Source organism: Ceratotherium simum, chromosome 2 (assembly GCF_057802395.1).
Source record: "Ceratotherium simum simum isolate JZ-2026a chromosome 2, ASM5780239v1, whole genome shotgun sequence".
Classification (NCBI taxonomy): Eukaryota; Metazoa; Chordata; class Mammalia; order Perissodactyla; family Rhinocerotidae; genus Ceratotherium; species Ceratotherium simum.
In genome coordinates this window covers 35632063-35753040 of record NC_141901.1, presented here as the reverse complement: position 1 = coordinate 35753040, position 120978 = coordinate 35632063, and the positions used below count along the sequence as shown (strand labels likewise).

Here is a 120978-nt window from a genome sequence, read left to right as displayed (position 1 = left end):
CCTCACTTCATTCGGATGGCTCCTTAAACATTACCTGCTCAGAAAGACCTTCACAGACCACCCCAAATAAAATAACACTTCTGGCTCCTCTTTCCCCATTCTCTTTGTTTTTATTCTTAAATACTTACTAACTCAAATTTAGATAGATGGATGGATGGATAGATAGATAGATAGATAGATGACAGACAGATAGATGATAGATAATAGATAATAGACAAAATATATATATAATTCAAATATGTATATGTATATATATATATACACACATAGTTGTTTGTCTGACTCCTTCTCCAGAATAAGTTCCATGCACACAGGGATTTTTTTTCTTTTGTTCACTACCTTCATCTTTAGCACCTAAAACATGCCTTGGTTGGATGACTGAAAGAATCCTCATAATCCAGTAAGTTGGAGACTATGGTTATGTTTAATTTACAGATGAGAAAACTAAGGCTTGGAAAGGTTAAATTACTTACTCAAAGTCTTAAAGATGGTAAGCATCAGAATCAGGATTCAAACCTAGATCAGCCTAGCTCCAGGGCCAGCCCTCTTGACCACCATGCCACACTCAGCTGCAGGAACAGAAAATCTGTGGGCACAGAGGGAGCCTGCTGAGCCCAATGGTTCAGTGAACAGGGGAGGCTGGGGAGGGAGCCAGGAACTTGTGGACAATGAGCATTTGCACAGGAGGGGCTGGGCAGACCCACGTGGTCAGAGCCAGAGAAAGGGAGAGGATGTGATCTTAAAGACGCAGTAGGGGGTTAAGAAAAAAGATACAAAGAGATTCAACAATCTGCTGGAGGGTCTTAGCGAAAAGGTGAGAGAATCTGACTCTTGGATGTAGTGTTAGAAGTTAAAGCCAACCTCTGACCCAGGCAGAAATGCTTTCTATTTCCTTTCCTTTTTATCTACAGATTAGGAAATGTGATGATTCATCAGAGGCAGACGACAAGTTAAATATTCGTCATGCTAAGAATGCAGCAAAAAATAAGGAAAATGATTAGATCAATATCAAAGGAAGACATTTAATACAAAACAAGTCTTTCAAAAACATCCTCAGCTCCAGTGAATTCAGTGGAGAATTTTTTCCAAATTCTTCAAAGAACATCCTTATATTATTTCAACGATACTAGCATATAGAAAAAAATTTTGTATTGCCCAGCCTATTTTATGAGACAAATACAGTTTTGATAGAATTTAATAAAAATACATAACACAACTTGACTACCACCGAATAGTGGAATGCAAGGACAGTATATTATACAGAAAACTAGCAATGAACGTTAACTAGAAAAATGATTAAATAATCATTTCAAAAGACGTTGAGAAGGTTATCAGTAAAATTCAACATCTATTCCTGATTAAAATATTGGAGGAAAAAGCCTATATGAAAATGTAATCATGCTCAGAGGAGAGAGGAAAGCATGTAGTAAATTTAGGAAACTCTAATAATAGCAACTATAAGAAAAGCAATAGCAACAACATCTAAAATCCTGGATTTTGTATTTAAGTGGTCTAAAGAAAGAGACAAATGTGAAAAAATAAAAACTTATTTTTTTGGTAAAGGACACGATTAAATACCTAAAAAAATCCAAGGAAGTCAGCCAAAACAAAGCAACAGCAGCAACCACAAAAAATCCTAGAAGCAGTGAGTTCAAAGCTACAGGGTACAAGACATCAATTTTTAAAAAATCAAATACATCCCTAAATATTAGTAAGATGGATAATACAGTACAAAGAGCTTCTATTTACAACAGGGCCAAAACAAATTATACTCAAGATTTAGCATGTGCAACATATGGTACTTATTAAAGAAAATTTAAAAGCACAATGAGAGTAACAAAGAAAAACATGAATACACGGAGAGCTAAATGCGACTGCTGTTTGGGAAGACAGAATATCGTAAAGACAAAAATAAGTTACTATAAAGAGTCAATCCAACAGCAATTAAAATCTTTACTGCCTTTTTATAAAACATGACATGTTGGTCGTGACATTCAGCTGCAAGAGCGATCAGGCAAGAATATCAGAGTTTTTAAATGTGTAATTATGAAGCAAATGAGTAGATAACTGTAATGCTAGCATATTTACCCTTACAGATTTTAAAACATATCAGACCAAAACCTTATAACGTCAAAACTAAAACCTGAAAATTCATCATTCATTCAATATATATTTAGGAACTATTTGTGGACAAACTCCTGTATGCCAGGCACCATTCTAGGGGCTGTATATACAACCATGAGTAAGCCAGGAAAAGTCCCCACCACCGTGGAGAGACAGATAAAAAGTCCACAGATAAATGGGCAGGATAATTTTAGAGGGTGAAAAGTGCGGTGAAGACCATAAATGATAGACTGAGGGCTGTGTGTGGAAGGGGCTAGTTGGGATTTGTCAATCAGACATCTCTGAAGAAGTAGACTTTTGAGCTAAGATCAGTGGAATAAAAGGGGTTTCCAAAAATAATTTCAATTGATTATACGTCAATAAAGTTGCTTTGGGGGTCCTCCTATGTGCAAAGCTGGGCTGAGTCCTGTTGTCTCACAGATGATGCATAGACAAACTTGGCAATTTTAACTTTAATTCTAACCTTGCTTTTAAGGATTTTAGGATCTACATTAAACACAAAGACTGGGAGAAAATATTTGTTATGTATATGACAAGGGGTTCCTACAAATCAATAAGAAAAAGAAAACAATGGAAAATTGGGCAAATGATAAGAACAACAATTCACAAAAATAAAGATGAAATCCAGAAAGCCAATAAATATAAGAAAAATTACTCACCCAGGCAATAAAGAAATGCAAAGTGAAATTAAAATATACTAAATTTTACCGATGATAATGGTAAAAATGTAAAAGATCAAGGTCACCTAGTGTAATCAAAGGTGTGGGGAGCAGGCATTCTTGCATCTTGTAGCTGAGATATAGGTAGGAAGAGCCCCTTTGAAGAGCAATCTGGCAGAATCTTTCAAGATTTTAAATGAGAGTATCCTATGATTCAGCAACAGGAATCGATTCTACAGAAATTGAAGCTCAAGAGCCTGAAGCTACCCTATCTACAAGGATGCCCCTGCAGCAGTGTTATTTTTTGATTCGGATCCCGGGCGCACACAGATGCACCGCTTCTCCGGCCATGCTGAGGCCGAGTCCCACATACAGCAACTAGAAGGATGTGCAGCTATGACATACAACTATCCACTGGGGCTTTGGGGGAAAAATAAATAAATAAATAAAATTAAAAAAAAAAAAAGAATACATCCCCTTTTAGATATCTATTTGCATAAACACAGAAAAAAAACTGGAAGGACATGCAGCACACTGCAAATAACAATAACATCAGCGGTGGGGAATCTAGGTTCAGAGGCAGGGAAAGTGGGACTTTCAGTTTTTATTGTGTACATTTTTAAGAAAGAAGAACAATCCAATCCAATCTGTTATAGAAACAGACTATCATTTGTCCCAACGGGGAAGGGAAAATTTCTATTTCTGAATATTGAAGGAGGATTGCATCTGCACCAAGATGGATGTTTTCAGATAGAGTCATATTTTTACAAAGCATGCCAAACTGAAATGCAATTAAATAAATATCGAACAATGGAAAGGGAAAATATATGAGACACGCATCACTGAAAAAATGCATAAATGGGTGATAGAAATATATCGCTGCTTCAGATCCTTTTTGGAAGGAGCTAGTGTATAATTTACACACGAAACATATATAAAGTTAATACAGTCAAACCATTTACCTAGAGGTCAAAGAAGGTGAACAGAAGTGATAAATATGCCATACAAAAATGAGATACTACAGTGTTATCACATGGAAAAGCGTATTTTACTCTCACTGAGAACAGCTGCACATTAAGCCACAAATAAAAGTAACGATACTTAACTCAATCTATTAACGGAGCACATATGTATATGTCAGACATTGTGCTTTACATAGAGCACCTCACTTAAATCTTTACTCTTGCCACCATACAAGGTAGATGTTATCCCCCTCTACAGATGAGGAAAGAGAGGCACAGAAAAGTTAGGTAACTTACCCATAGCCACACAGCCAGTAAGCAGAGGAGCCAGGATTCAAACCCAGCATTGATTCAAAAGTCCAAGATCTGACCTATTCTGCTATCTCATCTCCTAAAACTAAAAGCTCAAAATCAACATGGGTGGAGAAGTGCATCTCAGTAAAACACTCACACACAGAGTGCCTGCTTTATTTTTGAGTCAGCTATCTAGGGTACCTCTAAGTCTCAAAAGTTGGCAGGACCAACCTGAGACTCTGTTCTAGTCTTGCCCTCAGACTGAAATTCTCTCTGTGGCAGAACTTACTCCAATCACCCTCAGACTCAGAGACTGAGACGTCTGCATTCTGTTAGAACTTTCACGAGGCCTTTGTGACAACAGATCTGGGCCATTGCCTCGGTGCCCACAGGGCCTCTGGGGCTCCCAGCACACTCTGAAGCCCATCTGGCCTCCTCGCTCCCACTGTGTTTCCCACTTGCTCAGCACCCTGTGCATCTTCACTTCATCGCTTAGGCTCATAGCTACTCTCCACATTTCTTTTTATTTTTTAATTTTATTATTTTACTGACGTCATATTGGTTTATAACATTGTGTAATATCAGGTGTACATTATTATATATCAGTTTCTGTATAGACTACGTCGTGCTCACCCCCAATAGTCTAGTTTTTATCTGGCACCATACATATGTGCCCCTTTACCCCTTTTGCCCTCCCCTAAACCCCCTTCCTCTCTGGTAACCACTAATCTGTTCTCTTTGTCTATGTGTTTGTTTATCTTCCACGTATGAGTGAAATCATACGGTATTTGTCTTTCTCTGTCTGACTCATTTCCATTAACATAATACCCTCAAGGTCCATCCATGTTGCAAACGGCATGATTTTGTCTTTTTTTATGGCTGAGTAGTATTCCATTGTATATATATACCACATCTTCTTTATCCATTGATCTGTTGATGGGCACATGGGTTGCTTCCAGGTCTTGGCTATTGTGAATAATGCTGTGATGAACATAGGGGTGCATAAATCTTTGAATTGTTGATATCACATTCTTTGGATAAGTACATAGTAGTGGGATAGCTGGATTGTATGGTACTTCTATTTTTAATTTTTTGAGAAATCTCCATACTGTTTTCCATAGTGGCTGCACCAGTTTGCGTGTATGAGGCTTCCATTTTTTCCACATCCTCTCTAACATTTGTTATTTTTTGTCTTGTTGACTATAGCCATTCTGAGGGGTGTAAGGTGATATCTTATTGTAGTTTTGATTTGCATTTCCCTAATAATTAGTGAGGTTGAACATCTTTTTATGTGCTTGTTGGCCATCTGTATATCTTCTTTGGAAAAATGTCTGTTCATATCCTCTGCCCATTTTTTGATTGGGTTGTCTGTTTTTTTGTTGTTGAGTTGCATGAGTTCTTCATATATTTTGGAAATTAACCCCTTGCTGGATATATGATTTGCAAATATTTTCTCCCAGTTGGTGGGTTCTCTTTTCGTTTTGTTCATGGTTTCCTTTGCCTTGCAGAAGTTTTTAATCTGATGTAGTCCCATTTGTTTATTTTTCTTTTGTTTCCCTTGCCTGAGTAGACACGGTATTCAAAAAGATGCTGCTAAGACCAATGTCAAAGAGTGTATTGCCTATATTTTCTTCTAGGAGTTTTATGGTTTCAGGTCTTACATTCAAGTCCTTGATCCATCTTGAGTTAATTTTTGTGTACGATGTAAGATAATGGTCTGCTTTTATTCTTTTGTACATGGCTATCCAGTTTTCCCAACACTATTTATTGAAGAGACTATCCTTTCTCCATTGTATGTTCTTGGCTGCTTTGTGAAAGATTAGCTGTCCATAGATATGTGGTTTTATTTCTGGGCTTTCAGTCCTGTTCCATTGATCTATGTGTCTGTTTTTCTGCTAGTTCCATGCTGTTTTGATTACAATAGCTTTGTAGTATATTCTGTAGTCAGGGATTATGATGCCTCCAGCTTTTTTACCAAGATTGCTTTGGCTGTTCAGGGTCTTATGTTGTTCCTTATAAATTTTAGGATTCTTTGTTCTATTTCTGTAAAGAATGACATTGGGATTCTAGTTGGAATTACATTGAATCTGTAGATTGCTTTAGGTAATACGGGCATTTTAACTATATTTATGGTTCCCACCTATGAGCATGGAATATCTTTCCATTTCTTTATGTCTTCTTCGATTTCTTTCAATAATATCTTATAATTTTAGTGGACAGGTCTTTTGCTTCCTTGGTTAAATTTATTCCTAGATAGTTTACTCTTTTTGTTGCGATTGTAAATGGGATCGTATTCTTGACTTCTCTTTCTGCTAGTTTGTTAATAGCGTATAGAAATGCAACTGATTTTTGTGTGTTGATTTTGGACTCTGCAACTTTGCTGTAGTTGTTGATTATATCTAATAGTTTTCTGTTGGATTCTTTAGGGTTTTCTATATATAGAATCATGTCATCTGAAAACAGTGAGACTTTACTTCTTCCTTTCCAATTTGGATACCTTTTATTTCTTTTTCTTGCCTAATTGCTCTGGCCAAAACCTCCAGTACTATGTTGAATAAGAGTGGTGAGAGTGGGCATCTTTGTCTTGTTCCTGTTCTCAGAAGGATGGCTTTCACTTTTTCACCATTAAATATGATGTTGGCTGTGGTTTTGTCATATATGTCTTTTATTATGTTGAAGTACTTTCCTTCTATGCCCATTTTATTGACAGTTTTTATCATAAATGGATGTTGGATCTTGTCGAATGCCTTCTCTGTATCTATTGAGATGATCACGTGATTTTTATTCCTCATTTTGTTAATATGGTGTATCACATTGATTGATATGTCGATGTTGAGCCATCCCTGCATCCCTGGTCTGAATCCCACTTGGTTGTAGTGTATGATCCTTTTAATGCATTGCTGTATTCGATTTGCTAATATTTTGTTGAGGATTTTTGCATCTATGTTCATCAGTGATATTGGCCAGTAATTTTCCTTTTCTGTGTTGTCCTTGTCTGGTTTTGGTATCAGGGTAACATTGACATTGTAGAATGAGTTAGGAAGCATCCCATCTTCTTCAGTTTTTTGGAATAGTTTGAGAACGATAGGTACTAAATCTTGGAATGTTTGGTAGAATTCTCCAGAGAAGCCATCTGGTCCTGGCCTTTAGTTTTGGGAAGGTTTTTGATTACTGTTTCAATCTCTTGTGATTGGTCTATTCAGAGTCTCTATTTCTTCTTCTTCTTTTTTTTTTTTTTTTTTGTTTTGTGAGGAAGATTGGCCCTGGGCTAACACCCGTGCCCATCTTCCTCTACTTTATATGGGACACTGCCACAGCATGGCTTGACAAGCGGTGCATTGGTCTGCACCCGGGATCCAAACCTGCGAACCCTGGGCCACCACAGCAGAGTGCTCGAACTTACCCACTACACCACCAAACTGGCCCCTCTCTATTTCTTCTTGATTCCATTTGGGGAGGTTGTATGATTCTAACAATTTATCCATTTCTTCTAGGTTATCCAATTTGTTGGCATATAGTGTTTCATAGTATTCTCTTATAATCCTTTGTTTTTCTGTGGTATCTATTATAATTTCTCCTCTTTCATTTATAACTTTATTTGAGACTTCTCCTTTTTTCCTTAATGAGTCTGGCTAAACGTTTGTCAATTTTGTTTATTTTCTGAAAGAACCAGCTCTTAGTTTCATTGATCCTGTCTATTGTTATTTTAGTCTCAATTTCATTATTTCTGCTCTAATTTTTATTATTTCCCTCCTTCTGCTGACTTTGGGCTTTGTTTGTTCCTCTTTTTCTAGTTCTGTTAGGTGTATTTTAAGATTACTTATTTGAGATTTTTCTCGTTTGTTGAGGTAGGCCTGTATTGCTATAAATTTCCCTCTTAGTACTACTTTTGCTGCATCCCATAAGAGTTGGTATGTTGTGTTTTCATTTTCATTTGTCTCCAGGTATTTTTTTATCTCTCCTTTAATTTCTTCATTGATCCAGTGGTTGTTCAGCAGCATGTTGTTTAGTCTCCACATATTTGTGACTTTCCTGGCTTTTTTCTTGTAGTTGATTTCTAGTTTCGTAGCACTGTGGTCAGAAAAGCAGCTTGATACGATTTCAATCTTCATAAATTTGTTGAGGCTATGCTTGTTTCCCAACATGTGGTCTATCTTTGAGAATGTTCCAAGCGCACTTGAGAAGAATGTGTATCTATTACCTCCATGCGGTCTAGTGTTTCATTTAAGGCCACTATTTCCTTGTTGACTTTCTGTCTGGATGATCTATCCATTGATGTAAGTGGGCCGTTGAGTTCCCCCAGTATTATTGTGTTACTGTCAATTTCTCCCTTTAGGTCTGTTAATAGTTGCTTTATATACTTTGATGTTTCTGTATTAGGTGCATATATATCCTATATATTAATAAGTGTTATGTCCTCTTGGTGGAATGTCCCTTTCATCATTATACACTGCCCCTTCTTGTCTCTCATTATCTTTTTTATCTTGAAGTCTGCTTTGTCTGATGTGGTTACACCTGCTTTCTTTTGCTTGCCATTTGCTTGGAGTATCATCTTCCATCCTTTCACTCTGAGCCTATGTTTGCCTTCATAATTCAGATGTGTTTCCTGGAGGCAGCATATTGTTGGGTCTTGTTTTTTAATCCATCTAGCCACTCTGTGTCTTTTGAGTGGAGAATTCAATCCATTTACATTTAGAGTGATTATTGATATATGAGGGCTGAATACCCCAGGGCTTATATGCAGCCCCTGCTGCTGATGGAGTTGGTGACTGGGGTGTCTCTACCAGGAGCTGGGTGCTCCCACCCTGTGTGTTTGCAGCCTGTGTGGATGGGCCACTCCACCAACTGTGCAAGGCAAGACCAGGCATTGCTGCCACCGCTGCCCCTCAGGGAGTTCACGTGCGCGTGCGCGCCCCCGGGGCTGCCACCAGCAGCTGCTGCCTCCTCGGGGGCGTTTGCGCACGCGCGGGGAGCCGCAGCCAACCAGCTGCCGCCTCTCCTCGCTCCTTGGTCGTTCCCGGGTGTGCGGGGTCACCGCTGGCCCCGCCGTGGCTCTTCGGCTGTTATAGCGGGGCTGCCGCTTGGGCGTTTGTGCGCGCGCGCCGGGGGCCGCCGCCGCCGCCGCCGCCGCTCTCCGGCCTTAGCGCCGCTTCGGGTGCGTGGGGCTGGGCTGCCCTGCCTACACTCACAGTCCCGCCGGCGGCTGCGTGGGCTTCCGCGTCCTGCATCGCTGCCCCAGGAGCCAGGGAGGGGGCTGGGCAGTGGAGCCCACCCACCTTCAGTTGTATAGCTGCCTGGATCTCTCGGTCCTTTTGTGCTGTGTAGGGAATCCTCTGTTGGTCACTGGATGTCTGGTTGTAATTTAGAGGGGAGAGACAAAGGGAACCTCTCACTCCCTCTCGCCCTCCACTTCTTTGTTCCCCTAGGTCCTCAGGCTTCATTTCCTCAACTCCATCTCTTCACCCTTCCACCTTCCCTAACTCTCTCAGGCCCCAGGCTCTTCTCCCGCCTCCACTCCCTCCTTCCTGACACTTCTGCCCCCACCTCTTACAGCCTCACAGTCTTTTTCTCTTGTGAGAGAGATGGTCTCTCCGGCCTCTGCACTCCTCTCTCGGTTTTCTCCCTCAGTCCTCTCCTCTCTCCCTCCCCCTTCCACTCACTTCTCCACCACCTGGCTCCTCCATTCCCTCCACTTTCTCTCTGCTCCCTCTTTTTCTCCCCACCACTTTATTCTTCTCATTGTCTGTCCCCTCCCTCTCACCCTCTCACCCCTTCCAGCCTCCCGGTTCCCTGGCCTTCCCTCACTCTTTTGCTTTCTTCCCACCAGTTGAGGTGGGTCAGCCACATCTAGGGATAACTATGGAGCTTGGGAAGACAAGGGGGAAGGTGACTCCCCGTGAGCTGAATCCAAACCCAAGACCTAAAAGGGGGCCGAAAATGGGTAGGAAAAGAAGGGTGAAGAGGAAAAAAAACATGGCAGATATGGAGGAGCTGAAGAAGGAAGTGGTCATGGTGAGAATACCCAAAATGGATGCTGACAAATTACCCTCTGAAAATACTCACCCCTCAGCCTTTTAACATCTTACCTTGAGAATTAATCACACAGGCCAGAGCCATCCCTCTTCCCCCAAATGTTTCTCCCCCTCCCCTGGACATGATCCGGGGTCACCACCTCTACCTCAATGACTCCACTGTCTCCTCAGAATGACCATAAATTAACTTTGGAAGAGCTGAGCAGGAAGTATTCCGTGGACCTGACAAAGGTGAGTGAAGGAACAACCTGAGGGAGGCACCGGGTCTCTGTCCCCGACTTTGAGGTTATCAGGACAAAAGTGGAGCTAGAAATCAAGCCCCCTCGCTTTGAGTCCAGTATTCTTACCCTTAACCTCCACCCAGCCAAGGTCCACAGGACACACACTCTGGGAAGAAGATGATGATCTTAACTACTCCCAAGAGAGGTTAGGATTAGATAAGAAAGTAAGAATGGTTTAGGGCAGTCTTTCTCAGAGCTTTGTCCTCAGGACCCTTTCACACTCTTATTATCAAGGACCCCAAAGACTTATGGTTATGTGGGTTACACCTATCTATATTTACTGTATTAGAAATTAAAATTGAGAAAATTTAAAAATGTTTCCTAATTCATTTAAAAACAAGAGTAAACCCATTGTATGTTAGTAAAAATAATATTTTTATGACAACTGTGTTTTTCAAACAAAAATAGTGGCATTTTACATTTTTTAAAACCTGTTTAATGTCTAGCTTTTTAATAAAAGATGGCTGGATTCTCATATATTTTCAGTATTAAATCTGCTGCGATACCATGTGTCATGTAGCATTTGGAAAATTCTACTGTATGCTCAAGAGAATGAGAGTGAAAAAGGAAAACAATGAATTTAGTATTATTATAAAAATTGTTTGAACTTGTGGACCCCCTGGAAAGGGTCTCCCGTGGGTCCCCAGACCACACTTTGAGAACCCCTGGTTTAACAGCAAAACCGTGTATAACTACTACTACTATTACTGCTGCTGCTTCTACTAGAACCAGTAATACAATGATCACAAATAAAACACTTAAATAGAAGCCCTCCAAATTTAAGTTCCTCTTAGCTCTAGAATTTTGCAGTGGCTTGGAGTGACCATCTGGTAACCGGAAAAGAGTGTAGGAGGCTTGTCTTGTTTTTATTAAAATTGTATGTTTTTCAGGGGGAGGTTGGGGAGTGGCTGATGGCGATTAAAGACAGTGTGTTTTACAATCCTCTGGTAGGTTCTACTATCATTTTCATTTCGAATAAAAAGCACACAAGCTTGTGGACAAGGCTACAATGAGAATCTATGCATTCATGTATTTAGTAGGGTTTTTTTCCTGTTTCTAAATTAAAGAGTCAAAGTGTGAATGTCCATATGTTATCAACATTATGTATTCTATCTCATCATTACATTAGTCTTGCACATTATATTATAAACTGTCTGTTGATATTTATCTCGCCCTAGAGTTGGAGCTCCGTAGGGTAGGGACCATTCTCACTCATTTTGGTACCACAGTACTAGACCCAAGATGGGTGTTCAAAAAGCTTCATGAATCAATCCATAAACTAAAAATCCTTCCTCTGTAAGCATGCTAAATGATATCCCTTCTATAATGCAAATTTTAAAATCCCACTTATCTAGGAAGAACTTCCAGACTGACATTCAGAGAGCTTCATTGGTCTCTAGACCCATCCTAGGGCTATAAATGGCAGATCTGAGTTTTGAAGCCAAGTTCCCCTTTGCTATAGCTGCTTCTCTTTTCATGGTTCTCTATCCATCCCTATTTCTTTCCACACAGGGCCTTCGCCCTGAAAAGGCACAGGAAATACTGAATCGAGATGGACCCAATACACTTACCCCACCCCCCACCACTCCTGAATGGGTCAAATTCTGTAAACAACTGTTTGGTGGCTTCTCCCTCCTACTGTGGATGGGTGCCATTCTCTGCTTCGTGGCCTATGGCATCCAGATGTATTCCAATGAGGAGTCTACCAAAGATAATGTGAGTCTGTTCAACTGCTACTGCCAAGCCCAGTCTCTGCTTAGCCCCTGTTACTCTTATGCTCAGCAGCCTAGCATTCCTCAAGTCCTCTGGCCCAAATCCCCCAGGCCCAAATCTCCCAGGATTTTCTAAGGGATCCCATGGTCCCTCCTGGTTTCCCTATCCTTTTATCTAGAAAGCTACTGATTCAGCTCTCTGGGTACATGGTATCCCCCAGAAACTTGCTGTCCTTTGATTATCTTTCCAAATGATCATCAAAGCACTTTGCAGTCCCTTTCTCTTGCCAAGAATTTTGTCCCTTCATCTCCTTCCTTCCCATCTTCCTCACTATCTGCCTCCCACCCCATGAATAGCCTTCCTGGAGAGGAAGATACAGGCCTTCTCAGACCTGGGATTTTGCTGGCCCCTCATCATCACTCAGGGTTCCTTCACCTTTCCAACTGAGTCCAGTGGTTTCTTCCACCTGGAGAAATGGCTGTTCCCCTTGCAAGCTGACTTTCTGCGGATGAAGAGGAAGAAAAGGACCTACTGATGAGCCCTTTCTTTCCTTACTCCCAGCTGTACCTGGGCATTGTACTAGCTGCCGTGGTCATCATCACTGGCTGCTTCTCCTATTATCAGGAGGCCAAGAGCTCCAAGATCATGGAGTCTTTTAAGAACATGGTGCCTCAGGTAGGATTGGAGTGGGAGGATCTAGTGAGAGGAGGTGTAGAATGTGGCCAAATACATGATTACTAAGTCCCCTGGAGAATTATATCCTGCGATGAGTGAGCTGAGTGAGGCCGACGATGAGGGTAGGGTTCACTTAGGTTTTACTCTGTCAGGCCTGAGAAAGACACAACATCACCTGTGAAATAGTCTGGTCTAGATTGCATAATCTGAATCTAATGAGCATAATCTGAAACCCTAAATAAGAACATTCTATTAAAAAAAAGGGAGGAGGCAAAGGAGGCTGGGGAGGCTAGATTCTTTAAATGTCAATGACATTAATGTCAAAGAATGACTGTGGAAACGTTCGATTAAAGGAGGCAAAAGAGACACGACAACTAAATGGAATACCTGGCCCTAGACCGAATCCTATGCTGGAGGAGAAAATAATGCTGTAAAGAATATATCGGGGGGCCGGCCCAGTGGCATAGTGGTTAAGTTCGCGTGCTCTGCTTCAGCAGCCGGGGGTTCGCAGGTTCGGATCCCGGGTGCAGACCAAGGCACCACTCATCAAGCCACTCTGTGGTGGCGTCCCACATACAAAATAGAGGAAGATGGGCACAGATGTTAGCTCAGGGCTAATCTTCCTCAGCAAAAAGAGGAGGATTGACAATGGATGTTAGCTCAGAGCCAGTCTTCCTCACAAAAAAAAAGAAAAATGAATATATTGGGTCAACTGACAAAACTGGAATATAGACAGTAGATTAAAGTGTTGGATCAATGTAAAATTTACTGAAATTGATAACTGTAATTGTAGTTATTTAATATCCTAATTCTTGGGAAATGCACAATGATGTAGGTAACTTAGCCTCAAATAGTTCAGGAAAAAAATATTCCCATACACACATATGTAGAGACAGAAAACAAATGACAAAGAAAATGGGATAAAATGTTAATAGGTGAATCTGGGTAAAGGTTATACAGGTGTTCTTGGGACAGTTTTTTCTCTTGCAACTTTTTCTGAAAGTTTAGATTATTTTCCAATAGAAAGTTTTTTTTTAAGTACCTGGAAATAATATGACAATAGAAAGAGGTTCCTAGGCACAGGGCTAGAAACTTGGAAAGGAACAGGCTCTAAAATTTCCCAACAGCAAGATCACGTTCTAGCATTACAGCCCAGGATCGTCTCCCTTTGGTGTCAACATAACTTAATTCCTTCCTTGGATAAGAGTTCCGGGGAAATGTTGTGGTAGAATGAAATAGGAGTTTTGACTATCAGTTAGCTTTTCCTGCCTAACTAACCACCCCAAAACTTAGAGGCTCAAAACAACAAACATTATTTCTCACAATTCTGTGGCTGGGCTGTTCTTCTGATCTGGGCTGACCTTGGCTGGTGCTGGGTGGTCTAAGATGATCTCATTCACATGTCTGGGGTCTCAACTGAGATGAATGGGACAGCTGGGGCCTTTCTCTTCATGATCTCTCTTCCTCCAGGAGGCTAGCTCTGGCTTGTTTGATATAGTGGCAGAGGGGTAGGGACAACAGGGCAAACCTCAACATGCAAGCACTCTTTAAGCCTCTGCTTGCATCACATTTGCTAATTCCCATGGGCCAAAGCAAGCCATGTAGCCAAGCCCAAGTGTAGGGATGGAGAGTAGACCCCATCTCTTAACGGGAGGAGCATCAAAGTCACATTGCAAAAGGCCCTGCAGACAACAATGGTAAGAATTTGCAATCTCCCAAAGAGACCTTCAAATATGATGTGGTGAGTGACTGTGTAAGAAAGGGGAGTCAGAAGGAAGGAGACCAGGAACGGGAGGTTGTAGGCCAGGAGAGGGATGGGAGAAGCAGAGAGCTTTGGAAATGACCTTGCACTATCTTCCCACAGCAAGCTCTGGTAATTCGAGGTGGAGAAAAGATGCAGATCAATGTAGAGAATGTGGTGGTGGGAGACCTGGTAGAAGTGAAGGGTGGAGACCGAATCCCCGCCGACATCCGGCTTATCTCTGCACAAGGATGTAAGGTGAGGGGCTGTGGAAAGCTATGGGGAGGGGACCAAGTATAGTCTTAGGGCACTGTAGTGACCTGGGCTCAGTTAAAGAAAGTATGGTCCTATTGTTCAGAACCTTGAGAAATTACAAGGGCAAATTTGAGATTAGAGACAATAAGGTGCTGGTGTGTAAATTTGTTTCTGCCTGCATGTCAATAATGGTGATGTTGGTGGCAGATAAAGATGTGTCATCTTTATAAATGAATCTTTCTTCCCATGCTGATTTTATGACCCATCCTCCCTCCCATCCCAGGTGGACAATTCATCGTTGACTGGAGAGTCGGAGCCCCAATCCCGCTCTCCTCATTTCACCCATGAGAACTTTCTGGAGACCCGAAACATCTGCTTCTTCTCCACCAACTGTGTGGAAGGTGAGTATTGCATCATAAATAGCCTAGATTCAAAAGCAGAGATTGAAACAAAGATTTACAGAGCTCTCTATCTTCTAAAGGAAGTAGGGTAGGTAACAGCTGGTACATTGTCTACGTTCTCCATCACTCATGACCTATATGACCCTTGGTGAAAGGTCAAAGGCATCACTTCCACATTTGCACAATGCTGATAATAAAAGTCACTACCCCATAGATTTTTATGTGGATTAAATAAGATAATACATGTAAAATGCTTAGCACAAGACCTAACACATTGTAAGTGCCCTGTAATTGTTAGTTATTATTCCAGCTAGTGAGTGTGACTATGCTCTATGAACTGAAAATAGCACAGAAGGGAGGAAAATTATTCAGCCCTGCTAGGTCATTCTTCTCCTGAGGTAAGCCCTAACTTCTCCTCACTATTCCAAGAGAGGGTATTGGCACTGGAAATTTGAGGTACCAGATGTGCCACCCACACTTTGGCTTAGCTCCTGGAATCTAGGACATCCTTGAACTGGGAGGTAGTTTTGGCCAAGGTGGTAACAATGGACTTGAGGTCATTATGTCAACCTCTTCTTCATCCTTTCCCCTTAATTAGGCCTGCAAGACTGTCTGGACACATGAAAACCATTATTCATTCTTAAGAATAAATGTTTGGGTATCTAAGAAATAGCTGTTTTTTAATTGAATGTGTCAAGTGCTACAGAAACCTCTAATTCTCACAACACTATACAGCAGATGTTATCCCTGTTTTACACACAAAAGACTAAGGTTCAAGGAAATTAAATGCAGTATCCAAGAGCACAACTCAACGAAAAGAGGAGGGTCAAGGATTCTAATGGAGGTCTGTCTCTACAGCGCATGCTCTTTCCACAGACCCGCCTCTGGAATAAAGCTTGCTAATGACCCCTCTGGTAATAAAATTATTTAATTTGGAAATACCTTAAAGGATGAGAGTAACATTAAGACTGAAGAAGAGGGGCAACCCAGTGGTGTAATTGTTAAGTTCACATGCTCTGCTTTGGCAAAAAATAGAGGAAGATTGGTACAGATGTTAGCTCAAGGCCAATCTTCCTCACCAAAAAAAAAAAAAAAGGACTGAAGAACAATCCAACTAGAAAATAAAATATATATTAAAATAAAAATTTTAAAAATTTATACGGAAAGATGCAAGTGTGCAAGCTTCCTCCAAAAAACACTAGATTTCTATTATTAAATTTTAGGGAGAAATTTGCTCAGATTTGCCCTTCCAAAGTAGGTTATTTTTGGTCAGCAAAGTATATGCTTCAGATAAGGGAGAAAGTGGTGGTGGGATTCCATCTGAGACACAGGGATCTGGCTGGAACGGAGGAGGCTCTAATAGCAGACTAGAGGGATCCAAGATGTGGCCAAGAGGGTAGAGCTAGGTTGAAGGAGCTCTTGACTTTGAAAGTGAGGAATTTCTGTGCAATCTGCAAACGACTAGCATAACTTTAACCTTTCTCCTAGAACCCTGCCTCCCTACTTTCATCATTGTGGACCTTGACTGGGAGGCTGGTAAAAAATCTCTCTTTGAGTTGTCATACATCTTCACTGGGGCCCTAAGCTATTTCTCTGGCAAGATAGAGAAGGTGTATGAAGGAGTCAGTCTGGCCCGGGATATGGGAGGGTTGGCCTTTTTAACCTTCCGCAAGGTTGACATCAACCCACCCCATCTCTCCACACATTGGGATTAGTTATTAAATCCTGTTTCTCCAAGCGTGGGAAATCACAGCAGAAGGAATAAAAATGAAGAACTGGACTAAGCCATGGCACAAAATAGATAGAGGTGACACCAATTCTATGCACCCCCCAAATCATAATACCCTCTCAGTACCTCTCAATTATTTCAGTATCTTCCTTTTGCAAGGCTCAGTGAATGCCTCTAGCAACCCATCTGAAGCTCATCTGGAGAGTGCCTCATACTGTGAAGCTTTCCAGAACTACTCTTCTGCAGAACATTGACCTGACCTGTCTGCTCCCTGAGCAGGACCTGTTCTCAGACTCAAGTAGCTGAAGGTGACCTTGGGAATGGACCAGCTGCCCTGTGTTATGACATCTGTGGGGGCTGCCAGATTAGAGCCATGCCCACAGGTCACCTGTGTGATTTTATACCCGTCCTTCTGGAGACCCTAAGTTCATCTAAATGAAGAAAAGAAAGAAACTAATATCTGAGTGCCTACTATGTGCCCAACCCTGTTCTGGGCTCTTCTAAAAACATTTCATCCTCACAGCTTTTTAGGTGCTTTCATCCCATTTTAAAGATGAGGAAATATGAGTCTCAGAGAGTTGAAGTAACTTACCCCAAGGCAAGCAGTCTGAGTCTTTCTAATTCTAAAATAAGTGCTATTTCTATAATATGTTGCTTTTCTGGATGATTCTGACTATAACTTTAATGGTAGAAATTTCAGCCATTATGGTAAAGCAAGAAGAATTATTTTGAGCAAGGAACGTTGTGGGGCCCCTCTTTTCAAGCTGTGTGGGTGAGTGTCCTGCATGGTGTGTGTAAAGCCAAACATGATGTCCAAGGTCCCCTTCTGACTCAGGGCAGTGTAGGTAGAGAGAAAAGCACAGAAGCCCAGCTGTTATGCCCTGTGCTACCCAGCAGGGGTCAGACTGGCTGTAGCCAGCAAAGCAGGGAGGGGGCTCAGGTCAGAGTATTGTCACTACTGACACTGGGTCAGGATAATCCTTTGTTGTGGAGGGAGAGGAGGGCTGTCCTGTGAACTGCAGGATGTTTAGCAGTATCCCTGCCCTCTACACACTAGATACCTGGTAGCAACTCCCTCCCACCCCAGTTGTGACAACCAAAAATATCTCCAGAAATTGCCATTATCTCGTCAGGGGCAAAGTGCCCCTGACTGAGTCACTGGGTTAGAGGAGAAGGGGATATTGGAACATAGGACTCTAGCAGAAGGGTAACCACTATTCCTGGGGATCTAGAAACTATTTAGCTGCTGAGGGCCAAAAAGGAAATATATAGGCAATAGAAGATAATTTAGATTAGGTATGATGAAGACCCTGACAGGGAAGGCAACTAGGCAATAAACCTGGGTATCTCTGGAGAGCTGTGATATCTCTTCAGAGACTTCTCAGACTAGGAGACTCTTATTTGTATAAACTAAAGATGAAGATAATAGAACACAAGAACTTCTCACAGGGCCTTGAGTTTCAACCTTGTTTTTGACCATTGATAGCTTTCTCCTTGTAGGAACCAAAACCGACGGACTTCCCAATTCAGACTTGCGCCTTTATCCGCAGGAACAGCCCGGGGCATTGTGATTGCTACAGGAGACTCCACCGTGATGGGCCGCATTGCCTCATTGACATCAGGCCTGGCAGTTGGCCAGACCCCCATTGCTGCTGAGATCAAACACTTCATCCGTATTATCACAGTGGTGGCGGCCTTCCTTGGTGTCTCTTTCTTTGGGCTCTCGCTCATGTTGGGCTACGGCTGGCTAGAGGCTGTCATTTTTCTTATTGGCATCATTGTGGCCAATGTGCCAGAGGGGCTGCTGGTCACTGTCACTGTGAGTAGCCAGGGTGGAGGATGGCCTATGAGCAGACAAAGCACCCCAGGGAAATGAAATCACTAGGATCTCTTTTGCTGTTCAACACCACCTGACGTGTATACAGGTGTCAAATCATTTAGCTCCCAAATTACATTGACTTCCTCTACCCACATTTTCTGGTGCCTTCTCTTTCTTCTCAAGGAGAGAGGCAGTGAGTTGTGATGCAGACAGCATTTGATTCTAAGTCACTGGGACTGAGTTCCAGTTCTGGGTGTCCTTGGCCAAATCACTTAACGTCCCCAGGCCCAAATTTATTCATCAGTTTGTAGAGGAAGATTAGTTTAGAATTATAGAACCTTAGTGGACAATACTTCAAAGCCCATATAAATTCAACCTTTCAACCAGTGCTGAATATTCTGTATAAAATCCATGGGAGATGATGCTTATTTCTAGTAATGGGAAGCCAACCCCTTTTGTCTCAGCTCATTTCATTGTTGGATTGCTCTAGTTAGATTTCATTGTGTTGAGCAGAAATATGATTCCCTGTCTGGTCCCAGTTTTCCCACCTGAAGAAACACAAAATAAGTCAGTTCTCTCTCTTCTACAAACTACCCTTTAGATTTTGGACAGTAGCCATATGTCCCCTCAAACTTTCCAAGTGGGAGGTGAGATAATCCCTTTCCTCTTAGCCATTTTTCATATGACATGGTCTTCAGACCCCTTGTCTTGCTAATCACCTATTTGGGGTATGCTCTAGTTTATCAATATCCTTCTTAAACTAGAAGTGAGAATAGTACTGTGGTGTTGTTGGACTAGCACAAAAACATGAAGACTAGTTATCGATATTACGTAAATATCATAACCCTATGATTGGAATTCTGTGCTTATGTAATCACAGCATAAGAATTCATTAGCTCTTAAAACAACCTTGCCACACACCTGACTTTCATTGAATTTATGGTCAACAAAAATCTTCTGGTTTAAATGATTTCTCAAGTTCTTTTCAGTGCTGCAATATTACCTATTGGTACAAGCCGCTTCACACACAGCATCTTATACCATAATAAGGGATTAGCTATCGATGTGGTCCCCGGAAAGAATGACTTGAGAAAGAGGTGTGGCCTGAACTTGAATGAAAAAGAGGCTGCTGAGTAGAAAAGATGAAAGGATCACTGGGGAGTGGAATATTCCAGGGAGAATAAGGTGATCATTCTCTGTGCTACCCTGGTAAAGGAATACACTCTTGTTTTGAAACTCGGCCGTAAAGCACAAACCGAAATCAGTTTCCTGAGTTCCTTTACCATAGCCACAGATGGAATTTCTAAAGACTAGGTGGGAACAAAAGAGAAATAAGTACAAAAAATTAAAATAGCAATAAAAACCATCAAATTCCCAAAACACAAAGTGGTATGAGTAGTCAGTCTCTTCTCTCCATTTATTCTCTCCCCTCTTCCTGGCCTTAGGTGTGTCTGACCCTGACAGCCAAGCACATGGCAAGGAAGAACTGCCTAGTGAAGAACCTGGAGGCAGTGGAGACACTGGGCTCCACCTCCATCATCTGCTCTGATAAGACAGGCACCCTCACCCAGAACCGCATGACCGTCTCCCACTTATGGTTCGATAAGACCGTACATGAGGCCGACACCAGCGAAGAACAGACTGGTGACTAATGGCATTGGTGGGCCAAGAGTGGAAGGATTTGGTGGATGTGATGTGTGAGCTGAGAGGGAATGGTGAGTCCAGACAGAGAAAATAGCTAGAGAGTAAGTGGAGAGAAGGGAGGTGTGGAGGAAAGGAAATGTGGTCTCTGTAAAGTATTTGGGTACAGAACAGGTTGTGAATAACTCCCTGCTTTAAACTCTTCTATCCCTTGCTCATGATTCTGTTCTTTCTCCCTAGCGAACACATTTGCCAAGGACTCTGCTACCTGGTTTATCCTGGCCCGAATTGCTGGCCTGTGCAACCGGGCTGACTTTAAGGATCATCAGGAGACCCTTCCCATAGCTAAGGTGTCAGTCATACCTAAGAAGGTAGAGGGTACCTCAGTGTCCAGGGTATAACCCACTCTCTCCCAAAAAATCTCTTTCCTAGTGCTCAGTGATTTCCCCCAGGTACCTCCTCCCCATTCTGCCCGCTCCTTGTCGCCATGCCACGGGCAAGCCCGGGTGCCACGCCCCTTGAGCTTACTATACAAACCCCATCCCCACAGCGGGCAACAACAGGGGATGCTTCTGAGTCGGCCCTCCTCAAGTTCATCGAGCAGTCTTACAGCTCTGTGAAGGAGATGAGAGACAAAAGCCCCAAGGTGGCAGAGATTCCCTTTAATTCTACCAACAAGTACCAGGTATAGCACTGACAAAGGTAGGAGAATGGTGGTGGGGAATGGGCTCATCATTTGGGGAAGTGGGAGCATTGCCTTCACCTTCAACTTCACCTCTGAGCAGTAGAACAGAGACAGTGGATAACCAGCCTCCCAATTAAGAGGAAGCCTCACCTCAAGAGTATGTGACAAAGAGGTGAGAGAGGAGTAGGTGAGGAAGGAAGAGATGTTCAGTCCTAAGCGAGCCTGAGGCTGCGCCACTTGTGGAGAGAGCAAGTCATAAAATCCTCTCTGAAATGTCTGTAGGTAGCAAAGGCTGCTTGGTAAGAGTCACGTTAGAGGCACGTGCAGCTGTTAGGAGGCATCTCTGTGTCTACCTCGAGATTTGCTGTTGCAGAATAAGGTTGGATTTGTGAGACACTTCCTGAGGCGTCTTATTTCATTAGTCATCAAATAGTACCTTTCATTCCATGCCTGCAATTCTAGCAGCTGCCATCAGGTAGGCGATGAGGGTCTCCAGCATGTTTGTGAAGTTTTTTCATTTCTCAGGAGCATTTTGTCCGTTATCCAGGGAGGAGTGACAAGAGGCGGAGAAATGCTGAGTGAGGGACAGTGGTGGCACTAACAATAAAATCCCTGAGAGGGACAGGAAAGCCAGTATTTCTGTCCCCCATGAGAATCCTGGCACACTTGAAAGAGGGGGTTATGGTGGACAGTGGGGTGGGAACGGGGGTGTTACCATGACTGGAGCTTGGCCAGCTAAGGTTTGAATTCTACAGAACAATATGGTTTGCTCAGGGGAGTGGCATTCTCCAAGTTCATGCACTCCCATAAAGGTCAGACATTCAGGTGTGGGTAACAGAGAAGAAATGAGACTCCCAAAAGTCAGTTTCGTTTTTCTGTCTTAAAAAACACGTAATAGTGGGGCCAGCCTGGTGGCGTAGTAGTTAAGTGCAGGCGCTCCGCTTCAGCAGGCCAGGGTTCACAGGTTTGGATCCGGGCGCGGACTGACGCACAGCTTGTCAAGCCATGCTGTGGTGGCGTCCCATATAAAAGTAGAGGAAGATGGGCACGGATGTTAGCCCAGGGCCAATCTTCCTCAGCAAAAAAAAGATAAGGATTGGCCTTGGATGTTAGCTCAGGGCTGATCTTCCTCACCAAAAAAAAATTATAAAAAAAAGAAAAACACGTAATAGTGCTCGCGTTGGCAGCACATATACTAAAGTTGGAACAACACAGAGAAGATTAGCGTGGTCCTTGTGCAAGGATGACATGAAAATTCGTGAAGCATTTCATATTTTTATATTTGAAAGTTGCTAAGAGATCAGATCTTAAAAGTTTTCATCATATCATATGAAAAAAAAATTTGTAACCAAAAAGAAAACCTTTATAAAATAACAAAAGCTATATAGATTTTTAGAAACCCAGTTACCTATATTTTCACATTGAATGCTGAGCAAGTAAGAGTTAAAGAAATAGAGCCCTACTTTTTTGTCTCAACTGGCTTTCAGTCAGTGTAATAAGATAGGTCTCCTAGGCCCAAACTGTGAACGTATTTCCACTTATTTCTGATGTTTAGTGGCCTCTCTAACCAGACAGGAATTTTGTGCTTGGCAGGGCCTGATTAAAGCCTTTGACTGGAAAGAATTAGGTACTTCTCCCTCCACATGATTCAAAATAAAAGTAAAACATATCCACGACACTGATTGGGACATCCGACAAAATAGGAACTTTCCCCAAAATGACTACATTAGTGCCTTTTCTGAGCTATTGAATATCAAGTTGAAACAGTAAAGTCTTCCTCTGTGGTCCACCAAGTGTGCTGGCCAGCCCACGGGCCACCCAGCTCTGGCAGGGCTTGCTTGGGGGACGGGCCAAGATAACCCCTCTGGCTATTTTCACTCCCTACCAACTGCATCCTTGCCTTAAGTAGCGGCTCTTAGGGTAGTTAGAGGCTCCAGTCTGCAGGAGACTTCTTAGCCTGCTAGTTGTTTGCAGAACTTGGTCTCTTCCTTTCTGAGATTGAAATGAAATGAAGAAGTTTCTCTGTTCTGATATTTCCAGATTTCTCCCATCTTTTCTATCTGCAGTTTTCTATCAAGAGGTGATTTTTCTGTGACCAAGTTACTAGCTTAAGTAGGTCTTGCTGTCGTCTCCAATAGTCAACAAATGTGTATTCAGAGCTCAAGAAAATTAAACATTTTAAACCTTTTACAGCTTTATGCTTAAATGAATTGATTTTTCCTCTTAACTGCTTAAGCATATTTTGAATATAACTAAACAATTTTTTTAGTTTCTAATGGAACAGTTTTAACCACATTTTACACTTGCTTATTCTTGGGCAGTGCAGTCCGGCTACTCCTTTGCACCGGCTCATTTCCTTTCAATGTACTGATTTTGTTGCCCAACTGACTACGTAGCAGGAATTTCCTGTCGATCATAAGAGGAACCTCATAGATAGTTCCTTTTCCCGGATCAGAGATCAAGGGAAAATGTGAAACCAACTTTGATCTTATTTCTCTCTCCTCCTTGTGTGTTGTCTCCTCAGGTTCACTTCATGAATAAAACCTTCCCTCCCTCAACTGACCCCAACCTCCAAGCCGCACTAGCCGGCCCCTCAGGGGACTTGTCTTGCTTTTTAGGAAAGAGTGGCAGAGGGACTAGAATGACTAACCTGTGTTTGAATTGTGCTTCACAGTTTTCAAAGTTTCTTTTACAACTATTATCTCTCATAAAAACCTAATGAGGTAAGCAATGCAGACCATCTGCATTTTACCAAAGGAACTAAGGTTTTGAGAAGTTAAATGGACTGATCTGAGATCATAAATATAAAGCATTCCCGGCAGCCCTAGAACATGACTTTGGACTCTAAGTTTTCTTTCCTGTCTACTCAGCTGTCTTTGCCAGCCCTACTCCTGCAGCTCTGGAGCCATCCAGGCAGAGGAAGCGGGGAAAAAGAGTGCCTGGCTCTGCCCTCAGCTTCCAGTCTGGCTGAAAAGATAACAGAGATTGGAGTGCAAATAGCAGGCTGTGGTTTCCTGGAAAGGAGGAGGGGTGGGCTTGACCATGGGTCAGATTTGCCTGGGGGTGGGGGGGCTGTGTTGGGGTTAGGGGATAAAGGAAGTGGAGGGTATGAAACATATTGCCTGTTGGTTTTACCCTCAAAAATCTTTCCCTTGCTTTTTTGTCCCTAATCCTTGCTCTCTCCTGTTCCGTCAGTGCTTCCTCTCCTCTCCTAGATATCCATCCACCTGCAGGAAGACAGCTCCCAGCCCCACGTGCTGATGATGAAGGGGGCTCCTGAGAGGATCTTGGCGTTTTGCTCTAGTTATCTTCTGAATGGGCAGGAGTACTCAATGGACAAGGAAATGAAAGAAGCCTTCCAAGAAGCCTACTTGGAACTAGGAGGTCTGGGGGAACGTGTGCTAGGTGAGGGGCTGTGGGAGAAGCCTTTGAAAGAATGCCTTCAAAATGGTTATCATTTGTGGAGTGAAAATTCTAGGGTGTTGAGGTGAACGGGATTGGGACATAGATAGCTGAATGACTACTGGTCCCTTCTTCTATTTCTCTCCAGGGTTCTGCTTCTTGAATCTGCCTAACACTTTCTCGAAGGGATTCAAGTTTAATACAGATGAAGTTAATTTTCCCATGGATAACTTTTGTTTTGTGGGGCTTATATCCATGATTGACCCTCCCCGACCTGCCGTACCTGAGGCTGTGTGCAAGTGTCGTAGTGCAGGGATTAAGGTAAAGTTGACCATCCCAGAAACCCCCCACCGGTCACAAATTGGAGCAACAGTAGAAAGCCTTGCACAGAGTAGGTTCTTATAATCTTGGTTTAATTGAATTGATTTCTGTTTCCTTGAGCTTATGATTTTTAGTCTCAAGAGAGAACCTAATAGTAAGTTTCCTTTATAGTTAGAATCCTGTCTTGCATTGAACATGAGAATCATCAGGGGAGCTTTAAAAATCTGATGCCTAGGCCACAACCCCAGACCCACTAAATTAGAAACTCTCAGGGTGGGACCCAGGCATCTGTATTTCTAAAAACTTTCCTAGAGATTCCAATGTGCAGACAAGTTTGAGAACCAGTTTCCTAGGACAGTGCTTCTCAAACTAACGTGCATGTGAAGCACCTAGGGGTTTTGTTGGAATGCAGATCTTGATTCAGTGCATCTAGGACACCCTGAGATTCTGCATTTCTGACAAGCTCCCAAGTGATGCTGTTGCTTCTAGTCTGCAGACCACACTACGAGTAGCAAAGTGCTAGGAGATGTCATGTAAATGTGCTGCTGGGATGGGTTGAAGAAAGGGTTAGGTCAAATGGGCCGGGGGTCTGGAGCAGGCAGTAGTGAGAATGAGATATTGGGAGCTGAGGGCCCTCAATGGATCTGACTGGAGTGAGCAGCTGCACTATATGTCCCGGGTATATGTCCAGGAGTAAAAGCTATAAAGCAAATGAATTGGTCCAAGAGTGAAAGAAAGCTGCAGAACCAACTCAGAGGTGGAAATTCTTCTTTGGTCATGGTGGGCCTTGGACTTCATGGGATAGCAGCAGTAGAATTCCTCTAGTTCTGAAATGTTCCATAACCCACGTTTCCCAGGTCAAATTCTAAGACTCGTATACATCTTCATAGATTAGATATAGACACCTTCCCTGCTCATATCTGATATTCTGGATCTTGGACTTGGAGGAGGACAGGTTGCAGGGGGGGCGGGGCATTGGAGGTATTTAAGGAGGACTAGATGCTATCTGTTAGAGTATTTAAGGAGAACCAGATGCTATCTGTTAGAGCTGGCTTTATCTTAGACTTTTGAGTGTTGGCAGTTTGTCTGGGGGCAGCCTGGGCCTCACTAAGTTCAATGATTAGTCAGTAGAGTGGGAACCAAGGAATGGATGTAGTAAATTGTTCTGAGTGAATTACTTAATTACTACAAGATGTTTGGGGTGGTATAGATCTTTGCAGAGATAGCATTATTGTAACACATCTGTGTAGGATAACCAAGTTATCTTGATACTGCCCCATGGTTCTATAAGCTACCACATCATATTGTGGGAGATAAGTGGAGAAGGAGTTCATGTGAATTTTCTGAGCTTTGAGGTGGGCTCTTAGAATGAGGAATAACATTGTGGATGTAGTCTAAAATTTCTCATCTGGGAATTTATGGATCCCTTTAGCAAGAAGAGAGTTACAATTGTGCCTACAGGTGGGGAGGCCCAAACAGGAGACAAGAGGGTGATTTTAGCCAGGATGCTTACCAGATCAGGATGTCGTCACAGCCTGAGGCAGAGTGAGCCCAAGGTGGTTGTCTGAGGAGGACTCTCAGTGTTGGCCTCAGCTGGCAGCTGAAGCAGGAGGTCTCAGTGCTTTCTGGGCCCATCCTTGTTCTGGTTATAGGTTTACAGGTCTCATTATAATTTCTTACTTCTTCTGGACTCTAAGCTGACAGAAATTTGGCAGACTTGGTGAAAAAGTTTGAAGCATCCCCTTTTCCCTATAGGGAAGCGTAAGACATACACATGATGCCATCCTTCAAGGAGGACAAAATGTAATGAACGTACAGGGTGTTGTCCATAGAGTGGACCCTTCCAGGGTCAACTCCAAAATGATGTTGATGCAGAACTGATGAGTGTTACAAGGCTGCTGAAAGAGGTCAGATAATGGTTGCATGATAGCAAAGTTTTTAGAAGGAAATGATTGTGGGGCTGGGATTCCCCAGGTAGAGCCATGTGCTCAGGCCTTTGGAAGAAATGTGATTTTAAAAAACTAAAATAAAATGATCCCATTATATTTGCCACTAACTGAGGCTCTCAGTAGTATGAAGATGCTTGGCCCTTGCTGTGAAGCTGGCCTCCTCTGAGTACTGCAGTCAAGCAGTGAGAGCCTACAGTAATGTCACCAACACTGGAATGCTTCTCTCAGATGGGTCCGATCTGGGGAAAGAGGGTAAAAGGGAACAAGAGAGCAGCTTGCAAAGCTGCGTGGGAACATCAGAGGTATAGTCAGCACCAAGAAGCTGGAAATGAAATTCCTTTAGTACTTGATGAATTCTAGAAACTACTAGATGCCCTTTACCTCAAAGGGAGCCATTCTCTCTAGAACTGTGCTTCTATATATGTATGCATCCCAATGCTCTGTGAAATGGTGTCCTAGGAACTCACTCTTGGGGCAATCCACTTTGTGTTTTTATTTCTCCAGCTTGTCCTGGAGGTGGTACTGCCAGAAACTACTATAGAACAGTCCATTTTAATGGTCAAACAGGGCTAGCTACCAGGAATATATCAGGATGATACCACACCTCTGCTACAGGTCCCAGGTCACTTTGATGAGCCACTGGGAAGCTATCAGGGCACTGCAAGCGTGAGACTGAGGGCTCAGTCTGAATCACATATGGAATCTTCTAATCTTATATGCAATTCCTTCCCAGATCCTTACCAGTTACCCTGTGCCCTACAGGCCAAGCTTGGTGAGGATCCAGTGCCCTGAAACTGAGCCAGGATTCTCAAAATCAGTGGTGTGGGTAACAGCTCATAGTGTGACTTTCCTGAGTCTCTGGTAATCTCAGCTTGGTTGTCTTCTTCCAGTAGGCCAGGGGTGCCAGTGTGGAATGAGCAGGGCTCACGGGAAAACTCCTTCAAGGCTCACTTCCACGCTCTGAAAGTAAACAGACTGACCTTTCCAGGGCCTCTGCTTCCGCAAGCAGTTGGATAGTTAGGTCACCATCACATAGTTTCCGTTTTCCTCCTGTCAGAGCCTAAAAAATTGTGTGCTCAGAGGGCACTAGAAACCACGGGTAGTGGTTCCCAGGAAGCCATCATTCCTTCATTCAATAATTGTTTGTTAATGGATTACTATGTGCTAGGCATTGTGTAAGGGCAGGGAACTTAACAAGGAGTCAGAGACACGGCCACATTCTCGGGGAGCTCTCAGTCTGGTTGGGGAGACAGACCATCACAAGAGAGACAAGCCATCACCATATGGAGAAGTGACAAGTGCTGAAATATGGAAGGAACAGAATGCTAGGAAAGCACAGAGCACAGGCACCTGATCTTTGGGGAGGAATGGGACAGGACTAGGGCTGGTGCCAGGTATCCAAAAAGGAGCTGGAAACCAGAGGCTGCGGGGAGGCAGTGGGAAGACGAGAGGTAGAGTGAGGATCGGAATGCACCTGGACCTAGATGAAATTTTGCTAGGCAGATGGATTATTCCAGACAGTCCTTTATTATCACTTGTTCTGTGTGTAGGTGTTTCTGTTTTTGAGCTTAAAGAAGCAGAACAGCTTCTAGAGCAATTAAATGAAATTCTGAATATAGTAAAACACCCAAATCCCTGATTTATTCCTGGGAAGCATAGAACCCAAATTGTCCTGTTTTTTATGGTCTGATGGTCTTGAGCCACTCCTGAGGGTTGAAGCCACAGTAGCAAGATTTTTGATCTATAGCACAAGTTCTTGGGAATGAGCTTCTAAAACCCTGTGGAATGCAAGCAGTGATCTTTTAGTTCTTAGAGAGAATGTTGAAGGATCCAGGAGCTCCCTGAAGATGATTCTGCTTCTCTTCCCTCCCCTCCCAACTCAGGTGATTATGGTAACAGGGGATCATCCCATTACAGCCAAGGCCATTGCCAAGGGTGTGGGCATCATTTCAGAAGGCACCAAGACAGCAGAAGACATTGCTGCCCGGCTCGGGGTCCCTGTCAGCCAGATCGATACCAGGTGAGACCCCTAAAGAACTCAGATCTGCCATTTTTTTCCTCCATCCTCAACCTGCCCCACCCAGATCCCACTTACGAAAGTTCTTAGAGGCTCCTTCAGTAAATGGGATGTGCAGGGTTTACTTATTGCAAAGTAAAACATAACAGGAAAATGACCAAGTGACTGTGTCAGTGGGTTTTCAGAGGAAGTGGGACAAAGAAAGAGGTAGAGAAAAGGGAGGAGTTGTTGGGAGAGCGGGGAGGGGATGCAGTGTGTCAATCTGGGGACAGTGAATGTCTGGGGACAAGTGAGGAGATTGGGTTGAAAGGAGAAATAAGGAGGTTATAGTAAAGGTTGATTAGAGGGCACCAGGACCCCTGGTGAATTCTCAGCACTCTGAACTAGCCTTCTGAAGTTCTTTTCCCCCAGGGATATCAAAGCCATTGTGGTGCATGGCTCAGAACTAAAGGATATGAACTCAGCGCAGCTTGATGAGATCCTCCAAAACTACAGTGAGATTGTGTTTGCTCGGACCTCCCCCCAGCAGAAGCTCATAATCGTAGAGGGATGTCAGAGGCGGGTAAGGGAAACAAAGGAGCCTTGGGGAATGGGGCAGAAATCATGTAGCATAGCCCAGCCCCAAACCAAGCAGAGGAACATGTGGCACATGGGCTGGACTAGAGCAGACTGCAGAGAACATCTCATCTTGAATTCCTGAGATGGACATCAATTTGGGGGCTCCTTGAGAGTTTTAGTATCTCAGGAGGAGTAGGAGAAGGAAGGGCCAAGAGACCTAAATCAAGCATGATTACATGAAGAAACAAGGGATGATGAGATCAAGCTGATCTTTGGAACTGGTCATGAATCTGACACAGTAATTGTTTCACTCCCTCTGTGCTTCACCCAGGGAGCCATTGTGGCGGCAACTGGTGATGGGGTGAATGACTCCCCGGCACTGAAGAAAGCTGACATAGGCATTGCCATGGGCATCACTGGTTCTGACGTCTCTAAGCAGGCAGCCGACATGATCCTGCTGGATGACAACTTTGCTTCCATTGTCACAGGCGTGGAGGAGGGTGAGGAAGCAGGGTGCCCAGGGTTGGGACTTGACCCTCAGACTCAGGTGAGAGTTGGTATACATTACTCTCATTCCTTTTGCCCATCATCCAGCCTCCCTAATCCTGTATAGACTGGGAAAAATCATTGTAAGACAAAATTTTGCAAATTAGATTCAGCTGGTACTTAGACCATCACTATCAGGAGCCCTTTTTTATGAAACTGGAGGAAAGTCCAGATTTGTGAGGGAGACTGGGACTCTGGGATAGCATAGTATTTTCTTCCTTCTCTCATGGAGATTCAAGTGGGTCTACAGCAAGTTCCAAGATGTAGCCATACCCCTCGGCCTACTTCATACTCCACAATCTCAGGAGGGTCCCCTAGGAACCTGTTGCCTGAGTGATGTTGACATATCAAGATCAGTTGGAGGCTGATCTATGAATTGACTGCATGAGCCCAATTAAGCATCCTCTTTCCCAGAGAATTCTGAAGACAATACCCATTGGTGAATAGGAGAACCCCAGAATTCTGCATCCCAGGCTCCCTGCTTTCTGCCTGGAGCTATCTAATTAAAACCTACGATAATCCACATAATAATAATAGCTACCATTTTATTGAGACCTAGTATGATCCTGACACTTTGCTGAGTATTTTGTATCCATTCAATTTGATAAATTTTTTGAGCACCAACTTTCTACCAAGCACTGTTCTAGATGCTGGGGATATAACAGTGGGGGATAAAAAGACACAAATCCCTGCCCTCTTAACTTAATTTCTACTGGAGTGTGGCACACAGTAAAGTAAATTGTATAGTATATTAAAAGAAGATAAATGCAATGGAAAAATAATAAAGCAAGGAGTGCAGGGAGGGATTACGATTTTTGAAAGGGTCATCAGGGAAGTATTCAAGCCATCTTGCAAGGCAAGAGAAATGAAGCTTAGAGAGGTGAGGGGTGCCCAAGATCACAAGCTAGTTATGGCAGAAATGGATTGGAACCCAAGCCCAGGGTCTTTCCACGTCAGCCTTAATCTTCTAATGGCTTTTATATCAACGTTTTCAGACATCTCTAAGTATTAACCAGGCCCAACTCTGCTTAGTTTTTCAGAGATCAGATGACATTAGCCATGTTGAATCCAAGAACAAAGAGTACAGATATGGCATGCTAATAAAGCATGGGTCTAATTAATAGTCACATAATTTAGAAACAAAACTGGGACTGCCAAGGTCTAGGACCTGCAAACCCTTTCATGGACTTTGACACTGCTTTATAGTGGTCTCTCTGTCCAGGAGAGAGACACAGAAGTTGTCTCACAGAAGGTTGACCATCCTCCCCAGGCCGCCTCATCTTTGACAACCTGAAGAAATCCATCGCGTACACCCTGACAAGCAACATCCCCGAGATCACCCCGTTCCTGCTCTTCATCATCCTCGGTATCCCCCTGCCTCTGGGCACCATAACCATCCTCTGCATTGACCTGGGCACTGACATGGTGAGAACCAAACTGGAACCTAGCTCACGGAGCTCCTGTGAGGTGGACTGAGGAGCAGGAAAAATCCTGAGTGCAGGGAGAGGGACAGAGCTTGCGTTACTTCTGAGTTTCCTTCTGAACTTTGTGTCCCCTGTCACTCCCACCCTCCATCCTCCAGGTCCCTGCTATCTCCTTGGCTTATGAGTCAGCTGAAAGTGACATCATGAAGAGGGCTCCACGGAATCCAAAGACTGATAAACTGGTGAACCACCGTCTCATCGGCATGGCCTATGGACAGATTGGTGCGGCCAGAGGAATGAGGGGTGAAGGGAGTGGGGAGTGGCTGCCCCTGCCTGGCCATTGGAGCCATCTCCGTTTGGAAGTCAGGGAGATATTTTCTTAACAAACTGTGCTAGGCCCTGGGACAACAAAGAACCATTGATCTCTGATCTGCGCTTAACTTAAGAGTCCAGTCAAGAAGGAACAAACATACATAAAACGATAGCATCTTTCCAAGGGCCAAATAATGAGGATAGATAGGACATGCTTCAGGAGTACAAAGCAAGGGGCCTCACCAGTCATGAAACTAGTCGGAGAGGCCTTATGGAGGAAACAGGACTTACACTTGGTGTTGGAACATACAGTTTAGACTAGTAAATGTTATGGTCAGGTATGGGGGACAAGAGGAGAGGAAATTCACATGGCCTGGCTGTTGAAGAGGGAATAAACCAGTCTGGTGGAGCCCTTATTCCTGATAAAGGAACAGTGGAAAATAAGGCTATAGACACAGGTAGCATTTATACCGGGGCCAGCCTTGAAAGACATTTGAGAGCCTTTGAGGTCTTTGTTCTTGAGTTGCCAGGTGCAATGGGATATTCCAGGGAACGGGGTGAGGAACGGACAGGGAAGAGATTGGGGACAGGGGAGATCATCCCAATATCTAGAGGAGGAAATACATAGTAAAAGCACAGATTTGGGAGCCAGCTCTATGTTCAAATCCCAATTTCACCACTGACTACCTATATTACCCTGGATGATGACTGAATCTTTTTTGTGCTTCAGTTTTCCCACTTATGAAGTGTAGATAGTAGTTCATACCTGTTATGAAGATCAGTGTCCACAGGTACCTACACAGTGCACAGCTCTGTAGTTAGTAGACAAACATTGACATCAGCTATTATTGTGGTCCAGGCATGGAGGATAGAAGTTTGACTAAGGGAGAGGCAAGGGGCAGATGGGAGAGATGTGAGGAGAGGAGAGGACTTGCTGAGTGTCCTAATGTCATAGGAAATGGAGAGGGAGGATCCCAGTACCCACTGAATGGGGACAGGGAATAAATCCCCTCTAAGATCCTTTCCAATCTTAAGATTATATGATTCCAATGTGACTCTGGGTTAGAGTTTAGAAAAAATGTCAGGGCTTAGAGGCAAGTCCTACAGAGATGATGGGATCAGATCATTGATGGTAAGAATCTTCAGCATTACAGCTCGAACAGAATACCAGCCCAGCTAGAAGCAAGTCCCAGCCACCACCCCTTCCATGGTCTGCCTTTTGAGGTCCCTCTCTGAACCAGGTTCCCCTGTCCTGTGACTCTGTCACTCACAGGGATGATCCAGGCTCTGGCTGGATTCTTCACCTACTTTGTGATCCTGGCTGAAAATGGTTTCAAGCCTACTGATCTGCTGGGCATCCGCCATGACTGGGAAAATCCGTACGTCAATGACCTGGAGGACAGCTATGGACAGCAGTGGGTGAGTAAAAGGAGTAGGGTAGTAGATAGTGATCAATAAGAGTGAAGAAGTGACAGGGAAGAGTGCATTTAGCAAATTTTTGAAAAGTGGGAGAATGGAGGCACTAGACAGAGTTGATGCCTCATCTCCAGTTCTGTATGAGCATTCTAACATTTGACCTCAATCTCCAATCATATCAGCAGATATTCTCTTTGATTACAATGACTTCATTCTGTTCATTCCTACTGTCTATTGTCTGTCCTTACTTTCCTGGATCTTTCAGCTTCTGTGGGCCTGGAAGTCTTCTTTGTCATATCAACTTTTGGGGGCTAATTTTGTTTTTCCAGGTTCTAACCATCACTGCTCCAAAAATGAGTGCTGGGTCCTCTTTCTCCTGTTACGCTCTTTCCCTCCATGGGAGTTCAAATGATATGACTCCAAATCTGAAAACCTGTTTTATTTGGATATCCCTTCTTCGTCACTCTAAAATTTTTAAACCTAGAGGATACCTCTCTGTGGTAGTCTTTCCTCTAAAACCCAAGATGAATGAGGCCCAAACTGAAGCCTTCTAACTGACACTATGTGTTCAAGAATTTTATTACGTATAGTTTTTGTATCTGTAAACACTCCTGTTCCAATTTCTAAGACAGTGGAAGATGTTTGCTAGAATTATAGGACCATAGAGGACACATAGTCTATAGAGGACATACAGTGTATTATCATCATTCTATAAATGAGGAAACTGAGTCTGGAAAGATTTATTGCTTGCTCAAAGTCCCATAGTGAATCCCTAGAAGAGCTGGACTAGAATTCTGGACTCAGTATTCTACCTTCCTGCTCAGCACTTTCTTACTTCACCATGATGCCTCTAAACCAATTTAATTGCAGGTTTCTCAAAAATATGTTAAAATCTGGGTTGTTGGGAAAATGCCCCTCATATACACTTGGCTTCCACTAGCTGAGCCTCATGAGGCCATCAGATGTCAATGTTCCCAGCTACCAACACTGCTCCAGGGTGCTATGATGCCCAGAGTCCTCATGCTGGGCCCCGTCAACATCTCCTCAATCCTCAACTTAAGACCTTGTTGGTTTTATATCTTGATAACGTCTCCCTGCTGCCAGGGTGCAGCTTGACATATATTTATTTATAATAAATTAAAGGTAATTAAAATTAATTTGAAGTAACATCAAATTATATCAAAGACATCTTGAAGTATTGCAAAATGGGTTGAGAAAAATTGTCCTGAGGCAATTCCATAAAGGCAGGGTCTATGCCTCTTCCACTGCTGTCATTTTGAGATAATTGAATATAGAGCCGCCCACCCAGGAAGTACTCTACATGCTGCTAGAAGCCAGGATAGCTCCTTACTTTCTAAATATCTCTGACCAATAATTCTATTGATCACCACTCATTCATTCAGCAAATATTTGTCAAGCATCTTCTATGTACCAGGTGCTGTTTGGGCCCTGGGGATACGGTAGTGAACAAAAATGACCAAGTTACTGCTCTCATGGAACTTATACTCTAGTTAGGGGGAGGGGGTGGGAGGGGAGACAGATAACAACCAAATCTACAAGTTATTTATAAACATGCTGTTTTATTTTTTGAAACATGGGCTTTTCTCCAGTCTGATTTAGATGCACCTCTTCTGTGTTCATAGCCCTCTGTGATCTCTATTATTTTTTTATTTTTTTTGTGTGAGGAAGATCAGCCCTGAGCTAATATCCATGCTAATGCTCCTCTTTTTGCTGAGGAAGACCAGCTCTGAGCTAACATCTATTGCCAATCCTCCTCCCTTTTTTTTTTTCCCCAAAGCCCCAGTGGATAGTTGTATGTCATAGTTGCACATCCTTCTAGTTGCTATATGTGGGACGGGCCTCAGCATGGCCGGAGAAGTGTTGCGTCGGTGCGTGCCCGGGATCCGAACCTGGGCCGCCAGTAGCAGAGCGCGCACGCTTAACCACGAAGCCACGGGGCCGGCCCTGTGATCTCTGTCTTATAACCTACCTATGGTGTGACATGGCATATTTATCCTCCCCACTAGACTCTAAGTTCCTTATGTGTAAAATGTGAATGAAAGAATGAACGAATGGAGAATAAATGTCTCCCATCTGATACCACCCTTCAGGCATTCCTTTCCCCTCAGCATTCAGATGCTCCGCCGCATCTTCCTTTCTGACCTATTTCCTCTGACTCTGCTTTCTAAGTCCACCCTCTTCTCTCACACTACCCTTCTTATTAATTTAGCAAGTATGTATTGAGCCATACCACTTGAACTAGGCATGGGAGGGGGCACAAAGATAAAGAAGACAAAGTGCCTGTTCCTGAGGAGCTCTGAGTCAGGTAAGGAAAACACATAAGCAACTCAAAACACAACATGAAAAGTGCTAAGACAGAGATGTGAGCAAAGTGCTGTGGATCTAAAGATCTAAGTCAGCCGTGGGATCCAGGAAGGCAGGAGGGGGAAGAAGCCTTTGAGGTGTATCTGAATCCCTTCTGACACTGACGTCTCCCCTCTGCCTGCCCTCCGCATAGACGTTTGAGCAGCGGAAGATATTGGAGTTCACGTGCCAAACAGGCTTCTTCGTCAGCATCGTGATTGTGCAGTGGGCTGACCTCATCATCTGCAAGACCCGGCGCAACTCCCTCTTCCAGCAGGGCATGCAGTGAGCGCCCCCCAACAGCCCCACAGTCTCCCACACCTGCACACAGGGCCCTGCATTTCCCCTACCTCTCCATCCCTGTCTTCCAACACACCCTGAAACACTTCTTCCCAGAAACAAGATCCTCATATTTGGGATCCTGGAGGAGACATTCCTGGCTGCTTTTCTGTGCTACACTCCAGGCATGGACCTGGCCCTGCGAATGTACCCACTCAAGTGAGTAAGGGAGGGGATGCAAATAGGGGAATCTCGGGGCACAGGGAGAGCATGTGAGAGGAAATCTGTGTTTGAACAAGAAAGTTACTAGCCAAGGGTAGGGAGGGGGCTACCTGGATAAATGGGGCTGCACTCAGTGGTGTAAGGAGACTCATCTGTGCTCAGACAAACGCATCTTATTTAGGGAAGGATTAGGGGCTGTGCCAAGTGATCGCAACCCACTAGATGTGCAAATTTAGCCCACTTACCAGTGCTTAACAGAGTGGCATCTTCTTTATGGTGATGTGTGGGGTAGCTGTCCAAGGATACATATTGCTCAGAACTGAAGTACTCATAAAAATAGCCTGATGTATGCATGGCTAATTCTGTTGTACTTACATGAATGTTTTAATGTGCATATATGTAAGTGGGCATACTGAAATTCTTATTGTCTGGTACTTTGTTTTGTTCAAGTCCCACGTTTGTTTTTTGTTTGTTTTTGTTTTTTACTTTAGTATATGCTTATGGTGAAAAATTTCTCTTTAAAATTTTACAGAGAAAAAAGCAAAACTCCCATTCCACTCCCGCCTCCTGCTTAGGGAGCGTCTGTTAATGATTTAGTGTGTATTCTTCCAACTCGTTTTCTATGCATTTATGTACTTTGCTCACCTTTCTGTCCCTTGCACTGTTATACACAATGCTTTGTATACCATAGGTGGTCAATTAATGTTTACTAAAAGACATTGGCATTGCCTTTAGATACTGACAATCCCAGGATTGAATTTCACCTGTATTGTGTATTATTCTGTGACCTTGAACAAGTTCATAACCATTCTGAGCCTCAGCTTCACCTGCAAAGTCTCAATAATACACACCTGATAGACGGTTGTGAGAATTACATCTAGAAATACGTGTAATGCACCGAGCACGGTGTTGGGTCATAGTGGAAGCTTTGTTAATAGTAGCTTTATTGTCGTTGCTATTAATGTCAATATATAAGTAATAGTAAATGCAGTTAAGCATTAACTGCGCTCCCAAACACTCTGTAGATACCTTGGCCATAAAACTCATCATCTATAATACTGTGATTATTAATATGGTGATTATTTTATGTGTTTATCCTCTATTCCCTGATCGCCTGAGCTCCTTGAGATCAAAGCCCATCATGTCATCATTTTTATTTCCTCAGGACCTAACATGGACACAGAGTAGACATATGACAATTGTTATTGAATGAATGGGTGACTGTATGTATATAACTGTGTATGTTTGTTTGTTGGGGTGTGTATCTATGTGTGTATGGAATGAACCATGACCTAGGCCTGCACTGTCCAATATGGTAGTCACTACTCTTATGTGACTGTTGAGCTCTTGAAACATGGCTAGTGAGAAACTGAATTTGTAATTTTATTTAATTTTAGTTAATTTAAAGTTAAAAACTAAAGCAATGTCAAATATTTTTCTATTAAATATAACTTTATTGTTTTGGTTGGACTACATTTCCTTTTAACCATTGAAAATTTAGTGTCTGATTTGGGATGTGCTGTCAGTGTAAAATACTCACTGGATTTTGACAACTTAGGATAAAAAGAAGAATGTAAAATATCTCATAAATAACAAGCATATTGATTACATGTTGAAATGATAATATTTTGGATATATTGGGTTAAATAAAAAGTATTATTAAAATTAATTGCACCTGTTTCTTTTTACTTATTTTAATGTGGCTACTAGAAAATATCAAATTTCACTTGTGGCTTGCAATATATTTCTATTGGACAGTGCTGGTCTAGGCCATCTCTCTGTCATCCAGGAGAACAAATGTAGTTCTGATTCAACCCTTCCCCAGAGTCCATCTTCCTGGTCTCTAATTGCAGAAGAGGTTCAGGAAGAAAACAATGTTCCCATCTTTGCAATATGGAAGAGTATATATATCCCCATGCATCTAGTCTCAGATTGACCCATCCTGCTTGGACAGCCTCCCCTTTGTGTGTGCAAGGCCTAGAGTACCCGGAAAGCAAAGGAGTCTCCCTGAACGACTCCACAAAAGTCGGAAGATAACCTCCGTGAACACTGCATGTACCTCTACTGTGACATTTATCACATCTGTTATCATTGGCTCTTTATGTTTCTGTCTTGGGCCTCTCCTCCCTCACCCTGCCCCGAGGCTCTGGCCTCCTCAAAGGCAGTGGTCAACCAGATCTACTCACCTCGCTGTCTCCAGCACCCAGCACAGTCCCTGGTGCATAGTGGACACAGCAAACGAAACACTCAATTCCCATGCGCTGTTCTCTGCACCTGCCCTTCTCTGGCCCCTCTATCTCCTGCTCCACCGACCAAACTCTTGCTCTACAGGATATCCTGGTGGCTCTGTGCCATTCCCTACAGCATTCTTATCTTTATCTATGACGAAGTCAGAAAATTCACCATCCGTCATCATCCTGGCGGTGAGCTCCCCTGCACCCTGCTCTGAGTTAGTGGTCACCAGCCTCCTGACTGGCTCTCCCATCCCGCCTGGTTCCTCTAGGCCCATTGCCTTTCTCCCCACCTCACTACCTGGCCTGTGCTGAGCCTGGACCCCAGCCCTCTAGTCCTGGCTCCACCACCCTGCTCCTTCCAATCCTCAGTGTCCCGTGTTCCACCCTCAGGCCTCCCACCTTGTCCTCGCCTATGCTTCTGCCTGTCTCCCCTAGATGCCTCCCCTGCTGCCTTCCCCAGTTCACTCTGCTCTCTTCTCTTCCATAGGCTGGCTGGAGAGGGAGACCTACTACTAACCTCAGCAGAGGAAGAGCTTCACATGACCTAAGGGTGTCCTGAAGGCCAGGTGGAGGGTAGGGGTTATGAGTTTGGCACATCTGAGAGAGCATAGGAGATGGGGCAGATTGATGCTAGGATGAATTACCTCAGATGAGAGGGATACAGGTGGTCCTGGTGCTGGAATGAGGGCACCATGAGGAGGAGATGGGATAGGTTGAGCAGAAGCCCGGCCTGCATCTGGCTGGAGCCCAGCAGGGAGGGGCCTTGCCCTGTTGAATCCAGTAGCCAGTCTACAGAGTAAATGTTTTCAACAGCTCTCACCTGGCTGGATGTGTCACATCTGATTTTTGTAGAGTGGGGATTTCTGTGACGCTCTATCCCTAGATCTTCATGGTAACCAGGCAGGGACATTCTTTCAGGGCTGAAGTCAAGGCTGGGAAGGGATAAGAATCAAGAATCCTCGCCCCGGGACTGGCCTGGTGGCGCAGTGGTTAAGTGCGCACACTCTGCTTTGGCGGCCCATGGTTCACAGGTTCGGATCCTGGGTGCTCACCGACGCACCACTTTTCAAGCCATGCTGTAGCAGCATCCCATATAAAGTGGAGGTGGATGGGCACGGATGTTAGCCCAGGGCCAATCTTCCTCAGCAAAAAAGAGGAGGATGGCGTGGATGTTAGCTCAGGGCTAGTCTTCCTCACAAAACAAAAAACAAAAAAGAATCCTTGCACCTTGAAGGCTAGCCCCCATCTTAAAGTCACTCTCCGACCTGATGGAAAGCAAGGACAGGCCAAGTGACTGCCCCCAAAGTCAAGATGGGATCAGAGAAATGGAGGGGGGTATTGTGAGAGAGGAGCAGCGGGGCCACACCCTATAGAGGGGCCACAGCACCCACATCCGGTGCTGTCAGGGGCTACTCATCCAGCCCCACCCACACGGTTCCTCAGATCAGCTTATAGAATCATAGAGTTTTAGTGCTAGAGAGACCTTATTTTATCACTTAAGAACCTGAGGTCCAGAGAGGTTAAAAGACTTGGGAAGGGTCACGTGGTGAGTGGTGAATGTGGGGCCACAGCCCCTCCTCTGAGGAAGGGACTGGTGGTCCCTGCCCTCCACCCCCTGTCATTGGGGCATCTCGACCCCATCCCATACATCAGCCAGTTTTCTCTGGTGTAGTCTTGAAATAGATGCTGTAAGAATGCTTTTCGAATCCCTGTAGCCTTTACTTAAGGTGAAGCACCCCAACCCCTCGTGCCCCAGGCTCCACAGGGGGTGATGGACATTCCTAAAAGCCTGGTCTCGGAGCCCAGCACTTGGCTGCATCTCAGGTGGGTGAGCAGCCCTAGGAGTCTCCTGCCCACCCTTGGTGGTGGCTCTTCTTCCTCTTCACCCACTCGCTGGCTTTTGCTTTGTGAACCCATCCACTTTGTCTTGTGGTTTAGTTCATTCTCTTTTAGAGGAGAGGATTGGCTGTGCCCAAAAGTATACAGAGCAAGAGAGAAACACTAAGGAAAGCCGGGGGAGATCGTAGACTGTCACCAAAAACAAAGCACAAGTGTTAAGTGACTGCGCGCTTCGCCTGGCAGAGGGACAGGGGCCTTACACACACCATCCATTAATCCAGATAACAAATGTATTCTTAACACCCTCCCCCACATTTTATAGACGAGGAAACCAAGGTCTGTCTTGTTCCAGAACTTGTGCCTTTCATCACTTTTCAAACTGGTCTTACAATGAGGGCTGAGCCAAAAATATACAAATATAACACAAAAAATAGGACAGTGATGGAGGAAGGGCCAGGGACAGTCTGGGCTGGCAAAGAGAAGGCCACTGTAAAGTACAGCCCACCACTCCTCCCTACATCGGGCCCCTCCTCAGAGGTCTCTCTCCTGCCTATTCCCCTTCCTCCTCCAACACAAGGTCTCCTAGGGACAGGGCTATATCAGTCTGGGGTCCTTCCCTGTCTGCTGACACGGCTGAACCAGACCCTGGAAGTTAGAGGGGCCAGGGTGTGTGTGAGTGAGGTGGGGAGGGGGAGTTGGAGGGGCCAGCTCCTCAGGTTTCAGTAGCAGGAGCTTTGGGTGTCTGGTGGGTTAAAAATACAGAGGCCCAACTCAGGGTCATTTGACACCAGTGGCTGAAGCCTGTTAACTCCTAAGGCCTGAAGGCAGGGGCATAGAGGGAAGGGTCTGAGTAGACAGTAGAGAGCAAAGCATCAGAGAGAGGAGGAGAGGGAGTGGGAGGGGAAGGGGAACAGCTGCTGGAAAGGAAAAGGGCAGAACTGGAGAGCCAAGGGCAAGGAGAGGGAGTAGGATGGGATGAAATGGTCTGGTGGGTGCAGGAGGAAACAGAGCAGGCCTGGGGCCCATCTCACACCCTTGGGGGTACAAAAGGTCAGATTCATGATGGATTGAGTCTCAAGTTCCAACGTCTCTGTCCAAATGTTTCCCCCTCCCCAAGAGTGCAGCAGAAGTAAGACATCAGGGCTGGTCATCTATTTCTGGGCCGGTATGCCCATCTCTCCCACTGTCTTTGCTCTGGCTGTGGGGCTGTGGGCATGTTAGTCACTCTCTTGTGAGCCCGGGAGATGGGTTCTGAGGTCTCTTCAGCTCTAACATGCCCTGCTTAGGCTAGCTGTGGCCTTTTGTGCTCCAGTGACAGCTGTCCCTCTTGGACCTACTCCTGCCACGTTCTTGAGCTTTTCCGTGGCCTTCCTTGCTTAGCTATGTAAGGTCCACCCCACGGGAGTGTGGAAAAGTTATTCCTTTAACATAATTTCATTCCCCTGCCTGGGTGCACAATAAACACGGTCCCTCCAACACCAGAGATACCTCAGGGTGAGGATGGAGGGCTTCTGACTTTGATCTAGCCTCTCCATGGTCTCCCTAATGCTTTGGTTTATCTGTACATGGTAAGAGCCCTGGCGGGCATGAAGAGGCTCCTTCCTTCCTAGGTACCCAGAACTGAACTCATCCACTCTGCCCTCCGCCCCAAGCTGGGGGTGCAGGAAGTTAGAGCCTCCCCCCGAGTTCTGCTTTGACTCTCAGGTGCACAGAATTAATCAATATCCTGGCTCAGGGCATAGGACCCACCCCTTTATATCTTCCCGGTGTTAATTTGTTCCCCTGGTGTTTATACCTGATCCTCTTTGTCTTGTCAAAGACGTAGGAATGAATAGTCGCTATCTGCTCTCCTTGGAATCATTCAGCCTGGGGGATCCTCCCTTCCCACTGTGTCCTAGAAAACTGAGTCCCATAGGATCAGAGTAGAGAGAGCAAGCAGGGCACAGTGGCCGAATGAATTTCCCCTTCTCATCTTGTGCGTCCTGGGCAGAGAAACCCCAAATCCACACCTCTACACGATGGACGTGGGCCAGCACTTCTCGTCCCACGCCCTGTCCTTCCCCGGCATTCCCGAGTTAGGAGTGTTGAGTGAAGCAAAGGAAACTGGCTGGAGCTGAGCCAGGTGGCCAGTCCTGGACGCGGCTCCATCTTTTATTCAGAGGATGACCTCATCCTTGGTCCTGGTTCTTTAAAGGGAAGTGCAGGGGTCTCTTTCCTGCAACCAGGATTGCATTTTTACCGCCCTCCTCCTCCACAGGATCAAAGAAACAGACTTCACCTAGAGAAGACTCCCAGCTCTTAGGACCCAGAGTCAATACTGCATTTGTCCCGCTTTTGTCCTGTCTTATGAATTTGACCTCTGACCCAGAACACCTCCTCCCCTCCACCTCCATTTCCTTCTCTCTGAGTACCTTACCCTCCCTCAGCCCTCCCTAATTACTCAAAATCTCCCCTCCCCCAGCCCCAGCTTCATTTACCTCCAACTCATCTGGTCTTATTTTTAGCTCTGGCTTTTTCCTTTCTTAATATGGCGATGAGCACTTAGGCCAGAGGCGCCGGGACAGGGGCTGAGGAGCCCTGGGCGTTGGGGGAGGGGGAGGGGAAGGAGGCTCTGGGAGCCTGGGGGAGAGGTGTAGGAGGTGGGAGGACCTGGCCCTCATGGAGCTGTCCTGGCCTCGGAAGGTTATCCATCTCTGCTGCCAATCCCAGAGACATATTTAGACAGGACCCGGTGGGGGCTGAGGGGTGCCAATCTCAGGGGCAGCTCCGGTTCCCTCCCCGCCCCCTGCTCCTATTCCTCCTCCTGACCCTTGTTCTCTTGGCTCTCTGGGCAGTTTCTCCAGGACTCAGCAGTGTCCTCTGTCCACTGCTCTGGGCCATTCCCCACCCCACCCCCACTGTGAGCCCCTAACTCAAGATTCGGGACCCAGGGGCTCCTCCCTACCCCAGCTAACTTCTCCTGGACCAGGAGAGCCGGCCCACATCCCACTACCTCCATGAGCGCTGCAGACAGGATGGGGGCCAGAGCTGTGCAGGGCCTGCGACTGGCACTGCTGTTACTGCTGGTGCTAGGGACCCCTAAGTCAGGGGTGCAGGGGGAGGAAGGGCTGGACTTTCCTGAGTATGATGGTGTGGACCGTGTGGTCAATGTCAACGCAAAGAACTACAAGAATATCTTCAAGAAGTATGAGGTGCTGGCACTGCTCTACCATGAGCCCCCGGAGGATGACAAGGCCTCACAGAGACAATTTGAGATGGAGGAGCTGATCCTGGAGGTGAGTGGTGGGGTCTGCAAGCCCACAGAGCACACCCAGCCGCTCTATCCTACAACTACAAGTAGATCTTTGAGGGTAGGATTTAGGGCTAGGGGCAGTGCGGCAGGACCCCCATCTTCACCAACAGGACACAAGTGGCATGTGGCCTTAGCCAAATGAGAAACAGACTTGGGAACCCAAAAGTACCACCGTAGTTAGGCAGTTTTAGGAGGAAGGGAGGGAGGCCACAGGGAGATCTCTCCTCCATGCTATAGGAGGCTGGTAGTACTAGGTTTGGCTAGGACTGAGGTGGGTACCCCCCCAATCTACTTTCCTAGCCAGAACATGCCCTCTCTCTCTACACTTTAGGGGCTGTACCCCTAAGAGATCCAAACTGAGTATAAATTTAAATGTTATTGACATCTTATCTGCATGTCATTTATTTCATGGCTAAAGGTTTAACAGAAACCACCATGCCTCCCATTGGTCTCTCAGTCCCCTCTCTCTTCCCCTACCTCCCGAATTCCCCATCTGCCCTTATTGGATCAAGCTGGATTCCCTGAGTGGAAAATTCTTGTGATTGGAGGATGCTTCAAAATGCATTCCCCACCTTCTCTTTGTGGGAAGATTCTCCTAACCCCCAAGCTGACTTAAGGCCCAAAGGAGAGGGAGGCTATTGTAACAAGAAAACAAGCCTATTTGGGGATGACTGGGAGAGTTGGTCACATAGCCTTCTAGGAGCCAGGGTGTGTCAGAGTCTCCTTGTTTAAGCCTCTGCAGCCCCTTCTCTAGCTTGGCTGTACAGAGAGCCCCCAGTTTGCCCAGAGCTTGGAGTATTTCAGGGCAAGATACCAGGCCTGCAGGCTCTCGTTCGTGTGCCCCTGCCGAGGGCTGGAACCGCCATCTGATTAATGTGCTGAGTATTTTTATCCTGAGTGCTCAGCATCCCTGGCCATCCACCTGCCAAAGGCCTCCCTTCCCTGTCCTCCTGAGAATCTGGGCACCCGAGTCTGTGTTAGGTAGGGTAAAGCTGCAAGCCGTGCCCAAGGCAGAGGCTGCTGAGGACAGGGACCTATGGGTGTGACTATACGTAGCCTAGGGACAGGCTGAGGTACAGAGGGAAAGGGCAAGTTAGGCCCAGATGAGGAGCATGGCCTGTTTCACCTCTAGTCTCTGCAGTCTCTGCCTCTGCGGGTGATGAGTGATGGCCACAGTGACGGCTACTCTCGGCTCTCTGGCTCTCCTCACTCCTCAGCAGCATGACCAGACCTCCCACCACCCTCCTGCCCTCCAAAGTTCTTCCCATTGGAAGAATGGGAATTCTTCCCACTCAGAAGAATCCCAGGGACTTCACAGCCACACTGAGCATGGCCTTTGATCAGGATGGAGTGCAGGGTTCCATGGAGTCCCTGAAGGAGGGAAGGGCCTCAGTCACTCTGAAGCCAGACTCAGCATCGCTAAGAACCGGGAAGTATCACGCGCAGTGCCTCAAAGTTCTGCATAATAAGCACATGTAAATGAGCAATAAATGTTCAGGGATTGAAGCTGAACTAAAGACCAGAGGGGTGGGGTTGTAGGGAAAGTGGAGATAGCCTGGATCCTAGCACAGTGTCAAGGTTAACTCTACTATTCCCTGCATCCCAAATGACCCAACTTGGAAGCATGAGATGGGGAATAGGGGTTACTAAGAATTCCGTGAGCTGATTCTAACCCTAACTCTCCCTCCAGTTAGCAGCCCAAGTCCTAGAAGACAAGGGTGTTGGCTTCGGGCTGGTGGACTCTGAGAAGGATGCAGCTGTAGCCAAGAAACTAGGTAAGGGAGGGGTGGGAGGAGCAGGGAGGGAAGCTGGCCTGTGAGACTGGGGAGGCCTAGGCTGGAGGACTGGGCGGCAGCCCTTGTATAGGCTAGGGCCTCTACCATGCCTATTCTGAAATGGGGGGAGAAAAATACTGAAATTGGGAATGGTATGGCTGGGGGTCCTGGCCTCTCCTTTATTCCTTATAGAGACCCATGCTCAAATCCCAGAAACAGGTGGAGGTGGCCTTTTTTACCCTGAGGCAAAAAACAGGGCTAGGTGCTGGAGGAAAGGGGGAATTCAGGGAACACAGCTAGGGCTGGAGAGGCCTCTGCAAACTCCTCTTCCAACCCCTCCCCCTCCAGAACCTCGGGCCAGGCGTTACAGCACCGGCCACCAGGGGGCAGCACAGGCCTGAGACTGGACTCCGGATGTGGATGGGGGAGGGGTGGTCAGTAATGAAGTCATCTGGTCAGTAATAGCAGAGGGTTAAAGGGCTGCACTGGGAATCAGTGACTAGAGTCCTCAGAGGAGATAACATAAATATCTGTCTGTCGTGGCAGGCAGAGAAAGGGAGAAAACTTGCTAGAGTTTTCTGCCCTATGTCCTGCCCTAACACCCCTACCTGAACCCAGCTTCTCCCTGGAGAGCCCCTGGGGCGAGGGGCACAGACACTAGCGGGGTAGGAGTTAAGGGGCAGTGGAGGTGAGGGGGCGAGGTGGGGGGAGGTGGAGGATATGGGGCCCAGTGGGATTACGGCTGCCACCCTGGATTTGGACCCTTGGATCTGTGGGAAGGTTGGGCTCATGCTCACTCCTGGCTCACTCCCAGGACTAACTGAAGAGGACAGCATTTATGTGTTCAAGGGAGATGAAGTCATTGAGTATGATGGCGAGTTTTCTGCTGACACCCTGGTGGAGTTTCTGCTTGATGTGAGGATTCCCCTGGACCTAATCACTTTGTTTAAGACTTCACGCCCTCCCCACCAACTCCAACCTCACACACACAGTCAACAGCTACCCGTTTCCCCCATTCCCCAGTCCTCCTCTCCCTGCTTCTACTAGTGAGGACAGAAACTCACTCTCTTCCTTCAATGTCCCTGCTCCTCCAGGTCCTAGAGGATCCTGTGGAATTGATTGAGGGTGATCGAGAGCTGCAGGCATTCGAGAATATTGAGGATGAGATCAAACTCATTGGCTACTTCAAGAACAAAGATTCAGAGCGTGGGTAACCCTCAGACTCCACTGTGCCCTCCCTGGATCCCCATTTTACCTGTCCTCCTACCTCCCCACTTCACCCACTGTCTCAGCAGCTCTGCTTCCTAACTCCTCTTGCCATGGTCAGCTCCATCAACTGCTCTGAGCTCCCCGCACTCTGGGGGCTTCCCAGACGGGCACTTCCCACATTCTACCTCCTGCTCCCCGCTCCCACTATATTTTAGCCACTCTCAGAGGACAAGAGGTGGTGGGTCTCAGAATGAATCTCACCTCCCAAAGAAGAATTGGGGAGAGACAGAGAGGGGATGGTTCCCTGGCAGACCCTGGTTCCCCCAGAGACTGACTCTGCATTCCCCCCTCAGATTACAAAGCCTATGAGGATGCGGCAGAGGAGTTTCATCCCTACATCCCCTTCTTCGCCACCTTCGACAGCAAGGTTCTCCTCCCTGCGGCTACATTGGGTCTCCCTCATTCCCCTCAGCTGCCCTCCAGTCCCCTCTTCCAGAATTTATGGGGGACCTAGTCCCTCCCTACACACAACACTCCCCACTTTCACCCCCACCTCAGGCCTCTCCCACTCCATAGATTTTAGATATCTAACCTACCCCTCTTCTGTTCAACCAAAGCCCAGAGAAGTTAAGACATTTGTCCAGTGTCACAGTGGCAGTGACAAAGGCCCAGGTTGTCTGACTCCCTTCCTAATATCTGCTCCCCCATAGTACTGCTTCTCACATTGATCCTGCATCCCCTGCTCCACTCCCCCCTGCCCCCTCCCCCAAAGGTGGCAAAGAAGCTGACCCTGAAGCTGAATGAGATCGATTTCTATGAGGCCTTCATGGAAGAACCTGTGACCATCCCAGACAAGCCCAATAGCGAAGAGGAGATTGTCAACTTCGTGGAGAAGCACAGGAGGTGGGGAGCAGGGGCAACCCTCTGAGCAGGGTAGGCTCCTCCTCAGGCTACAAAACACCCGTCTATGAGATAGGCTGGGGGAGTCTCAGCCAGCCAGGAGGCTGGTCTGACCTGGAGATGAATATGCTTCTGGGTACCAGTGCTCACTGATACACTGACCATTGTGCACAATATTTTGCACCCTAGCACTTAGCCCTGAGCCCTACACACAGAAGGTTCTTAATAAATGTGTACGGCTAACTGTGATGTTGATTGTGATGAGTGTTAAGTGCCTGTGGTCTGACAGGACCTGTGAGGTGCTTTCTATCTCTATTATTTTATTTAACCTTTCTAACAACCTCAGTTAAAGAGGTTCCATAGGTAGTAAGTGTCAGAACGGGATTCTAACCCAGAACTGATCTGTGTTCATTCTCATACATTACCCTACGCCAGTGGTTCTCAACAGGGATGGAGGGATTGGTGAGGTAGGGGGAGGATTTTGCCCTCCAGGGGATATTTGGCAATGTCTGAAGACATTGTTGGTTGGAAGGAGTGCTACTCGTGTTTAGAGGGTAGAGGCCAGTGATACTGCTAAACATCCTACAGTGCACACAGGACAGCCCCCCAACAACACAGAATTATCCAGCCCTAAATGTCAGTAGTGCTGAGGTTGAGAAACCCTGCCCTACACTCACACATAATTCTCTCCCTTCATAGTACTCCACCACTGGAAATACCCACTCATCAGTGTAAACGCTGCTCACTCTCACTCTCTCCCACTAGATTATGGTCCCCTTCATCAGGGCAGGAACGTGTTTGCCTTGTTCAGCTCTATCTACACAGCACCTTGCACAGTGCTTAGAAAATCTCAGACGCTCAGTTTTATGGAAGGAATGGGTGAATGAATGAACGAATGAATGAACGAATTCCCAGATGTCCAGTTCTTACCTTCCTCCCAAAAGTCTCTCTCCCAGTCCCTTGCCCACCCTCCGCTCTCCCACCTGCCTTAACCATGCAGTGATCTGGGCCTGGTGCCCAGGGCTTAGGCTTGGCTAGATGGCTTTGTTCTGGGCTATAAGCTGTCTGTGCCCTAGACATGACCCAGAGGCAGCCTCTGCTGTGGGCACCCTCTGGAGGGGAGGGCGTCCTTCTCATGCACGGAGTATGACTCTCTATCTGTCGCTTATAGGTCAACCTTGAGGAAACTGAAGCCTGAGAGTATGTATGAGACCTGGGTGAGTGCCCCTGGACCAGGCCAGGCCCTCGGGGGAGCATGGGTGGCTGAAGACGCAAGTCCTAGAAACATCCCACCTTGCTGTTCCTCATGCCTTGCTTGTAGGAATGACAATGCACCAGCAAAGGTTGAGGGTTTCGTTCTAAGAATGTGTCAGGAATTGGGAGACACACATAAATTGATGAAGATGACAAGGGAGGAGCTCCAAGCTCTGGGGCTAAAGGGTTTGTGAGGGGAGGTGTGGGGGCCATGGACCTGAAGGGGGCAGTGTCGCTTGGAAAAGGGTCACCACCACAAGAATATACCTGATCCAGGGCTGGCCCCATGGCTTAGCGATTAAGTGCACGCGCTCCGCTACTGGTGGCCCGGGTTCGGATCCCGCGCGCGCACCGACGCACCGCTTCTCCGGCCATGCTGAGGCCGCGTCCCACATACAGCAACTAGAAGGATGTGCAACTATGACATACAACTATCTACTGGGGCTTTGGGGGAAAAAAAAAGGAGGAGGATTGGCAATAGATGTTAGCTCAGAGCCGGTCTTCCTCAGCAAGAAGAGGAGGATTAGCACAGATGTTAGTTCAGGGCTGATCTTCCTCACAAAAAAACAAAAAAAAAAGAATATACCTGATCCAGAAGCTGGACTCCCACAAAATTCAGGTTCAAGGAAGATCTAGGGTCTGTTCTGGGCTCTCTAACTTCAGGGAGCATACCTAAGGCCTCCCATCTCCCAACAGGAGGACGATCTGGATGGAATCCATATTGTGGCCTTTGCAGAGGAAGCCGATCCTGGTGAGAGAGGAATACTGGATTGGATTTGGGGGGCATTGATGAGGGGGGTGATGGGGGTGTGTGTTGTAGCATAGGCTTCACTTGGGAGGCATTCCTGGAAAAGTGCAAGCAGCCTGCGGCTAGACCTGTGGAACTGTGGGAGGCAGGAAAGAGATCTAGTCTCTTGTTCCCTCTGGGTCCTTTTCCTCTCTGCCCCACCTCACACTTCTCACTTGTGTTCCCTCCAAGATGGCTATGAGTTCTTAGAAATCCTCAAGTCTGTGGCCCAAGATAACACTGATAACCCTGACCTTAGCATCATCTGGATTGACCCTGATGACTTCCCCCTGGTAAGAGGCCTGCACAGGCACTGCTAACCTAAGGTGGGGCCTTAGACAGTGACACTTCTTGAGGGGAGCTTGTTTCAGAGTCTTTCCCCATCTTCTAGCTGGGGGACCCTGGGAGGTGTATGCCTGTTGCATGATCAAGGGCACTGTGGGCATGAAGGGCATCCTGAGAAAGGGAAAACAGGATGGGAAGTGAATTGCATGGGTCATAACACACACGATTCCTAGAGCAGAGGCTGGGTGGGTAGCACATGTGCCTACGGCTGGCTCCTTCTAAAGAAATCCAGAATTTGGGGGAATGGGTGGGCACGTTAACCCTGCACGTGGTGTACACAATCATAAAAGCAAAGCACAGAGATTCCATGTCTCAGGGTACAGCTTTGTTTCCAGCTGAATCCCCAACACCTAGCACTCGTTGTTGAAAGAGCAATGGAATGGACAAACAGAAATGTAAGGAACATTGGCAATTACCAGGTATAACTACCATAGTTTAGAGATGTAGAAACTGAGGGCCAAGGAGAAGTGACTTGCCCAAAGTCACAAGGTCAATCAGTAGCAGATCCAGGATCATAACAGGGGTTTCCTATCTAGTTTTCCTCAGAGAGGAGGGGCCAGTGTCCCCAGCTGACACTCTTGATACTTTCCCTTTGGGATTTCTACCCTTTAACTGCTTAGCTCTATCCATTCCCTTCAGGCCTTACAGAAGGACCCATCTCTCATCCACTGTGAGTTCATGGTGTCCTCCCTCTGTCCCTGGGCTGACCCTCACACACATCCACCTGGATTCATGTGTTCCTAGACTCCATTAAGTTACCATATGTGGTCTCTCTACAGCTGGTTCCATACTGGGAGAAGACATTTGACATCGACCTGTCAGCCCCACAAATAGGAGTCGTCAATGTTACTGATGTGAGTTTCCTTCCCTCATCCCCGGTTGACCCCCAACTCTGCTTCCCAGCATAGCTAGCTCTCCTCTGCTCTGCCAAGTAGGAATTGAGCCCTTCCCAGAGAAATTAGACATGCCCAGTCTAATGGCTGGATAAAGGGAGAGATGCATGACCTGGACACGCCCCTGTCTCCACCTGTTGTAATCGGCTACTCATCCTTCAAGGCCTAGTTCAAATCCTCTCTTCTCCATGAAGTCTTTCCAGATCGCCCATTTGGAATCCTTCCCTCCCTGGCACTCCCAGAGCCCATTTGGCATCGAGACATGGCTTTTACATGGCTATTTATGTATCATGTCTGTCCCCTCCAGTACACTTTGAGCTTTTTGAGGGCAGAAATCTTCTCATTCACACATAGCAGGTGCTTCAAAAATGGTTCTTGAGTTGAATTGAATAAGCCACAGTCTTTGCTTTCCTATAATTCTCAGTCTAACTGGGGAGCCAGGTATTCTATTAACTACAAGGCCAGATCTGATAAACTCTATAATAAAGATACAAATAAAATGCTAGGAAGGCACAGAAATCACGGTGTTTTCTGCTTGAGAGAATCAGATAAGAGTTTAAAAGGAGTGGCATTTAAAGTGGAGATTGTACAAAGTATAGGAGTTCTACAAGTGAAAATTACGAGAAGTGATTTCCAAATTGATGGGAAAGTTAGTGCAAAGCGTCAAAAGTAGGAAAACGAATATCAGGTTCAGGAAAAGGCAAGTAGTTTTTTATGGCTTGAGAGTCTAGAGATCTCTGAGGATGGTGCTGGAAAAGCAGGTTATGAAAAGCCTTGAATGCTGGAGAGTCACTGACTTTATATTCTAGTCCAGGAAGAGCCACCAGTGGTTTTGCATCAAGGGCATGATAGAGAGGTCTGTTTTATTATTTTTTTTTAATTTTTTTATTTTTTGTGAGGAGATCAGCCCTATGCTAACATCTGCCAATCCTCCTCTTTTTTTTGCTGAGGAAGACTGGCCCTGGGCTAACATCCATGCCCATCTTCCTCCACTTTATATGGGACGCCGCCACAGCATGGCTTAACAAGCAGTGCATCGGTGCGCGCCGGGATCCGAACTGGCGAACCCCGGGCTGCCGCAGCGGAGCGCGCGCACTTAACCGCTTGCGCCACTGGGCCGGCCCCGAGAGGTCTGTTTTAGGAAGCTCAGCATGTCAAGAGGTTGGAAGAAAGATTGAAGGGAGAAGGTCTATTTGCCAGTCCAACCATTCTTCCTACCAACCATTGTTTCTACTCCCACTGTCACTATTCTAACCTAGACCTTCACCTGGACAGTTTCTCTGGCCATTGACAGATAAAGGGAAGGGACAGAGGATGTAGGGAAGGATGTACAGAGTCCAGTGAGGGGGAGGATGGGTCCAAAGACCTGAGTCAGGCTTAGCTCTGGTCCCCTGTCTGTGCCATGTCCTAGGCGGACAGTGTATGGTTGGAGATGGATGACGAGGAGGACCTGCCTTCTGCTGAGGAGCTGGAGGACTGGCTGGAGGATGTGCTGGCAGGCGAGATCAACACAGAGGATGATGACGAAGACGATGATGATGACGACGATGATGACTAGTTGCTGTGGCAACCATCTCCCAGCCCCGCCTGCTCTCCTCAGGCTCCCTCCTGCCTTCCCTATGCTTCCCTGAGCTCCTCCAGGGACACCAGGTCATTCTCTGCCACAGGGCCCATTGGGGTTTATATGCTGAGTGCTGAGACTCTGATCCCCCTCACCTGATGAAGAAAGGAGCTACTTTTCCCTACATACCAGCCCAGCTATCTCATCTGACTTCTGTTTCCTGTCGCACAATGTCCCTGTATCTAGTATTTGTTTCCTCCATCACTCCCTACACTCTTTCTTGTGATTTTCCTCTTGCCATATCTGTGGGCCCCCATCTTGATTCTGTTCCCTCCACTTGTGCACACTCTCCCCTGACTCTCTCAAATCCTATATCCTTCTGACTGTCCTATCCCTGGCCAGGAGGAAGGGGGGGTACTTTGTCTGGGGCTGCATCTCACCAATCTCTTGTTAATGTATTTGGGTCAAATGAGAGGCCTCAATAAAGGATCTGGGGCAGCATGAGCAAGTGTCTGCTGATGAGGTCTCACCCCTATGCCAGGAAAGAGGCAGCCAGAGACTGGGAGATTTAGGTGTGGGTGACTTGTTAGGGGACTGTGGTGGGGGGGTTGGGGCTCCCTCCAGGCAGTTATCCCAGAGAAGCTTGGATTATTTATCTGCCGCAAGTCAACAAGCCTTTTCTGAACACATGGTGTTTGTCCAGCACCGCTATTAGGCTCTGGGAGAACAGAGAGTGCTGGGCCTGTCCCTGCTCTCGAGCTGTTTAGCCTCACTGGGAAGTCAAGACAAACACACTAAACAATTGAAGAAAAATACAAAGCAATATGTAATTAAGTGATTATGTGCTGCTTGATAGCACCCTCCCTGCAGCTCTTATTGAACATCGAGACTGAGCCCAAATAACACTTCCTCAAGGAGGCCTTCCCAGAGGTGGCCCCTCCTGCAGTTCCCTCCTCTGGGTTCACACTGCACTCTCTATATACACCTTTATTCTGATATTCAGTTTGTTCTATCATAGTTCTTCATTTACACGTCTGTCCTCCCCACTAGACTGTGAGCCCCTTGAAGGCAGGAACCCAGGCTTTTCTCTGTTTCCACAGGGCCTGACATGCAAAAAGTAGTCCCTAATAAATGTTAAAAGAAGGAACAAATGAACAGAATGGGCTCAGAGGAGAGAGATCAGAGTGGGCTTTGATGGCTTCATAAAGGAAGTGAGCATTTTCTAGGCCTTAAATGAAGAGTGGGATTTGACTGGGGGCAAAGGAGTTGGGGAGGGGACATTTCAGTCGGTGGAGACATCAAAAGCCCTGGCAGAATGTGTGTGTCATATTGGGGCCCAGAAGAAACCAGAGAGACAAGAAGAGGAGTTCAAGTGGTGGTCATGAGGTTGGGTGGGCATAATGGGGCTCGGCTGTAGAGGTGTTTGCATTTAATCCTGTAAGAAGTGGGGAAAGGGCAAAATTTAATCTGGCAGTGATGAGCAGGATGGTTATAGGGAGGGGAGCTGATGGAGATATCAGAGGCAGGGAGCCCAACTCATATAATCAGAGACTGTTATAATAATCGGGGTGAAGTTGGGAGAATATGCAAGTGAGTGGTGGTCACAGGAATGGAGAGGAAATGTTGAGTTTTGTACAACAGGGGTCCCCCAGACCTGGACCTCCTGTAGTTCCTGGCAGGAAGGATCCACATGCTCTCCAGCACAGCCCAGGCTGGGGTAAATATAAAGGAGTCAGGGTGGTGGAACCAAGCAACTGAATAAGCCCATAACTAATAGACATTACGGTTTTCATGGATCAGGTATAAAAGGGTTGCTGCGAGACTTAAAGGATTTATAAGCATGGAAGAATGAGACCTGAGGTTACAGAACTTGTCACTCACCCTCTACAGACAAATCCAGGGAGTGTTCCTAGAGAAGGTGGCAGGACTGTAGAGTAGAAACCATGTATTCATCCAACTTGTACCCATGTAATAAATGTTTAATATACATTATGGGCACTGGGCCAATACAATAATATTATGGAGCTTACTCTCTAGCATAGGTCAGTGAAAGGCCTCGGACTAATATCTCATGTGTTTTAAGTACCCATCTATGCCAGGCCCTAGGAGACTGATGATTTCTAGATCTCAGAAGAACTCTGTCAGATAGGAATCAGCATCACCATCTTACCAGAGAGGACACTCAGGCTCAGGGGCATAACGTGCCCCAGAAAGGAGCAGAGCTAGCATGAGCCCAAGTCCCCTGTACCTGGTTGCCTCTGGGAGACCTGAACGTTTCACTGACTGTAGATAAGTCATTTAGCTTCTCCAAGTCTCAAAGATGGGTCAACAAAATCATTTTTGGCGCTGCAACACAGAACAAATGTGATACACACAAAGGTAAATTATGAGAGTGCCTTACTATCAAAGGGGTAGTGACAGGGTGCACTGGGGGAGGAGATGGTGAAGAGCAAAGAAAAGGGCTGTGGAACCCCAAAGCAGCAGGAGCCGAGCCTGAGCCTCTTCGAGGAGCAGTGTAGACCCAAGAAATGAGAGGCTCACTTTAGGCTTCCTGAGGGGTCTCTGCCAGGTGGGAACTGGCATGAGGCCAGGGGGTTCCCAGAGGTGGTACAGACACTGATGGGACTCAGACCTCTTCCCAGGCCAGACTCTGCCAGAGTTGAGGTGGGACCCCTTAGGCTGGAGATGGGGGTGAAAACAGATGCTTCCCTGCTTCTTCCTTCCCTCTTTCAGTCTGGCTAAGAATCTGAGGGAGGAAAGTCCCTGGGGTGGAGGGGAAGTGAGAGCTGCCATGCTGGGCCTGAGCAGGGGCAGAGCTAGGAGACAGAGCTAAGTGGCTTTGCAAGTTGTCTATATTTGCATGCTGAGCTCACTGCTGCTCTTCTTCTCCCCAGAAAATAAAATTACATCATGGTAGGGGGAAGGCTGGAGGGTGGTATATTTGGGAAAGGTGAGAGGAACACAAGGGGGCCGCTGGAATCATCCTGGAGAGAAAAAGATCCATGGCTACAGGTCAAGGGAAGGAGGTCCCATGTTGAGTCTGAGCCCCAACCCCTACTGCCAACCCCACCACCCAATGTGGGTAAGTCTGAGCTCCCCTGACCCATAAGGGGAGGGAAAGAGGTTTTCCAAATACCAAGTCTAAGAGGACCCAGAGGTCAAAGGCCTTCCAAACCCCTAAACCCTAACTCACTCTGTGCCTCCCAGGGTCCTAGCCACTGTGGCCACCGAAAGGTCATAAGGGGAGGGGACAGTCCCATCGGGAAAGAATTAAATCTGAGATTTGGGTTTTGCGGTTTACGGAAGAGGCAGCGTACCTACTCCAGCCCTCCCCCATTTCTGTCCCCCATCCCAGGAGCCTTCCAGAACCCCAGCCCCCGGCTGCCTCCCCTCCCCCTCCCGCCGCTCCCCGCCCCCCGCCCCTCCCCGGCTCTGACATCACGGGCCGGCCGGGTGGGGTGAGGCGGCGCTGGGCTCGGGCTCCGGCTCCGCGGGCGGAAGAGGCGGCGGCGGCGGCGGCGGCGGCGGCGGCGGCGGCGGCAGAAGCGGCGGCGGCGGGAGCTGAGGAGGAGGCTCCGGACGCTCCTCAGGAACCGGGGACACCCGAGTGCCCGCGCCCTGAGCGCTCAGCCCCGGAGGCGGTGAGAGGGCGGAGAGGAGATGTGTCGCGGGGAGGGGGCAGATTTGGGGTCTGGACTCGGAGGGGCGTCGATCCGGGACGCCCCGGGCCAGATGGGGAGCGGGGGCCCCGGACGGGTCCGCTCTGTGTCAGGCCGCACGGGCTCCGTCTCTGTCGGTGCGTTCTGAGCGCCGAGAGGGTGCTGCAGGCGGCGTGGCTTTGGCCGCCCATTCCATGCTGAACGGCAGTTTGGGAGTCGGACCGGGGCCTGGGGATTAGGATGGAGCCTGCTTCCCGCCCAGCCGGCTCGGCCGAGCCAGCTCCCGCCCCTCCCTCCCCTTCTCTGGCTCCGGCCTCGCCTGGGCTGGCGGTCTCCCGGCCCAGCCCTGCCTCAGTTACCCGGGCTGCCGCCCCTGCTCCGAGGGCTCAACCCGGCTGCTGGCACCATGTGCCCTCACGCTAGCCTCTGCACCTGGGGAAGAGGTGGAATTGGGGAAGGCTTGTCCGGAGGTAAGGAGGAAGGAGCTGGGGGTGTAGAGGAGTGAAGTAGCTAACTGTAAAACCCCTAATTAATTTCATATAATCCATGTCAAAACTGACAGAGACACACACACCTACAAGAAGACACACACCAGTACACACGGTGACACACACCCATATGACTCTTACACACATCGTCTCGCACACAGCAAATCACAAACGTCGCTGCACTACACATCCAACCCCCCACCTCACCCCCTCAGTCTCCCATGTGTAAGTCTTCTTGGAAGAACAGCAATCTAACAGGACAGCTGAGTGGGGGCCACTGTCCCCAAGTCCACCCTAATTTTCCGGGCACCTTCTCCCAGCCCTGGGCTTCAGATCGCCTCTCTTTAAAAGTGGGAAAAGATGCAAGAAAATTTTTGTCTCACTTCAGGACAGGGAGACAGGATCTTGAGTGCGAGTGAGCCTGGTGCTCTGAAACTGGGTGAGTAGGTTGGGTATGGGCTGCTGGTGGCCTTTCTTGCTGGGTCCAGTTAGAGCTAAGGGTGCTGGGAGTGGCTGGTTTCTGGGCATCAGAGTGGCCAAGGGATGGAGGAGGGGGTGGAAGAAAGGAAGAGGGAGAAAAAGAAAGAATGAATATGAGTCAGCCAAGGATGGAGCCCAAGTCAGAGAGAGAGAATGAGGAGAATGTGTGTGAGAGGGAGACAGATGGAGAGAGGGACAGACAGACAGACAGGGACAGGGACAAGGAGGAAGTGAGAGACTGAGATGGTCAGAAGAGTGGGAAGAGTGCTGGCAATGGACCACAGAGGCTCAGCAATCTGGGAGGATGAAAGCAGGGTGGTGGTGTGACCACAGGGAGTCAGGGGAAACATGCTGAATATGTGTATTTTGTTTCTCTAGTATGTGTCTGGCCCCCAGGCTGTCAGAGCGATTAGCTTTAATTGCTCTTCCCTTTGTGGTTAAACACTCCATTGGGGAAATTGCCAGAGATGCCCTAGGCTGTCGGCTGCCCTGGTTGCCTACTTCCTCACTTCCCTGACACCTGTGCCCATCACATGTACATGTATTGTCATGCATGAAGGAGAGGGCCACAGAGTCACACCCTGCCATGCCATCCCCTCACTCTCTCCTGCAGATCGTCACACACAATGCAATGGTGGACATCACCAACCTGTATGCAGCCAACCAATCCAGGCCCCTCCCCACCAAACTTACTCTACCTCTTTACAGCATGGATGCTCACTCCCTCCTAACAGTATAGCAGCTCTAAGTCTTCAGATGGGGACCACTGAGTCACAGAACCCAGGAGTCCTACGTATTCATGGCTACCATCAAGTGGGATAGAATGAAAGCTCATTGAAAGGAAAGGAGGAAAAGAGAGACTGAGAGACCAGGGAGAAAGGCAATGGATGAGGAAGACAGAGAGATGGGAGAGAAACAGAAATAGAAGTAGGGAGAGACAACCAGAGGAGTGGAGAGTGGCACAGGCCCATCCCCCTCCTCGCCATCAGGCAGCCCTTCTCTGCCCTGCCTGATCCAATGCCAGGTGTCTCCTGATGCCCCCATCTTGGGTTTGGTCTTTCTTGTCTTAGACTAAGGGCTAAAGGCTTAGCCCTGTCCCTCTGCCCATAGGCAACCCATTTTGCTTCTTGGACTGAACCGAACATTTTGAGGCCCAGGTATCCTGCTTCCCCTCATTCCCAGACTGACTCTGGAGCCTTAGAGCCCTCTTCTTCCTTCATTACAGGAATAAACACACTCCCCACTCCCCAAAGCTGAGTAGAAGCTAAGGGAAGAAGTCAATTGAGTATGACATTAAAGGAATAATTAGGGATGAACTACAGGACTGCTTGAATTTGGGAAAAGATAAAATTTAAAATAGGAATCTTGCACTCTTCCCCTCCCACCCCTCTGCTTCTCCTTGATTACCACCCCCTTACCCCCAACTCCAAGCAACAAGACAGACAGACTTGAGTGTCTACAAGCACCCTCTTGCCCATTGCAGGGATCTCCAGGTCCTTGCAGCTGTGTGAGATGGCCCCTCCCCTCAGCATTAGGCAGCTGCCACAGATGTGAGGGAAGGAGGGGCAGCAGCTCCTAATATTCAGGCTTTCTTCTTAAGTTTACTGAGGATTTGGAACCAAATGCTAGGGAGAGGGGATAATCATGAATTAACGTCATAATGCACAGAAATTCTTTTGGTGCTACCACCTCTTCCACAGGTGGTTATCCCATTTTGCTAGGCTTCTCAAAGTACCCCCAGGGCCGGTCTCTTCATCCCCCAGTGCCCAGAGAGCACCCACCTGTCATGCTCCCATCTCCTACCCTAGAAGGTCAGTATATAACGATCCTTACCTCCTGCCCCTCTTCCCCAGCATCCTCACTTGGTTTGACCTTTGTCAGGGTTCTGCCTGGGGCCAGCTTGGAAGGAGAGGGAGGAAGGAAGGAAGGTGTGAGGAAGCAGTGAGCAGAGCACAGAATGATCTGGGAGGGAAGGGGACTGACTTCCTGGCAGCCTCGGCTCCGGTTCCCGGTTCCTGCCCTGGTATCCTGTCCCAAGAATGGCCACCGCCCAGGCTGCCTGGTGTTTCTGGGCAGCCTCTGTACTGCTCCAGAGATCTGGACTTTTCAGAGGTAGGAGGGCAGGAGACTTCTCCATAGGCCCTAAGGAATTCTGAATCTCGGGTGAGGAAGGTGACATGGTTTCTGTCAAACCCCACCGTGGCCAGACCATCCTGGGCACAGTGGTTGATCAGTGAGACTTGAGAGCCACATAAGGAAATTCCCCCTTCTCATACTCCTCCCAGACTATCCTGCCCTGACCCCTGCTGCCACAGGCCTGGGCAAATGGGATCTCTCCAGGGAGGGAGGCAACTAGGCTGCCTTTCCCTGCTCCCGCAGGGGCCTTTCTCCAATCCTTTCTGTCACTTCTTACTCACCACTCCACACACCCCTCCCATCCAGTGGTATGACTGTCCTGACGACTGGGGGGGGGGCACCCAGAATGGAGGTTGCCATGGTAACCACCGAGCCAAGGCTTCAGCCTTCAAGCCTTCTCATCGTGGACTCTGTGCTCCCTGCCCCTCTCTCCCCAGGATTCCTCCTTTGCAGCATCAGTCTCTTTCCCTCTCCCAGCTCTAGCTCTCTTCCTCCATTCTGTAGGCACCCCTCACCCTTCCTATTTTCTCTGGATGTGAGCCGGTGATTATCTACCTTCTTACACATACTCTCAGCTGGTTCACACACATAAACACACAGACCACAGACACTCACAGTCACACATCCAGTGCTGGCACATAATATCCATTACCGGAACATCCAAACACATGCCCCAGACCCCAGCCACTGCCTCCTGCCCATACCTGTGCCCACACCCAGGGATCAGCATCCATACGTAGGAGCCTGGCACACACACAGTTCTCCCCTGGCACTCTAACATTCCCACCCCCATTTCTCTTAGGGGCCTCCATGTATCTGTTTCACTCTGTTAGAAAGCTCCTACCCACCCCCCCAGCCTTTGTGGGTGGGTGTCTCACACACGTTAATCCCTTCCCGCCCACCTCCCCTAAGTCTGTGTTTCAGATTCAGAGCCTTAAATCTTAACTCCTCCCGTGAGTACACACACACACACACTTTCCTCCCACAGGATCTCTATTTACAAACTCATCTTCCATGTGAAAACAGGGCAGGATGACCCTAAATTCTGTCCCATTTTCCAGCTAAGGGCTTGGTCCCAGGGTTGCCTTGACAGAGGCAGGGTCTTCTTGGGGGCATCTTGCCTCCTTCCCATGCTGCCCTTTTCAGCTCTCCTCACCCCCACCCCATTATTATCGCCATCTATGGACCCCCTCCTGACCATCCCCCTTGCCCGCATCCCCCCTTTTCTGTCCTCGGATTATCAGTGTGTGTGGCGGGGCGGGTCGGGGGGGGGGGGGCGCTGGGCTCCAGAGCCTGCTGCTGTGACCTAGATTTCAAGGCAGAGACGGTTCCTGGTGCTGACAGTCAGAGAGCATTGTTCCTGGCCCAGCCTGGCAGGACCACTGCTGGGACCTTCTGTCTGGTTGCACCTGGGTGTGCAAGTGAGCATGCCTGTAAATGCCTGTTTCTTGTGGGGGTTGTGCTGGCCCTGCTGCCTGGCTCATTGTGTGTGTCACGGTGCCTGCCATTAAGGGAAGCTTGTTTGTTCTGGTCCAAGTAGGAGGCTGGGAATGGGGACTTCTGGGTCCACGCCTCTTACTATGTAGCAGGCATGCCTTTCTGCCTCAGTTTCCCTGCATATAGGCCAAAAAAATAAGGAAAATAGTGTGTGTCAACCAGCCCCCTTCCATCTGCCACATTCCCAGCCCATTGTTGGGATGATTTGTGGGCAGGCTCAGTCAAGTACAAGGTCGTCTATCTCCTTGCCCTACCCTTTGGTTTAGCCACAGTGTTTATAAGGTTATTTACTTTTTAAAATGCTTTACTTTTCTGATTATAAAAGAAATATATACTCATTGTGAGGGGAAAAAAAGCCCTCTTTTTAAACTCACCACTAGTTTCATATTTTATCAAATCCAGAAAGTTCATTCCAAGGTCTGACCTCCTTTCTTCCTGTCTTAGCCACAGTCCCTATCTTAGTGGAAGGAGGGCCTTGAATGTTCTCTACGTTTTCACCTAAGGATCGTTAAAAGAGAGGGATGGGGTGAAGGCCTAGATGAGATTTAGCCTTGCCCAGCCCCCTTTGGGAGGTCTTGCTGAAGGTAGTAGTGCCAGCCGGATGTTGATTTAAGCAGGAGTGGCAGCCCCCTTCCTGCCAGACTCTCCTGAAGCTGCTTCTAAACCCCTTCCCCCTACCACCCAGCCAGCCTGGGAACTGGGCAGGGGGCCAGAGCCAGCCGCTTGGTATTCTTGAGCACAGGGGCTGTAGGCATAACACAAAGGCTAGGAGAGAGGGCTGTGTGGAGGTCCAGCAGCGATCAGGGGAGAAAATGGGCTCCACAAAGATGGGGGTGGCCCACTGCTTCCCCCCTCCCTGCCCCCACCCCCTGAGCCCTTATAACTGAATATAGGGCTGAGCATGGAGGAGCCAGGGGACCATTAGACCAAGCAACTAGGCATCGATCCAAAATGAGTCATTAGTGGGTTGGTGGGAGTTGAAGTGAGGGACCCCTTTGCTTCTGGGGAAGAATGGAAGCTAGAACACATGAGCTCTAACCAACCCCCTCCAGCTCCTTCTCCTTGCCACAGCAAACCTCTCCCTGCTTGATGTTTTGGAGTGTTTTTTTTTTTTTTTGGCAGGGGGAGGGGTTGCAGGTGGGTGGGGTGATTCTGGGGGGAACTTGGAGGCAGCGGGTGAGAAAGTCGGGAGCAGGCTGCTATGGTAACCGCCTCCTCAGTCAGGGGAGCTGTTGCCAGGGATACTGTTAGAGGGGGAAAAATGAAGAAAAAAGATGGTGGGGGGAAGGAGGTGTGACTTGTCACTCTAGGCTCCAGACTGGCCCCTAGCTTCTGAGTTTCTTCCCATCTAATCCCACCTCCCTTAGGTCTTCCTTTCTTCCCTCCAGCCCTGGCCCTCCCCAACCTCTGTGGTGTTGGCACATGTCTAGGCAGAGGGGGTGGGTAGTGCCAGTGAGTGAACCACACCCCAAAACTCAACTCAGCCTCCTCTCCCTTTGTTCCTCCCAACTCCAGTCATGGCCGAGTATGGGACCCTCCTCCAGGACCTGACCAACAACATCACTCTTGAAGATCTGGAACAGCTCAAGTCTGCCTGCAAGGAGGACATCCCCAGTGAGAAGAGTGAGGAGATCACTACAGGCAGTGCCTGGTTTAGCTTCCTGGAGAGCCACAACAAGCTGGACAAAGGTGGGGGGGGGGGACAGGCATCCTACCATTAGCCTTTCAGGCTCAGTTCACTCTGAGATGAGCTCAGAGCTCCTTTACACACAAAGTGTACTCCTCTGGCAAGGCAGGAGAGGAGGAATGCTCTTAAGAAAGTAGAGGGGCTCTAGGCTAGTGGTCTTTACATTCTTCAGTATGCCCTTTGTCAGTAAAAAATGTTACTCAGATACTACTGTGCTATTATCACATATATAATATTAAAATAGAAGTTAAAAGTGATAAAATTTAAAATAAAACCACAAGTTCTAACATCATCTTATCCACTTTTAGAGACCACTGCTCTGGGAGGGGCTTTAGGGAGGAATCGATCTTTAAAGTGGCCCTGAAAGGGAAGTGGGATGTCAAAGGCAGGATCCAAAAGGCATGTTAGGCAAAGGGCCATAGGCAGAGGTGGGAGAGTGCCTGGTGTGTTTGGAAAAGCAGGAGTCCTGCTTAGCTTGGCTGCTATGGGCACAGGGCATGTTTAGAAGTGGCTGGAAAGGGAAGTTAAAGCTGTGCTGTGGAGTGCCTTGAGAGGGGATTTGAGGTGAGTGACCTGAGGGCCCTGCAGAGATACTAATCTGACTGGAGCATGGATAGCAGGGAGGGAGGCTAAAGGAGTACGTGTTACAGTTAGGAAACTACTGCAGTAGTCAGAGGGGAGGAGCCAGGGAATGAGGTCTCAGGGCGTCTGCAATCTCCTAGAACTGGCCAAGCCATGGAGATCATCCTTCTGGTCGTCTGTGCCTTCTCTCATTCAGAATTACCTTTATCACTAGGCGCAAAATCTCCTGGGTTGTCTAGAGATTCCACCCCTCCAGTCCCACATGTGTCCTTAGGAAATTCTTTCTGATGCTTACTTGGAGAAAAGTGGAAGAGGGACAGGGTGGGTGTGGAGATTTAGAAGCCAAGTCAATTTTTCTATTCTCCCCTCCCCCACAGCGTGGGCCCTGGTATTTAACCTAAATCTTTCTAAATTCATAATCTAGAAACTTCACTGATCAACAATCTGCTCTTCCCGGAAACAGTCCTCTGTTCTGTTTTTTGGTGCCTTAGCTTTCTTTTTCTGGCTTAGTAGCCCCTGTTCTTCCAATGTTGCCCCATTCCAATAACCAATGTGAGCAACTCAGCCTTGGTTCCAGAAGCCTGGTCTGGTAGAATAGGGGAAGCTGACCTCTAAAGCCTAGCTCTCACTCTCAGTCTTCTCCTCCCTTCCTCCAGACAACCTCTCCTACATTGAGCACATCTTTGAGATCTCTCGCCGTCCTGACCTACTCACTATGGTGGTTGACTATAGAACCCGTGTTCTGAAGATCTCTGAGGAGGATGAGCTGGACACCAAGCTAACCCGTATCCCCAGTGCCAAGAAGTACAAAGGTAAGAGGCCATGCCTTTAAGATACACCTCTGCCCCTCCCATGGATTATCCTTGGAGTACTTGAATTTTGGGAGAATGGAGGCTAACGCTCAACGCGCCTGCCTGGTGTCTCCCACGACTTCCATCCCTGGATACATCCCTTTTTGCCCCCAGACATTATCCGGCAGCCCTCTGAGGAAGAGATCATCAAATTGGCTCCTCCACCGAAGAAAGCCTGAGCAAGGGGGAGGAAGAGGAGGAAGGTTGGACCTTCATCGGACCACTCCCTTCCCCAATCCTCCAGGGGAGGGGGCAAGGGCAACCCCCCTCCCCAATCTACCCACTTACTAACCTGGTCCTAACCCCCGTACTGTGCGCGTGTGTGTGCGTGTGCGCACGCTCTGGCTGTCTGTCTATATGTCTAGCTCATCTAGTTCCTCCTCCTTGTGAGGGGATGGGGGTCAGGGGCTGGGGGTGGATTAGTTTCCCCACTCTAGGGGGAGATGGGGGCTATTTCTATGCAAATAGAAATGGACACATTCCTCCTACTTCCCTTTCCTCCATTCTTCCCCCACATCTCAAAAGAGTAGGAGCAGAAAGGACCTGTATTTTCCTGCATTGAGGAGCCCAGGTGGGGGTGAGGCATGGGAGAGGTGGGTGGATCTAATGAAAAGCAGTGGAAGGGAAAGTGAAGAGGCTATCCAACCCCACCAGGAAGGGGCAAAGAAAAGCCAGAGTTCAGTATTTGTTCTCCCATGCTGGACTGCTAAGGAGTCCAGTTTCCAGCTGTTCCTCAGGCTGGAGGGCCTGGGCACCAGCAGGTCCTTTTTTGTTCCCCTCTCAGGGGGCTAGGATGTGTATGAGCCAGGAACCTAATGAGGACCACTGGAACCTTTCCTGGCCCCGAAGTTCAAACCCCATGGAGCACCCGGCATTAAGATACCCCCCATACCCCTCTGCTCTGGAGAGACTGGGCTGGGAGCATGCCCCACTGAGCCTGAGATGGGGAATAAGGGCAGAGAGAGGGCTCCCCTTTTCCACTCCTTTATTCCTACTCAGACTGTTGCATATACTGACCCTGAATCTAGGGAGGTTGGGGAATGAAATCCTTAGGTTTTAACTCCAATCCTGCCCCTACCTACAGGGTCCCAAGGTGGTTATTGCAGGCAACCTTCCCTCTCTCCCTGTTCTAGAACACCCCAAGCCAGAAAGGGAAGAAGTTAACGACAGTGACAGTGTTTTCCTTTGCACTGATGCCCAGTTCATTCCATGAGGGGACTTGGTAACCCCTCTCCCTGAATACCCTGGCGCCTTGGGCTTGTGAACACCTAGCCGAATCACTAGAGTACAGTGACCCCAGCCTCCCGCCTGTCCCAAGATGCTCCTCCCCACCCTGACCGTGCTAACTGTGTGTACATATATATTCTACATATATGTATATTAAACCCGCACTGCCATGTCTGCCCTTTTTTGTGGTGTCTAGCATTAACTTATTGTCTAGGCCAGAGCGGGGGTGGGAGGGGAATGCCACAGTGAAAGGAGTGGCAGAGTCAAATTGCTACACAGTCAGAACAGAAAACTTTTTTTTTTTTTAACTTGAAATTCACATGCAATCTCAAGAGACTATTTAGAGAAAGTTTAAGTTAGGAGTTTATAGGATGTGGGAGCAAAACTTCAGTGGGAGGGGAGGGCTGGCTGTTGGAAGAGGGAAGAAGCCAGACTGGGTGGAGAGCACCCTCTACTCCTAGCCCAGCCTAGCCTACCTGTCCCCTCTGGCCACTGCTGCGGACACCTGCCTTAACACATACACCTCGAGTACTCCACAGTTTTGCCTTAAAGGACCTTCCCAAGTTTCCCCAGCCCTGTCTGGCTTCTCCCTCAAGGAGAAAGATACTTGTAGAACTGGGAGGAAATGAGCATGAATTGTCCTTCCAGTCAGGATATGTTATGTGAGAGCGAGAGAGGGAAAGGGAGAGCTAGAGAGAGAGAAAGAGAGAGAGAGAATGCGAATGAATGAATAAGGACCTTTCCTTTGATGAAAGGAGAGGATGAGATGGGAGAAGGGAGACAGGGTCATTTTCAGCAGTCTAGTAATTTCTCTGTAAGGCAAAATAATCTAAAAAGACTAACCTGCCCTCCCACCCCCTGTACTGCTGTGAGATTGCCCCTATCCTGTGCTCCTCTGTCTGCAGTGTGCACGGCCTTGTTCTAACCCTGGAATAAAGGTGATTGATTGTACTGTACCTGACTGATTCTAGAATTTCTGTGAATAACCAGGATTTTGGAGCCTGAGAATGACTGGGAAGGGAGGGGGAGCAATATTTATCCCCAAATCCCTCACTGCAGCCTGGAACAGAGGCCAGGAAAACACCTCTAATAGTCTCTCTCCCTTCCCCCATCTCCTAAGTATCACTGAGCTGTGGAGCCTATTCCACTTACAACAGTCTCCAATTGGAGCCCAAGCTCTGGAAACATGGAAATCCCAGACTGGACTTCCTAAAACTGTAATAAGGGCAGGGCCAGGCACCTATATTGGAAGGAGCAAAAATAGCCCATCACAAATGAATGGCCCACATATCACACAGAGAGCAGCAGTCAGAAAAAAAAAAGCTTTACTGAGAGAAAATACACAACAAATTCCAGAGTGCATGGTTTTCAGCCCACTCCATCACCCCACTAGCAATAGGAACACAGACCACTAAGTCACCACACATTCCCTATCTCAGGGAGGAAGTGTAGCAGCTAACATCTGGTCTGAGAGCTGCTAGGAAAAGGGGCAGGAGGAAGGAGAGTCTGGGAATTGCATCCTTTCACTCTTCCCTTCCTTCCTGGCCTGTTCTAGTATAATCTGACTGTCCCAGGAAGCAGAATTCCTGGGTGGGGGCAAAGAAATAGCAGCAAAGGCATTTAAGGGCAAGAATTCAACTGGGACTTTCATATTCAGTGACCAGTGATAAGACAGGTGTCCAAGCCCTAGTCACCTTATTTAATCAATTCTTAGATTAACAACTTGTCCCTCAATCCCGAAATATCAAGAAGTGGACAAGGTATAAAGTCAAACCCAGGAGGTCTTTCCCTATACTCATCCGTTAGGAAGGGAGATGGTATAGAGTTGGATAGTTTAAAGAATCAAGCAGCGAAAGGTAAGAGTGAGTATGTCCTCTGTCACACATAATACTAGGAGAGAGAGTCCGCAGTGGCAGAACCCTTCCTGAAGTTACAGTTCAGTAAGTTTTAAAGACGGGCCAGTCTCTGGTTAGAAGAGCCATCCTGGAACCCCTACAAGACCTAAGGAGAGGTAGGAGATCTGAAGCAAAGAGCTGAAAGGAATTTCCTGTTTTCCCAATCCCGAAACCACAGCAGGAAAGTAGGGAAGGGCAGAATTGAGGATCCTTCCATTCCTGAGCCTCCTAAAACATAAGCACTAAGCCTCAATTTCCAATGGCCATACATAGAGGGTAGGCTGACCCCAAGTGTCACCTCCACATCATTACTCTCGCTCACTCTCTCCTGTAACTCCCTTTATTGCAGTCATAGAGAATATATGGTATAGATATTTAAACTTTGACAATAATTTTAACGTGATAACATCCAAGTTTGACTTGCTTTTAATATATTTATAGATATAAAATTAGGCCTCTAACAGTGATAGGGACAGGGAGATTGCTGCCACCAAAGTTTTTTTTTTTAAAGTAACAGAAGAGGTAACATCCTTCCTATTCTTCCTCCACTTCTGCCCCTCCTCCTACCTCCCCTCAACCTCACCAGACCTATTGAGGGGGTGATGGATGAAGAGAAGAGAGTGAAGGATACATAATCAAGTGCAAAACACTGTGATAAGTAGAGAGAATGAATGGGGTGTGGAAAGGAAAGTGAAGAGTATGGGATGGTTAGGGGCTCTAAGGACTTCCCAGAAAAACAGGATCCTGGCATGGGGTTGCTCAGAGGGAAAAAAAAAAAAAAAAAACAATGAAACTGTCATAGACTTTTAAAAAATAAAGGAAACAAAGGTCAAAAACCTAAACCAAAGAGAGAGCCGCACTTCTACCACCCCCACTCTGGCCCCTTGGTGCTGAATAGCCAGTTATCCCCCCACCCCCCACCCAAGAAACAAGGGAGATTAAAGAAAAGGAAACCCCATTCCCTATCCCAAACCAGTTAACAAAATAAGCTCCCCTCTCCCCCCCAAAAAAGGCTTTGGGGAGAGGCCATTTCTGCTGAGTCCTATGGACCTCTCCAGGGAACCCCATTCCAGGGCTCAACTGCCACTCCTAGGTACTCTCTGTGGGTTTACTCCCCTCTGGTTTGTCCTTCTCTTGGGATGTCTTTCTTTTATCTAAAGCAAAAAGTCCAAAGTGCGTTTCTGCTGAATGTAAGGGCCTGGGACAGGAAAGGGCTGCCCAGGCAGGATTGGGTTGGCAGTCCCAGCCCGCCCCTCGTGGGTACGAGGCCTCAGGACGGCATGCACTGCACCCGGTCGGGGCCCTCCTCCTCGTCCGATGTGTCTGAGGAACTGGGAGACTCATCCGAGTCTGCGTCTGTGGCCCCAACCCCAGGTTCTCGCCAGCGCTGTAGGATGGGAAAGGCTTGTTAGTAATTTGCCTGGAAATGCTCTAGGCCAGGAGTCAACAGAATTTTTTTTAATGACAGTAAATATTATAGCTCATAGGCCATATATCTGTCACAACTATTCAACAGTGCTGTGTAGCGTGAAAGCAGCCACAAACAATACATAAATGAATGGATGTGGCTGTATTCCAATCAAACTTTATTTACAAAAATCAGGCAGCATGCCAACTGCCAAAGTTTGCTAATCTCTGTCCTAGGCCTCTTCTGGCATGAGAAGAAAAGCAGAAGGGTCACCCTGAGACTTATTATTTTTTCTCAATTCCTTCCCCACCCTCATGCCTTTGCCTTTATGAAGACAGCACTATGCATACATGGCGATGGAGAACAAAGGGCAGACACCACCCATTTCTCCTGGTGGCTCTTCCAAGGCTACATCAGGGCTCTGCTAGGGATGGGGGACAATGGATAGGAAACCCAACCAATACTACGTGATTCCTCCTTAAAGTAGTGAGGAAGTATGCACTGCAACTTCTTACCCTCTTGAGAGGGTCACTGCCCTTGGGAGCTCACTCCCCACTCCAGCTTACCCGGTGATGGCGTCTCTGTCTCAGGTGATGCATAAGGAACCAGAGCATGTGGCTATCAAACAGGTCAGTGTGGTGCAAACTATCTTCATCCCGCTCCCGCTTGTTCTTCTTAATCACCTGGAACCGAAAAGGGTTGGGGGGATATAAACAGGAACCTTGGACCTGATCAGAAAAGGCTGGTGTTCTGTCCCAATAAAAACTTCCCTTAGGAACTGTTAAGCTGAAGTGGAGCAAGATTAGATTAGGAAAGGATGCCCCAGGTTCATCCACTGAGAAGGTAAGAGGCTTTAAAATGGAATGATTCTTCCTAAAGCTGTCCCCATCCCCATCCCCACTCTACCACAAACTAGAGGCCACTTCAAAGCTGCCCCCTGGCCCCCTCAACAGGGACAAGAGGCAATGACAGGAATGTTGGGGAGGGTGTTAGACCAGTGCCTTTAAAGAACAGGGCAGCAAGTTGTTCCTTCCTATGACAATGAAGACTCGTAACAGTATGGGGATAAATAAAAAGAACATATGCCGTCAGCTACTTACGTCCTTCAACCCTGTAAGCTCGGTGGAAGTTTCAGCTGTGGGTGCCCAGATCTTGACATCATGGTCTAGGCCGCTGGTTGCCAGCACAGGCAGGTGAGGGTGGGGCTCAAGACAGTTTACCTGGTCAGGAGAAAAGGAAAGCACAAGTTTAGGTGTATGGGGGAGTAGGATTTAAAAACCACTATGCACCCTGAGCTAAACAACTGTCTTGGATTAGGGCTGAGGCAGCAGCTGGAAAGGCAGGCCCACCCATCATGAGCCTAGGCCAAAGGGTCCTGGGGGTGGAAGAAACACTGGACACAGACTGGGTATAAGACCAGGCCCATCTCTCATTTCCTAGGTATAGGTAGCAGTGGCCTCATCCCCAGACACAGCCCTAGGGGTGGGCAGGTGACTGGCCAACTTACTGCCGGCTTCACAAAAAGGCAATGAGGTCCAGATGACCTCATTCACTCCAGATTCCACAGCTCCCCTTGCCCAAGGCTGGAAAAAACCATCTCAGTGGCTTTCACCAAGTGGCAAATTTTTAAAAATGAAGAAAGCAGCAGCTGCCACTGAGCCCCCAGAGAAGAGTCAGAGAACAATTACATTCACTTGGCACTGTTTACTAGAACTGGAGGAAGGCACAGGCTGGGAAGAAGATGAGCTGGGGAGTGGTGGGGTAGTGGAGGCACTTGTCTGCTTTGAGAACCCTGCAGATCCAAGGGGACAGCATCCTGCTACCTGCCCTGAAAGCACAACAGGCTCAGCTACAGGGCAGCACAGTATAGTAAGGCAGCTTCCTGGGGAACCCAAAGCCTCAATCTCAGCCACCCTCTGGGTATATTCACTGAGCAGGAGAAATGAACTATGGCAGGCAGGCAGGCCTTCTGGCTCAGGCAGCTTCCTTCTGTCTGAAAGCACCCATGCCCCCTGCTGTCTGACTTGGAATCATCAGCCTTCCTAACAGGGTAGGGCAGGGCAGCTCCCATCCCCACCGGAAGAGCTGGTTCCAGATCTAGCTGCTAAAGCATTATCGGGCTTTTAGTCAGATGAGGAATAGGTAAAAAAGGCACCCAGAAGAAAGAAGGTCTGGTCCTAGCCACTCCTCACCTCACCCCACCCTGCCTTGCAGCTACCCTATAGTCCAAGAAAACAACCCCTGGCAAAGAGCCTTTTTTAGTTCTCTCTGGACCAATCTCTTCTGCCTTGCCTGCACACGCAGAGAGCAGCTGAGGGGAAGCTGGGGCCAGCGTGGAAAACAAAACTGACCTACAGACTTACAATCTTTGTCTTCCATTTTACAAATAAACAAATAAATGCTCAGAAAAGTCTGAAGCTAAGTTTGGGCCTAAGGGTAAAGCAGAAACCCCATTTCCCTCCTTCTCCTTCTCTCACTCCACATATCAGCTCACTGCAAAGTTTATATTTGGGCTCTTTTGGGAAGTGTGGAAGGGGTCCCAGGATTTGGAGCATGAGGAGGCACTAGACAGAAATTCCATTGCCTGGGAGTATTATCAAAAGATACGTGACAACTTACACATACAAACCTGAAGTCATTCATTCATCTCCTGATAAGCCCTTGCTACCCCTCTACCCTGACCTAGCTCTGCTTGAACAAGTCAGTAAAATAAAAAAGCACAGGGAAGAAATTCCTTGGAATTTAAGACTAAGGACAAAGCCAATGGCAAGAGGAACAACAGAATAAATGACATACAGTACCTGAGTTGGAGCCTGCAGGGGGAGCCGACAGAGAGCTTCTGGGCCAGGGTACCTGGTCACTTCACCAGACCTGTCTGAATGCCAGGACTTATCCTGTCAATAATGCCTGAGCAGAGAAAAGAGCTCTGGCCTTAGATGACTGGGCTAGGGGATGGAGGGAAAGGGATGAAGCAGCCAAGTGGTTTTGGGAGACTAAGGATTGTCCTTTGACATCACCCCCCACCCTTGTCCCTGAATGGGAACAAAGAAAAGGACTAGAGTTTGAGCCAAAAACAGTCAAGAGACCTGAGCAAGGTGGCCGATAATTTCTAAGATCCTTTCTGGTTCTAACATTCTACTTTATGATATAGAACTGCTATGAGTCTACACTGAGTGTGGTGCCTGGTGACCCCACTGCTGGAAGGTTAAGACAAAAAAAATAGAGGGAGCCAAGTGAGGATCACATGAATAATTCAGCTTACACAGAGGCAAGAACAAGCTAGGAAACTCACTTCACGGTACAGTCTCTATACACCTCTTGTTCTAGTCCCTCACTTTTAGGACCAGAAAAACTCAGGCCTGAGGCCCACCCATCCCAAACAGATGCCCTCCCCACCTGAGAACCTGGATTAATCATCAAATCCTGATATTGGCTGAGCTGAAAACAAACTGGCCTGCAGAGTGATTTTGGAGAACAGACAAGTGCTGGCCTGCGGGAGGGCATTCAGCCCTGCATCTCTCTGGAACAGAATGTAAGACAATAGTTTACGATAAAGAAAGGATTCACTGGCCACTTTTGACTTGGTTCTGACTACATGCTTATTGCAGAATTCTCTTTAAGACTCCAGTATTTCGGGTGTGTTACCGCAGATAATAGAAGAGGACCTACTGGAAGAGTAGGAAATGAAGTAGGCAACAGTGAGACACATCTTCAAGTTCTAGACTCCTCTCCACTTACATTCAGGCTATAAAAGCCTTGGATCTATACTGGTCGCAGGTCTCAAAAATTTAGAGGAAACCAGAAGAAAATCTGAAATAGCTTCAAACCAGGGCAAGAAACACAACAAGGAAGGGGATCCCAACTGCAAGGAACCATCCTAAATTCTAACACTAGTCTCTGGAGAAACCTCATCAAGAGATGGCTGGGCTCTCTGCAGCTCCCCACAGCTTACAAGGAATGAAAGGGAAAAGAGACCAAGCTGTCTCAGCCATTACTCAGAGGCTCTTAACCAGACTATCTCGGGTAATCAGTACAATGTAGTCTCCCAAACTGTCTCTTGCATATATTCTACAATCCAAAAACCTTGTAATAGAAAGCTACTGAACTTCTTCTTGACTCCGGGTCTCAAAAAAGGAAAAAAAAAAATTATGGTTAGCTAGATACATCTTAAGAGCTGACCACTCTTCACTCCCCAATTCAGGATCCTCATGCTTCCTTTTTGCCCTATCTCTACGAAGGTTATCTGTAGAATTCAAAGGACAAACAGACTGTGATATGATCATGGGTTGTATAGCAGGCTGCTTTAAAAAAGAAAACACACACACATTTTGCCGTATTTGCTCTCTCCCTATATATACATATATATCATGTTTATTTGTATCCATTTGAACGTAAGCTTGACACTTCATCCTTAAATACTTAATACATATCTCCTAAGTACAAGGATATTCTCCTACATAAACAGAATGCTATTATCACATCAAATAAATTTAACATCGAATGCCACATTATCTAACGTACAGACCATATTCTGATTTTCCCAACTATCCGAAAAATGCTCCTATGTAGGATGGTGTGATGGTTCTTGGTCCTTGAACTCTGATGTTTTTCTTTTGGAAAAGGTCCATGCCTAGAGATACTTCACTCAGGCCAGGGGTTCTTCCCTAAGATCCCTTTCTCTTCTCAATAAACTGTGCCTTAGAGGGGCAGAAGAAAGGAAAGGGAAGAAAACATTCCATCAAAACCTCAGCACCCCCAGACTATACTGCCTTTTAGCTGGCTAGACATCTAAGACAATGGTGTCATGACATCACAGTGAAAATTCAGTGGTCCTGCTAAAACCTACCTTAATGACTGGAGAGAATAGGGAGCCAGCCAGCCCAGCACACCATACTCACCACGCCTCCTTTGTCCCCCTCCATGAACTGAATGATCTGGCAGGATGATTTCTCCCAGAGGAAGATGTGCCCGCAGTCACTACCGCTCACCACAAACTCACTCTTGGGGCCATAGAAATTGACGCCTTTTACTGAAATGATAAATGAGGGAATAAACCACACGAGGGCTGGCATCAGGCCTATGTATATTTACCTCATAGACAATTTAGTTATTCACAAACTGTACATCAGCTAAGAGCCAAAGAATTCCTTTCATTTTCACAAAACACATCAAGGGATTATGCATGTATAATAGATAGTTATAACAAGATACCAGTCCCAGAGACTATTTATATTCTCCCAAAGAGCTCAAAAGGGCTGAGGAGTTGCAGTCCCTAAGCAACAGCCTCAGTCTCATTAGTCTACACCCTACTGAACAACCACAGGCCTCACTAACGCCTTATCTGTCCCAACCTGAATCGCCCCAGCTCTGCCCACTCCCAGGCAGCACTGTCCTATGTCTTGGGATTATCCTCAGAATGTGTACTTCATTGGTACCTTGTCAATGCTTCCTGAGTCATCAGCTGATGACCAAGACTGATGGAGGTATGTGCCACAACTGCCTATAAGAAGCATCTGATCTGTGCTTGCTGCCAAGACTGAACAATAGCGATCCACTCTCTGAAATTAGTAAGAGAAGCCAAGAGTCCCAATTACTATGTCCAGTTCTATACCAGTCATGAGACTGCCACTTTCTTTTGTCTGCCCATGGACTAAGATCCAAGTACAGATTTTTCCCTTTCTTCTCCCCAGCTCAAGAGAAAAAGGAAACTAACTGCTCTCTCCAAGTCAAAATTATGATAGATACCTGTTAGGAGTGGTAACAACACTGAAGAGCAGTGATTCCTCAACTTTTCTGTACATTAGAATCACGTAGGGAGCTTTTAAAAATCCCACTGGAGTTGTACCTCATACCAATCAAATCAGAATGTCTGGGGATGGGAGGCAGGCCTCAGTATTTTCAAAAGATTGTCAAGTGACTCTACTGTGCAGCCAAATTTGGGAATCACAGACAGAAAAAAAAGGCCAATCTTCATCTCAAACTTGGGTGAGGTACTATCACCATTCCTTCTCTGCATCATTCAAAAGAATCATTTATTTCCTCCTCCTCCCTAGACATACAAGCTCATCCCCCCCATTTTAGGCAATTCAGTACCACTGACTAACAAGGGCTTTCCTGGACTCCCTAACAGACCTTTTAATCCTGAAGTTACCTGAAATCATAAGAAAGATATAGTCAGTCTAGTCTCCTTATGTCCAAACCAGGTAACATCACTACAGTGGTGAGAGATGCTCCTGAGCCCTCTCTCCTCTAGCACAGTTGGCCCATGAAAACTCTAGGCCAATTAGGGATACCCTCTCACTGCCCTCAGTGACAGGCAGCCTACTCCTTTAGGTAGTTCCTATTTGTACAACCTGAAAGAGATATTGTGGTTCTCCAAGCCAACAGACTTGGGCTATAGAAGCTAGAAAAGACAGCCTCACCTGTGGCGTTATTTCTGTGGCCCTTGTATCTCTTAACATACTGGGCCCCGTCACTGTGAGAGGAGTTGAAGAGGTAAATGTCTTCATCATTGTAACTGGCCAGGAGCTCTGCCAAGAACAAGCACACAGCAGTGAAGGCAAAGGCTGAAAAAAGCTGGGACCAGGAGTTGGGGGTTGGGGTGGGGCTTCTTGCCAGTAGTGCCCCCTCCTAATACCCAGGTACAGCACCCATCTTACTCAGTTGGAACAGCAGGCAAGTCAGGTGTCTAGGGTAGATTAGGAACACACTGCCAACCCAGGGGTAGCAGAATGCTCAGGAAGATCATACCCATTAACTCAGAAATGAGTCAAAGGCATAAGAACCTGCTAAGGCAAGTAGCCTGGGCTTCAGGACAGGCCCTGCCAAATATCATCTGCAGCATCTGCAAGTGGTGCCTGGCATCTCCAAGGGTCATCTGCTGCATCCTCCCACTGTGTGCTCACCATCGGCAACTACTCCCCAGCTGCTCCACTTGGAGCTATAGCACAGTGGTGAGCACTGGAGGGCACATGCCTCACTGGCTCAGCAGCTCCCTAGACAGAGGGGGCATGCCAGCCTAGGAGCTGGGCCCTGCTCACGTACCTGTGCCGTCGTGGCTGTACACAAGACAGGTGATGTTTGCTTTGGACTCACTGTTCACCTGCAATAAGGAGCAGATACTGACTGATGCCCCACCCCCCCATTTGTTATACCACCTTCAGGAAACAGGTTTTCCTTCAAACTCCCCTGTATCTTCTCCCAGAGATTGAGAGAGAAAAAGACAAGAGACAGGAGTACAACTGATGAAATGTGACCACCTCAGGGAGGAGAGGGCTTTCTGTTGGTTGTCTTCTATGTGCTAGCCATTTTATATACACTTTATCTCATTAGGCCTGACCACCATGGTGCAAGGCAAGGATCTTTATCTCGATTTTGTCAATAAGAAAACTGAGGCTAACAAGGTGAGGTGACCGCTCAAGATCACGAAGCTGATAAGTGGTAGAGCCAGGATTCAAATTCAGGTGTCTGCCTCGAAAGTCCAAGCTCTTTCCCCCATACCAACAAGTTTGGGGGTAGCTTTGGGGTCAAGTCAGGGAAGCCTGGAGACACAGGACCTTCATGAATCTTACCAGGTGATGAGGACAGAATTTCTTGAGTACTCCATTGTTCTCATTCTCATCAATTTTCCTCTGGTCATAAATCCTGTGGTGAAACAAGCAATGAACATGTCAAAATTTTTTAAATGATCCCTTGAAGAGTTGCAATTCAATGTAGTGGCAGGAACAGCAGTCAGCTGGATGTCAGGATAGACAAAGGATGTTCCCTAACCACGTTCTGGCTCATGCTCTTCCTTGAAGGTCCTCGTCTCCTACCCACTTTCCAAATGCTACCTCTTTTATCCAGGCACTTCCCATTTCAAGCGGTAATCTTCAATTGAAGTGGCTTCTCTCTCCTCTCAGCTTTTAGATCACTTATTGTTTATTTTCACTGAAATAACAACATTACTATAGAGCTTTTTGTGTGTGTATGTAACCTTCCCAACAGTGTTTATTATTCATGGGTAGAGACCATGCATTATATAAGTCAGTGGGTCTTCAATCCTTTCTTGAAATCTTATGGTCAGTTCTCCCTCTCATCCCCTCAACAAACTATTACAAACCACCACTTATATGTCCTCAAGACTCCCTCTCTCCTTCCTTCATTCTCATCAAGCACCAAACTACCTTCACCTTCCCTCATCTCTCCAATACAACCTTTAAATTAATCATTCATTCAAATATTTATGGCACATACTATGTGCCAAGTCTTATGCTAGGTGCTGGAAATACAGTGAGGAATAAGACAGCTCTAGTCCCTGTCTTCACCCATCAGTCTCCTCCAATCTCAGAGCCTCATGTTTCCAGAGCTGCTCTTAATCTCATCCCTCCAAGGACCTTGTCTGTTTGATTAGTCCATTTCTCTCAACCTCTTCCTCATCACTGTCTGCCCATTTTCTAAAAATCCTTTTACTTACTGTCCTTTCCTACTATTGCTTTTTCTGTCCTTCCCCTTGCAGTCAAATTACTGAAAAGAGCAATCTACATTCAACATTTTCATTTCCTCACTTCCTATTCACTTCTCAATCCATTCCAATCTAGCTAACCCTCAACTCACCACTGAAACTGCTCTGGCTAAAGTCATCAGTAAGCTAACTGTCAATGCCAACAAGATACTTTTCAGGTCTTCCTCTCTTGTCCTGACGTTGTTCATTACTCCTTCCCTGAAACACTTTCTTTCCTGGACGTCCAGTCACTCCTTAATGTTGTTCATGGGCTTGTCTTTCTTGGCCCATCCCTTAAACGCTGATGTTCCCCAGAGGTCTGGTCTTAAGTTCTCCTCTGAGTCTATATATGGAAATTTTAACCTAGAGTCCAAGTACTATGTAGATGACCAGAGACTGTTCTTATGTGTATTTTTACATAGTTCTCCTTATATTCTCAAAGAGGCCAGAGATTCAAAAGGTGGGAAAAATTCTGCTCAACACTTTCTTTTGGTGATCAAATTTCACTACCAATGCTTTAACTACCACCTATATACAAATATACATCTCTTAAATCTATGTCTCCAGTCCACACTTACTCTGAGCTGTAACTACCTGCCAATTGAACACTGTAATGGGATGCCCCAAAGTAAACTCATCCTCCTCCTTTCAAAACTAAACTCATTCCAAACCTACCCCTTCCCCTGAATCTTTGTCAATGACACTATCCTAAATTGAGGTGGCCAAACTGGAAATCAGGTCCTTTCTCTCTGGTACAACTAATTTCTTTCCTGTCAATTTGGGTCCCTGGGTATATTTCTTGACTATATCTGCTTTCTCCACCCTTAGTCATATTTTGCCTAGATTATTTCTAGTATCCTTCTAATTGATTTCCCTGCTCATACTATCACTAGAATTATGTCTAAAATGCAAAATTTTATGTAAATTCCCTGCTTAAATCTCTTCAGTGATTTTGTACTTTCTAATAAGTCCACACTCCTTAGTAATGCTGCCTATACTTCTCAAAGATCCCATACATTATACAACGCCCCCAAAAGCTATGCTTCCTCGAACATTTCATGTCACATCTTGTTATCTTACCTCTACATGTTTCCTCTACCTGATATACTAATTCCCCATTTGTCTTTAATGCTTCTTCTTTCAGGAAGAACAGCTAGTGAAATGATTCCTACCATATTTAAAGAGTCTGATCTGAGTTCACATACTAACTCTGCTACTTACTAGATGAGTAATACTGAGTAAATCACTTAATATTTTTAATCTTTATATATCTGTTTCTCCAGAATGATCCTTAAAGGCAGAGACCATGTCTAGCCAAGTATATATCTAAATACACAGCAGATGCTGGATGAATAAATGAATGAATCAATATATGTTTTTTCCACAATCCCTTGCTTAATATCCTGCATAAAGAGAATATCCAGGAAATGTTTGCTTTGCTAAATGAGCCAAAAAAGAAAACAGAAAAAGAAGCTATTGTACTACCAATTACTGCTCTTCAACAAATATATCAGTTGATAATCAGATTTTTTTTCCCCTCTAAACTATGTCCAAATCAACAGCTCTAAACTGTCATTAAGCCATCATAAACTTCAGCAAATTATTAAAAAAATAAGTAAATACTCAACATTTTGGTGTATGGACTATTCTGTGTTCCTCAGTATCTAATTTTTGTCCTCCTTCTTTATGGGGAAATTCTTACCTTCCTTCCCCTTTCTTCCATAAGTACTTATTAAGAACCTACTATATTCCAGATGTGATGCTAGACGAGGGGTTGGCAAACTTTTTCTTAACTGGCAAGGTAGTTAAATATTTTAAGGTGGCAGGCCGTCTACTCTCTGTCACAACTACTGAATTCTGCCATTGTAGCATGAAAGCAGCCATGGATAACATGCAAATGAATGGCTATGGCTGTGTTACAATAAAACTTGATTTACAAAAACAGGCAGTGTAGTTTGCCAACCCCTGCGCTACACAGTGGTGATACAAAGATGAATATGAATTTTTCCCCTATTTTCTGAGCATAGAACAGGAAGGATCTTGACATTTTTATTTATTTTTAAGACTTCATTCCTTAGTGCAGTTTTAGGTTTACAACAAAATTGAAAGGGCAGTAGAGGGATTTCTCATACACTCCCTGCTCATACACATGCATAGCCTCCCCCATCATCAGCATCATCCATCAGAATGGTACTTTTTTTTATTTACAAGTTTTGGCAATTATGAATAAAGCTGCTATAAACATCTGTGTACAGGTTTATGCGTGGCCATAAGTTTTCAACTCCTTTGGGTAAATACCAAGAAGTGCAATTGCTGGATCATATGGTAAGAGTATGTTTAGTTTGATGAGAAACCAACAAACTGTCTTCCAAAGTGGCTGTATCATTTTGCATTTCCACCAGCCATGTATAAAAGTTCCTGTTGCTCCACATACTTGTCAGCATTTGGTGTTGTCAGAGTTCCAGATTTTAGCCATTCTAAAAGATGTGTAGTGGTATCTCATTGTTGTTTCAATATGCATTTTCCAAATGACATATGATGTGGAGTATCTTTTCTTATACTTATCATCTGTATATCTTCTTCAGTGAGGTGTCTGTTTAGGTCTTTGGCCCATTTTCTAATTGGGTTGTTTGTTTTCTTTTTTTTTTTTTGTGAGGAAGATCAGCCCTGAGCTAACATCTGATGCCAATCCTCCTCTTTTTTGCTGAGGAGGACCAGCCCTGGGCTAACATCCGTGCCCATCTTTCTCTACTTTATATGGGACGCCGCCACAGCATGGCTTGACCAGCGATGCGTCAGTGCACGCCTGGATCCGAACCTGCGAACCCTGGGCCACCAAAGTGGAGCACATGCACTTAACCACTGTGTCACCAGGCTGGGCCCATGTTTGTTTTCTTATAGTTGAGTTTTAAGAGTTCTTTGTATATTTTAGATACTAGTCCTTTACCAGACGTGTCTTTTGCAAGTATTTTCTCCCAGTTTGTGGTTTGTCTTCCTTTTTATTTTTTTTTCTGAGGGAGATTGGCCCTGAGCTAACATCTGTTGCCCATCTTCCTCCTCCTTTCCTTCTTCTTCTCCCCAAAGCCCCAGTAGATGTACATCCTTCTGGTTGCGCTATGTAAGATGCCACTTCAGCATGGCTTGATGAGCAGTGTGTAGGTCTGCGCCCAGGATCTGAACCAGTGAACCGCAGGCCACCGAAGCAGAGAATGCAAATTTAACCGATAAGCCACTGGGCAGGCTCTGTGGCTTATCTTCTAATTCTTTTGATATTGTCTTTGACAGAGTAGAAGTTTGTAATTTTAACCAAGCCTCGCTTATCAATTACGTCTTTCATGGATCATTTCTTTGGTGTTGTTTCTACGAAGGCATCACCACACCCAAGGTCATCTAGGTTTTCTCCTAAGTTATCTTCTAGGAGTTTTACGGTTTTGGGTCTTACTTTTAGGTCTATGATCCATTTTGAGGTAATTTTTGTGAAGGGTGTAAAATTTTTGTCTAGATTCATTTTTTTACATGTGGATGTCCAGTTGTTCCAGCACCATTTGTTGAAGAGACTGTCTTTGCTCCATTGTACTGCCCTTGCTTCTTTGTCAAAGATAAGTTGACTATATTTATGCGAGTCTATTTCTGGGCTCTCTATTCTATTCCATTATTCTGTCTATTTTGCTGATACAACACTGTCTTGATTACTGTAGCTTTATAATAAGTCTTGAAGTCAGGTAGCGTCAGTCCCCCAACTTTGTTCTTCTCCTTCAATACTATGTTGGCTGTTCTGGGTCTTTTACCTTTCCACATAAACTTTAGAATCAGTTTGTTGATATCCATGAAGTAACTTGCTTGGATTTTGATTGGGATTGCGTTGAATCAACAGATTAAGTTGGGAAGGACTGACATCTCCACAATATTGAGTCTTCCTATGCCCTTGACATTTTAAATCAAAGAATGGTTTCAGCGCGGTCTCAACACTCTTACTGCAACTCTCTCCACAGGCCTTCAGGTACCCACTAACTTGTTACCTTAAGCCTCTCTCTTCCCTCCTCACCTCCTCTTTTACCCCACCTGCTCTTTTTTTTTAAACTGTATTTTCTTTATTTTTTTCCCCCCAAAGCCCCAGTAGATAGTTGTATGTCACAGCTGCACATCATTCTAGTTGCTGCATGTGGGACGCGGCCCCAGCACGGCCGGAGAAGCGGTGTATCGGTGCGCGCCCGGGATCCAAACCCGGGCCGCCAGCAGTGGAGCGCGCACACTTAACAGCCACGCCACAGGGCCGGCCCACCCCACCTGCTCTTAATCTAGCGTTCTCTCAGTGTCTCTGACATCACTCTAAAGATAGGGGAGCAAGGTGCCTATTTATTGACTGTGTTGTATGAACCAGGGCCCATACCAAACCCTTTAGCAATAAATTTACATGTCAACCAATCACAATGCAAAATCTACCACTACAGGATTCATTCATCTGATACATTCTCCTTGTCTTCACACCTGTAAATTCTTAAACCAATCGAAGCAAAATTTAGTAGTAGGGACTCACACCTACACCACCTCCACTTGCCTACTTTTTTTTCTTTCTTCCTTTTTTGGCCATAGGCCAAAACACATGTTTCTCGAAGGCTTCCCTTAAATGCTTCTTTGTAATCCTAAACTAAAATTCAGTATTCATGATGCAAAAGGCTTGAGGATGAGTAAGCTATTTCTCTGTATTCCTATGAAGAAATTCTTTCAGGCTAGGAGTGAAAGCTAATGGTGTTATGATATAAAATATTCAGCAAAAGTATTTTCAAATTTGTACTGGAAGGTGAGCTCTTTAGGTTGTTTCAAAGAATCAAGAAAGAGGAATCCCAAAACACCCAACTCGCTGAACTGAAGAGGTGCCAGATAAACTGAGGATGATCCTGATGTCAGAGAAGAGTTGGGGTGCTGGAAGGGCTATCTGCTCATGCAGGGTCAGTGTGCCTCAAAATCTACACCTGCTTCTGCCAAGTGAATAGGCTATTATCTGCTGAGAACTTGGGATGTACCAAGGGATTCAGGATATTGAAGCTGACAAGAGACAGAAGATCTGAGTATTTCTCCTTGTGCGGAAATGCTAAAACTAATTTCCAGCCCCACTCGAACCCTGGGAAAGTATCAGCTTTGGATTTAGGCATTATCAACTGCAGTTCTTCATACAGCCAACTCCTCCAATCTCCTTCAAACATCGAGGTTCTAGTGGTTGGATTATCTAGAGACACTGACTTTTCAAACAATCCAGAGCTCTAAGCAGGAAATCCCAATTAGAAATTTTAGTGAATGCTCAATTTTGAGAAGGCAGCATCTGAGAGTTCTGACAACTACAATCCTTTTTGATCTGATTAAAAAAAAAACCTACTTTCTTATTAAAAAAAAAAATCTACTGCTACGTATTTGCTATTGGTGAACAGAGGAAAGGAATTTAGAAGGCAAGGGAAACAGAAGAAGAAGACAGAGTTAAGAGTTGTCCAATTCTCTTGTGGCAAGATTCTCGAACAAGCTAAAGTCATCTCTCATGTATTTCTAAAAACTTAGTCTATCCCCATGATTCTTATTAACAAAATTAATTTCAGAACATAGTTATAAAAATGTGCTCTCACTTAAAAAGAAAGACAATGCTTTTCACCCACCTTCAGGAGAGCAAAAAGTCATTCATTTTTCTAGTGATCCTTTCCCTCCTCCGTTTCAAACTGATGATCCCTCAGCAACCAAAAAAATAGGCCAACTAGATAGAACTGGGATACAGTTTGTGACTATGGGTCACCAGGAAACTAACTGGTACACATGGAGATTAAATCATGAACTCTATTTTCCTTAGGATGTGCCTCAATCATCAGTTTTAGAACAGATGTTCACAGTAACAAAGATATCACTATGGATAAAGAAAAGTGGTTCAGGACAGTGGGAGCCAAAAACCCTGAGTTCACACTAAGTACTCCCCCAAGTCAAATCATTTCTGTATCTGAAACTAGTATTTAAAATATCTAGTGCGTGTTAATTTATATACGAAGAATGGTGGAAGATATTTACTAATACAGCACTTGCTAGTAAACCTGGGTTTATGCCTTAGCTGCTATGTGGGGATGCTGGTCAATTCATCAAACTTCTTTAAAACTTGATAATCTCTATACTATGTTAAGCCATCCTCAGAGATTGTTACATTAGGGAACAGAATGCCTCAGAAGCTTAAACTCTTTGGAAGATGGTAAAAAAATCAAGATGGTGGTTACTGGAATTCTAAGCAATTCATACCTTTCCATAAGGGACACCTGGTAGTAGACAATGTATCAGAGTCTCCAACTCTCAAGGACACAAAACAGCCACAGACTCACCTTACAAACTGATCTCGTCCACCCACGGCAAACTGGTGGGTATTGGCAGGATTCACATAGATTGTATACAGCCCCACTTTCTTCTCCTTCTCTTTTGTCACCACCAGTTTCCTTTAAGAGAAGAAAAACACAAAAGTTATATTCTCCAAAAGATCTAGGTGGTCATGGCCAGTGAGAGCAGAGAGAGTAATGCAGACATAGCTAATAAGAAACCAAACAGATTCTCATTTGGAAAGAAAGAAAAAAAGTGGTTTTGTTTGTTTTGAACACTGGAACAAGAAAAAGACAAAAACCACCTCCACATATATTTACTAAATACTACTCTGGGGATGGAAAAAAAAAAAACATGTGGTGAAGTCATTTTCTGGTGTTCTTCAAGAACTATAGTTAAAAGTATATGAAAGTATTGCTCCTCAAGTAGTCTCAGTTTAGGTGGAGTCCAACATGATAACCAATCATTAAACAGACAATATTACCCACATCTTCCCATTCTTTATTTATAAATACATCTTCCCAATCACCTGGGAGCAGGGAGCGAGGGGAGGATGAATCATAGAAAGAGTGGACAGAAAAGACCTTAAAGTCAGAGTCTACCTCCCAGATTTCAGAAAAGTGTCACTTAAAATGCAGCTTCAAAAAAGCACGCTGAAAAATGACAAGCCATAGTTTTCTAGCACAAGGGCAATCCAAAACAGCATCTTCTCTCCTTATCTGAAGCAAATTAGGAAAGAAGTTTCTTATGAAGATAGCTGTTTTTGAGGTTGGAAAATAATTTCTAAATTATTCTTCTGGTTGTACCACAAAAAAGGTGATCCTTAGGAGGGCATGGGGCCCTGAAGAAACGCTACAAAATTTCAGAGTTTTAGCCAGAAGATTCTGGCTAAATAGCTATAATTTGTCCCAGCTTAAGGGTGGCACTATGAATAGTCTTCCCATATCAAAGTGTCCAAGCAGTCAAATTTGACATCATAAAGATTAGGAGGGGTCGGCCCGGTGGCACAGTGGTTAAGATCAGCGTGCTCTGCTTCAGCGGCCCGGGGTTCACAGGTTTGGATCCTGGGTGTGGACTTACACCACTCATCAAGCCATGGCATGGCAGAGACCCACATATGAAATAGAGGAAGAGGGGCACAGATGTTAACTCAGGGCCATTCTTCCTCAAGCAAAAAGGGGAAAATTGGCAACAGGTGTTAGCTCGGGGCCAATCTTCCTCACCAAAAAAAAAATTAGTAAACTCATACGAAAAGAAGGGGCTTGGCTTTAGCTTTCATTTTTAATTCTAAGCTTTTGCTTATTTCTGTTGCTATGGAAACTGAAAGAAATATAACCATGACAACGAGTTTCTCTGTAAAGAAACGATTTTTGCATCCTCTCTGTATGGTCAAAGTCACTGCAGCCTAGAGCTGCTCTAGGCAAAGTGGACAGATTTTATTTGATTTTAAAATCTCTGCAGGCTTCCATAAAAAGACTAGTGTACAGAGGTCATTAAAAATGAATGTCATTAGAGAAAACACACAAACACATACATAACCCTCAAAAACACAAGGCAGAATACATATCAAAAAAGAGTTTCAGGAACAAAACTAGCAATGGAGAAGAGGCAGCTCTTATTGGGTTTTAGATAGGGGAAAGGAATAGGAGCAGATGCTGCTCCTTTTCACAGGACCATTTCAATTTCCTCAACAATTTGGATTTTCAGAAAGAGAAGGTCAGACAAATATAAAGATTACCATGTGGAAGCAAAATGAAGAAACTGAAGGGACAGATTATAAAGTACTGGCTCGACTATCATGTAATCCTGACAAAAAGCTCAATCTTTCTATGCCTCAATTTATTTACCTAAAACAAACAATTCTCCCTCCCAATGCATAAGTGCACAGAGTACCTTCAGCTCTCTGAGGAACATGCAGAGGGGCTATAAAAATGATTAATCATGACAGCGGGAAAAAAAAATTTTCACATCAAAGGGAGGCAGCACACAAAACCATACGAAACAATTTACCAAATTTAGCCTTAAAATTTGCAGTTTTTTAATGAGCAGGTATGTTCCAGCAAAAAGGAAAAAGTAATTACAGATCTGACCAAAGGATTCCTTTGAAGAATATCTCAAACTGGCTTCCACTGGCTAAAGGAATATCCCACCCACAGCTCCAAATGTAAGTCCTTTCCTGAAATGTTAGCCAATTTCACCAGCTTCCTGAGACTCAGCTATCATATATACACAAAAGAAAAACTCCCCCATGCCAACTCCACAGAGGAATGCCTCTGATATAGGTGGATGTTCAGGTACCAGTTTAACGCATAAGGATAGCTTGGATCTTCTGGCCATAACCTTCACATTCAGTCTCCCACCTCATTCCACCCTTCTATTACTTCTTCAACTTTCCCAAAGCAAAAACTTTTGAAGGCTCACTGTCTCTTATTCCCCAAATCCAGAATTCGGGCCTCCTCCTATTCTAAGTTTCTCCTATGTTCCCTCTTTTAGTTTCTACTCTATGTATCATTGCTTGCATCTAGATCCATTGGTCAACTCTCAGTCAGATCTTCTGTCTAAATCATTTCATTCCAAATTTGATAATCTGCTAGTCATCTGTTCTACCCATTACTTGAACCAGATTCCTAATTCCTTGTGGCCTAACAGTAGTTTTCCTCTGAACCTGATCCACCGGATAAGATCTTATTCTGCTTCACAACTCTCTACCAGAGCAGACCAAACAAACGCCTATCATTTTTTTGCATGTTTGCCCTTCCCCTCCCCTCTGGAAAAACTTGCTATGTTCTATTATCATCAGAGAACCATGGAACTTTAGAACTGAAAATAACAAACATCATTCAGTTCAAGAGATTAAATGATTTTCTCAAAGCTAGATAACTGCAGGCTAGTACTAGCAGGCAGATCCCTTGTCACCCAGGCCTGTTGCCTTTCCAGTATAAACCCATTATCTCTCAACCCTCAACTTCTTGGAGGTTTATGTAAGTAACCAGTACATCCTTTCTACAAGCCTAAAACATTAAGCAGTTTTTGAAATTCTTGCACTTTCTAAAGAACTTTTTCTAAACTTATCTCTCTAAAAATAAAAGTCTAATAATAATCAGCTTTAAAATTATATTCCCTAAATTAACCTATGTTTTACTTGTATGCTATGTAAATCAGTGACATCCCTTACTCAATATTGGTATTGACAGACAAGATTTGTTATGATAATTTTTAATTTTTAACACAATAAATAATCTAGATAATCCATCCACAAAGTAGTGGTTAAATAAACTGTGGTACACCAAACAAACTGTGGTACACCAAACGCTATGATGCACATGTCATGATCAAAAACAAGGCAGACCTTTATGGTCTGACATAGAAAGATCTCCAAAAGACATAATAACGTGAAAAAAACAAATTACAGAAACATATATATATACACACATATGTTTATATATACATATAATTATCCCATTTATGGGGAAAAGTGTATATGTATATATTAAGACACGTAAAAGTATACAACAAGGATTGGAAAGGTATTCAAAATTTTTAACAATGGTTACCAACAGCTAGAAAAGTGGGTGGCGGGGTAAGGGAAGTGTGCATGAGGGAGCATTTACATTTTGTCCATATACTTATTATTTTAATTTTTAAAACAAGATGTATTTGTTTACTATAAGAGCAATAAAAATGAAAAAAGGAAAATAAAATAATTAGTAGCTACAATTTAATCAGTTCCAGTCATAGTGCCAGACACCATGTCAGGACATCAAATACACTTATCAATAATCCTCACAGAAACCAGAGAAAAAGAGATTGATCGATTATGCCCAGAGTGAGGCTGAAGAAACTGAAGTTCAGAAAGGTTACATAGGTCATAAATAGTAGTGTCTGAGTTGAGATTTGACCTAGGTCTGCCTGGATCCAAACAAGATGCTATGTTCTTTCTATGGTATCACACAGCTAAAAAGAGATATAATTTACCCATGAGTCTCAAATTCCTATAAAAAATGAACTGTGATATGCTAAGAGCTCTACTATAGCTACCAATATTTTTGTTCAAGATTTATTATTTGTTTACATGTTTCTATACGTAACTGAACTGAAAACTACATAGGACCACATCTCTAAGCTGCTTTCAGAATGTGCTTCTTGTGGGTAAGCTGAGTGGCATCCAAGTGAATGGAGAGTGGAAGATCATCAAGTTATTAAAGCTCAGGGCTGGCCTGGTGGTGTAGTGGTTAAGTTCACGTACTCCGCTTGGGCAGCCCGGGGTTCACGGGTTCAGATCCTGGGCACAGACTTGCACATCGCTCATCAAGCCATGCTGTGGCAGTGTCCCACATACAAAATAGAGGAAGACTGGTATAGATGTTAGCTCAGGGACAATCTTCCTCAAGCAAAAAGAGGAAGATTGGCAACAGATGTTAGCTCATGGACAGTCTTCCTCACCAAAAAAAAGAAAAAAGTTATTAAAGCCCACATGTAATAAGATAACTGAACCTTGCTTTAGAAATGAAGGTAGACCGAATAGTATTTCACTGCTGAGAAACAGACAAACAGCAACAAAGACATAAGGATATTCCCCTAAACCTTAATCTGCTTCTTCTCATAAGCACAAAGGGACTATTCTGATGGACCAGAGAGTAGAGCATTACCTAGAGCATGTGGAATATTTTCAAGGCCAAGAGCTCCAGTTCCGTGAAAATTCTACTGCTATACTTACGAAGCTGGCCGGTCTTGTCTGAGGTCAATGGTGAAGACAACTGCATCTTCACCTGCAGAGAGGAACGTACAGGGAGAGTCTGGTTCCAGGGCCAACTGAAGGAGAAAAAAGGGAAAGGATGAGGTGTCTAAAGACTAGAATTAGAGGTTGTCTAGTTCACTCCTTTATCTTTAGGAAGGGCTGCATTTAAAACAACTCAGCAAGAGAAATGTCTACCCTTTTTGTTGTAAAATCCCAGGAAAAGAGATAATTTAATAAGCCCATTCTTTCTTGTTCTGTGTGAATTACTTACAGCCTGTCAAAAAGATAGGTGATTTGCTATTTCAACTAAGTCCCCAAGGGATTTGAACAGTGCTACCAAAGGATAATATCAACCATTAGGACTAATTCTCAAATAAAATCAATTCTACACCCTCAAGTGGGGGATAGAAATGATGTCCAAGTTTCATTCCCTATAGCTTAGTTCTAACAGTTATTTATCTAATGGCTTGGGGATAGGCTTAAGAATCAAAGAAATAGGGCTGAGCCATCTGGGCTAGAAAAGGATACTCCAGGTCCACCTACATATTTGCCTGGGGTTTGTAAGAAGAGAGACCCATTCTCTTTCCATGGCATGGAAGAACACAGTGCCTAGTGTGAGACTAAGCAGCTCTTAGCTTCTCAGTGGCTGCCACCATGACTATTTGGCCTATATTCCCAGCTCTAAATAGGGCTTCCAGAAATAGTGCTGTTTGTGCACTGAGAGTTGTGAGCAGAAAAGCTGGAGCTCTCACATATGAGGAGCCAACCACTAGCACCTTGGAGCTGTTAAGGTGTTTTAAATACAATCAGAGTAAATTTTAAAGGTTTAGATGGCAGAGGAGACCTCAAACCAACCATGGCTCAGCTTCGAGGTTAAGTACAATCAACTGAACGCCATATGTGAAAGATCTAGAGATCTCTCAAATACGTGTCTTCCAAGAAGTTTAGGGTGGCTGCTTTTTCTCTCTTCTTATCTACAAATCTTAGGACGAAAGAAAGTGAAGAAGGCGACCACAATAAAAGGGACACAATGGGCAGAGATATGGGAAGGCCTTGGCTGAGAGCCACAGGGGATCTGGATTGCACAACCTTTGGGGCAAGGACTTACTTACCTTGTGGGACGCTCCCTTGTGCTGGGCCACACGCTTTGTATTCTTGCAGCACTGAGTAGCAGACAACTCTGCTACCCGCACTTGCCCATCACGAGCACACATGGCCAGGGTGGAATCACCACTGTTAGGAAGGAACTTGGCCTGGGGTGTTATGAATAAAAAAAGGGACACAAGGAAATTGAGGAAGTGAATTTGAGAGGGAAAAACATGATGACAACCCCAACTCACCCCCTTTTGTTACACAACAGGTGGAAACTTAGCTCTCCTACTCTTATACAGTTGGTTAAAGTCTAATTTCTTCCAAGAGTTAAAGGAGAGGGAGAGAAAAAACTTTTCTAAGAGAGCATTTCAGTTGACTCTGGAAGGTTGAACTGGTACAGGATAAGTGCTCAGATGAACTAGGACTCTACCTACTAGGGGAGAAAAGTAAGGAAAAAAGGAGGAAAATCTATCTTGATTCAGGAAGCCAACATAAATTTGCTACAAAGAAAAAGGAACCTTGAGGGGATGCTGGGGAAGGAAAGAGAACATAGGGATAAATAGCTAGTACCAATAGGATGGATGGGACTGATGAGTAAAATTTCCAGAGAATAATAACAATATTAACATTTATCAAATGTTTATTAAATACCAGACACAGTTCTAACTACTTAGCCTCTATTGTTATTTAATCCTCATAACTCTCTATGTAATTAGCCCTATATTATAGATAAATAAACTGAAGACAGAGGTTAAATAACTTGCACATCATCACACAGCTAGTAAAGAGTAGGGCTAGGATTTGAACCCAAGCAGTTTGGCTCAAGAGCCTCTGCTCTTATATGCCTCCTACCAGGGCACATTTAGTACCTTCCTGATGATTGCCAAGCACCCTACATATGAGGCTTCCAACAGTCTTTATGCTCAAGAAAACAAAAGGTTGCCATGTGTCTTTCAAGGTATTTAACTTCTCTAAGTCATTATGGATGCCAAGGTAGGACCGAATCCTGATGTCTAATTCCTACCACAACTCACTATCAGCTCCCACTCCAGGCAGCAGCTCAGGTTTGTCTAACTCATGCCTGATTTTCTCAACTGCTATTTTGCTCCCTTGCCTCACCTGGAAGACATTGCTTTTGTGGCCACTCTCAAAGTCCAGAACCGGCTGCCGCCGCACCCAGTCCCAAACCACCACTTTTAGGTCATCACTGCCACTGGCCAGCCAGGTGCCGCGCTGGTTAAAGTGCAGGGTATTGACACAACCAGTATGGCCCTCAAGCCCATGCTGCAGGCGGAAACGCTGCACAAAGACTCTTGCCCCACAAGCCTCATATACAAAGCGGGCACTTGATCCCAGCTCCCGCTCTCGAAGGGCAGGAAGGGCTTGCCAGCGAGGTCGGGGTAGGGCCGATGTCTCCGAGGACACCCAATCCTCCAGGGCACGCTCATCATCTGATGAGTCCTGGTCACGGTTGGCCCGCTTGCGCTGTACACGGCGCCGAGGATGCTCTTCTTCTTCCTCTTCTTCTTCCTCCTCTTCCTCTGAGCGGTCATGGACTTGGTTTTCATCATTGATGGAGTAATGCCCAGTGTCCTCCATGCTGTCAGAGTCTTTGTCTTCACCTGAGCTCTCTGTATCTGTGCCTCGACTTTCTGTGCTGGTGCGGTTGGGGCCACCATCATCCCCGGTCAAGCTCAAGCTCAGGTCTGAGGCCTCCACTTCAATGCCTGAGGATGTCTCCCTCCCCTCCTCAGCTCCTGACATCTCCTCTGGACTGCTAGACAGGCTTCCTGCAGGTTAGTGAGGAATGGGGAGGTGAGAGAGAAAAATAAGGAAATAGGATAGTGATCAGAAGGATTTCCCCTCCTTAGTCTCGTAAATCATCACATCAAAAGACCTAGAAACCAACTTTGGTCAAAGTGTTTTTGTTACAAATGCTTATAGAGAGTATCTTCTGAGGGGGAATCTTATAAAGGACAAGAAATTGAAAAGATTAAGATCAAAGCCACATACAAATAAAGGTACTTCGGCACAAGTGAAGAACTGCAGAACAACCTAAGATTATAATAAATTCTCAAGAAGCAAGGCATTGGCAGATTGTATGAAAGTATGCCTGATACAACTACCTTACGCTCTGTTCTGCTGGATGGGCATCCATTAGTTACAGCAAATAATTAAACTGAATATAGGAAAACAAACAGCCATCCCCAGCAAGAGTCGGCATAGCCATCTTCTTAGAGACAGATGGAAAATAACTGAATAAAATCATTCTGACAATGGATGAGGAGTTGGACTATTTCCCACTTCAAGAGAGCACCACTTGCCTCCTACCTCTTAAATCCTAAAGTATCTTCCCCTAAAGTCCTAAAATCCACTAAGAATCCAGAAGGATGTGGAAGAGACAAGTGGGAATTGTGATCATTTGAGTGGGTTCTTGCTCAGTTTTTGCTAATAAATGTATTCTGACTTACTTCCATTAATTTAATAATTTTAATACTATTTTTAGTTATAAGAACTCTTTATTGAGAGAAAGTTTTATCAGGAAGCATACGTAAAATTGATAAAAAGCAGGGCTACTATAGTGGTACCTGAGAAGAAAAGTTCACCATCTTTTAGGTCTGCCATGTCGGTAGTTATAAAAATACTGGGTCACTTTGAGCAATCTAATCCCCTACAATTAGAGATACTGCATTCTCCTATCTAACAACAGCCAAATCATATTCCAATGAGTACTCTGGCAATGTTCTAGAGGCAATGACCACAACTTCCAACCTAAGGTCAAGGTATGACAAAAGGAAGGGGGAATGAGGATTTTAAACAATGCTCATGGCCTCTTTTCCTCAGATGACTACAAATTTTATCCTGCCAGAAGTAAAGGCTGTTAGAGAAGGCAGACCAGCTATGGGTCACTTTGGTATGAGCACTTCAACTCTAGTACCACACTGATGTCTAAGGATTCAAAGTTGGAGCACCTTACTGCTTAGTCATCTGGATTAGAGCAGTAACTTCTGAAGATCTTTGAAGCAATGGAACACCTTTTCAATGAACTCTTAGGCAAAACCCAATACAGAAAAGATAATGCAAATGCTTTGGTTCAAGGAGTGATAGAAGGTTGGGAGAGACAAAAACAGCTCTTTTTAAAAAGCACCTCAACTAAGAACACAATGTGAAAACAACTGGGCTAGGAACTGGAAGAAAAAGGGGAAAAGTGCAGCAATTTACTCCTAGGAACTACATTTGCTGAGACTGCTGTATATGATGAGAAAGATTAACAGTTGTGGTTTTTGAAATACAATTCGGCTTGAGAGTGGGACTGGTGAGAAAAGATAAAACATCACACCTATCACTTCTATGGAGAATGAAATATAAAACATCAAAACTTCTAGCATTTATTGTTAAAATTATGATAAACAAATTAAGATGACTTTGGGGTCCCCACCACATTAACATATTGGCCAGAGCATATCACAGGCTCAGCAAGAGGACCCTAATAGTCAATGACCAAGATCTAGCTCAGGAGTTGTCAAATTTTTTTTCTGTAAAGGGTCAGAGAGCAAAAATTTCAGGCTTCACAGGCCATATGGATCTCTGTCACAACTACTCAACTCCCCTGTTGTAGCACAAAAGCAACCATAAACACTATGCAAATAAATGGGGCCTGACTGTGTTCCAACAAACTTTACAAATACAGTGGCGGGCTGGCGTTGGTCCGCAGGCCGGTTTGCCAATCCCTGATCTAGCTAATGGCCAAACTTCAAATCAACTGTATATCCCAAACTCCTTTAGAACCCTGTGCCTTTCAACTAAGCCCAGTGAAAAATCTGAACCACTTTCCTTTACAGAAGATGAAGGAATGGCAGTGGTAAGAACAAAACAAAGGGGCAATACAACAGCATGCTAAAAATCTCACTTTCCCTTCCTTAACCTCACTGCTCTACCAATCATATCAACCAGAACTTAGCCTATAATCCTGACCTGCAAGGTGCTGAGGAATGCTGGACACTGTGCTGCCCAACTATAACCATTTGAAGGATGTCTCTCTGGTTTAGAAGTTGGCTCGGAGTTGAAGCATTGGCCAAATAAACCAGATAGTAGCTATACTCTATCAGAATCTTGATATTCTGCCTTCAAATCTGCCCTAGACCCAATGATTTAACGCTTGGCAGCTCTGGCCCTAAAAAAAAAAAAAAAGAAAAGAAAGAAAAGCGGGGCTGGCCTGGTGGCGCTAGCGGTTAAGTGCGCGCGCTCTGCTGCGGCGGCCAGGGGTTCGCCGGTTCGGATCCTGGGCGCGCACCAATGCACTGCTTGGCCAACCATGCTGTGGCGGCGTCCCATATCAAGTGGGGAAAGATGGGCACGGATGTTAGCCAAGGGCCAGTCTTCCTCAGCAAAAAAAAAAAAGAGGAGGATTGGCAGATGTTAGCACAGGGCTGATCTCCTCACCAAAAAAAAAAGAAAGAAAGAAAGAAAGAAAAGAAAGAGAAGGAAGGAGGGAAGCAAGCAAGCCCCAATTCCAGTTCGTTTAGGTTATAACTTCATCTCCTATCTAAAATCTCTATCAAACTGTGATCTACCATGGAAAGAGGCCTCTCATTATAACTGGGGAACTTAACCTTCCCAACAACTCCCTGTTCCTACCACCAATTGAATCTTCTTTTTCTCCTTTATTAACAGCATCTCCTAGGTTATGTTCATCCTTATAATCTTTCAGAATTCCAAACGACCTGACCTTTCAGAGGCTAAGCTCTATTATTGATCTTCTGAAAAAAATCAGAAAGACGTTGAAGGAGCAAAAGTACTAGACAGTCCAAGGTGTTTCCTGTGTATTTCCTATACTCAAAACAACAAGGAAAGGTTCACTCTGAGGAAAGATTTCCTTCCCTCCACTACAAGTCAGGACTTCACTCTCTTTGGGGGAGGAGGAGAACCTCAGTTGATAGCAAAAATAGCTTCACCTTCACTTTGGCCCCTTACCATTAGCTAAGTCTGTTTTGCCATCTGTGCTGCTCCCTTTGCCGGACATCTTGAATGACGTTTATTGTAGCCAGCCTGGATACGGGAGAGGAAGAAAATGAAACAATTAGGAAACAATCTGGGAAAGATGATAAAAGGGACAAGGAGATTTAACAATGTATAGCTTTGGTCATTTTTATAAAAAGTATTTGTTTGTGCTCAACAGGGCTTCTCAGCTGCTGAAAATCACATCAGATATTTTCCCCCTCAAATCTAAATTCCATAAAGGGACATATTTATGGGAAGTCAACTGCCATCTCTGTACTTGACTCACTGACTCACTGGCAGTGTTTTTTCAGATGAGAAAAAGGGAACTGAAATAACACCTGGAACAGTAGGTATATATCAAGTGACAGGTACTGCAAGCAGAGAGCTTTAACTCAATACAAAAAGCTGGCTTCAGCAATGCCCTCTAAGCAAGAATCTTCTGCCGTAAATATTATTTGTATGTATCCACAAACCCTATAAAATACTTGTTTTCACAACATGAAGAGGTGGGTCAGACTGAGTATCATTTTATACACAAATCAACAGAGAGAGAAAAAATAAAACTGTTGGGGTAAGAGCTTGGGTTTTATGTTCACTCAGAGGCCTAGCTTCAAACTTACAGGGGCAGATATTAACTAAGGATTATAAGAAGCAGAGCCGAATTAGCACTTAGGAGCACCCTTCCCCTATGAAAGAACCTAAAAGGGTTTCTTTTCTTCCCTCTTATGACTAACAGTCATCAAGTGCAAAGCTGGGGAAGAAAAGGGCAACATTTCCATTAAACCATCTCAGTCCGTTTCATAAAATGGCAAACATTTCACCTAACTCCACCAACTTTTGCCAGACTTGTCTTTTTGGCAAAGTCCTAACTAGGAATCAGGGTACCTGGCTTTTTTCCTTTTATACCACTATAACACACTCATTAATTTTTCAGGGCCTCACTCCCACCTCAAGCAAATTCCAAAGAGCAAAGAATAATATTATTCAGACTAGAATTTTGTTAAGCCCTTTCAGTGCCTTGGACAAAAGGCAATGATAAAAGACAAAGTATGATTATGACTCCAGTCCTTGTACCCAGGCACACTGGCCTCTAATCTTTCAACAGCCCTTTCATTCCCATAACAATTATCCCAGAAGCAGCCCATCCTTATCCTTATCCCCTACTCTCCTCTACAGAAATCCAAGTTGCTTCAAAAAAAGTGTTCTCTGCCAAGAGACAGACGCCCAAAGCTTGCTCATAGTAGGCCGGGGTGGGGGAGTAGAAATAATGCAAGAGCAGGACTGAGGCTGAATTTGAGGGAAGGACACCTGGAATGGTGCTGATGAAAGACCATGCCAACAAAAAACAGATCCACTTAAAGAAAAACAGTGAAGAGCTGTTTGCAGAGCAGGCTGTTTTCCTCCTCCTACTTCGATGATATATTTTTGTACAGCATTCCTCATACAGCGCTTGTTTTTCCCTCTCAGTAGTCCCTGTTTATATTCTTTAGCATCTCAGCAGTATCTTCTTTCCCACCTAGGGTTTAAATTAATTACATTAATTGCAAAAGTGCTATGAAGTGGAAAAACGATTTGTACTACTTTGTTAAGATTAAAAACTAAGGTCATAAGCATATCTTATGGGCAACTGAGAAAAGATCTGACGTTTTCTCATCTCCAGAATCAAAACTGTCAACCATACCAAACTTCCCACCCCACTGTTATCCACACCCAGAGAAGAAAAAAGCAGCTCCAGAGAACCTTTCTCAAAACCAAAATCTCAACTTCTATACAAGCCCAGAGTGCCTCAATTTTAGACTCATAATGGCTCTAGAAACATTTGCTTTTCCAGTCTCCATGACCAAGAGGAGCCAAAAGCCTAACGCTCACCCAGCTCTGAGAAGTGGGAAAAGGAGAGCCATGAGTTTCAATTCATTCCCAGAGGTTGTAGAGCTCACCTTTTGGGGAATTTGGTTTAAGGTTCTTGCAAGAAGGGATCTTCTCTTTGAGGAGAAAAGTTGACAGAATTTATTGCTAAACTCAGAAACAGAGAAAACTCTGTAAATGTTTATATTAACTCTCTTTAATCACAGAATTGATAGGCAGATAGCTTCTAAAGGTCACATTTTAGGGGCCACAGAGTTTAGCAAAATTAGTCCCAGAATGAAAAACTAGAAGTCCAGGGTTCTAGTATCAGCTAAGCCATTAGCATACTTTGTGACCTTGGATGAACTGCTTAATCTTCTCTGTACTTCATTTGCTTCTTTTATGAAATAGTATTAGTAATTCCAGAGACGGTATAGATAAGTAGAATTATATGTTAAAACTTCTGCAGAAGGATGCTCTAGCAGTGGTTTCAAAACTTATTATGAACTTGTATCAGTGAAAACTTTGAGCATGAACTCTCAATACATGTGTTTATACACACACACATTTAATCAATTCACATTAAAAATTAAGCTTAACTTTTCTAGGAAAGAATAGAAACTTCAACATGCTTTTTCTATATACCACTGGATCATCTTCTATACCCCTTAGGGTGTATACATTCCCACTTTGAGGGACCACTTCTCTAGAAAGCCAAAAAATGATGACAATAACAAAATATAATTACTTTAGGAATGAGTAGTTATTCTTATACAAATTTCAGTCAAAACGAAGAAATTTAAACAATCTCAACTCTAGGGCAGGAATTAGAGTAAGTGCCCAAATTAAAGCAGGCTAAGATGCTATGACTGTGCCCTAGGTCTCAAGTATAGGAGCCACTCTAGAATCACTTCCATCATCAAAGAATACAACCTTATTTTATAATCTGAGGTTAGGGACCATACTTGCCTCAAACTACCTTCTTCATTCTTTAATACACTACACATTCCCAACAAATCCACTACTTTTACCTTGATTGATTTCCAGGTAAAATCCAGTCCAGAGCAAACCAATCTGAGCTTGGAAGAGCTGATGAGCTTACTGCCCCAGGTAGCTGGGGGAGTTTAATTAGATTAGCTCTACTGCCTGTACTCTAAAAATAACCATAACCCCTGCCAAACTGAAAGTTAAAGAGTAAACTACCGGGGGATGGGGAAAAAAGACCCAGTGTCATTTTAATTTCTACCTAAGAAATTTCAGCGACCTCGATTTTTCTTGTTTTCATAAGAAAAAGGCCTTAAATTTTTAACCATATACATGACAAAACACTAACCAAAAAACAAGCAGAGGGAGAGTTAATCCAGTGTATAAGAGTACTCTGTGGAAGAGGTACCAAGCATCTCTTGTTTAAAACCAATGGGGCTGCTTTCTTTTCCTAATATTGATGACAGATTTGTACAAGAGACCATGTATACTAGAACAATAGGATATGCAAATGGAAAAAAACAAAAACAAAAAACTTGACTCATATGTTTGTACAATATACAAAAACTAACTCAAAATGGATCATAGACCTAAATGTAAAAGCTAAAACAATACAACTTCCAGAAGAAAACAAAGCAGATAATCTTTGTGACGTTGGGTTATGCAAATACTTCTTAGGACAGGATGCAAAAACCACAAACCATGAAAGAAAAAATTAATTAACTAGGCATATCAAAATTAAAAAAATCCGAGCCAGCCCTGATGGCCTAGTGGTTCAAGTTTGGCGCTTGCTGCTTCAGCGGCCCGGGGTTCACTTCCCAGCTGTGGAATCACACCACGTGTCTGTCAGTTGCCACCCTGTGGCAGCGGCTCACATAGAAGAACCAGAACAACCTACAACTAGGATATATAACCATGTACTGGGGCTTTAAGGAGGAAAAAAAAATAAGTAAAGACAAAAAAGAAATTAAAAATCCACTCTTCAAGAGACACTATGAAGATGGGCTGGCGCCGTTGCTTAGTGGTTAAGTGCGCGTGCTCCGCTACTGGCGGCCCGGGTTCAGATCCCGGGTGCGCACCGACGCACCGCTTCTCCCGCCATGCTGAGGCCGCATCCCACATACAGCAACTAGAAGGATGTGCAACTATGACACACAACTATCTACTGGGGCTTTGAGGGAAAAAAGAGGAGGAGGATTGGCAATAGATGTTAGCTCAGAGTCGGTCTTCCTCAGCAAAATGAGGAGGATTAGCACGGATGTTAGCTCAGGGCTGATCTTCCTCACAAAAAAAAAAAAAAAAGAGAGAGAGACACTATGAAGAAAATGAAAAGACAAGCTATAGACTAGAAGAAAATATCTGCAAAAGACATTTAATTAAGGACAGCAACCAGAATATATTTAAAATCTCTCACAACTAAATAACAATCACTTGAAAAGATGCTCAACATTATTAGTCACTGGGGAAATACAAATTAAAACCACAATGAGAATCCCCTACACACCTATTAGAATGGTTAAAATTTTAAAAATAATAATAATGAAAGCTTCTTTTATCAAGTGCTAACAAGGAGTAGAGCATCTACAACTCTCATACACTGCTGATAGAAATGCTAAATGGTAGTCACTTTGGAAAACAGTTTGGCAGTTTCTTATAAAGTTAAATATACACTTACCAAACAACTAGGAAATCCCACTACTCAGCAATGTACTTAAGAAAAATGAAAATATATGTCCACCCAAAAATCTGTAGCTGAGTTTTAGTGGCTTTATTTAGATTCACCAAAAACTGAAAACAATCAAATGTTCTTCAGCTAGATCACAGATAAACAAATTGTGGTCCAGCCACACAATGGAATACTACTGAGCAACAGAAAGTAATGAACTACTGATACACACAGCAATACAGATGGATCTCGAATATATTATGCTAAGCAAAAGAAGCAAGACTTAAACAACTACATACTATGATTCCTTTTATAGTACATTCTGGAAAAGATAAACTATAAAGACAGAAAGTACATCAGTGGTTGCCAGGGGCTGAGGGTGGGGGAAGGGAACTGACTACAAACAAGCATGAGAAAACTTTCTGGAATGATGAAAATGTTCTATGCCCTGATCATGGTGGTATTAAGTGACTATGCATTTCTCAGAAACCACAGAATCAGTCACTGAAAAAAAGGGTCAATTTTACTGTATATAAATTATACCCAATAAATCTAGCTGGAAAAAAAAAAAAAAAAGAATGAGAGAAGGAGGGGAAGGAAAAGAAATCATGCAAAGTGTTAAATGACAGATAAAACCCAACATTTAAAAATACTAAATTCTCAAGGCTGTGATTATAAACAGAAGTTAGCTCAAGTGGTCAATATGCCACAGTAAATGAGAGTAAAATGTCAGGTTTTCTTGCTTAAAAATGAAAGTGCAGGATTTTTGCTGCAACCAAAGCTGCCTGTGTGATTTATCAGCAACCATATTAAAGGTAAGATGAATCCTAAACTCATAAAAAGTCTTCCACCCTATTGTCTTGGTGACAACTAAGAATATCAGGAGCTTAAAGTAGTTCTAGTGGTTGTACCATTAATTTGTATATTTATGCTTTTTATTTTAATTTTTTAAATTTCTTTCAAATTCATTTTAAATCCTTTGGAATCTAGGGTCTATGACAACTGGTCAGATAACTCTACCTTACCTTGGGCCCAATGGAAACATCAATATCTAAATAATATTACTGTCCTGATCCCTTTACTAAGACCTGAACTCACTCTCAGTGAGTTGCCTTGAGTTACATAACCCTCACATTCTCTCAGGTCAGTCCAGCAATCTTTTGTTTGGCAGACTTCGTTTTGCAGCACAAGTGCCCAACTCTCCCACACAGATACCCATATTTAAATGAGACAAGGTTTTAGAATTTCCTCTGAAACTGAAAGGTGATGGTAGAAAATACTTCAATTATTAGTAAGACAGATATTTGAGAGCCACACAGTCCCTGGTTTCTCTTGGGAGGACAGATGTCCCATACCACTCATAACTGAACAGCTGTTCAGGGCTGATCTCCATCCAAAATACAAATTTGCTTTTCAGTCCTAGGTCCCACAGTCCATCTGGAGTCAACCAGTCCTACTTTCCCCATCCCCAATTTCTGTTTTCAAGCTGAAAGAGCTCACTTTAAATTCATTCTCCTTAACTTTCTACTTTTCTACTTCACAATCAACACTTCTCCAAGCCAATTTCTAACTCCTGCCACCAGCCACAACTCTAATAGTACAGTATTTATTAATCAGACAGAGAACCTGAGGCACTGAAATTCAAAGGATGACACCAAGGAAACTGAAACTCATACTATATAAAGCATGTTTATAGAGGGGCAGGCCTTTAGTTCTGGGCCACTCTCTATTAAGTACTTGGAAGAGTTGAATATACTACGCTGTCTCCTCTGGTAAACTGGGCAGAGGAGCAGAAAGAAACTATGAATATTTTTGGATCCGGATAATTAATCTCTATTCCTACTGTGCAGAAGATTTGACAGCACAGAGCAACCCAACTGTACAGCAGCTCTAGCCTCCCTTGTTTATCCAAACTACAGGCCTCTGGCACCACCCAGTGGCATATTCGTACACAGACATGCTAGTAATGTAACAGCATACAAGGCAATACAGGAGCTACAAATTTAAACAAAGCAGTCACAATCCCTTTTGTAGTCTATAATCAATTAGTAAAAATTAGTATACAACTAACTACAATACAAGACATACAAGTATCAGTGTCATCAAAAAAAAAGATAAATAGAATGTTGCTGCAATCAAACAGAGGAAAGGATTATATTTAGTTTCAGGGGGAAAGGAAAGCTTCCACGGAGAAATTAGCTTTCAAGCTGGGCTTTGAAGGAAGGATAGGATTTCAGTGGGTTGAGATGAGAAAGACATTCCATCAGGACTAGAATGAGAAAAGACATGGAAGATGAAATACGTTCAAGAAAATACATGGGTAATCTGGGTTGGCTAGATGGTGAGGTATAGTTGATTAGTTCAGAAGTACAGCAGAAGGTGTATGTGTGTGTATGTTATGCACCAGGAAGATTATCTTGTCAAGTATAATAAGATGGACTGAAATGGACAAAAAAGTAAGGAGAAAAGTTTAAAAGCTGTTATAGCTGCCAAGGTAATAAGCAACGAGAAACTGTCTTAGGATGATGGCAAAGGAAACTAAAAGAAGGGGATCAATGTGAGAAACACTGTAGAGGTAGAATTGATAGTATTTGGCTCAATAAGCAGTTACAAAGCTCAAAAAATAAAAAAGACAAGTTTGAGTCTGGGTGCCCAGAGGAAATCAAGTGCCATAAATGAGAAGCTGGCATGTAGGGGAAGAGATGAATTTGATTTTGATTATGTTTAAAATCCAAATCGACATGTCAGGAAGGTAGTGGAAATCCAATGTAGGTCTGAAACTTAGAAATAAATTAGGGCCAGAGATAGAGATTTGGGAATTATTTGTATAGAGAAGCTTCAAAATCAAATACCTTGTAAATTATACCTCACTAAAAAAAAGAAACAAACAAATTAAGTACCCAAGAAAGATCTGACAGAAAATCTAAGGAAAGAATCTTGGGGGATACCCCTCCTTAAAAAAAGAAAGAAGAGGGAGACAGAAATGCTCAGGGAAGTAGCAGGAATAATGAGAGTGTTAAATGCCTTGGAAGTCAAAGAGAAAAAAGGTTTCAAGAAGGTGGGGATGGTCCATGATTCAAATACTACAGAGAATTACAGAAAGATGTATACTGAGAAAAGGCTGTAAGAGTCAGAACAGCTTTTCCATGGAATTACCTCAGGTACTGGGTGAGAAGGGTTTTCTCCCTATTCAAGGATCATAAAATAAAAAGATTCAGCTATCTCTTCAGTTAAGTCCATTAAAATTATTTCCTTAAAAAACTCATTAGCCTACCAATCAATCATAACCTGAGACCCATTTTAAGCAAAAGTGTTTTTATTCATATTGTCATGTGGGCAGAGCTTTTATACTTTATATACACTTCTATAAAAAATACTGAATTCTACGTTTCAGCACATTTGCTTCATCACTTGGCACCGAAGAGCCCTGTTTTTTTAAAGACAGCACATGTTATAAGACAAAGTAAAGGGCTTTGGTGTCAGTCAGACCTGGGTTTGAATTCTATTTCTACCACCTACTTCTGAGTTTGCTTCTTCTTTTGTAAAGTGGGATAATGCCATTACCCTGCAAGACTTGGTTTAGAGGATTAAAGAGAAAGTTTGCAAAGAGGCTGTTTATACATGGTAGGCATTTATATTATTTTTTTAGCTTTTCATCTCTAGTTCTAGACTACATTTGACAGAGAAGCCTGGGCTTCTTTGCCCCTCAGCAATGATCCTCAAGAAACTGTACACAACCTTAGGACACAGTTCTAAGTCTATGAAATCTGCTTACCTACTCTCACTGGCCTTTTAATGAATTTAGAGAGGTCTGTTAATATCTTCCTTTGAAACACATTCATGTTCTATGAACTGGGGTAAAGCAATATACCCAGGAGCCCACAATATAAGCCTCCCTCTCTTTAAGTTATTCCCCCTCTTGAAGGTTCAGAGGATAACCAAGATGAGAACTTCAAAGCAATCACTAGAAATGATGATGAGGAAGATAAGGAAGTCCTGTGTCACCTATACTACGAACAAGGAACTTTTTTCCTCCTTTAGATAAATACCTTTTCTCCCTGTTGGTAATACCAAATGCCCTGTGTTTACAATTTATTGGTTTTAATTCTAATAACAGTATTTCAGAGTATGTTAGGAATGCACAGTAACCTTTAAGTGCTGTCTCCAGCAATAGAGTTAAGAAACGTTTTATAATGTTTAAGCCCATTTATCTCAATTTAAATGATTCTAAGAAAAATGCCGTTCTAAAGAAATTCCATTGTGTTTCCACTATGAAATGATTTACCTTTACATGGGAATCCAGTCTCCATTACCAGTTTTTGCCATTCACATTTCAAATTTTTCTTAAATTGTTGGCAGGAAACGAGAAAGATGAAAGGGTAATGCTCCAAAGGTACAACTTAAAATAAAACAAAAAGGAGAGGCTAAAAACATCAAGAAGTGCCCTCCTACCTGCACTAGGTTAGAGGGCAAAGTCTAATGCTGGGTCCAAAGTGAGGTTAAAAACATACCTGATAATGTGATAATACTTAAAGTACTCCAGAGAAATATAGCCTCTTGGCTACCACTAGAGGTAAATCCCATAGCTTTCCAGATGGCTACAATCAAGAACAAGAAAAATGACATGTGAGGCAAACACGGATGCTTCACATTAGAACTTGGTCAGACTTCCTTTAGTATCCTCAAAGGATAAGAGCAAATATCTAACCTCCCAGATACAAAGATGACAATTCTAGGAATAACTCAATCCATTAGACATGCTACATTTCATTACTAAGATGCCATCTTTGTCATATTAATTATTCCCAATGCCCTATTTTCAAACTTGGGGCAGACTCAGTTCATTACTTTATCTTTAGCATACACATTCCTGGGGTTAAGATAGTACTTGAGAAACTGGGCTTCTGGACCAGAAACTATGTCCTGAAAAGGTAGAGATAAAAGACTACTATAAAGAAGTGACCAATTCATAAAATTCATCACACCCTAATTTTTAAAGACCTCTCAAGGACTTTCTTCTCACTCCCAGAAGAATAACTGAATCAGTAAACAAGAACAGATAGCCCCTTTTTCTAACCAATTTTAAAACAGTTATGAAGTTTATTGGGCACATTCACTAAAACAAAAGAAGAAAAGTTTTCAATATTACTGTAAAGCTAACCTAAAATTACTGGCATTTGGCTTTGAAATTAAGATATACATAGTCGCTACCTCCATGCCTGTGGCTGACTGAATTTTTTCAGTTGCCTGGTTCCAAACGGGTAAATAACAGATAATCTTGGCTCACTGATAATCTGCTTAAATAAAAAAAAGCTAATTCAATCTTAAAAACTACCTCTAACACCAATGTTATGCAATAAAAAGCTGTTGGGATAACGCTTGTCTTTTATAATCTGGACATTCCTAGACATGTTTAGAACAACTTTTCTACAGCAGAAATAACCCAGAAATAAATCTATCTACTGAAAACAAAATTTAACTAGTCACTTTATGATTTTAAAAGTTTGTAACTCACCTAATAGAATACAGGACCTAGAGTGTGAAATTCTGTTAGATCTCAGTCTCCCACAAAACGGCAAACTTCTATAGAATGTCTTCTACTAGAGTCCGTTTGCTTTTGAAATGCCAGTATTGTTTTAAACTGACAACAAAAAGGCTGCTTTCTTTTAGCTTTCTCTGAAGACAAGCTTCTGTCTTAGGTCGATCCTAGTCAAGACTAAGGATCATACCACTGGGACTGATTCTTACACATTTAATAGAGTGCTATCTCAAATGCCCTGTCAGGTTGGTGGTGGGAACTATGGTCACAAGCATACCTAACCTCCCACCTTCAGCCATGCTAGGAAATACTTCCTAATACCATGCAACAACTCTTATGCAACACTGTGAAATATAAAATATCTTCAGAAAGATAAGAACTTTACAGTTGTGGTCCACAGACTAAGAATACTGATTCACTGTATACACATATGTCACCTGGAGCACAAAATGTGAAACTCTTGGGGGGGTGGTGAGGGAGGGATTCTTACCCAGCATATACAGTAATAAGGAACAAAGTTATGACCCTGTCAACATTTCCTTTTCTCCTCCCACTCTTCCCTCCTACCCCACCTCTCACCCAACATAGATCTCCAGATCTCATAAAAACACAAATAATAAAAATGCAGTCTCAGCCCACCACACCACCCTCCATCTCAAGTCTTTTACCTTTCAGTGGAGAGAATTTAGACCCTGGATGGTGGTAATTAAAGTTGATCAACTCTAAGTTGATCACTGGTCAATACAGTCGCTTTCATCACAATGTTACAAACACTTTCTTAATTTTCGTGTGCCCTTACCTCCCCAAAAAGATGTGGACAAAAAGCCAACAAAAGGAAGTTAAAAACTTTTCACCTGTTCTGTCATATTACTAAGATGCTCCAGCTGAGGAGATAAAATCAAAAACTCTGCATTCCTAACTCCCTAGCCCAGACTTCACTTCATAAAGAAAGGAGATCTTTTCATGGTCTAGTTCTTTGATAATCTATTGATGAGGATCACTGTGCAGCCCAACAGCTTGGAAATATGTATTCCTTCCATGGCAAAAAGAAAAAGGCATAAGAGGTAGCTGGAGCAGAGGTGGTAAATAACATTGAAGCAGGAAGGGAAAGAATTACAATACTTGTGTCAATTCTGATCAGATGTGCTAATAGAGAGACCAAGAGGAAGGAAGCAATGAACGAAGGAAACTTACTGATGTTTAGTTTAAGAATACATTTAGAGATAGACATACACTGACATCTAATATTCTGCTGTCCTCTGGTCTTGAACCCCCGCCAGACTGACCTGAATCATGTTCAGAAGCCAACCCTAGGTAGGCACCCACAAGGCATACATCTAAGCTGACCAATTAAAAATCAATTTGAAAAAAGAATCAGGAAAACATGTTTGAAAGCAAAATGCAAAGAAGTGTAAACTAATGTATAACATTCAAAGCTGTGTCAATGATGTGTAAAGAAAACAGAAAATAGCTTTTAGTGTCTATCGTGTGCTAGACATAATGTAAGAGCTTTATACGGGTTCCCTCACACAATACTAATAACAACCCTGGGAGCTAAGTGGTATTATCTCACTTTTAGATGTGGAAATTAAGAGAGAAGTTTAAGTAACTTGCCCAAGGTCACAAGGCTAATAAATCTTAGTAGTATTTAAACCCAGGTCTGCCCAGCTCTAAAGACTGTACTTTTCTCTTTATATCTTGCTGATACACATAGATACCACCCATAATCATCTTATTCTAGTTCATAATGAGCATTTTCTAGTTGGGACACTGTGTGGAATAAAACTCAACAGCATCACACTCAACCTTTTCCTACTACAAATCATAAAGATATTAAGAATCAGCCAGGCCTACCTTCTAGAGCCACTCAGCTCCTCTGTCACATCCCATGAACCTCAACCATAGCACTATTCTCAGCTACCAGAAACCCAAGAGTCTTACAAAAATTACACTTACAAGTATGTTCTGACTCCCTCTTTGGCACTGGCCCATGCTGCTGAATGCACAGGATGATTTCTCTGCTGACCAAGAATTCTTCAGACCAGCTATAAAAGGGCAGCCACTATATTTTTTTTCACTCAAAATTTACCACTATGTCCTGAAAAGTTGGAATTCTGAGGACTGAACTCAGACACTAACTAAAGGCAGCATCACTCATCACTCTCCAGCTTTTAGTGACAAGGAGCTAAATATTCTCCTCTAAATAATAAGGAATAAGAACCCAAAACCCTGAAAGGGAAAGAGACTTGATTTGACAAAAGGCTGAAGAGAACTCAGGCAAACTAATTCCCAGCTTCGAACAATGTAAGAAACATGATCCACACAAAGGCAAAACACAAAGCAAATGAATAAAGAGGGAGACATTCATTTCTAGGCTTAACTGGAGTTATCTGAAGATAGACAGCAACAGTTTAAGACAGAAAGTCAAGATGCCCACAGCCAATTAAACTTGTAAAAGTAATTTAACCAGAGTTGGAACACAGCCAAGAACAATGCCCCAACTCTTTGGGAAATTGTGTAGGGATTTTATGACTTCAGTGGTCAGCACTTGAGCATCAGGATAAGGTCTGTCTTGGACTCAAGAATTTAAATGCCTTCAACTCCTACTCACCTTTCCTCCTTTATCACTGAAGTAGGGCCAGGCTGAGCTCCTGAGAAAATAGGTCTGTAGATTCACTGAAGGACTGAGACAGTTAAAGTTTAAATGGCAAAGGTGTCTCTTCTACTAAACATAAAAAATATTTATGAATACATTTTAGTATTTTTTAGACCTCAGAACTATTTAAAGCAGAGTAATTTATCTAATTCTGATTACTCAATAACCTACAAACATAGTTACTGAAATAAAATGAACCAGGCAAGTCATCCCCCAGTTCCACTAAAACGTAAAAGTCATTTAAAAGGAAAACCTGAATCTTTTCAACGCTAACCCAAAACCAAACCTCTGCAGAAGCCACAGAGCAGGGGGGAAATCCCGGAGAGAATGTGATAGCGCTACTGCCGGTTTGTTTACAGAGACTCCAGCAACAATCATATGAGTCAGAAATTCAAGCCACCAGATGCTTTCCAACGAACAGGGACCAAATGGGACCGTACTACGGTGTCCTGAAAGATTTGGGGGTGAAGGGAGGTAAACTAAGAGAATTATATTACAAAGGGTACAAGACCAGACGGCAACAACTGACTCCAGGGATCTTGGACCTCGGCCTTCCGTACAAGGTGCTGGGCCCGAGAACTCGGGATGGGGGAGGGGACACATTGCGCGGCGGCCCTGAGGTGACGAGGAGACGCAAGGCGAGCTGCGTTCCCCTAATCTAAGGGGGAAAAAAGCACACACAAATGGGTCACCCGACGAGGCAAGACGTCCCTGTGGATTGGGGGGCAGGCCCTTGAGGGCAACCCCAGACCTGACCTGAGGAAAGGGCAACCAGTCCTCCCGGCGGTGACTCGGGTCAGGGGAAGACGACTTGAGCCGTGGGAGCTTGGGAAAGGAGTCAAATCTATCTTGAGGGGGTACGGGCCACGGGAGAGGGGGGCAGGCCAAGCCGGAACGAGACACGGACCGGGTAGGTCAAGGGGGGGGGGTGTCCGGCTGGGGCAATTACAAGCACGGGAGCCGGCGAGGCTCAGCAGCCTGCTTCCCGTCTTGGGTCATCCTTCTGCCAGCGGCTGCTCCGACTGTTCCAGGCCCAGCCGCCCCGTCCGCTGCCGCCACCAACGAAGCCGCCATCTTACACTGGCCAGCGGCCGCCACCACCACCGCCTCCGCTCTCTGCGCTTGCGCCTGCGCTGCCACACTTTCCGGCCCCGTTTGCGACGATGTGCTGGAGAAGACTGAGGGAAGAGTGGTCGCGCGAGCTCTCGGCTCCCAACCCTCCTCGAAGGACGCATGTGGGGCGGGGCTTAAGGCCAACGGCAAACAGAGAGAGGGCGCGTGCGCGTTACCGAAGAGGCAAAGTTGTTTCTGTAGCGTTTGAGGGGCTCGCTGCCCTCGTGTTACTCAAAACATATGAGAATTAGGGGCCTTTGAAGGTTGTGGTGGAAATAAACTTCATTTCTAACGAGTTGGCAGGCAACCTCTTGGGCGACCTCCATTTTTGCCCCGTTTTTGAATACTGGAAACAAGCAGTCCTTGCCAGACTTCTTCTGAAAACCCCATTTCCTTTGAGGACCTTATTTTCTTAAGTGGTTTCTATACCTTCGAGACCCGCTTCCCCTCAAGAGCCTCCAGTTACCCATTTTTAAAGAAGGAATTCAGAAGCTTGAGATGCAGCTAAACTATTCAAGAGGCTCTTTCTCCAAAGGGGGTGATGTACACTCTGCTTCGTTCTGACATCTAAAGGCAGTGTAGAGAAGATCACTGGAAAGGTTACTCCCAGCTGCCAAGCTGGGGGATTTTTGACCAGAAGGCCAGGGTGCAAGAGTCTGACACTTTCTCATCTCCTCTACCGCTACCATCCTATTATAAGTCATTATATATTACTTAGACTACTGCAATAGACACCTAGCTGGTTTGTCTACTTCCATTACTGCCTTGCTAGTTAAACATAAAGCAGTCAGAGTGACCTTTTAAAATATAAGGCAGGTCATATTATTACCCTGCTCAAAATCTCCAAAAGCTTCTCATCATACAACAAAAATCAAATGATCACAATGGCCTCCAAGGAAGACCCTACACCATCTGGCACCTACTTCTCTGATTTCATCTCCTCCTGCTGCCTAGCTCTGCTCTAGCCTTATTGGCCTTCTCGCTGTCACTTCAGCCAAAGCATGGTCCAGGCCCAGGGTTTCTGCACTTGTTCCCTCTTCTTGGAATGTTCATTTACTGGATCTTTACTAGACTTACTCTCTCCACTTAATCACATCTCTACTCAAATGCGACTTTCTCACAGAGGCAGCTTTGACTATTCCAACTAAAATGGTACTCTACACCACCATCCTCTGTCCTCTCACTCGGCATTGTATTTTTCATAACATTTTTTACCTATAACATTTAACCTATAATTATATATTTGTAATCTAACTATACTACTAGAATATAAGCTCTGTAAGGGCAGGGACTATGTCTTTTTCATCTGTAACCCCAATACCTAGAAGAGGGCACAAAGTAGCTATCTAATGCCCTACTATTCTGTTCATTCACTCCATCAACAACTACTGAGTTCCTACTACATGTAAGACCCTGTTCTAGGTACTAGAGCTGCAGCAGAGAATAAAACAAACCAAGATTCCTGCATTCATAGAACTTATTTATTACTGCAGGGGTTGGGAGTAGGGGGAGGAAAGGGACACACAGACAATAATATTAAGTTTTGAAGAGTACTGTAAAGGAAAATAAAGCAGGGTAAAAGTGGGTTACCTGAGTAGGTGTGCTCTTTTACATAGCAGGTTCAGGGAAGGCCCCTCTGCTGAGGTGACATTTGAATTTGAAGTGACAGAGTGAGTCATACACACTGGGGAAAGAACCTTCCAGGCAGAGGAAACAGCAAGGTAAAAAGACCTGAAGCTTGAGTGTGCTTCATGCATTCAAAGAACAGCAAGGAAGCCAGCATGGCAAAAGAGCAGGTAGGAAATTAGGAAAAACATGATGGGAGCCAGATCATTTATGGACTTAATAGACCAAGGAGAGGACTTTGGATTTTATCCTAAGACTGTTAAGAAGCCATGGACAGTTTTGAGTAAAAGAATGACATGATCTGATTTATAAATGAAGAGATTCACTCTGGGTGATTCTTTGAGAACTGCCTGCAGGAAGGCAAAATAGAAGCTGAAAGACCAGTTAGGAAGCTATTGCAGAAGCCCTGCAAGACTAGTGTTGCAGTGGAAATGGTAGGAAGTGGTTGGATTCAGGATGTACTTTGAAAGTGGCAGAGTTGATTTGCTAATAGACTGAATATGGGGTGAAAGATAAAGAGTCAAGATATCCCAGGTCTTTTGACTTGAGTAAGAGGATAAATAGTAACGCAATTTACTGAGATAGAACTCCAGGAGGGGGAGGGGGGTGAAGTAGGAGGAGTTTTTTTTGAAAAATGTCCAGTTCTATTTTAGACATGTTAAACTGGAGATGCCTGTTAGATTTCCAAATGGAGCTACTGAGTAAACAATTGAAATATGAATCTGAAGCTCATAGAAGAAAGGACAATGGGTGGTATAAATTGGGAAGTCATTAAGGTATAAATGGATGTGGAAACATGGAAGTTATTTAAGACCTTGACAAGAGTGATTTTAGTGGAGCTATGAGATAAAAGCCTCCCCCCCCCCGTCACCTGGTTTCTGGGCTCACTGCTTTGTTGGACTCATTGCTACTATCACCAAGTCAATTGCTATTACCACCAAATCTTCTTTTTTATTTGGGCTTTCCTATTGCCTTTGAAGTTGTGATGATCATTACCCCTTCTAGATATTCAATCCCACTGATTTCTGTGACACTATATTCCATAGTTCTATTTATATCTCTCTGACCATTTATTTCATGAGCTTCTCTTTCTATTCATTCTACATGTTCTTCCAAAGTGATTTTATCCATTCTTACAGTTTAAACTACTATCCACATAATGATGACTTCCAAGTCTTTATTTCCAACCCAGGCTTCTCCTTCAAGATTCAGACTCACACACCTGATAGCTAACGGCACTTTTTTAAAAACAGCTGTATTGAGATGAAACTCACATACCACACAATTCACTCATTTAAGGTGTACAATTGAATGGCTTTTAGTACATTAACAGATATGTGCAACCATCACCAGTCAATTTTCAACCATTTTCATCACCTCACAAAGAAACCCAGTACCCTTTAGCTTTCACCCTTCTATCTTCCCATCCCACTCCAGCCCTAAGAAACCATTAATATACTTTGTCTCTATAGATTTTCCTATTCTGGACTTTCACATGAATGGAATCATACAGTATGTAGTCTTTTGTGACTGGCTTCTTTCACTTAGCGTAATGTTTTCAAGGTTCATCCATGTTGTAGCATGTTATCAGTACTTAATCCCTTTTTATAGCCAAATATTATTCCATTGTATGGATATACCACATTTTGTTTGTCCCTTCATCTGTCGATGGACATCTGGGTTGCTTCTACCTTTTGGTTGTTATGAATAATGCTGCCAGAAACATTCGTGTACAACGTTGTGTGGACGTATGTTTCATTTTATTTCTCTTGGGTATATTCCTAGGAGTGGAATTGCTGGGTCATATAGTTAACTCTATGTTTAATCATTTGAGGAATTGACAGACTGTTTTCCAAAGCAGTTGAACTCTTTTACATTCACACCAGGTGTGTATGAGGGTTCCAACTTCTCCCCATCCTTGCCAATACTTGATGTCTGATTTTTTGATTCTAGACATCCTAGTGGGTGTGAAGTGGTATCTCACTATGGTTTTGATTTGCACTTCTCTGATAACTCACAATGTCAAGCATCTTTTCATGTATTTATTGGGCATTTTTGTCTTCTTTGGAGAAATGTCTCCATTTAGATCCTTTGCCCATTTTTAAATTGGGTTATTTGTCTTTTTATTATTGAGAGAGTATATACTATAGATACAAGTTCATTATCAGATATATGATTTGCAAATATTTTCTCCCATTCTGGGTTTTCTTCTCCACTTTTTTGATGGTGTCCTTTGAAGCACAAAACTTTTAAATTTTGATGAGCTCCAGTTTATCTATTTTTTCTTTTTTTGCTCATGCTTTTGGTGTCATATCTAAGAATCTTTAGCCAAATCCAAAGTTATGAAGCTTTTACATTTATGTTTTCTTCTAAGAGCTTTATGGTTTTAGTTATTACTTTTAGGTCTTTGATTTATTTTGAGTTAATTTTTGTATATGGTGTGAGGTAAGGATTGAACTCATTCTTTTGCATGTGGCTATCCAGCTGTCCCAGCACCATTTGTTGAAAAGACTATTCTTTCCCCACTGGATGGTTTTGGCACTCTTATCAAAAATCAGTTCACCATACGTGTGGGTTTATTTCTTAATTCTATTCCACTGGTATCTATGTATATTCTTGTGCCAATACCACACTGTTTTGATTACCATTGCCTTGTAGTAAGTTTTGAAATTGGGAAGTGTGAGTCCTCCTTCTTTATTCTTCTTTTTCAGAATTGTTTTCTTATTCTGAGTCCATTGTGATTCCACATGAATTTTAGAATTAGCTAGTCAATTTCCACAAAAAAGTCAGCTGGGATTCTCATAGGGGTTGCATTGAATTTAGAGATTGTTTGAAGAGTATTGCCATTTTAATGATAAGTTGTCTGCTCCATGAACATGGAATGTTTTTCCATTTATTTAGATCTTCCTTCTTTCAATAATGTTTTGTAGTTTTAACAGTATAGTTTTGCACATCTTTTGTTAAATTTATTCATAAGTCTTCTTTTTTCCCTAAGTATTCTTTTGGATGCTATTGTGAATGGAATTGTTTTCTTAATTTCATTTTTGGATTGTTCATTGCAAATGTACAGAAGTACAATTGATTTCTGTATATTGATCTGATGTCCTGCAACTGTGCTGAACTCATTAGTTCTAATGCTTTTTCAGTGGATTCCTTAGGATTTTCTATACACAAGATCATGCCATCTGCAAATACAGTTTTATTTCATCTTTTATAATCTCAATGCCTTTTATCCTTTTTCTTGCCTAATTGCCCTGGCTAGAACCTCCAGCACAATGTTGACTAGAAGTGGCAGGAGCTGATATCCTTGTGTTGTTCCTGATCTTAGGGGAAACGCATCCAGTCTTTCACCATTAAGTATGATATCTTAAGGGTGTAGGTCTTCAAGCTGTAGGTTTTTTGTAGATGCACTTTATCAAGTTGAGAATGTTCCCTTCTATTCCAACCAATAGCACTTTAACATTCCCAAACTGAACTCACCTTTGCTCTACCTTCTGTCAAACTCAAACTGCTCCATTCTTATCTCTTAGTTGACACCACTCTTCTCCTATCTTAGGTTGGATTCTCTAGAAGCAGAGCCCGAGAAAGGAATTCTGTGCAAGTGGTTTATTGAGGGAATGCTCTCAAATAAAACCTGTAACAGAGTAAGGGAAGCAAGATAGGACAAGAGAAAAAGCTAGGCAAAGATATGGGCTTAGCTGCTAAGTTTAGCTTCCACTGGGAACTCTTGGCACATAATGGCACATATGTTCCACCTTGAGGAAAGGGGGAAAGAATTTTGTACCTTAGAATCATTTGCTGACAAGAAAATTACTGATTGCATATCATCACTGATAATGCAATCCCTATCAGAATCCCAGCTGACTTCTTTGCACAAATTGACATCATAACATTGGCTGGGGTGCTGTCCCTGGGAGGGCATAACATTCCAGGAGTTTCCAGAAGTGGCTCCTGTTGGCACAGAGGGCAATTCTCAAGAGGATGCAGCTGTGAGCTATTAGCAGCCAACATGCACACTTCCTGGTAAAGGGGATTTGGATAGGGTACCAACAATGTCTACTACAGTCCACCTCTAGCATCACTCAGATCTATTTGCTTTGTACATTAAGTTCACTCTATCCAGGCATTTTCTCCAGCATTCTGGTTAGTCACAATTTCTGGGGACACTTACAAGAGGAGTTGCTGCTGTTGGTCCCAAAGCTGTAAATTATATTCATCACCTCCCTTCTCTACCACCATTCTAGATTCATCTTCCCTTTGACTAGCACTTCTGTTAGTCTATCTAGTCTTATCTAGTATGGTGATCCACACCCTCATCTGTGAGGGTTCTGAGCCCCTGGAGATCATGCCCTTATCAGGCTGTAATTTTTCACTTACTCATTTACAGTTAAAACTGAGTATAGAAGGACCAAGAGATATGCCAGGGATCACACGTGCATCAACATTTTCCTCTCTGCATCCATAATGTAGCAGCAGTTCTACCTCCTCATGACAAACAGTCAATTATCCCAGACAGTATGGTAACGTCTTTCTTTGCCTGATAGTTTGCTGGCATTAGGAGCCCAAAGTGACTAGATGACAGCCATATCTTTAAGTTTATTGAGATTCTTATGTTGTGCCTGGTAGACGCATCCCCCTTCTGAACCCCAGAACCTCCAGACCCACAGAATTTAAAGTTGCAGGGATGGGAAACACAAACGCCTCAAGTGGATCACTGGGAGTGATGCTGAATAGGGTCATTCCTATCTCTACCTTGGTTCCAGAGCTCGTGAATTCTATCTATTGGGGATAAAGCACCCTTTTAAGGTCATGTAGGTTTATACTGTATTGGGAAGGACAGCACCCCATTCTTGCTGGCACCACAAATACATCTTCAAAAGCTCATCCCACTGCTCTACCAGGTCAGAAGCTTCTGGATGGAAAGGTATTTGGTAGGAACAGTGGATCCCACTGTCAGGTGCCCATTGCTGTAACCGCTTTGCCATTAAGTGGGTCCCTTGTTCCAAGGCATTATTATGTAGGACGGCATGCCAGTACATCAAATATTTCTGAATCCTTGGATGGCAGTACTGTCTGAGGCACTTGAGGCAGGATAGGCAAAGCAAAATATGTACCAGTCCTGGTTAGAATAAATTGTTGCCTTTTCCAGAATGGAAAAGGTTCAGTGTACTCAACTTGCCATCAAGTGGCTGGTTGTTCTCCTTGAGTAGTGGTACTGAACTAGGGGATCAGCATTCCTCTTTGTTGCTGATAGGTCGGACATTTAGAAATAGCAGTAACCAGGTCAGCCTTGGGTGAGAGAGAAGTCCACGCTAATAGGCCAAAAAATAGCCTTAATCTCTGCTACCATGGTGATTCTATTCATGAGCACACTGTGCAAGAACTGGAATAGGTCAGGTGGTCCTGAAACCATCCTGTCCATTTGATTACTATTTAGCACTTTTCTGGTAAATAATAAGTCCCACTCTCATACATCCACCCAAATGCTCTTCACCAGACCTTGTGTTCTCCCATTTTCCTATCTTGCTCCTGGGCCCCTGACCAACCAGCTCACTGTGATTTCATGTACATCCTTGCCTCAGGCCACTTCTCTCTCCAGACTGAGTGGATGATCAGGTACATTGCCTAAAGCTCTACTCATTGAGAGAATTTCCCCTCATCATTGTCTTTCAGGACCACTTCTGATGGGGCTGTTGAGAAGTAGTAGTCCATATTTGGCTTGCCCTAACATATCAAGCCAACTCATCCAGGAACCAGACCCAGATTTTCTTTCCTCCTCTGTCAACTGATTGAAGAAGGCGCCGGCCTGGTGGCATAGTGGTTAAGTTCACATGCTCCGCTTTGATGGCCTGGGGTTTGTGGGTTTGGATCCCGGGCATGGACCTACACACCGCTTGTCAAGCCATGCTATGGCGGCATCCCACATACAAAATAGAGGAAGATTGGCACACATGTTAGCTCAGAGCCAATCTTCCTCACCAAAAACAAAGTTGAAGATATTCTGATGTTGCCGTAGGTATGACCTAAAAGAAAAGTATCAGTGCAACAGATATAGGGAATATGGAGGTCTGGGGTCCCTTGTTCATTTTAATTACTTGTGCCCACCAAGTGTGCTTGGGCATCTTCCCGAATGTACCATTTCCATTGTAAGATGGATTGCTATTGTATCCACCCAATCTTGTGACTTGGCAGGTTTGACAATAACCAGCTGGTTATACGGGCAAGCAATCACACAGTCACTTCATACTTTGTGGTTAGGCACTAAGTCTCTATCAGGACCTAACAGTATGCCAGGAGATGCTTTTCAAATGGTGAAACTTTCTCTACTGCAGATGGCACCACCTTACTCCGGAACCCTAGAGGTCTGTGCTGGAACTCTCCTACTGTGGATGGCCAGAGAATCCACACAGCATCTTTTCCTACCACAGATAACTCTAGTACCATGGAATTTTCCAGGTCATATGGCCCAAGCAGCAAGGCTGCTCGTATCACAGACTGGACCTGCTGCAGAGGCCTTTCTTGCATTCCCAAGTACAGAATATGCTGCCACCCAAAGTGGAAGAGCCCTACCAAGGCATTGTGCTTCTTTCTTGGGGTAAAAGACACAAGATGCAGTAACTTATCCTTTACTTTAGAGAATGTCCCAGACTGCTCCAGATCACTGGACTCCTAAAAATTTAACCAATGTGACAGGGCTCTGCATCTATGCAGGATTTATCTCCCACCCCCTGGAGTATATGTGTCTCCCCAAGGAATCCCAAAATATTTGACACTGCTTGTTCATCATATCTGATTAGCATATCCTTAATATCTGAGTAGCATAAGCTTAACAAATATAATATTCTGCAGAATGTCCAGGTCCCTTTGGACTATACTGTGACAGAGAGGGGGAGAATTAACATAGCTCTAGATCAAGACTGTGAACTTATACTGTTGCCATCACTTGCAAATACAAACTGCTTCTGATACTCCTTCCTGATGAGTATGGAAAAAACATATTAACTAGACCAGGGGTCAGCATACTTTCTGTAAAGGGCCAGATAGTACATATTAATACCCACATACCTATACCAGAGGCTGTGTTACTCTCGCCAGCAAAGAAAACACATCCAACACAGGACTGCAATTGGGACTACTATTTGCTTAAGTTTGCAGTAGTACATTGTAATCCCCAGTTTTTGCAAGGGCCAGACAGGTAAACCTAAATGAGGATATGATGCAGACCAATATCCCTGCATCCTTTTAAGTTTTTAAGGGTGGAACTAATCTCTGCCATTTTCCCCAGAATGCAATATTATTTTTTATTTACTAACTAGGCAGAGGTGGGGGTATAGTTTCAGGGGCTTCTACTCGGCATTTCTGCCAACCACCAAATATGTCCATTCTGAGTATACATTTGGAAACTGGGAAAATGACCATAAAGTGGGTTTTTGGACCCACTGTGAGACAGATTTGAGCCAGCACTCCATTTATTATCTGACCCTATATTTCCCTATTGTAATGGGGTGGGATGGGAGGTGCTGTGGCAGAGCTTTGGGTCCCTGGGTATCAGTGTCAATTCAAACACTGTATCCCTGTTTTCTAACTCAAGAATTCTTTCCCTAGTATATGGTTAACTAAGTAAATGGCTCTTTCAATTGATATGTTGAGTCTGAGAACTGTCTCAGGTCTAGAAACTGAGCAAGGAATCCTAACTTTTCACTGAAGTTACTGATTTCAGCCTTCTGTTAACCATTCTTGGTCTCTCTTAATTATATATAAATCAATACCCTCCTTGGCTGCCCATCTATCTGGTCCCCAGGACCACCCACATTCCATTTGCCATCTCCACTTTGACTTTGCTGCCCGTATGGCAATTCACCCACCTTGCTTCTGAGAGTTAAGTGTTGCCATATGGCCTCTGCTATGCCAGGATCCTATCATCCCCACTGCTAGTAGGGAAACCAGTTCTTAAACAACATCCCCTTCCATCAGCCTCCACCCACAGAGACAGCCACTTCTAAACTTCTCAAAGATGCTGGTGACCCCTTCATTAGTGCCTTTCATTTACAAAAAAATTTTCCCAAGGACTTCCTGAGGAACATAGTCAGCTGGTGGGTTTTCCAGTGTAATATACATTCATTCTTGCATGCCCACTTCCTCTAAGCCTTTTGATCATTTCTCATATGGTTGTCATCTCTGCTTCATTTACTGTGGGCCATTGTTTTTCCCAAGCCCCCCAAAGCCCTCTCAATAGCATTTTATAAGCACCTCATGGGGCCCTTGCCAGGATGTTCCAGGGTCACAGGAAAATGTTCCTATTATCACAAATTCTGTGTGAATTCAATTCTCAATTTATGAAACCATCCAAACAACCACAAATTTCTTTTCTAACATACAGAATTTTGGTACAAAGGGGCACCTTCTTTAAAGTTTGCGAGCACTATAAATACTTCACATACAGCTTAAACCTAAGCTTTTCTAATGGTTATTTTTAAGCAGAAGAAAAGGAAGGCTAGAAAAATACTAGAGATGTCCTTACAGTGACACATTCTTGCTGAAGCAAAAGCTCACTAGAGGCAACCCTCACATAGGAGAGAACTACAAGTATAGAAATGTATCAATTTGGCTGATGGAGCTATGGAGAGACTGAGGAGAGCCCCCAAAACAGTGCTATTCGAAGGTGGTCTGACAGTTTTTCACCAGTCTGCAACATGATGAGTTAGAAATTGAGAGTGTTTAGAAACTTTTTAGCATTTTGACATTGCTGTGATATCCAAGCGCATGATCAGTGACTTACCCTGCTGAACAAGGGCTGGTCAGTTTGAGTGTTGTCAGACTTGCATGGTGGGTAGCATAGTGTGAACAGCACACTTGTCATGGACAACAGGAACACACATTGGTGTACGAAGGATTGGATATTTATAAAACAAAAAACATGGTCCTTTACCACAGACAGTTTAAGAAGAACTGTTTCATCCTTTCAGAAGTCCTAGAATAATTCAGATGGTGTTTTTGGAACAGGGAGTTACCTGAGGTCAATTTGTTCCTGTTCAATTAAAATAAAAATGAAAATGAGTGACTTGGGAAGAAAACTAAAGTGGACTAGGGCATCTGTTTAGATTCCTGGAGTAAGCTCTTGGCCAGGCCAGCACAAGTGAGAACTAGCAGGACAGTAGGCACACTGTTCAAGGGGGAGGGCCCTTTTTTGTTCTCCCCTCCTCCTCCCTATCCTTGTCCAATTTTTGGCTGGAGATATAAGGAGAGAATTTTGGCCATTCAGGCCTTGTGGCCATAATCACAAGTCTGCCTGTACTTTTCCCATCTCTTGCAGAGTAGAGGAGTCTCAGATTCAGACCTGGGCTCTTACATACTCTGATAAGGTACAGTAGCTGGACCTTCCCAGACAGCCTGAGGCCTCAAGAACATTACCTCCCTTGCCAATACCACAGAACGTATGGGATCTTAAGGGGTGAAAAGCTTTAACCCAGGGGAAAGTGACATGTCAGGAGCTCAAAGTGACTCAGATGATGAATGTGAATTTGTTCTGGCAGTTATTTTCTGAGGGCTGAACCAGGACAGCCAGCTGGTCTGACCAGACTGTCCACCAACATATGGCAGCCAAGGTCCATAGATCCATTGGCTCCCACAGAGAAGAGCAAGGTCAGTTCAAAGATAAATAATTTAGAAAACATATTAATAATATATTACCAATATTAATAATAATAATGTGAAATGTTAAAATACAATACCAATTGAAGGGCTTCCCAGATGGAAATACTCAAAGTTAATGAGGAAAGATAGCCATTCTGTCTCTTTTGCCAGCTGAGGTACAGACTGAGCTGGGGAAAGGGTGGTGGGTGCAGAATCCAGCACTGCAATGTTATGCAGAACTAGTCTGCTAACATTCCTCACACTGCAGCTTACAGAAGCTGAGGAAGATCAGAAAAAAACCTGGATGAAAAACAGGCCACACTCCTTACTTACAGTATTTATTAGTCAGGAAAAAGGACCCAGAATGCACCCCACCCCCTTTCCCAAGCCACTTCCCTGAATCAAGGGACAGGATTCAAAGGAATCAGACGTCTCAAATATGCCAGAATGCATCTAGGGAAGAACAGTCATTCATTTCCTAGACCTGATACTATAATTATATGTGTTTGCCAGGGAGAGAGGGGGCCAGGCAGAGTGGCGGATGGACTAGATGAGGAGAAACAGGAAGAGCCCTTCTTTGTCACAGCTTGGGCTCAAAGAAAGGTTGAAATAAACAGGTATTTATAAAAGAGAGGAGACAAGAGAAGAGGTAGGGGGAAAGGAAGGTCAAAAGCTGGGTTCACCCAGATCACACAGCACTGTAGAAAGAACCAGGGCAGCAACTTGAGTTCTCAGGCTGGAACAGGGAGTTAAGGGCTCAGCACCTGGACAGAGGAGAATGCCAGGGCTTCTCTTTGAACCCCATTGTGATTAGATGCAAAGCCCCCACTTTCTTTCCCTTCAGAGAATTCAGAACAGTCTGTCTGTTGGAGGCAAGAGGGCATGGTGACAGACCTATAGCCTCAGCCCAGGCTAAGTTTCTCCCCATTCATTCCCAAAGGTCCTGCCCAAGAGAACTACAGAAATACAGAATACCAGGACTCTGTCCCTGCTCCCCAGTTCCAAGAGAGGGAGTAGAGACAAGGCACGAAAACCCTGGGTGCAAAGGTGAACATCAGTGTGGCCATATATAACATTATTTTGGGAGAGGGAAGGAGGTGTATGCCCTAAAAGGGATGCCTTCCTTCACCTGGTGGGTAGCTGGGCCTTGGTTAGCAGCAGAAACCACAATGGATAGGGCTCAAAGAAATGGCCTTCAGAACAGACCTCATTCCTAGAAAGACAGAGAAAAAGCCTCAGCTGGTATGGCACAATCTTGGATGGGATGACAGAGGGCAGTGGGAAGACCGCTCCTGCAGATGACACTCCTGCCTCAGCTCCCAGTGGTTCTGCTGACTCCAGATGTTCCCCATGGCTGGGAATCAGGGAGGAAAACGTGTTGTGTTTCACATGATCAGACACTGTTCGCCATTGGCACCTGGTGGGCCCGACAGATTGAGGGCATCCAGGTCAAAGTTGAGGCCAGGAGGCTGGAGAAGAGATGAAGGGACTTAGATAGCTGCTCATATTTCGGATTAGAGCTTCTGAAGGTCCATCCCCAGTAGCCACAATTATCATCTTAGGTAGAATCACTATAGGTTACAGAATCCTGTAAACTTGGGCTCAGATTAAAATCCAGGAGAAGATATACTCACCATCTCCCCAGCCAGTTCTTTTGGTGGATGGCCCAAATCCTGTAGCTAGAAAATAAGGAAGAAGAACATGAGATAGAGAAAAATCCCAGAAAACAATATAGCAGCCCAAAAGAAGAATCTGAACTACGGTCTCTCTGCTTTCTCCTGACGACCATGCTATGTGGCCTCTCTTGTGCTTCCTCTTCCAGCTGGGTTTGGCAGCGTGGCATCTTTCCCAGATATTTCCTCCAATGAACACCCAAGCAGACAGCATCAGTGGGAAGACAACAAGAGGAAGCCTTACCTGCTGCATAAGATCCAGCACCATCTCAAAACGAGCCTTCTGAGTGGCCTCACTGTCTGTGGGGGTCTCTGCCTCAAACTGCTCACATATCTTGCCCATGACACTGTGCTGCTCCTGATATTTTTCAAACTGCTCTGGGGGTAAAGACTCCCGGTGACTCTGCAACCATTCTGGATACTAAAGAAAGAGAGCGTGGGTGGCGAAAAATTAAGCGAACAATGGATAAGACAACAAAATATGAAAAACAATAAAATATGAAGGAGAGAGGGACATAAAAGAAAAGCTAAATAAGCGAGCTCAGCATGAGAAGTAGCACTGACTCCAACCAGATCACCTGTCTATGCTAGCATTTATGGTCACCAGAGAATGGCAAACTTTTTCTGTGAAGGGCAAATAGTAAATGTTTTAGAGTTTAAGGGCTACATATGGTCTCTGTCACATATGCTTTCTTTTTCTTTTGTTTTGATTTTATAACCTTTAAAAATGTAAAAACCATTCTTAGCTTGCGAGTTGGATTTGGTCCACCC

The 120978-nt window shown here is 44.6% G+C and overlaps 5 protein-coding genes and 1 non-coding gene across 24 annotated transcripts in view; 4 read left to right on the top strand and 2 right to left on the bottom strand.

Moving 5' to 3' along the window:
* The first annotated feature begins 9217 nt into the window (after window positions 1-9217).
* ATP1A4 (ATPase Na+/K+ transporting subunit alpha 4) lies at window positions 9218-38571 on the top strand. The gene is made up of 22 exons (XM_004442777.3): window positions 9218-10051; window positions 10243-10302; window positions 11865-12068; window positions 12627-12740; window positions 14605-14739; window positions 15020-15137; window positions 18417-18685; window positions 20131-20329; window positions 20567-20676; window positions 20877-21011; window positions 24227-24416; window positions 24562-24734; window positions 28567-28703; window positions 29112-29262; window positions 29590-29758; window positions 31075-31229; window positions 31387-31510; window positions 32814-32959; window positions 35475-35605; window positions 35717-35818; window positions 38153-38244; window positions 38543-38571. The coding sequence occupies exons 1-22, from the start codon at window positions 9899-9901 to the stop codon at window positions 38569-38571; spliced, it is 3096 nt and encodes a 1031-aa protein (XP_004442834.1). The 5' UTR covers window positions 9218-9898.
* LOC147917888 (U6 spliceosomal RNA) lies at window positions 22183-22289 on the top strand. Its single transcript, XR_015549323.1, has one exon. It is a non-coding gene; the product is annotated as a U6 spliceosomal RNA (small nuclear RNA).
* Window positions 38572-42545: 3974 nt separating the features above from the next.
* On the top strand, window positions 42546-52414 carry CASQ1 (calsequestrin 1). Its single transcript, XM_004442778.3, has 11 exons — window positions 42546-43169; window positions 44877-44961; window positions 45776-45876; window positions 46056-46167; window positions 46524-46597; window positions 46943-47073; window positions 48242-48287; window positions 49021-49075; window positions 49304-49404; window positions 50236-50310; window positions 51761-52414. Exons 1-11 carry the CDS (start codon window positions 42891-42893, stop codon window positions 51905-51907), a joined length of 1206 nt encoding a protein of 401 aa, XP_004442835.1. The 5' UTR covers window positions 42546-42890; the 3' UTR covers window positions 51908-52414.
* A 2976-nt stretch (window positions 52415-55390) lies between these two features.
* PEA15 (proliferation and apoptosis adaptor protein 15) lies at window positions 55391-65473 on the top strand. Its single transcript, XM_004442779.3, has 4 exons — window positions 55391-55551; window positions 61686-61859; window positions 63096-63251; window positions 63405-65473. Exons 2-4 carry the CDS (start codon window positions 61688-61690, stop codon window positions 63467-63469), a joined length of 393 nt encoding a protein of 130 aa, XP_004442836.1. The 5' UTR covers window positions 55391-55551; window positions 61686-61687; the 3' UTR covers window positions 63470-65473.
* Window positions 65474-65825: 352 nt separating this feature from the next.
* On the bottom strand, window positions 65826-107356 carry DCAF8 (DDB1 and CUL4 associated factor 8). Of its 18 annotated transcripts, XM_087440863.1 has the most exons (16): window positions 106919-107235; window positions 106118-106231; window positions 102479-102565; window positions 102253-102366; window positions 93446-93520; window positions 89591-90261; window positions 88492-88632; window positions 87359-87453; window positions 82650-82760; window positions 75392-75464; window positions 74865-74922; window positions 74243-74350; window positions 72719-72849; window positions 68921-69040; window positions 68387-68503; window positions 65826-67799 (listed from the first exon to the last, which is right to left on the bottom strand). In XM_087440863.1, the coding sequence occupies exons 5-16, from the start codon at window positions 93492-93494 to the stop codon at window positions 67683-67685; spliced, it is 1791 nt and encodes a 596-aa protein (XP_087296989.1). In that variant the 5' UTR covers window positions 93495-93520; window positions 102253-102366; window positions 102479-102565; window positions 106118-106231; window positions 106919-107235; the 3' UTR covers window positions 65826-67682. The 18 variants fall into 18 exon arrangements, 17 of the variants coding, with proteins under 17 accessions (XP_087296989.1, XP_087296992.1, XP_004442838.1 ...); XM_087440866.1 differs by lacking the exon at window positions 102253-102366; XM_004442781.3 differs by lacking the exons at window positions 102253-102366; window positions 102479-102565; window positions 106919-107235 and adding an exon at window positions 107242-107356 and having other exon boundaries at window positions 106118-106190.
* Window positions 107357-118856: 11500 nt separating this feature from the next.
* Window positions 118857-120978, bottom strand: part of PEX19 (peroxisomal biogenesis factor 19) — a 5775-nt gene continuing 3653 nt past the window's right edge. For both annotated transcript variants that reach the window (XM_087440907.1, XM_004442792.3), the window contains exons 6-8: window positions 120452-120628; window positions 120169-120213; window positions 118857-120003 (exon numbers count right to left, since the gene is read on the bottom strand). In XM_087440907.1, coding sequence (XP_087297033.1) covers window positions 119920-120003; window positions 120169-120213; window positions 120452-120628 — 306 coding nt within the window. In that variant the 3' untranslated portion in view covers window positions 118857-119919. The remainder of the gene's footprint in view (window positions 120004-120168; window positions 120214-120451; window positions 120629-120978) is intronic.

Bases quoted from the DNA above. Each gene is read 5' to 3' on its own strand.
- ATP1A4 (XM_004442777.3), top strand. From the start codon at position 9,899: ATGGAGCTTGGGAAGACAAGGGGGAAGGTGACTCCCCGTGAGCTGAAT. The intron at 18,686-20,130 runs GTGAGTAGCCAG...TCCTGGCCTTAG, and splicing joins GGCTGCTGGTCACTGTCACT to GTGTGTCTGACCCTGACAGC. The intron at 31,230-31,386 runs GTGAGAACCAAA...TCCATCCTCCAG, and splicing joins TTGACCTGGGCACTGACATG to GTCCCTGCTATCTCCTTGGC.
- PEA15 (XM_004442779.3), top strand. From the start codon at position 61,688: ATGGCCGAGTATGGGACCCTCCTCCAGGACCTGACCAACAACATCACT. The intron at 61,860-63,095 runs GTGGGGGGGGGG...CCCTTCCTCCAG, and splicing joins CCACAACAAGCTGGACAAAG to ACAACCTCTCCTACATTGAG. The intron at 63,252-63,404 runs GTAAGAGGCCAT...TTTTGCCCCCAG, and splicing joins CAGTGCCAAGAAGTACAAAG to ACATTATCCGGCAGCCCTCT.
- DCAF8 (XM_004442781.3), bottom strand. From the start codon at position 93,494: ATGTCCGGCAAAGGGAGCAGCACAGATGGCAAAACAGACTTAGCTAAT. The intron at 88,633-89,590 runs GTGAGGCAAGGG...ATAACACCCCAG, and splicing joins ACAAAAGCAATGTCTTCCAG to GCCAAGTTCCTTCCTAACAG. The intron at 75,465-82,649 runs GTGAGTCTGTGG...GTTTCACCACAG, and splicing joins GGACGAGATCAGTTTGTAAG to GATTTATGACCAGAGGAAAA.
- CASQ1 (XM_004442778.3), top strand. From the start codon at position 42,891: ATGAGCGCTGCAGACAGGATGGGGGCCAGAGCTGTGCAGGGCCTGCGA. The intron at 43,170-44,876 runs GTGAGTGGTGGG...CTCTCCCTCCAG, and splicing joins TGGAGGAGCTGATCCTGGAG to TTAGCAGCCCAAGTCCTAGA. The intron at 47,074-48,241 runs GTGGGGAGCAGG...TGTCGCTTATAG, and splicing joins TTCGTGGAGAAGCACAGGAG to GTCAACCTTGAGGAAACTGA.